Genomic DNA, 116,357 nt, shown 5'->3' on the forward strand with positions numbered 1-116,357 from the left:
GAATAACTTATCTTTTTCTGTCAGTCTTTTTTTTCTAAGAAAACTTTCTTCTATATATATTTATATTCATCTATATATGGACGTATATATGTTTTCTATATATATTTATATACATTTTCCTTAAAAAAGACTTTTTTCTATATATAATATGTAGTATATATAGAAATATGTAGTATATATAGAAAAACTATATATAATATATATGGAAAAAATATTTTTTCCATATATATTATATCCATCTCTTTATTAAATGAAAAGATGATACACACAGTGATTTGAAACAATCAAATATTTCTATAAAGCTTAGAAGTAAAAATCAAAAACCATGTTCAGCTCGCTATCTTCCGAGCTGACAGTCCCAGAGTGGCTGCCTCCCACATGTGGAGTCCCCCAGCCACCAGCTGCTTTTCCACAGACCCCGCTGCTGCCACCATGGGCTTCTGGTCAGCTCGCCCTGGTTAGCCTCTGACAAAGCTGGTCCTGTGGAGTTTGCAAGAACCCTGACTCCTCTTGGTTTGAATCTAATTGCTTCTGGAGTGACTACAAAAGGTCTCAGAGATGCTGGGCTAGCTGTCAGAGATGTCTCAGAGCTGACGGGATTTCCTGAAATGTTGGGGGGTTGTGTGAAAACTTTGTACCCTGCGGTCCATGCAGGAATCCTGGCTCGTAAGACCCCAGAAGATAATACTGACATGGCCAGATTTGATTTCAATCTTGTAAGAGTTGTTCTCATAATCTGTATCCCTTCATGAAGACAGTGGCTTCTCCAGATGTAACTGACGAGGAGGCTGTTGAGCAAATTGAAATTAATAGAGTAACCTTATTGAGAGCTGCAGGAAAACCATGCTCGAGTGGCAGTGGAGTGTGCCCCAGATGACTACGCAGCAGTGTCCACAAAGATGCAGAGCTCTGAGAGTGAGGATGCCTCCCTGGAGACTAGACGCCAGTCAGCCTTGAAGGCATTTGCTCATTCGGCACAATACGATGGAGCAATTTCCAATTATTTCAGGAACCAATACAGTAAGGAGTATCTCAGATGCCCTTGAGTAGGGAATGAACCTCATTAATCTCTGCCCAGCTGTACATGAAGCCCAAGCGTCCATCAGAGCCCTGAATGGAGCCCCTGGATCTATAAACTTGTGTGATGCTTTGAATGCTTGGCAGCTGTTAAAGGAGCTCAAAGAGGCATTAGGAATTCCAGCCACTGCCTGTTTCAAACACATCAGCCCAGTAGGTGCTGCTGTTGGAATTCACTCAGTAAGATGAGGCCAAAGTCTGCATGGCCTATGATCTCTATAACATCCTCACTCTTGTATCAACTGCATATGCACAAGTGAGAGGGGCTTTATGCTGTCTTCATTTGGTGATTTTGTTGCATTATCTGATGTTTGTGATGTGCCAATGGCAAAAATTATATCCAGAGAAGTATCTGATGGTATTAGTGCTCCAAGATAGCAAGAAGAAAGCTTGCAAATACTTTCTAAAAAGAAAAGTGGAAACTACTGTGTTCTTCGGATGGACCAGTCTTATAAACCAGATGAAAATGAAATTCGAACACTCTTTGGTCTTCATGTAAGCCAGAAGAGAAATAATGCTGTCATTGACAAGTCATTATTTAGCAATGTTGTTACCAAGAATAAACATTTGCAGGCATCTGCCCTCAGGGACCTCATTGTGGCCACCACTGCTGTCAAGTACACTCAGTCGAAGTGTAGGTTATTGGTGCTGGAGCAGGAGAGCGGTCTGGGATGCACTGCACACGTCTGGTTTAGACACCATCCACAAGTGCTTTCAATGACGTTTAAACCAGGAATGAAGAGAGGAGAAATCTCCAATGCCATCTACCAATATGTGACTGGAACTGTTGGTGAGGATGAAGCTTTGATACAGTGAAGGCACCGTTTGAGGACGCTCCTGAGTTACTAACGGAGGCAGAGAAGAAGGAATGGATTAACAAGCTAAGTGAAGTTTCTATCAGCTCCGATGCCTTCTTTCCTTTCAGGGATAATGTAGACCAGTGGTTCTCAACCTTCCTAATGCTGCCATGTATTTTCATTGTTACAAAGGGGTTGCGACCCACAGGTTGAGAACTGCTGTCAGAGCTAAAAGGAGTGGCGTGGAGTACATTGCTGCCTCCTCTGGGTCTGCCACTGACAAAGTGGTGACAGAGGCTTGTGAACTAGGAATAATCCTTGCTCACATGAACGTTCTTCCACCCCTGATTTTGTCACATGTTTTATGGTTTGCACATGTGCAGGTGAATTCATGTGTAGAATTTCAAAAATAACTTGTTTTTAAAAATAAAACATTAAGTGGGAAAAAAATCCATTTTCAGTTTTTGCTTGTTTATTCTGATGTGTCTTTTCCTATATTTTCATTTTGTTTAGTTTTCCAGCAAAATCACGTTGAATCTACAAAGCTACTGAAATACTCTCTATTTTGAAAAATGCTAAAGTATTCTATAATAATTTTGGCGATTAAATGAAACAGAAAAGTAATGAAATAGAATAAAAATATTTTTTAAAAGAATAAAAATATTTATCTTGAATGTTGGAAATTGAAACAAAACATATCCGATGTTCAACTGAATAAATATCAAGTGGTATTTTGGAACATACCTGGTACTTTTACAGATTTTTAAAAATGTTGTTATTATTATTTTTATCTTATTTATTTATTTATTTATTTTTGGAGACAGAGTCTCACTTTGTCACCCTTGGTAGAATGGCCTGTTGTAGCTCACAGCAACCTCAAACCTGGGCTCAAGCCATCCTCTTGCCTCAGCCTCCCAAGTAGCTGAGACTACAGGTGCCTACCCCAACGTCCTGCTACTTTTTTTTTTTTTTTTTTTTTTTAGAGACAGGGTTTTACTCTTGCTCAAGCTGGTCTTGAACTTCTGAGCTCAAGGGATCTGCCTCTTGGCCTCCCAGAGTGCTAGGATTACAGGCGTGAGCCACTGCACGGGGCCTAGATTTTCTTTTCTTTTTTTTTTTTTTAACAGTGTAACTGGTTATTGGGTTTATTTCACTCCTGAATTCATTTTGCTCAATAAGGACATATCATTACTACTGAATAAGTGTTGGTTAAATATATTGAATGTTGAAATCTTGAAATGTTGGATGATATATTGAATACTGAAATATATGTTATTCCCAAGTTATGAACACTTAGCTGGCAAAGGGCCTTATATGAACTGTATGAATGGTTCATTATATACACTTTAGTTTTCTGTTTCTGCTACCTCGCTGTTCTGATGCAACCTTGCTATCCATGCAGATAGCACCACCTATCGGCTGTCACCCACAGTCCACTGAGTATTTGACTCCCTTTTTTCTCAGCGTCACCGTGACCCTGCCCTGCTTGAGTCCTTTCACTCTAGGAATCAGTTTTTCACCTAAGACTGTCACACACATCCATAATCCATACATCCTTTTTAAGCCTCTTTTTTTTTTTTTAACACTTCTCTTCTGAGGCTTACACTTCTCTTTAGTTGGGTCTCTGTCTTTCACTTTTTCTCTTTTCTTTAATATAATGCTTCTGCTTGACCGCTTCTATTCTCCTCTCTTGTTTTTCTAAGAGATTGATTAAGTTTTTTTCTTTTTTCTTTTTTTCCTCATAAAACTAATTTGGAAGTTATACATTTTTCTCTGCATCCTTTCACTAGTTGTCATTAAAATATTTTTAAAGGAATGTTTCATTTTGTTACCATTCCATCTTTGTCTTTACATTTGGATTTTAGTTCATCAAAATGTTGAAAATCACTTAGTTGAAACTGTCAACTATTTCCTCATGAGCCTTACATCTCTCCTCCCTTCCCCTGAAATGACCATTTACATTTCTTTTTACTGGTCACATTGGCATCTATTTCCATGTCTCCAAAGAACATTCATTTGCTTACAATTCTCAGTTTTCCAGTTGGAGGTATTATCTATTGATTTCCTGTTGTAGAAGACACTGCTACCACCTTCCCTCTCTGCACATGACAATATAGTCAGAGTGGGTTTGGTCTCAGTGTCGATCAGTATGTTTACATTAACGTGACTTTGCATAAAGTATTCAAATCTGAGCCATGTAGGAAACTAAGATTAACTTTTCTTTTTTTCTTTTTTTTTTTGGCCCGGGCTAGGTTTGAACCCGCCACCTCCGGCACATGGGACCAGCGCCCTACTCCTTGAGCCACAGGCGCCGCCAGCTTTTCTTTTCTGAATAGTGCTTGCCTGGAGCGAACTGTTTTTTCCATCATTTGTTTCGTTTTCTATGTACTTATCACGAATTTAATCCAAATTCTTTGCCAGTATTCTTTTTTTTTTTTTTTGAGACAGAGTCGCATTTTGTCACCCTCGGTAGAGTGCCATGGACTCACAGCTCACAGCAAGCTCTAACTCCTGGACTTAAGCGATTCTCTTGCCTCAGCCTCCCGAGTAGCTGGGACTACAGGCGCCTGCTACAACGCCCGGCTATTTTTTGTTGCAATTTGGCCGGGGCTGGGTTCGAACCTGCCACCCTCGGTATGTGGGGTGGGCACCCTACTCACTGAGCCACAGGTGCTGCCCTTTGCCAGTATTCTAAATCTTCCCTTAAGATGCTCAGATGTATTGCTTTCTTCTTCCTGATGAAGTATCTTTCAGAGTCTTCTGAGGGCCTCTCTTTGCATCGACGCAGGTGTGATCTTGGGTTGCTCTCTCACTATCATTTGGGCCTTATCATCTTCACTATTCCAGGTGCATCTCCTGTCCTGTATGCCTGCTGGTCTTCTTTCTTGTTTGGGGTAAGGTGGAAAGTCTGGGCAGTTTAATTAGAGAACCCCTGATGTCATTTCTTCGGAGGCTGATCAGATAAGATCCTTCCTATCTCCCATCTGAAGAGTCAGTCTGCTATGGAGTATTCTGGAGCTGGGTTGAGCGAGATAGTTGGGGTGGAGAGGGCCTGGCATTCGATATGCATACATTTGCTTAATCTTGCATTTTCCAGTAAGGTACTCCCAACTTCAACCCTGCTCGGGCTCCCAGGCCAGTAAACCTGTTTACTTCCCCCTCTGACTGTGCCTTTCAGGTAACGAGAAGCGGTAGTACAGTTCCTCGTAGTCAGCAGAGAGCAAGTGAGCGGTTTCTTTTTAAAACAGTCTTACTCTATCACCTTGGGTAGAGTGCTGTGGCATCACAGCTCACAGCAACATCAAATTTGGGCTCAAATGCTCCTCCTGCCTCATCCTCCCGAGTAGCTGGGACCACAGGCACCTCCCACAGCACTAGTTTTCCTATTTTTAGGAGAGATGGGGTCTCCCTTTTGCTCAGGCTGGTCTCCAACTCCTGAGCTCAAGAAATCCACCCGCCTCAGCCTCCCAGAGGGTTAGGATTACAGGTGCGAGCCACCGAGCCTGCCTAGTTGACTGTTTCTTAAATAAGCTTCCAACGAATCGTCCTTATTTCAGTCTCTTCTCTCCACTTTCAGAAGAAACTGATGCTGCCAGTTCCTAAGACTTCTGGAATCTTTCGTGTAAAGCCCGTTGCTTCTTGGCTTTCCTGCTGCGGGCTTAGTAATTTAAACCTGGGGGTCTGCTAAGTCTTTTATCACTCATCCATCATTTTCCAAGTTTCTAAAATTTTGTTTTAACTATATAACTTTCTCCCACGTAGGCCTGAAAAAATGCGCTGTCATTTGGGGAGGACCAAATTTGATCCGTGTGTTAAATTTACTCCCTACACCTGGGAACACCATTAAGTTTTTCAACAAGCATAATTTGACATAATGAAGTCTAAATTTAATGAATATCTTTCCCCTTTACCTCAAAAATACAAAGCCCTTAGAAACCTAGTAATTAATACTAATTACCTCATATTCCCTATTAATGATTATTGTTTAAATTCCACCTTTTAGTTTAACACCTTCTCCAAATTAGCCATCCTTTCACCCATTATTGTTGTTTATAAGTGCTCATTTATTTTTATTTTTTTTGAGACAGAGTCTCACTTTGTCACCCTCAGTAGAGTGCTGTAGCATCACAGCTCACAGCAACCTCAAACTCTTGGGCTTAAGTGATTCTCTTGCCTCGGCCTCCCAAGTAGCTGGGACTACAGTCACCGGCCACAACACCTGGCCATTTTTTTTTTTTTTTATTGTAGTTGTCATTGTTGTTCAGCAGGCCCAGGCCGGGCTCCAACCCGCCAGCCCCCAGTGTATGTGGCTGGCCCTGTAACCACTGAGTTACTGGCGCCGAGCCCCAAGGGCTTTATTTTATTTCACTTTAACTTAAAGCTTTGGCCCTGACATGTAGCATATTACTCTATGATGGAAAACAAATAGAAAAGAACCTTTCCTTGATGGATACAATGAACACCAAGCTCTTTCTTCTAGGCTGCATCTAACAATTCTCTTCTTAAGCTAATAGGCATTATTTCAACAAACTAGCCTGGTTTTGATTTGAATGGCAGGACTCAAGAACAACAACCAAAAAACCCACAACTTGGCGGTGCCTGTGGCTCAAAGGACTAGAGCACCCGCCCCATATGCCAGAGGTGGCGGGTTCAAACCCAGCCCCGGCCAAAAACTGAAAAACAAAACAAAAAAACCGCAAAAACAAAACAAAAAAAACCCCCACGACTTTGATTTAGAAGTTAAGTTCAACAAACAAGAGAGGCAGGAAGTACACAACAGTAATAGCAACAACAGCTGAGGTAATATGCAATAATAGCACATTAACTGTTCAGATTTTTAACAATTATATCTGAAGATGCTCCTCAGTTTTTTATATTCCAAAAGAATGTTGCTGGTGACTTCTTATAGGGTTCTGGAGAACCCTATAAGACTAGAAAAGAATTTACAAATTAAACTTTTTAACTTCAAGGGCTGGTCCAAAGACTACATATGTAATCACTACAATTCAGATGTGTATAAACAAGCAAACTTGTTGCGTGGTGTCAATTTCTTAGTTATAAAACAGGGAGTCAGGGAGCGCCCGTAGCTCAATTGGTAGGGCGGTGGCCACAGACACCGAAGCTGGTGGGCTTGAACCAGACCCTGGCCAGCTAAACAACAATGACAACTGCAACAACAACCAAAAAAAATGGCAGGTGCCTGTAGTCCCAGCTATTTAGGAGGCTGATGCAAGAGAATTGCTTAAGCCCAAGAATCTGAGGTTGCTGTGAGCTTTGACATCACAGCACTCTACCAAGGGCGATAGCTTGAGACTCTGTCTCAAAAAAAAAAAAAGAAAAGAAAAAAGTAAATAGGGAGTCAATGTTGCCTTTTCAAAATCCCTGGGACAATTACAAAGGACTAAAATGAAGGCAGATTTACTTGGTTTAGAAATATGCTTGTCAAGTTGGTATAGGATCAAATTCACGGGCTGTACCGATGTGTACAAAAGGGCATATTTCTACCTGTGTGGAGGGACAGATTTGACCAAGCACTTCAAGGTGGTTGAAGAAATAGTGGCTGTTTCAGCATAATAATGAAGAGAAGAAAAGCTAAGAGTTCTATCTAGTCAAAATGAGAAACCTCTTGGTTTTGAAACTACTCCATCAGGAGCACCTGGCGGCTCCCACCCTACTCAGAGTGGAGCCTACGGAACTGAGTGACTAGCACGGTTGACTGGCTAAAGAAGTGCCCCTGGGTAAGAAGGGCAGAGGAGGGCAAGGGTTCTCAACCTGCACTGTGCATTAGACTCACCCAGGGGGATTTTAAGAGGGAAAAAAGATACCTAGGGCTTCACTCCAGATCAATTGAGTTAGGCTGTCTGGGGGCAGGACCCAGGTATGTTTGAAAAACTCCTTAGGGGATTCTAATGCATAGGATGGGGTAAGAATCACAGTGTTTAAGGAGCCCAAGGGCTGCCAAGCAGAGTGGAAGGGAGAGGAAGGGTCCCAAAGGAATGGGTGACCATGGGAGATTAAATTGAAGGAGCCACACCCCTGGAGGTGGGTACATGCTCGTTGAAGGAGCCGCCCGCCAGTCTCCAGTTCCCTGTGAACTTTGTATGGTTTGGAAGATAGAAGACCACATGGTTTGTGTGTGGCTGCCTAAGATAATGTAGCTTAAGGCTGAACCACCACTCCCTTTCTGGGATTAAATATTTAAAATCATATATTTACAGATTATTTTAGACATATTAAATACAGATTATTTTAGAGGAAATCATCAATGACAGTTAAAATATCCCATGCTCTCTCTGAGACCCTCCCAACATTTTTACTCCATAGAAATGTGTGCCTCACCCTGGATGCTCATTTTCCTCTAGAGTGACTTCCAACTTTGCTCATATCCAGGAATTTTTCTATGTAAATAATGTAACCCCTTCTTTACATATGCCGAACGAGCTTGGACCTTACCAAGATTTAACAACTTAACCTCCTAAGATGCTCCTATAACATCTTAATTTATTCTTCCTTAATAACTATCTCCTATCTTCTGAGTCATTAATCTTTAATTCTAATTTTATTATTTTGCCTTGCCTTTAAGTTTCCTTCACTTTTATGGTAAACACTTGAAATGATATTTTTCATGAAGGATGGAATTATGAAAATTAATGAGACAAAGCAAGCCATTGACATGTTATATCATTGGGATAAATGATGGTAGGTAATTTTTGAGTTCCAATTTGATAAAAGGGACTTACCTAAGCACTAAGGGTTAGCATTAAGGTGTTCCAAATTGTTATAAGTTCAGATTCAATTTTAGAAAGTTATGATTGTGGAATATGCCTCTACCAAATAAATTAGTAAATTAGCTTCATCTCCAGTCAGCCATTTACATTATTTTCCAAGATATGAATTTTAATGTAATGCAAGGCAACTTTATTCTGAGTCATTTGTAATACTTCTTGTAACTAGAGCCAAATACCTCATCAACATATTCATTTGTATTATAAAGACCAAACCATCAATGAAAATTAAATAGTCAATTCCTCATATTTTAAGCAAGATTTTTCAGAATAACATAATAGCAGATAAAACAATTCAATGAACCCAGTGGAGTCCAAAGAAAATCCAACCTGACAGTATAAACAAAGTCAAGATAATTTGTTTCTGCCAGCTATGAATGCTGTGTGTTTCCTATCACCAGTGAGAAAGAAATTGAGTTCTAAAATATATTCACTATGACTGCAACAAAATGAAGCTAGAATTTTCATATACAAGTTTAATAAATCATCATTGTTTATTTAAGAGTAATTTCTACAACAGAGTTATTTAATATTACGTGTGTGTGAGATATGAAGAGAATGATGTACAATCACTAAGTCTTAAATCTCTCGTCCATGGGTTTTCCCCATCTTTCTGCTTAGCAGTAAAAGGCATCTTTAGGTTTATATAAACACATTCTTTACAAGTGCCTTCTTAACAGAAAATTACTGTAGTTTATATAAATAGCACTGGGCATTTATTAAATAAGTCACAGGCCATTAAGTTCAATTATGCAGTTGTGAAATCTAATGTCAAAGAGTTTTTGAAACCTTAAGACTGGGTGATCTGCAATGTTTCCAACATGTCTTCAACTGCCTTCAGAGAGTATTTGCTTTCTTTCTTACTTCGACCTGCAAACTAAAAAAAAAAAAAAAAAAAAAAGCTCAATTAGGCTCAATTTCAGTGGCAGGTTCATAATCACAATTTTACCTTGCTTAACATTTAACATAAACTATCTTATCATTAGCATGAAATCAAGTTTTTTTTTTCCAATAAAAATAAAATTGGGTTTTAAGGACATTAAAAAAATGTCAATTCTTTAGGTTTGCGAATTCTTTCAGTTTATGAAAGAATGGGGAGAGAAGAGAAAAAAATATATTTTCTTACATATTTTGGGATCATCCAAGAGAGAAAATAAACTTCTCTGCAAAGACAAGATTGAATGGGGTATTTTGAATACACGTTGCTGAGATAAAAATGTTTGGTCCTAGAAGCTGAGAGAACATGTTACTGAATGATCATTTAGCACTAAAGGTTTATCTTCAAGGAGATCTTGAGTTAAGAATATGTAATTGTTTTTTATTTACATTTTAGTTGAATAGATTTTACTGAATTCAATTTAGGTAAACATTTAAACCAGCTTACAAATGTATGTAACACCTTTATGAGGCAGATGCAGTGTTGAGGATAGGAGATACAGAAACAAATTTTGTAGAAGATCCTTCCTCCTGTGGAGTTTGTGGTCTAGGGCAGAAGAGATGCATTAGATACGTAATCTCTAATTCATGGATCTATCTGCTGACAAATATTTATTGAGATGTTAACGTATGTCAGCATTGGGAATATAGCAATATGTAAAACTGATGAAAATCCCTGTGTCCGTGAACTTGACTTCTGATTGTAGTAGGTACTGCAGAAGAAAATGCTGCCATGGAGCCTCATTCAACATAACCCTCTAGCTGGTCTATCTACTTGTTCAAATGCCTCCTAGCGAGGGGTGGGAACTGATGCTGGCTATGTTTCACTGGTGTGAGTTCAGAGAGAGCCTGGGAGCGATGGAGGAGGACTTGGCTTATGCCTACAGACCCTGTGCCTTGTGCTTGCACTACGTGCAATCTGTCACTACCAGACTGATGAGGTGCACCTAGCCACTTAACAGTGTCTCTGAGACACACCGGACTGGGTCACAAGTGGGAATATGCCAACACTGTATGTGTGTGTGCAGACATATATACATGTATGTATGACGACCCCTGGAGAAACTTCTCAGCTTGCAGAGTGTATAAAACATTCGCTAAACAGCAATCATCACATGCGAGCGTACGTTTGGTGGGGGAACTTTTAGGATGAGGAAGCTACACATCTTGTTCTGTTTTGGAAAATGTTGTCCAAGGGTTTTGATTGTGCTGACTTTCTTTGGCATGCTCCATTTATTTTTCCAAGTGCTATCTGTGACGGGTCTTTCCACGTATCTAAACCTGCAATTAAAATCAGTCAATTTGATGGTTGTATAGCAGAAGGTAGATTTAATGAATGATAGATCATCTTTTGCATACTATTTTAAAGATGATAATAGACATTATATAAGCATTAAAAAAAATAAACCGAATTTAGGCACTGCATCCTGTGGCCATATACCACAGGGGCCATTGAGGAGGGTCATCTCCCACCAAGGTCATCCTTTTCACTATAAAGACTCATCTGAGAGCAAGACTACACTCATGTAGCTACCTTAGTGGATGATTTGAGGAAAGAAGACTTTTTAAACAAAAAATATTCTCTCTGGGCTTAGTCCTTTGGGCTTCTATAAAAAAATACCATAAACTGGGTAGCTTACAAACATCAAAAATTTCTCAGAAATATGGAAGTTGGGAAGTCCAAGATTAAGATGCTGAGATCCAGTGTCTGGTGATGGCCCATATTCTTGTAAACTGTTATCTTCTCACTCTAACTTCACGTGGTGGGAGGGATGAGGGAGAGTCTCTCTTGGGCCTCTTTTGTAAGGGTACTCTAATCCCATTTATTAGGGCTCTACCCCCAAGACCTAATCACTTTCTATAGACCTCATGTTCTAATGCCATTTCCTTGGGGGGATAGGATTTCAAAACATGAATCGGAGGAGCAGAGACACAAACATTCAGACCGTAGCTCTACTATGACTTCTTACTCGGGATCTGTACTTAATATGTGGTAGGTGTACTAGAATGGGTTTCCCTAAAGCAGAGAATCTGGCAATGAGTCAGGAACAGAAATTTTATTTGAAGGTTTACCTAGAGTCAAAAGTGAGATAGGGAAAGAAGTGAGAAAGGGAAGGGTGTGTGGGGGGGAAGCCCTCAAAGAAACCTTTATTGAGCTGGTTACCACTGTGCACAACTGGGGCTTAATCTCCCTGGGGCCTCTCCAATGAATGTGTAGAATTGCCCAGAACAACCCATCCCAGGATAGGAATTTATTCACTGAGTCCTGTTCCCCACTGGTTGTTAGTTGTCTCCAGGGGTGTTAACTCAAACCTCAACTGAGCTTGCAGACTGGGAGTAACCTTCCCAAGTTTCAGAGAAAGCCCTAAAGGAGAAAAGAAAAAGAAGCCAAGGTCTGTGTTTCAAGTAGGACACTGCCATGGGCATGGAATTTTCCACCATGCAGAGCTTAAGTCCAAGAGCTGAGCAATGTGGAGTGAGGTACCCAAATCATCTACTACAGTGGGACAGGATATTTTTTTTTTTTCTATTTTCTGAGGGCTGAAACATGCTGACATTCTTTAATGGGACATAGCACATAAAAAATCATGTATCACTAAAGGGACATTTGATGGTGTGCTTCAAAAGGGAGAAAGAAAATTTTTAGCATTGTGATGTACAGGAACTATGCTAAGAAGGCCAGTTTGGCAGTGTGAATGTTTTGATTGTCTTGTCCTTTCTACCTCTTAGAGGGAGCTGACCATTGAGAAGACTGGGATGAGAAGCTGATGAGTTTTACAGTGGTGAGTGATAGTGAACAGACAACATTTATTGAGTACTTACTTTACATTGGGCCCTGTTCTAAGCTCTCCATATGTTCTAGTACAGGTGTGGGGCTTCTGTGCTGAAAATGCCTGAGCCTGAGGGTAGCTTTGTCTTTCTGGTCAAACCTAGAAAGAGACAGGAGGGTCTTGGCTGGATTGGGCTGGTGCAGGAGACGTAGAACACCTAAGTCTGCTTGCTGCCCGCACTCCTTGGAGCAGCGGACTAATCACTAGTGTGTCTCCACCATACTTGTCCTGGAGAAGCTCAAGAACAGAGAATCCCTCTTTATCAGTTTGCTACTACTTTACTCTTGGAGCAAAAAGTATCCCTGTATTATTTTTCACTGATGGCTCTCCTGTTAAAAGAACCTATGTCCATTTAAGAATGTAAGAATTTGAAAAGGGATATCACCTAAACAACTAAAATAGATGATTCATACTGATACAGAAATAATAGAAGAAACAGAAAAACACTTGATTTATTTAATTTTAGGATGCCATGGCAATTCAGCAAATGTTCATTCCTCCCACTGCCCCACTCCTTTCCTTTCTCTCATCCACTTGGTAGAAACAAGAGTTTGCGGTTTTTTATTTTGTTTGTTTTTGTTTTTGTCTTGAAACAGAGTCTCAGTCACCCTTGGTAGAGTGCCATGCCATCATAGTTCACAGCAATCTCAAACTCTTGGGCTCAAGAGATCTTCTTGCCTCAGCCTTCCCAGTAGCTGGGACTACAGGTGCCTACTACAACACCAACTATTTTTTTCTATTTTTGGTAGAGACGAGGTCTTGCTCTTGCACAGGCCGGTCTCGAACTCCTGAGCTCAAGCAATCCATCTGGATCGGCCTCCCAGGGTGCTAGGATTACAGGTGTGAGCCACCAAGCCCAGCAACTTACCTCTTTTAGGATTGATTTTTATTTTTATACTTTTTCTTCCCTCTCTTTTTTAGCTAATGCAGGAGAAGAGTTATGCTTTGTCATCAACCAAGCAGTCTTTTTTAAATACCAACCACATACTAGCCACTTCTACCCTCAGGAAACTTGAAATGCAACAGGAAGGAGTGAGGCTGATCAGAATGCTTTAGTTGAAATGTAATGAGAGTTGTCAGGTTGACAGAATTAAAGAGCACAAAGCAATCTTTAAAATTTAAAACATGATTTTAAATTTCAAAATTCAGTAGAAAACCTGGGGAAAAATATTACAGGAAAAAGAGTATTTGTAATATCAATAAAGGAAATAATTTACAACACAGCTAAAATATACAGAAATAAGAATAATGAATGAAGGTTGGGCGCAGTGACTCACACCTATAATCTTAGCACTCTGAAAGGCCATAGTGGGAGTTGGAGACCAACCTGAGCCAAGAGTGAGATCTCATCTCTACTAAAAATAGAAAAATTAGCCAGGTGTCATGGCGGATGCCTGTAGTCCCAGCTATGTGGGAGGCTGCAGCAGAGGGAAGGCTTGAGTCTAGGAGTTTGAGGTTGCAGTAAATTATGACGATGCCACTGCATTCTAGCCTGAGTGGCAGACAGAGATTGTTTAAAAAAAAAAAAAAAGAAAAGAAAAGTTAACAAAAATAGGCTGTGCATTCGGCTCACATCTGTAATCCTAGCACTCTGGGAGGCCAAGGCAGGTGGATTGCTTGAGCTCAGGAGTTCAAGACCAGCCTGAGTAAGAGCAAGATCCCATCTCTAAAAATAGCCAGACGTTGTGGCAGGCACCTATAGTCCCAGTTACATGGGAGGCTGAGGCAAGAAGATTGCTTGAGCCCAAGAGTTTGTGGTTGCTGTGAGCTATGATACCAGAGCACTCCACTGAAGGGGACAAAATGAGACTCTGTTGAAAGGAAAGAAAGAGAGGGAGGGAGGAAGGGAGGAAGGAAATAAATCCCATGGGATTTCATAAGGTTAGATGGAGATCTTTAATTATGAGATAATAAAATAAAACTTTCCTGAACTGAAGAAAGACACGAAGTTTTAAAATGAATGTACTGTCCTCAAGCCAGGCAGCTATAGCTTGTGAAATTTCTGAATTCTAAAGTAAGAAATATATCTCATAAGCTTTCAGATGGAAAGAATCAATTACCATAGAGTTGCTTCAAAATCCCTGGGACTAGACTGTGTCCTCTGTTAATGATTTTTACCAGCAACTCTACATAGCAGCAGTTAAAGATCTCAAAAATGCCACCAGAGGCTGCCCAGAAGAACATGAAGAAATTCGTGCAGAGAATGAAAGGAAGGAATCCCACAGGTAACTTATAATTAGCATGCATAGGTAATTTGTGGTCACATTTTAAAGGAGGAAAAAAATTGTATTAGCATAAGACTTCTGGTCTGTAATATTAGAGGCTAAAAGATAGTGCAATAATGCTCGCAGAGCTTTGAGAAAAAAGATTTGTGGTTCAAAAATTCCAAGTGAAGGCTTGGCGCCCATAGTTCAGTGATTAGGGCGCTGGCCACATACACCAGGGCTGGTGGGTTCGAACCCAGCCCAGGCCTGCTAAATAACAATGACAACTACGAAAATAAAATAGCCAGGCGTTGATGTGGCAGATGCCTATAGTCCTAGCTACTTGGGAGGCTGAAGCAAGAGAATCGTTTAAGCCCAAGAGTTTGAGGTTGCTGTGAGCTGTGATGCCATTGCACTCTACTGAGGGTGATATAGTGAGACTCTGTCTCAAAAAAAAAAAAAAAAAAAAATCCCAAGTGAAATTCAGATTATCATTTACATGTAAAAGTCAAGAAAAAATTTGAATATGCAGGCATTTATAAATATATCCTCCATGTACTCTTTTACAGGAAACTAATGTTCAAAGAGCATAGAACCAGAACTTACATATCAAAATAGAAAAAAGAAAGACTTGAAAATAAGAGGGCTGAGATGACTCTTCTTTTTTGAGACAGAGACACACTTTGTCACCCTGGGTAGAGTGCCCTGGTGTCATAGCTCACAGCAACCTCAAACTCTCGGGCTCAAGTGATCCACCTGCTTTGGCCTCCTAGAGTGCTAGGATTACAGGCTTGAGCCAGTGATCCCAGCTACTTTTGCTTTTTCTAAACTTATAATTTGAAATAATTTTAACCTTACGGAAAAATTGTAAAAATAGTACAGAGAATTCCCGTGTATCCTATATCCAGCCAACATTCTACATCACCGTAGCACAATTATTGAAAGCAGGACATTAGCACTGATACAATGCAATGAACTAATCTGTAGTCCATATTCCGTTCTCACCAGTTTTCCTAGTATTGACTTTTCGGGTCCAACATCCAGTCCAACATCCCACATACTGCATTTCAGCACTCGTATTTCCTTAGTCTCCTCCTCTCTCTGACAGATCTTTAGCCTTTCCTAGTCTTTATGACACTGACAATTCCAAAGAGTAATAACCACTTATTCTGCAAAGTGCCCCTCAGTTTGAATTTTTCTGATGTCTCTCTCATGTTTTGATTGAAGTTATGCATTAATTTCTTTACAAGAATGTCACAGGTGTAGTGCTGTGCCACTTCTGGTGCACCACATCAGGGGTATATGATATCACCATGCCCTATTACTGGAGATGGTGGCTTTATAAAGTTACTGTTCTCCCTTTACAATTACCGAGTTTTTGTAGGGAGATATTTTAAGACTATGCAAATGCTCTCGTTCTCTTTATACTTTTGCTCACTTATTTTGGTGTCTATGGATGATTCTGGGCTGCAACATTTATTATTGTGTTTTTCTCGATGGTGATTTTCTGGTTGCATTGTTTCATTTCATCCACATTTATTCATCAGAATTCTATGATGCATAAGAATCCCTGTTTCCCATGTATTTGTTTGTTCAATTATTTACTTTTGTTAGTTTGAATTCATGAACTCAGTGGATGACATGTTTTGTTGCTACCCATATTCATTCCCTATTTTTTCACCCTGATTCTACTTACCCTCTTTAGGTAGTTAGCAGGTTAACTAGCCTCATTAGTTTCTGGTTTTTTTTCTGTGAGCATTAGTTAAGTTAGCAGGTTAACTAGCCTCATTAGTTTCTCGTTTACCTTTTCAGGATTTTTCCCTCAGAGTCTAATTCAAATGGCTTCCTAGTCACTGGAATTCAGCCCATCCCCAGATAAGGAGAGGGACCTAACCCATCTGCCTTGTGAATACTATTTTTCACGGCCACTGGAGCAACATACTGACGCAGCTGATATGACACTTGACTGCAAAAGAACCAGATCCATCTGGATCCAACCACTTCAAGCCAGAAAAGACCCCTACTTTGACCTTACCATGGCTTTTCCCTCATTATAATCCCATTTTAATGCTAAAAATCATGCCCAGGGGTGGGAACTTAACATGCTAATGAGACATACAACAATGAAAAAATATAAAGGAGAACTATACAGGTGCAAACTTGCATACTTAAACATCACCCCTTTCCCACATAAGCTTCTTATAACTTTCCCTAAACTCCCCTGGGGAGCCAGCCTGAGGACTCTCTCCCCTGTGCTCAGCCAAGCTTGAGCCCCCATAAAGCCTTGCCTGGGATTCCCATTTGGTCTTTTGTTAATTTCTATTGCATAGAGAATCCCAGGGTCTGCTCCAGTAAGGGAAGGATTGAACCAGTTTGCATTCCTAACAGCAACAAAAAGAGTGACTATTTTTCTAAGATCTTGCCCACAAAATGTGTTGTCATATTTTATTATTAAATTTTATTAATTAAAAATTTATTTTATTTTTGCTACCTGATAGGCAAGAAATGTTATCTCAGTCTTGTTTTTAATTTGCATTTTTTAAATTAAGAGTGAGTTTAACTTTATACATAGAAATACATATTTAAGGGTCATATTTTAAATAGACTTATTAATGTATAATTGACTTTCTGTCTCTATAGATTTATTAAAGCCATTTCTATTATTTATTCGTTCATTCATTTTTGAGACAGAGTCTCACTTTGTTGCCTTTGGTAGAATTCTATGATGTCATAGCTCACAACATCCTCAAACTCTCGGGCTCAAGAGATCCTCTAGCCTCAGCCTGCCAAGTATCTGGGACTACAGTTGCCTGCCACAACACCTGGCTATTTTCAGAGATAGGGTCTGGCTCTTGCTCAGGCTGGTCACAAACTCCTGAGCTCGAGTAATCCACCACCTCATCCTCCCAGAGTGCTAGGATTACAGGCAAGAGCCACTGTGCCTGGCTACAGCCATTTTTATACGTGAGTTTGTGTGAGAGAGAGAGAATTGTCCACTGATGTCTTTTTCCCATTTTTCTATTGGATGCTTGAGTACTTTATCCCTTAATTTTTTTTTTTTTTTTGTGGAGACAGAGTCTCACTGTACCGCCCTCGGTAGAGTGCCGTGGCGTCACACGGCTCACAGCAACCTCTAACTCTCGGGCTTACGCGATTCTCTTGCCTCAGCCTCCCGAGCAGCTGGGACTACAGGCGCCCGCCACAACGCCCGGCTATTTTTCTGTTGTCCGGGGCTGGGTCCGAACCCGCCACCCTCGGCATATGGGGCCGGCGCCCTACTCACTGAGCCACAGGCTATCCCTTAATTTTTAAAGGTTCTTTATTTTTTAGGGATATTAGCCCTTTATCTCTATATATGGTGAAAGCATTTTTTTTACCTGTCAGTTTTTTTTTTGACTTTGTGGTATATGTTCTCATGCAATTTTTTATGTTGTTAGATTTATCAGTCTTTTGTTTTAATTGTTTTCAAATTTATATTTATAACCATTACCAACTGCTGGCTCCTTCAAAACACCACCAAAATAGTCTACTGATGAAGCAAAACCAAGTTTATTTCTGGCTACAGTAAGGAAGACTACTGTCTTCACGTAATCTTAGTAGTTTCAGAATACGGAGTCAAGGGTGGGATATTTGTAAGTTTTGTGGCAACTGGTTTTAAGGTGGGTTTTTCAACGCGAAGTGTGGAGGCCTGTTTGGGATTGGTCAAACGTTAAGACTGGGCAAAGTATAGGGTTGTTGAACACAGTGCGGCCTTGAAAGGCAAACAGTCATTAGAAAAGACAAGTTAAGTGATATTGCTCTGAAGAGAGGGCTGTTTTTAACCACGATAAAGGTTCTATGAGTAGTCTTTCTTCCAGATACATAGATTCTCAGGAAATTCCTTTAAAAAGTCATTTGTAGGTTTACCTTCTTGGGCAAGAATTTCTTGGAACAGTAGTCACTTGAGTAGGTTCCTAATCTTATTGAGCTTTGTGACTTTAGGTTGTTTTAATTGTTTCATACCCTTTATAAGAGTCATCTCAAGGCGGGTGGATGGCCTGAGTTCAGGAGTTTGAGAACAGCCTGAACAAGAGTGAGAAAAAATAGCCAGGTGTTGTGGCAGCACCTGCAGTCCCAGCAGTGTCATAAAAGACTAGGAAAGGCTAAAGATCTGTCAGAGAGAGGAGGAGACTAGGGAAATAGGAGTGCTGAAATGCAGTATGTGGGATGTTGGACTGGATGCTGGACCCAAAAAGTCAATACTAGGAAAACTGGTGAGAACAGAATACGGACTACAGATTAGTTCAGTGCATCAATGGTAATTTCCTGCTTTTAATAATTGTGGTATGGTGATGTAAAATGTTGGCTGGATATAGGATATATGGGAATTCTCTGTACTATTTTTACAATTTTTCTGTAAGGTTAAAATTATTTCAAATTATAAGTTTAGAAAAAGCAAAAGTAGCCAGGGTCGCTGGCTCAAGCCTATAATCCTAGCACTCTGGGAGGCCGAGGCAGGTGGATCACATGAGCTCAGGAGTTCTAGACCAGCATGAGCCAGAGTAAGACTCCCATCTCTAAAAATAGCCAGGTGTTGTGACAGGCACCTGTACTCCCAGCTACTGGGGAGGCTGAGGCAAGAGAATCATTGGAGCCCAGGAGTTTGAGGTTGCTGTGAACTAGGAGCCACGGTACTCTACCGAAGGTAACAAAGTGAGACTCTGTCTCAAAAAAAAAAAAAAAAAAAAAATACAGGCGATTGCACTAATGTACACAGCTATGATTTAACAATAAAAAATATAAATAAAGAAAAAAGAAAAAAAGGAAAAGTGTTAATAAAGCCATATATATATATTTCCATGATCTTGAAGTGAAGTGAGAAACCTTCTTAAGCCAAAGAGGAAGTACAGAAGTCCTAATTAAGTTCACAATCTGGCAGCCAATGGCTCGATTCAGCTTCCAGACTCAGTTTTTTATAAATCACATTGCCTTGTAGTTAACCTCCTATATACACACTCATTAATTGTTCTGTTCCATTTCTATAGTTTTTCAGAATAGTCCTGGATGTAGACTTTGGAGTCTAGCTTCTTCCACTTAACATAATTCATTTGAGAGTCATCCATGTTGCTGTGTGTGTCTACAGTCTGTTCTTGTCATTACCACGTGGTATTCCATTGAATGCAAGTATAACAATGTCTTTATCCATTGAAGGACATTTGATTTATTTCTAGATTTTGGCAATTATGAATAAAACTGCTATAAAGATGCATATCCAGGTGTTTTTTTTTTTGCAGTTTTTGGCTGAGCTGGGTTTGAACCCGCCACCTCCTATATATGGGGCCCGCACCCTACTACTTTGAGTCACAGGTGCTACCCCATATCCAGGTTTTTGTGTGAACACATTTAAGTATAAAGAGTGGAACTGGGGGGCAGAGGGAGACCAGTTTTGACACACAGGGTAAGTGGATAGCCACTTCAGCAGTGATTCCAGTGACAAGTACTTCCCTGAGAAAGCTTCTGCTCATCCACAGGCACGAGAACTTAAAGAGCAAGAGGAAGTGAAAGGAAAATTAGGGCAAGGAAACAGATAAAAGAAATCACCCATGAGGAAGAATCAGCAGAAAACTCCAGGCAACATGAAGAACCAGTCCAGAACAACCCCGCCAAGGGACCATGAGGTAGCTACTGCAGAGGATTCCACCTATACAGAAATGTTAGGAATGACAGAAAGGGAATTTAGAATACACATGTTGAAAACAATGAAAGAAATGATGGAAACAATGAAGGAAACTGCTAATAAAGTGTAAAATAACCAAAAGGAAATCCAAAAACAGAATCAAATCAGAGATGAACTATATGAAGAATATAAAAAGGATATAGCAGAGCTGAAGGAAATGAAACAGTCAATCAGGGAACTTAAAGATGCAATGGAAAGTATCAGCAACAGGTTAGACCATGCAGAAGAAAGAATTTTAGAGGTAGAAGACAAAGTTTTTGAGATAACTCAGATAGTAAAAGAGGCAGAAAAGAAGAGAGAGAAAGCAGAACGTTCACTGTCAGAATTATGGGACTTTATGAAGCGTTCCAACATACGAGTTATAGGAATTCCAGAAGGGGAAGAAGAATGCCCCAGAGGAATGGAAGCCATACTAGAGAATATTATAAAAGAAAATTTCCCAAATATCACCAAAGATTCTGACACACTGCTTTCAGAGGGCTATCGGACCCCAGGTCACCTCAACTCTAACCGAGCTTCTCCAAGACACATTGTGATGAACCTGTCCAAAGTCAAGACAAAAGAAAAGATTCTGCAAGCTGCCAGGAGTAAGTGGCAGTTGACCTATAGGAGCAAATCCATCAGAGTGACCGCAGACTTCTCTAATGAAACTTTCCAAGCAAGAAGACAATGGTCATCTACCTTTAATCTACTTAAACAGAACAATTTCCAGCCCAGAATTCTGTACCCTGCTAAGCTAAGCTTCAAAATTGATGGAGAAATCAAATCATTTACGGATATACAAACATTGAGGAAATTCGCCACAACAAGACTAGCTCTACAGAAAATACTTCAACCTGTTCTGCACATGGACCACCACAATGGATCAGCAGCAAACTAAGAACTCAGAAATTAAAGGACAGAACCAAACCTCCACACTGATGCAAAAGATAAAACTAAGCAATGGACTCTCACAAAATAAGACGAATAGAATACTACCACACTTATCAATTATCTCAATAAATGTTAATGGCTTGAATTCCCCACTGAAGAGACATAGATTGGTTGACTGGATTAAAAAACACAAGCCATCCATTTGCTGTCTGCAAGAAACACACCTGGCTTCAAAAGACAAATTAAAGCTCCGAGTCAAGGGTTGGAAGACAATTTTTCAGGCAAATGGAATTCAGAAGAAAAGAGGAGTTGCAATCTTATTTTCAGATACATGTGGATTTAAAGCAACTAAAGTCAAAAAAGACAAAGATGGTAACTTTATATTGGTCAAGGGAAAAATACAACAAGAAGATGTTTCAATTCTAAATATCTATGCACCCAATTTAAATGCTCCCAGATTCTTGAAACAGACCTTACTCAGTCTGAGCAATATGATATCTGATAATACCATAATAACAGGGGACCTTAACACTCCTCTTACAGAGCTGGACAGATCCTCTAAACAGAAATTAAACAAGGATATAAGAGACTTAAATGAGACCCTAGAACAACTGTGCTTGATAGACGCATATAGAACACTCCATCCCAAAGATAAAGAATATACATTCTTCTCATCACCCCATGGAACATTCTCCAAAATTGATCATATCCTGGGACACAAAACAATTATCAACAGAATCAAAAGAATTGAAATTTTACCTTGTATCTTCTCAGACCATAAGGCACTAAAGGTGGAACTCAACTCTAACAAAAATGCTCGACCCCACCCAAAGGCATGGAAACTAAACAATCTTCTGTTGAATAACAGATGGGTGAAGGAAGAAATAAAACAGGAAATCATTAACTTCCTTGAGCATAACAACAATGAAGACACAAGCTACCAAAACCTGTGGGATACTGCAAAAGCAGTTTTAAGAGGAAAATTCATTGCTTTAGATGCCTACATTCGAAAAACAGAAAGAGAGCACATCAACAATCTCACAAGAGATCTTATGGAATTGGAAAAAGAAGAACAATCTAAGCCTAAACTCAGTAGAAGAAAAGAAATCTCCAAAATCAAATCAGAGATCAATGAAATTGAAAACAAAAGAATCATTCAGAAAATTAATGAAACAAGGAGTTGGTTTTTTGAAAAAATAAATAAAATAGATAAACCATTGGCCGGACTAATGAGGAATAGAAAAGTAAAATCTCTAGTAACCTCAATCAGAAATGATAAAGGGGAAATAACAACTGATCCCACAGAGATACAAGAGATCATCTCTGAATACTACCAGAAACTCTATGCCCAGAAATTTGACAATGTGAAAGAAATGGATCAATATTTGGAATCACAACCTCTCCCTAGACTCAGCCAGGAAGAAATAGAGCTCCTGAACAGACCAATTTCAAGCACTGAGATCAAAGAAACAATAAAAAAGCTTCCAACCAAAAAATGCCTGGTCCAGATGGCTTCACTCCAGAATTCTATCAAACCTTCAAGGAAGAGCTTATTCCTGTACTGCAGAAATTATTCCAAAAAATTGAGGAAGAAGGAATCTTCCCCAACACATTCTATGAAGCAAACATCACCCTGATACCAAAACCAGGAAAAGACCCAAACAAAAAGGAGAATTTCAGACCAATCTCACTCATGAACATAGACGCAAAAATTCTCAACAAAATCCTAGCCAATAGATTACAGCTTATCATTAAAAAAGTCATTCATCATGATCAAGTAGGCTTCATCCCAGGGATGCAAGGCTGGTTTAACATACGCAAGTCTATAAACGTTATCCACCATATTAACAGAGGCAAAAATAAAGATCACATGATCCTCTCAATAGATGCAGAAAAAGCATTTGATAAAATCCAGCATCCTTTTCTAATTAGAACACTGAAGAGTATAGGCATAGGTGGCACATTTCTCAAACTGATTGAATCTATCTATGACAAACCCACAGACAATATTTTACTGAATGGAGTAAAACTGAAAGCTTTTCCTCTTAGAACTGGAACCAGACAAGGTTGTCCTCTGTCACCTTTACTATTCAACGTAGTGCTGGAAGTTCTAGCCAATACAATGAGGCAGGACAAGGAAATAAAGGGAATCCAAATGGGAGCAGAGGAGGTCAAACTCTCCCTCTTTGCTGACGACATGATCTTATACTTAGAGAACCCCAAAGACTCAACCACAAGACTCCTAGAAGTCATCAAAAAACACAGTAATGTTTCAGGATATAAAATCAATGTCCACAAGTCAGTAGCCTTTGTATACACCAATAACAGTCAAGATGAGAAGCTAATTAAGGACACAACTCCCTTCACCCTAGTTTCAAAGAAAATGAAATACCTAGGAATATACCTAACGAAGGAGGTGAAGGACCTCTATAAAGAAAACTATGAAATCCTCAGAAAGGAAATAGCAGAGGATATTAACAAATGGAAGAACATACCATGCTCATGGCTGGGAAGAATCAACATTATTAAAATGTCTATACTTCCCAAAGCAATCTACCTATTCAATGCCATTCCTATCAAAATACCAACATCGTACTTTCAAGATTTGGAAAAAATGATTCTGCATTTTGTATGGAACCGGAAAAAACCCTGTATAGCTAAGGCAGTTCTCTGTAACAAAAATAAAGCTGGGGGCATCAGCATACCAGATTTTAGTCTGTACTACAAAGCCATAGTGCTCAATACAGCATGGTACTGGCACAAAAACAGAGACACAGACACTTGGAATCGAATTGAAAACCAAGAAATGAAACTAACATTTTACAACCACCTAATCTTTGATAAACCAAACAAGAATACACCTTGGGGGAAAGACTCCCTATTCAATAAATGGTGTTGGGAGAACTGGATGTCCACATGTAAAAGACTGAAACTGGACCCACACCTTTCCCCACTCACAAAAATTGATTCAAGATGGATAAAGGACTTAAACTTAAGGCATGAAACAATAAAAATCCTCCAAGAAAGCATAGGAAAAACACTGGAAGATATTGGCCTGGGGAAAGACTTCATGAAGAAGACTGCCATGGCAATTGCAACAACAACAAAAATAAACAAATGGGACTTCATTAAACTGAAAAGCTTCTGTACAGCTAAGGAGACAATAACCAAAGCAAAGAGACAACCTACACAATGGGAAAGGATATTTGCATATTTTCAATCAGACAAAAGCTTGATAACTAGGATCTATAGAGAACTCAAATTAATCCACATGAAAAAAGCCAACAATCCCTTATATCAATGGGCAAGAGACATGAATAGAACTTTCTCTAAAGACGACAGACGAATGGCTAACAAACACATGAAAAAATGTTCATCATCTCTATATATTAGAGAAATGCAAATCAAAACAACCCTGAGATATCATCTAACCCCAGTGAGAATGGCCCACATCACAAAGTCTCAAAACTGCAGATGCTGGCGTGGATGTGGAGAGAAGGGAACACTTTTACACTGCTGGTGGGACTGCAAACTAGTACAACCTTTCTGGGAGGAAGTATGGAGAAACCTCAAAGCACTCAAGCTAGACCTCCCATTTGATCCTGCAATCCCATTACTGGGCATCTACCCAGAAGGAAAGAAATCCTTTTATCCTAAGGACACTTGTACTAGACTGTTTATTGCAGCTCAATTTACAATCGCCAAAATGTGGAAACAGCCTAAATGCCCACCAACCCAGGAATGGATTAACAAGCTGTGGTATATGTATACCATGGAATACTATTCAGCCATTAAAAAAAATGGAGACTTTACATCCTTCGCATTAACCTGGATGGACGTGGAAGACATTATGCTTAGTAAAGCATCACAAGAATGGAGAAGCATGAATCCTATGTACTCAATTTTGATATGAGGACAATTAATGCAATTATGGTTATGGGGGGGGAACAGAAAGAGGGAAGGAGGGAGGTGGGTGGGGCCTTGGTGTGTGTCACACTTTATGGGGGCAAGACATGATTGTAAGAGGGACTTTACCTAACAATTGCAATCAGTGTAACCTGGCTTATTGTACCCTCAATGAATCCCCAACAATAAAAAAATAAAAAATAAAAAAAGAGTGGAACTGCTGGATCATATGATAAATGTTATAGACTGAATGTTTGTGTCCTTTCAAAATTCATGCTAAAACTTTCAACCCATTGTGATGGTTTTGGAGATGGGGCCTTTGGTGGGGGGTGGTCATTAGGGTTAGATGAGGTCATGAGGGTGGTGCTTATAAAAAGAGGAAAAGACATGAGATTTCTCTCTCTCCTTGCACAGGCACCAAGGAAAGGCCATGTGAGCTCATAATAAGACAGGAGCTCATTCTATGAGCCAGGAATCTGGCTTTTTCTGAGCCAGGAATCTGGAGTTGAATCTGCCAGCAACTTCATCTTGGCCTTTTCAGCCTTTAGAACTATGAGAAAAAAATGTCTGTTGTTTCACCCACCCAGTCAATAGCATTGTGCTGAAAACATCCTGAGCTGACAAAAACACTAAGTATTAACATTATAAGAAATTGCCAGTTTTTCAAAAAGGCTATGCCATTTTGCATTCCTGCCAGTAATGTATGAGACTTCTAGTTGCTCTGTATCCTCTCATGCACTTGGTATTGTCAGTCTTTTTAATTTTAGCCATTCTAATGAATGTGTGGAATACCTCATAGTACTTCTAAGTTGGACTTCCCTAATGACTAATGAAGTTGGACATCTTTTCATGTGCTATTTGCCATTCATATATATTCTTTCATAAAGGGTCCATGAGTTCTGTACATTATAAAATTTGTCTTTTTTAAAACTCTGTCTCACTTTATCACCCTGGGTAGAGTGGCATGGCATCGTAAGTCATAGCAAACTCAAACTCTTGGGCTCAAGTGATTCTCTTGCTTCAGCCTCCTGAATAGCTGGAACTACAGGCACCTGCCACAACACCTGGCTATTTTTTTTTAGAGATGGAGTCTCACCCTTGCTCAGGCTTGTCTCAAACTCCCGAACTCAAGCAATCCACCCACCTTGGCCCCCCAGAGTGCTGGTGTTACAGGCATGACTTATCTTTTTTATTTTTGAGAGTCTCATTTTGTCACCCTCAGTGCAGTGTTGTAGTGTCATAGCTCACAGCAACCTCAAACTGTTGGGTTCATATGATCCTTTTGCCTCAGGCTTCCAAGTAGCTGGGACCATAGGCACCTGCCACAATGCCCTGCCATTTTTTTTTTTTTGTTGCAGTTGTCATTGTTGGTTAGCTGGCCCAGGCGGGGCTTGAACCTGCCAGCCTTGGTGCATGTGGCTGGCTCCATAACCACTGCGCTATGGGCGCCAAGCCATACCCAGCTATTTTTTTAGAGATGGCTCACTCTTGCTCAGGCTGGTCTCCAACACCTGAGCTCAAGCAATTCAGCCATCTTGGCTTCCCAGAGTGCTGTAATTACAGGCATGAGCCACCGTGCCCACCTTGAGTTGTCTTTTTAGAAATTGAGTTATTAAGTGTTTATATATCTGCATTTAAGCATTGTTTATATATACAGATAGAAGGCCTTTATGAGATACATGTTTTGCAAATATTTTCTTCCAGTCTGAGCTTCCCTTTCTCTTGAAAGTATCTTTGGAAGAAAGCTTTTAATTTTTATAGAATCTATCACTTTTTCTTTTACATTTTATGCTTTTTCTATAGTATTTAAGAAATCTTTGCTTAACTCAAAATCTTAAAGATTTTCTCGTATATTTTCTTTGAAAAATTGCATAGTTTCAGCTTTTATGTTTAGTTCTGTGATCTTTTCCCACTATGTGACCTAGTAATCCGACTTTGGATTTATAGTAAATGAACTGAAATCAATACATCTGTGCTCCCATGTTCGTTGCAGCATTATTCACAATAGCCCCCTAAGTGTCCATCAGTGGATGAATGGGTAAAGAGAATGTAATATGCATACAGAATGGAATATAATTCAGTCTTAAAAGGGAGGGAAATCCTGTCATTTACAACAACATGAGTGAATCTGGAGGATTATGCTATGTGAAATAACCCAAGCACAGAAAGATAAATATTGCATGATCTCACTTATATGTGGAATCTGAAAAAGTTGAACTCATAGAAGCAGAGAGTTGAATGACGGTTACCAGAAGCTGGGGGTGGGATTGGGAGGGAGAGAATGGGAGTTGATCAAGGAGTATGGAGTTTCACACAGACAAGAGGAATAAGTCTTGGGATCCATTGCACAGCAGAGTGGCTATAGTCAATAATAATGTATTATATATAATCATATGTCATTTAATGATCTTCTGAGAAACACATTGTTAGGCAATCTTGTCTTTTTGCCAACCTCATGGAGTAAACCTACATAACCTATGGTGGTATAGCCTACCACACACCTAGGCTACATGGTACAGCCTATTGCTCCTAGTTACTGTATGTGACTAGGATACTGTGACTAGGATACTGTACTGAATACTGCAGGCAGTTGGAACACAATGGTAAGTGTATCAATAGCCAAGTATATTTAAACTTAGAAAAGGTACAGTAAAAATACGATATATAATGGGCAGCGCCTGTGGCTCAAGGAGTAGGGTGCTGGTCCCATATGCCGGAGGTGGCGGGTTCAAACCCAGCCCCGGGCAAAAACCACAAAAAAAAAAAAAATGATATAAAAGATAAAAAATGGTACACTTTTTAATGTATAGGACACTTACCATGAATGGAGCTTGCAGGACCAGAAGTTGTTCTGGGTTAGTGAGTAGTAAGTGAATATGAAAGCCTAGGACATAATTGCACACTACCACGGACGTTATAAACACTATACACTTAGGTTACATTAAACTTATTTTAAAACTTTTTTTTCAATAATAAAGTAACTTTAGGGCAGCGCCTGTGGCTCAACAGAGTAAGGCGCCGGCCCCATATGCCAAAGGTGGTGGGTTCAAACCCAGTCCCGGCCAAAAAAAAAAAATAATAATAAAGTAACTTTAGCTTACTGCAACTTTTCTACTCTATAAACTTTTCATTTAAAAAAAGCTTTTTGACTCTTGCAATAACACTTTACTTAAAACACAAATATGCAAAAACATGTTTTTCTTTATATTCTATAAGCTTTTTTTAATTAAAAAAATTTTTAACTTTTGCTTTTAAAACTTTGTTAAAAACTAAGACACAAACCCACATGGTAGCCGTTTAGGCCTACACGGAGTTCGGATCATCAATGTCACTGTCTTCCACTACATTTTCTCCCACAGAAAGGTCTTCAAGGCAATAGCACCCATAGAGCTGTCATCTGTATAACAAGGCCTTCTGAATACCTTCTGAAGGACCTGCCTGAGGCTACTTAACAGTTAACTTTTTTCTTTTTAATAAGTAGAAGGGTGGCGCCTGTGGCTCAAGTCAGTAAGGCGCCGGTCCCATATACCGAGGGTGGCGGGTTCAAACCCGGCCCTGGCCAAACTGCAACCAAAAAATAGCTGGGCGTTGTGGCGGGCGCCTGTAGTCCCAGCTACTCAGGAGGCTGAGGCAAGAGAATCGCTTAAGCCCAGGAGTTGGAGGTTGCTGTGAGCTGTGTGAGGCCACAGCACTCTACCGAGGGCCATAAAGTGAGACTCTGTCTCTACCAAAAAAAAAAAAAAAAAAAAAATAAGTAGAAGGAGTGCACTCTAAAATAACAATAAAATGTATAGTACAGTATAGTTATACATGAACTAGTAACATAGTTGTTAACGCTCACCATAGGACTGTCCGCTCAGCATGTCTGTTCACAGCAGCAGCACCACCACAGACAGGTGAGTAATGCATTGCACTATGTTAGGAAGGCTGCTTTGTCACTAGGAATTGTTCAGCTTCATTATAATCTTATGGGACCACCCACTGTTATTTATGTGGTCCAGCATTGACCAAAATGTCATTATGAGGTGCATGACTCTACATAAATCTACATATGTTGGCATTCTACTAGCAAATGCCTGGATATATAAGAAACAATGCTTTTGCCTCTGGAACTTTCAATAAGGGAGGCTAGAGAGAGGAAGACTTTTAATCTTTACTTTATTTACTTATTTTTTTAAGTTTCAGATTAATATATGGGTACAAACGATTAGGTTACATTGTTTGCATTTGTTAGGTAAAGTCCAAGTGGTAGTTGAGCTCTTCACCCAGGGGGTGTGCCATATACACCTACACTGTGCCCGTTAGGTGAGGACCCACCAATCCCCCTCTCCCCTCCTTGAATTTACTTGTGTTTTTCTTTCTCGTGGGTGTGTGGTTGTTCATCTACTGGTTTCATATTATTATTGAGTACACTGGATACTTTTCTATTCTTGTGATACTTTACTTAGGAGAATGTTCTCCGAATCCATCCAGGTAACTATAAAAGATATAAGGTCTCCATCTTTCTTCATGCTGAATAGTATTCCATGGTACACAGTGTATTTATCCATTTGTTGTTACTCCTCACTTTATAACCTTTTATAAAAATAACAAACCAAAAAATATTGTCAACACTATCCCAGGGAAAGTAGTGTTATTTCTACATACATCCGCTAATTTTGACTACGCACCAATTAAATTTAACTTTTCTTTCAGGTTTTCCTTGTTGTCCAGTGAGTGTTCTTTCTTCCAGGAGTTGTTTTGTCTTCAATCATGTTCTCAACATTGAGTCATAGTTTGGCTCCATTTTCCTATTTGTAGTGTCAGTTCCTGCTAAGACAAACTTCTTTTTTTTTTGTAGAGACAGAGTCTCACTGTACCGCCCTCGGGTAGAGTGCCATGGCATCACACGGCTCACAGCAACCTCTAACTCTTGGGCTTACGCGATTCTCTTGCCTCAGCCTCCCGAGCAGCTGGGACTACAGGCGCCCACCACAACGCCCGGCTATTTTTTTGTTGCAGTTTGGCCAGGGCTGGGTTTGAACCCTCCACCCTCGGCATATGGCTTCTTTATCGATACATTTAGACACAACAATTGAATTGAAAGTTGCAGTTTTCCCATCAAATTCAGCATGAGCAGCTGCTACCTCTGACAGTAGCAAAGGAGAGGCGTCACTGCCTACTCCGAACGATTTCCTGAGAGGGGAAAGTGAGCCTTATTAAATAGTAGAACTCTGTTTTAGGCTGTCGCCATTTTTTTGCCCAAATGGTCATTTTTATCGACAGGAAGTAAATAAAATGAACTGATTGTGACAATTCTAAGGTGAATTAAATTCTTAGAGAGTTTTCAGATCATAATATTTTCTACCTCAAAATTACTTACTGTATATGAAATATTTTAAAATTTAGAGAATACTGAAGAATACGAGATAAAAGAAATCAAAAGTTACTATTAAATCATATTTGCTTTGGTATCTCTGGGCTTTCTCATTTACGTCTTGCTTTCGTTTGTTCATTTATTCATTAAATATATTTATCAAATAACTATTATAACCAGGACTGGGCTAAGAACTGAGGATACAGGTGTAAAAAAAAAAAAAAAAAAAACAACTCCAAAACAAAAAACATCTTCTACTTTTCCTTCATGGTACATTATATCCTTCAAGACTCCACAGCAACTCAATAATTTAGTCAAAATTTTCAATTAAAAATATTCCCCAGTTGTTCTATTAGTAATTGGGTAAAGTTGAAAGTAACTCAAATGTTCAATACTTAAAGTTTGAAGCAGCTTCAATGTTCTTTATACCAGCCTTTGTGATGGTAACATGGTACAGAAGAGTGTGTTTTTTTTTTTTTGGCTGGGGCTGGGTTTGAACCTGCCACCTCCAGTATATGGGGCCAGTGCCCTACTCCTTTGAGCCACAGGCACTGCCTGGTACAGAAAAGTTTTAAAAAGCCTATAAAGCTTTTGAACTTAAGACCTCGGTGCCTATTTCTATACTCAACATATAGCTTTTTAAAAAGCCTATAATTGAAAACTTTGACTTTTGGCCAACTTGCAAAAGTTTTTAAACAATTTATATAATGTTGACAAGCAAAGCAGGCCTGCGCGACTGAAAATGAATCAGAAAGAAAAAAACTGAATGGGCAGAAAAAACATTACCATGTTCTTTTTATTGCTTATTTTCTTACATGTATTTTATTGGTAATTTTTTCCTCGGTATGAGAGTAATGTGTTACATTACAATAGAGAAGAAGGGAGTATCAAGGACATGATAATTGATAATTCCACCTACTGACAGGCAGTAGGACTTAAGACCTCGGTGCTATTTCTGTCCTCAACATACACTCTCTTTCTTCCATCTTTTATCCTAAACATCCTGGTCACCTGTCACTGAAGCCTTAATGATATTAGTTTCTAAGCACCAAAGACTGAGGGAGAAAAGAGAATGCTGAAGCCTTAAGAAAGAGTATAGGAGAAAGAGGTGAGAAGACTGAAATGAAATTTCTACCTCACAAGTTTGCCTTAAGTTAATTCTGAGGCCTCAAAACCACTAAGCGGCCACTCAGCACATGGCTGCTGAATAAATGAAAGAACAGATGTGTCAATAAGCAAAATTGGCTTAATACATGTTTATCTACTGTTTTATAAAGATGGTATTTCCTTGTGTAGGATAAAAATTCACAATAGTGTTCTCAGCTCTCGACATTGGTTTGTGTGGGCATGTATTTATCTCCTGCCGGGTATCTTTCCTCTCTGACAAGCTTCTTCTCTGCTGTATCTGAAACAGCCACTCTGGGCCAAGGAGACCTTATCACTTTACACTCGGCAGCTCCTCTGCCCTGGCACACCAAATATTTTGTTTAATCCTAAGCAATAATCCCCAGTTATTGCTCATGTCAAGAACAGATATCTTATCACTGAGAATTGGTCTAAGGGCAGAAACTCCACTGAAGCTATTAGTCCAAATATTAAGAATCAAGAAAGGCTTTTATTTTTTCAAATACTAACTATTCTTCATCTATACCCCAAATCATGGAATGTTTTTTATTAACTTTCTTTAAAATTTTTTAATTTCTTTAAAAAAAATGTTTTATTGCATTCAAAAGTAAAACAGACAAGATAAATACAACTAGCCCAGTATGAAGTACCACTGCTTCTTACTTAAAAGAATTTCCTCTAGATTTGCTCTGTTTGTAAAATGTGTACGTAACAACCATTATGTTTTTCACCTATACAAATAATGACAATTACAAAAAACTTCAACAATTCATCCCTACTTTTCAATGAAAAAATGTCCATTAGGAAGAAATTTTAATAAACAGAACTTTCTTTTTCCAGAAATTTTAAGGAAGTAGGTTCTTCTTTCAAGAACACCTAAGGCTGGAGAGATTAAAGATGGCAGCTGAGTAACAGCTTCCTTGCAACTGGGAACAGCGAGTCTGGGGAGACAAGACTCCAGGCATCTCTGGCTGGTGGGATCTGCCTATAATCAGCCCTTTGAGGATACAGGGAGCCAGCAAGGGACTTCTGGACCCCAAGAGAAGGACAAAAACAGTGGAAAACTGGCAAGTGGTTGCATGTGTTCGATTGACCTAATCACGCCGGCAACCGTAAGAACAAGCAGCAGTGAGACTGCAAACCGGACAGGCCTTACCTGTGAACTGTTTCGGTGTTCTTGGACTTGGCACTCAGTTGAACTGCCTTCAGGAGAGCTTGAGCAGGAGTGTGGAGAACTTTGGGCATTGTCTGGGGCCCCAGACTGAGCCACTGAGCTGGGTGCAGGAAGCCATTGCGAAAGAACTGCCCCGGCAAGCTCCACCATCAGGGTCTCAGAGCAAGGATTGGGTGGGTCAAAGTAACCTACTGACTGAGCAGCCTAAAGGCGGGGGCTGAGCTGCCTTACAGCCTTAATCCTTAGGGGCAGAGTGAGACTGTTTTGGCACACTGGAGCCTTGGGCTTTTGCCCTGGGTAGAGTGCCGTGACGTCACAGCTCATAGCAACCTCAAACTCCTGGGCTTGGTGCCACCCAGACCTCCATAACAGCTGTGCAGCGACCCCCGACTGGTGACCCGCACCCACTGGGCCTCCACATTCCCCGACCAGGAACTGTGGGAGCCACGCAACCCTGCATCCTCCCAGGTTCCATACAAGCCCGTTCATCTGGACAGGGACTCTGGTAGCTGCGTGACCTTTGGAGCCCTCCCTGCCTCTGCGCAGAGCTCTTCTCCTGGCCAGAGACTGCTGGAGCCTTGGGTTCTCTGTGCCAAAGTCACTGGGCGCCTGGCACTCCCAGAACCATGCGCACCACCCCCAGTCCTGTTGCTGGATCCAGGTGTGTCACAAACTAGAGCTGCTTCCACAACCAGAACTCTCTAGCTAGAGCGTCCCCAGAGGAACTACACAGGATCACTCCCTACAAAGATCCAGCAACAATAGAGTGATCCCACTGGGGTCTAATCTTGGAGAGACACCTCCCCAACTCTGAGGATGGCCAGAGGCAATGGTGAAAAACAATCATGAGGCGAAATCAACAGAAAAACTCTGGCAATATGAATAATCAGAGTAGATCAACTCCCCCAAGGATCAATAGGGCAGAAACAGCACAAGACCCCATGCACAAACAAATAGCTGAGATGTCAGAAATTGAATTCAGGATCTGGATAGCAAATAAGATCGAATTAGAACTCCAAAAGTTATCTCAAGAATTCAACGGATTCAAAGACCAAATGACCAAAGATTTTGACACATTGAGACAAGAAGTTGCATCCCTCAAAGATCTGAGAAACACAGTAGAATCTCTCAGTAACAGAATGGAGCAAGCAGAAGAAAGGATTTCTGACATTGAAGACAAAGCTTTCGAATGCTCCCAAACCCTGAAAGAAGAAGAGAAATGGAGAGCAAAAACAGACCACTCTCTCAGAGAGCTCTCGGATAATTTGAAGAAAACCAATATTCGTCTTATAGGGATCCCCGAAAGTGACGAAGTGGCTTCACAAGGCACAGAGTCTCTTCTCCATGAGATTATGAAGGAGAACTTTCCAGACATGCTAAGAGATTCCGAAATTCAGATAGCAGACAGTTTCAGAACTCCAACACAACTCAACCCAAATACGACATCCCCCAGACACATCATAATCAATTTCACTAAAGTTAATATGAAGGAGAAAATTCTGAAAGCTGCCAGATGAAAGAAAACCATTACCTACAAGGGGAAGAATATCAGAATCACTGCAGATCTCTCTGCTGAAACCTTTCAAGCTAGAAGAGGATGGTCATCGACCTTTAATCTCCTAAAACAAAATAACTTTCAAACCAGGATCCTGTACCCAGCTAAACTGAGCTTCATTTACGATGGAGAAATTAAATGTTTTAACGACATTTACATGTTGAAGAAATTTGCCACAACTAAACCAGCTCTCGAGGACATTCTTAGACCTATCCTCCATAAAGACCAGCGTAATTCTCCACCACAAAAGTAAACCCACCCAAAATATTTTTGATCAAATTCCAACTTCCACAGTCGCAAAGGATTGAAAATGTCCACCGGTCTCTCGAAAGGCTTATCAATACTCTCAATTAATGTGAATGGTTTAAATTGTCCTCTGAAGGGGCATAGGTTGGCGGACTGGATACAAAAACTCAAGCCAGATATCTGCTGCATCCAAGAATCGTATCTTACATTAAAAGACAGATATAGACTCAAGGTGAAGGGATGGTCATCTATATTCCAGGCAAATGGAAAGCAGAAAAAAGCAGGTGTTGCAATCCTGTTCGCAGATGCAATAGGCTTTAAACCAACTAAAATAATTAAGGATAAGAATGGACACTTCATATTTGTTACAGGTAATACTCAATATGATGAGATCTCAATTATTAATATTTATGCACCCAACCACAACGCACCTCAATTTATAAGAGAAACTCTAACAGACATGAGCAACTCGATTTCCTCCACTTACATAGTAGTTGGAGATTTTAACACCCCTTTAGCAGTCCTGGATAGATCCTCCAAAAAGAAGCTAAGCAAACAAATTTTAGATTTAAACTCAACCATTCAACATCTGGACTTAACAGACATCTACAGAACATTTCATCCCCAAAAAACTGAATACACATTCTTCTCATAAGCCCATGGAACATACTCCGAAATCGACCACATCCTAGGCCACAAATCTAACCTCAGCAAATTTAAAAAATATAAATTATTCCTTGCATCTTCTCATACCATCATGGAATAAAAGTTGAACTAAATAACAACAGGAACCTGCATACCCATACAAGAACATGGAAGCTAAACAAGGAAAATTATGTCAACTTAAGGAAGTGGTTGATGTAGGGTGGGGTCAACTAGGGGGGTTCTGAAAAAAAAAAAACAAAAACTGAAAACAAATTGTATATAAACCAACTCCTGGTGCCCCATGATTGCATTAATGTACACAGCCATGATTTAATTAAAAAAAAAAAAAAAAAGAACACCTAAGGCTAGGCTCGGAACCCATAGCTCAGTGGTTAGGGCATCAGCCTCATACACCAGGGCTGGCAGGTTCGAACCCGGCCCGGGCCTGCTAAACAACAATGACAGCTACAACAATAACAACAAAATAGCTGGGCATTTTGGCAGGCACCTGTAGTCTCAGCTACCTGGGAGGCTGAGGCAAGAGAATCACTTAAGCCCAAGAGTTTGAGGTTGCTGTAAGCTGTTACGCCATGGCACTCTACCCAGGGGGACATAGTGAGAGTCTGTCTCAAAAAAACAACAACAAAAAAACCCACCTAAGGCCTATGAGCATCTGACTTTCAGATGCCTAACACAGAAATAGCTGGTTGCCTACTGTCTTTTTGTTTCTACTGCTAACACCTACCCTTACTCTTATCACAGGAAACACAAAAATCACTCCTAAACTCCTGAGTTGCCTATTCTCTTTTAGCACATGCATATTTATATCCCCATTGTACACTTTATTAGTTTTTAATTTAATTTCAGAATATTAAGGGGCAAACGTTTTGGTTGCAAAAGTTTTGTACAGATTGAGTCAAAGTTGTCAGAGTGCCCTTCACCCAAACAGTGTGCACTTTACCCATTAAGCATGAATTTACCCCTCCCCTCTTACCCTCTCATCCTTGCTTGATTTTCATTGAGTTTTACTTCCATATATGTGCACCTAAGTGTTGATCAATTAGTTCCAACTTAGAATTGAGTACATCTGGTGTTTGTTCCTCCATTCTTGTGATCCTTCACTTAGAGTGCTCTCCAGTTCCATCTAGGTTGTCATAAAGATACTAAATCCCCATTTGGTTTCATGGCTGAGTAGTACTCCATAGTATGCATATACCAACCACATTTTATTAATCCATTCATATATTTGTGGATACTTGAGTTGTTTCCACGTCTTTGTGATTGTAGATTGTGCTGACAACCAGATTGTGCTATAAACATTCTAGAAACATCCTTTTCATAAACTGACCTTTTTTCCTTTGGTATATACCCAGCAGTGGGACTGCTGGATCAAATGGTAAGTCTACTTAAAGTTCTTTAAGGCGTCTCCATACTACCTGCCATAGAGGTTGTACTAGTTTGCACTCCACCAACAGAATATGAGTTCCTTTCTCTCTACATCCAAGCCAGCATCTGTTGCTTTGGAACTTTTTGACAAGAATCATTGTCACAGGCACTATATCTCATCATGGTTTTGATTTGCATTTCCCTGATGATTAGAAATATTGAGCATTTTCTTATGAGTTTTTTGGCCATTAGTATATTGTCATTTGAAAAGTTTCTGTTCAGCTCGGCACCCGTAGCACAGTGGTTACGGTGCTAGCCACATACACCAAAGCTGGCAGATTCGAACCTGGCCTGGGCCAGCTAAATAATGACAACTGCAACAAAAAATAGCCAGGCGTTGTAGTGGGCGCCTACAGTCCCAACTACCTGGGAGGCTGAGGCAAGAGAATCACTTAAGCCCAGGAGTTGGAGGTTGCTGTGAGCTGTGATGTCACAGCGCCCTACAGAGGGTGACACAGTGAGACTCTGTCTCAAAAAAAGAAAAAAAAAAGCTGCTGAGTCTGAAAGACCTTTATAGGGGTAGGGAGGAGGGATATGTAGTAAAAGGTGAGAAGCTAGTGAGGCTTGAGTCCAGTAGGAACAGAAATCTTCACCTTTAAATGATCTATAATACATGTATAGATGTATATAATACATGTATTATATAACTTGCCCTGGCTAAACTTTCTTAATCTCATATTCTAAACCAGTGTTTCGGGGGGAGGAGACAAGATGGCTGACTGAAGCCAGCTTTCCACAGAGGCTCCCGTTCAGAAGGAGAGTTAAAGGACAAAAATTCAGCAAGTTACCTGGTGGATTTGAGCTGCACTAAGAAAGAAGGTTGTAGAACGCACGTCAACCCCGCTGAGGCGAGCTGCAACCACAAGGATACAAACAAAAGGTACAAAATCCATCACCAAGCGGACGGGAGTCCCCTCCCCCATGAGAATGGCTCAGAGTGCCCCACAAACAACTGGGCAGAGTTCAAAGGTCCTCCCACTACACTCCACGGGAGAGACCCTCTAAAAACTGGACCTACCTCCCCTACTAGGGTGCCACGGCGTCCTCCTGCCAGCCATAAAACTGTACAAACTGTGTATAGTCTCTACCTGGAATTCTGAGCTCCCAGCGCTCCCCTTCACTCACACTGGGGTCTGGAGGCCAGTCCCGGTCGGTCAGCGGAGAGGGGACTGCACCGGAGTGGCAGTTCCCTGAGGCACAGTGCGATAGCCATCTTTTGGTGACAATATGGCCAGGCATAAAACTGTGTAAAGCTGTGTGTGTTCTCTGACCGCAACCCCAGGCTTCCAGCACTCCCCACGCTCCCCTCTGCTCTTGCTCCAAGGTCTGGAGGCCTGTCTCCCAGGGGTCCAGACTCTTGGGCAATTGCTCGAGGGGTGTAGACAGTGCTGGGCTGCAGCCGGTTGGTGCAGATTCTGGGATACGGGAGCGGAGAGAGGATGGTTGGCCAGAGGGGAGCTACACTGGAGCAACGGTTGCCTGAGCCATAAGGCAGCAGCCCTCTTTTGCTAGCAATACGGCTCACTACAGAATATTCTGAAGCCACACCCCATCTCCCTGGGTAACCAGAGACTCTGAGTTCGCCTGAGGCAACTCCAACTTGCAAACCAGGGAAACTCCCAGGGCGGGGCTGACCCAGAGTCCGCTTTACTAAACCTAAGACACACCTGGCCCTCAGGGGATCGTCAGCCTATAGACAATACAAGAGCAAAGACAAGCTGATTTGGAACTCAATTCAGCTTCTCTTATTCAGGGGAAACCCAGAGTTGTTCTGTTCTGTTCTGTCAGTAACATTAATCAGGGGTGAGACTGGACCTGAGTGAAAACCTCGCAACCTTCATCTAGCACCTGAGGTTGTCAGGCCTCACCTCCTCCTGCTGGAGAGAGGCAGAGCGCAGCAGCCTGGCAGACTTCCTTGTGATTCAGGCAGGTACAAACTCCTGGAATACCGATTCACTACAGGCAACTGTGTCAGCCAACTGCAGGGCTATCAGTGACTGGGTGTGAAGTGGTGCAAGGTGGGGAAGGAGGCAGCAACCTTCCCAGACTGATTTATAGGCTGGGTGGCTTCTCCTGACTCCACGCAGAACTGGAGCAAGCCACACCAGAGTAGTCACCAGACTCCTGTGATCCAGTTCCCAGAGACCTCTTAAACTCTCTCACCTGAGACAGGTGCAGACTGAGACAATTGATTTGGACATTTTTGAACTGAACAATCACCTGAGGACACATCAGGTGGTGCCCTAGGTGCACGGTGGTAGGAAGGTTTGATTTTTCTTTTCCAATTGTTTGCCATTGGGGGGCGGGGTGACTTAATTGCTGATATTTCTCCACAGCTGAGACTTCAATCCAAAGTATCTGTTTCACTAGGGTGGAACAGAAACCAGCTGAAAACAAGGCAGAACCATTTAGCCCCACCACACCAGACAGGGCCCCAGTTTCTCAGGCCACAACACCGTACGGGCCCTTGACAAAGCCCCAGGGGAAAAAATCAGAGGGAGTAAAACAACCATGAGGTGGAATCAGCAGAAAAACTCTGGTAACATGAATAACCAGAATAGATCAACCCCCCCAAGGACAGATATGGCAGATGCAATTGAAGATCCCATTCATAAACAACTGGCTGAGATGTCAGAAATCGAATTCAGAACTTGGATTGCAGACAAGATTAACAAAGTGGAATTAGGAATTCGAGGAGAAATTCAAAAGTTGTCTCAAGAATTTAATGAATTTTAAGACAAAACCACCAAAGACTTAGACACACTGAAGCAAGAATTTGCAGCCCTCAAAGATATAAAAAATACAGTAGAATCCCTCAGTAACAGAATGGAGCAAGCAGAAGAAAGGATTTCTGACATCGAAGATAAAGCCTTTGAACGCTTCCAAACTCTCAAAGAGGAAGAGAAATGGAGAGCAAAAACGGGTTACTCTCTCAGAGAGCTCTGGGATAATTCAAAGAACGTGAATATTCGAATCATAGGAGTTCCAGAAACAGATGAAGTGGCCTCGCTGGGCACAGAGGCCCTTCTGCATGAAATTATGAAAGAGAATTTTCCAGACATGCCTAGAGATTCTGAAATTCAGATAGCGGACAGCTTCAGAACCCCAGCACGACTCAACCCCAATAAGACATCCCCAAAGCATATCATAATTAACTTCACTAAAGTTAATATGAAGGAGAAAATCCTCAAAGCTGCCAGGAGAAAGAAAACCATTACCTTCAAAGGGAAGAATATTAGAATGACTGCAGATCTCTCTGCTGAAACTTTTCAAGCCAGAAGAGGGTGGTCACCAACTTTTAATCTCCTAAAGCAAAATAACTTTCAACCCCGGATCTTGTATCCAGCTAAACTAGTTTCATTTATGATGGAGAAATTAAATACTTTAATGACATTCATATGTTGAAGAAATTTGCCATAAGCAAACCAGCTCTTCAGGATATTCTCAGACCTATCCTCCATAATGACCAACCCAATCCTATACCACAAAAGTAAACTTACTCAGAAACTTCGGATCAAACTCCAATTTCCACACTGGCGAAAGGATTAAAAATGGCCACTGGACTTTTGAAAAACTCGATACCCAAAACTTCACCAGACTTATCAATATTCTCCATTAATGTGAACGGCTTAAACTGTCCTCTAAAGAGGCATAGGTTAGCTGACTGGATACAAAAACTCAGGCCAGATATCTGTTGCATACAAGAGTCACATCTTAACCTAAAAGACAAATACAGACTCAGGGTGAAAGGATGGTCGTCCATATTTCAGGCAAATGGTAATCAGAAAAAAGCAGGTGTTACAATTTTATTGGCAGATACAGTAGGCTTTAAACCATCAAAAGTAAGGGAGGACAAGAATGGTCACTTCATATTTGTTAAGGGTAATACTCACTATGATGAGATCTCAATTATTAATATCTATGTACCCAACTAGAATGCACCTCAATTTATAAGAGAAACTCTAACAGACATGAGGAACTTGATTTCCTCCAGCTCCATAATCGTCGGAGATTTCAACACTCCTTTGGCAGGGTTGGATCAATCCTCCAACAAGAAGCTGAGCAAAGAAATCTTAGACTTAAACTTAACCATCCAACATTTGGATTTAGCAGACATCTACAGAACATTTCATCCCAACAAAACTGAATACACATACTTCTCATCAGTCCATGGAACTTACTCCAAAATCGATCACATCTTAGGTCACAAGTCTAACCTCAGTAAATTTAAAGGAATAGAAATTATTCCATGCATCTTCTCGGACCACCATGGAATAAAACTTGAGCTGAGTAACAACAGGAATCTGCATACTCATACAAAAACATGGAAGTTAAATAACCTTATGCTGAATGACAGCTGGGTCAGAGATGAGATTAAGAAAGAAATCACCAATTTTTTGGAACAAAACAACAATGAAGACACGAACTATCAGAACCTCTGGGACACCACAAAGGCAGTTCTAAGAGGGAAACTTATAGCACTGCAAGCCTTCCTCAAGAGAACGGAAAGAGAGGAAGTTAACAACTTAATGGGACATCTCAAGCAACTGGAAAAGGAAGAATATTCCAACCCCAAACCCAGTAGAAGAAAGAAATAACCAAAATTAGAGCAGAATTAAATGAAATTGAAAACAAAAGAATAATACAAGTGATCAATAAATCAAAAAGCTGGTTTTTCGAAAAGGTCAATAAAATAGATAAACCTTTGGCCAACCTAATCAGGAAAAAAAGAGTAAAATCTCTAATCTCATCAATCAGAAACAACAAAGACGAAATAACAACAGACTCCTCAGAAATCCAAAAAATCCTTAATGAATATTACAAGAAACTTTATTCTCAGAAATATGAAAATCTGAAGGAAATTGACCAAGAGTTGGAAGCACATCACCTTCCAAGACTTAGCCAGAATCAAGTGGAAATGTTGAACAGGCCCATATCAAGTTCGGAAATAGCATCAACCATACAAAACCTCCCTAAAAAGAAAAGCCCGGGACCAGATGGTTTCACGTCTGAATTCTACCAAAACTTTAAAGAGGAATTAGTACCTGTATTACTCAACCTGTTCCAAAAGGTAGAAAAAGAAGGAAGACTACCCAACACGTTCTATGAAGCAAACATCACCCTGATCCCCAAACCAGGGAAAGACCCAACAAGAAAAGAAAATTACAGACTGATATCACTAATGAATATAGATGCAAAAATATTCAACAAGATCCTAACAAACAGAATCCAGCAACACATCAAACAAATTATACATCATGACCAAGTCGGTTTTATCCCAGGATCTCAAGGCTGGTTCAATATACGTAAATCTATAAATGTAATCCAGCACATAAACAAATTAAAAAACAAAGACCATATGATTCTCTCAATCGATGCAGAAAAAGCTTTTGATAATAACCAGCATCCCTTCATGATCAGAACACTTAAGAAAATCGGTATAGAAGGGACATTTCTTAAACTGATAGAGACCATCTACAGCAAACCCACAGCCAATATCATATTGAATGGAGTTAAATTGGAATCATTCCCACTCAGATCAGGAACCAGACAAGGCTGCCCATTGTCTCCATTGCTTTTTAACATTGTAATGGAAGTTTTAGCCACTGCAATTAGGGAAGAAAAGGTGATCAAGGGTATCCATACAGGGTCAGAAGAGATCAAACTTTCACTCTTTGCAGGTGATATGATAGTATATCTGGAAAACACTAGGGTCTCTACTACAAAACTCTTAGAAGTGATCAAGGAATACAGCAGTGTCTCAGGTTACAAAATCAACATTCATAAATCGGTAGCCTTTATATATACCAACAATAGTCAAGTTGAAAAAACAGTTAAGGACTCTATCCCATTCACAGTAGTGCCAAAAAAGATGAAATATTTGGGAATTTATCTAACAAAGGATGTGAAAGATCTTTATAAAGAGAACTGTGAAACTCTAAGAAAAGAAATAGCTGAAAATATTAACAAATGGAAAAACATACCATGCTCATGGCTGGGAAGAATCAACATAGTTAAAATGTCTATATTACCCAAAGCAATATATAATTTCAATGCAATCCCTATTAAAGCTCCACTGTCATACTTCAAAGATCTGGAAAAAACAATACTTCGTTTTATATGGAATCAGAAAAAAACCTCGAATAGCCAAGACATTACTCAGAAATTAAAACAAAGCAGGAGGAATTACGCTACCAGACCTCAGACTATACTACAAATCAATAGTGATCAAAACAGCATGGTATTGGCACAAAAACAGAGAGGTAGATGTCTGGAATAGAATAGAGAATTAAGAGATGAATCTAGCTACTTACTGTTATTTAATCTTTGACAAGCCAATTAAAAACATTCAGTGGGCAAAAGATTCCCTATTTAACAAATGGTGCTGGGTGAACTGGCTGGCAACCTGTAAAAGACTGAAACTGGACCCACACCTTTCACCATTAACTAAGATAGACTCTCACTGGATCAAAGATTTAAACTTAAGACATGAAACTATAAAAATACTAGAGGAGAGTGCAGGGAAAACCCTTGAAGAAATCGGGATGGGTGAGTATTTTATGAGGAGGACCCCCCGGGCAATTGAAGCAGCTTCAAAAATACACTACTGGGACTTGATCAAACTAAAAAGCTTCTGCACAGCCAAGAACACAGTAAGTAAAGCAAGCAAACAGCCCTCAGAATGGGAGAAGATATTTGCAGGTTATGTCTCCGACAAAGGTTTAATAATCAGAATCCACAGAGAACTCAAACGCATTAGCAAGAATAGAACAAGGGATCCCATCGCAGTCTGGGCAAGGAACTTGAAGAGAAACTTCTCTGAAGACAGGTGCGCGGCCTTCAGACATATGAAAAAATGCTCATCATCTTTAATCATCTGAGAAATGCAAATCAAAACTACTTTGAGATACCATCTAACTCCAGTGAGACTAGCCTATATCACAAAATCCCAAGACCAGAGATGTTGGCGCGGATGTGGAGAAAAGGGAACAGTTTTGCACTGCTGGTGGGAATGCAAATTAATACATTCCTTTTGGAAAGAGATATGGAGAACACTTAGAGATCTAAAAATAGATCTGCCATTCAATCCTGTAATTCCTCTACCGGGCATATACCCAGAAGACCAAAAATCACGTCATAACAAAGATATTTGTACCACAATGTTTATTGCAGCCCAATTCATAATTGCTAAGTCATGGAAGAAGCCCAGGTGCCCATCAATCCACGAATGGATTAATAAATTGTGGTATATTTACACCATGGAATATTATGCAGCCTTAAAGAAAGATGGAGACTTTACCTCTTTCATGTTTACATGGATGGAGCTGGAACACATTCTTCCTAGTAAAGTATCTCAAGAATGGAAGAGAAAGTACCCAATGTACTCAGCCCTACTATGAGACTAATTTAGGGTTTTCACATGAAAGCTATAACCCAGTTACAACCTAAGAATAGGGGGAAGGGGGAAAGGGAGGGGAGTGAGGGGAGAGGTGGGTAGAGGGAAGGGAATTGGTGGGATTACACCAGCGGTGCATCTTACAAGGGTATATGTGAAACTTGGTAAACGGTCTGTGAAGCTAGTGAATGATGCTCCATGATCATATCAATGTACACAGCTATGATTTAATAAAAAAAAAAGAAAAAAAAAAGAAAGTTTAGCAAAAAAAAAAATAAAATAAGTAAACCAGTGGTTCTCAACCTTCCTAATGCTGCGACCCTTTAATACAGTTTCTCATGTTGACCTGACCCCCAACCATAAAATTATTTTTGTTGCTACTTCATAACTGTAATTTTGCTACTGTTATGAATCGTAATGTAAATATCTGATATGCAGGATGGTCTTAGGCGACCCCTGTGGAAGGGTTGTTCCATCCCCCAAAGGGGTCGCAACCCACAGGTTTAGAACCGCTGTTCTAAACTGTTTCACTTAATAATAAACAACTGCATCATTTTCAAAACATCAATTTTGATGAGTGAATTCACTGATACCATATCCTTTCCTTTCAGACTATTTTACTATGCCAAATTTAGTATTCCTTTGACTTAGTAGGATGTCTAATCCTTCAACCGTATGAGTGTTTACACGTCGTTGCTCCATTGTTTATTTCTTTCTTAGGATAAAAAATCATTCCTAGAACTCCCCAGGAGACTGCTCCTCATATCTATTGGCTAGAATGAGTCACATGCTCTTTTCCTAAACCAAAACCGGCAGAAAGAAACAGTTACCATGATTGGTTCAGACCCAAATTTGAATTTTCTCCTGAGGATGGAATAGAGTGAGTTTCTTGGGAGGCGAATACTCCACATTTCAAAGATTAAAAGAAAAAAAGAAAAAATGTTGTGTGATCAACCATAGTAAGTGCTACAGTATTATGTACAAAACTTATATCATTTTAGCCCCAGCTAAGAGTGAATCCTTTTGAAGTCATTGTTCATTCGTTAGGAACAGGCTAGGTTTCAGGAAAGAAACATGAAAATAACTCTGTTTCCATCAATTCCATTCTAGAACTGGATCTACTAAATATTTGTTGGATGACTTTAGGTAACTACCCTCTCTGCCTTGATTGCCACATCCACAACATGATATAAATATTATTCTGTGTATGTTGTGAGACAGCTGGGAAGATATAATTATGCCACATGAATGCAAAGCAGTATTATTTCCACATTTAAGCTTCCCACGCTGCCTATTTGTTCTATTTTCATTCATTCATTCATACACTCAACAAATGAGTGCTGACAGTCTACTTAATGTAATATATGGGATAAATATTTTCACCATGGCTCTTGCATCTATGATATTAAGTAATGAATCATTTACCACCACCTGCCTTATCTTTTAGAGTTCAGAATCAAGCAGTGCAGGAAGTAAGACAGGAGGTTGGATAACAAGGGATGTTGCTTGTGGAATGATAATAGTTACTTCAAATGGAGTGTGAACTTTCTTGTTCATTAATGGGATTGCAACCAAGTATATGAGTCCACAGCGGCCTACGATGCTTTTCTGGCTTAGATATTATTTGGGTTTTAATACTTACTAAGATATAATATAGACAAAGCAACTAAACCAAGAAAGTTAGGATTATGTTACAATAAAATTTAACAAAACCTCAGCCTTTATGATGAAAAAGAAAACTTTCGTTCTGAAAGTTTTCTGCTTTTCAGAATGAAAAGGCAACATTAATTGCTTAAGGTCAGCTAACCAATTGTCTTAAACACTGCTATAACCTAAAATACTATATATGACACTATGTAATATTTTTGAAGTCATAGGAATAATCTGGCAAAAATAATCCAGCCTAGCCTATTCTCATTTTTTTTTAAGAGATGAAGTCTTTCTCTGTTGCCCAGGCTGGGGAGCAGGGTACTATCATAGCTCGCTGCAGCTTCAAACTCCTTCTAGCTTCTAGCCTATTCTTTACTGTGGTAGATTCATTAGAAGGTTCTACTAAGACTTATTAGAATACATACAGAACAATATATATTTTTTCCTTTTCCACTCTGAAAAACAAAACAGAAATGTTCGCTTTTGGGTAAGATTGTAAAACGTCTAACAATTCAAGTCTTTTATTTTCATCTGGATCCTCAAAGTTGACCATGTATACTTTTACTTCCCCCCTATTCCTCTTGCTGTAAATCCTTTTCCATTATTTTCCCATTTCTCTCAGTTGTAAATCCAAACCATTTCCACATTCCAGGACAATTAATTTTCATTCCCTCATCTCTTCAAATAATCTTGTCTCCTATGACACTGAGGAACCTGAAGCCATCAGATTTGATGTACTCCCTCCTACCAGACCTACAAATTTATCCACGTGATCACCCATCCTTCCAATATTTCCTCAGAAGGTAAGGTTTCTTCTCTGGTCCAAACCAAATTTTTCTATCCGTGCTCTTGGTTCCATCATTTCCTATCTCTTCCAGAAACCTAAACAATTAATTTTCCTTCATATTTTTTATGTTGCAGATTTGCCAAACAATTACTCATATATGCATAACCTCTTATGAGGGGAAGCGATTCGCCCTTGATCTCTGCAAAGGGGCAGCCATGTTTTACACCATGCAAACTTGTCTGTACCTTCTGATTAAATCAGGTGGGAATCTGAAAGGGCAGCCAATTTACAGACTACCCAGAGCAGTGATTTTCAACCAGTGTGACACAAGAGGATCTTAGGTATGCCACAAAAATCTTTAAAGATCGTTAATTAAATTATTTTTGAAAGAAGTTCAAAGCATAGTAAGTACATTCTTTTTAAATCTTTTTTTGGCATCAACTAACTAAAAACCCACCTGAAGGGGGAATGGGAATAATTTAAGTGTGCCACAGAAGTTTAACTATAGGTTGAAGAATGTTGTGAGATAAAAAAAAAATGAGAAGATGCCCAGGCCCTGACACCTTCTTAAAATTTCAAGGCTGCCCACTGCTCTGATAATGAGACACCCAGTTTAAGTGTGACGAGTGGATTTTTATTATTAGGAAGGTTATGAAATGATCTTTGTTGCAGGTCTTGCCTGTGAAAGTCATTCACTTTAATGTTCAATGGAAGTAAGTGTAATCCACATAATTGTCAGAAAGCTAAGCATCTTAGTGCAAAAATAAAAACACTGAGCATTTTTGATAAGAATACCACTGACAGCAGTGGACTATTATATGGACTTTATATCATTTCCAACTGTCACAATAATCCCACAATGTACCTTCTAGTATTACTGGTTTTCAGATAAGGAAACTAAGGCTCAGAAAACTTGAGTTACTTCATTAATAAGTGGCAGATCCTAGAATCTGGACACAAAGTTTATGTACTCTTTGAACTCTTTATACTGTATCTGGCTTTTTTCTAGCCCAAAACATGGAGGCATTGCTTACTTTTACTTTGTCATTGTCATCCTGACATGACATCAAAATGATTGATGTAAGTATATAAAACAGTATAAAATTAACAAGAAAATGGAGAAAGGAAATAAAATCAAACTGGGGCAAATTTAGGGTATAAAAGTATGTGCCATGGGTTTGTTTTCTAGGTATTTAGAGAAGTATTTCCAAAGATCATTAGAAAGAAGTGAATGGGCTGGGCATGGTGGCTCACGCCTGTAATCGTAGCACTCTGGGAGGCTGAAGCAGGTGGAGTTCAAGACCAGCCTGAGCAAGAGCAAGACCCCATTTCTAAAAATAGCCAGGCCCTGTGGCAGGCACCTGTAGTTTCAGCTACTTGAGAGGCTGAGGCAAGAGGGTCACTTGAGCGCAGGAGTTTGAGGTTGCTGTGAGCTATAATGCCACAGCACTCTATTTAGGGTGACAAAGTCAGAATGTCGAAAAAAAAAAAAAGAAGAAGAAGAAGAAAAGAAAGTAAAAGGAATCAAAGAAAGAAAAAAAGAAACAAACAAATGATGACTTTGGGAAGACTTCATTACTTCTGAGGACTCAAAAGATTAAAGACTGGGCATGAGAGATGGTCATTATTAAGCACATATATTAAGCAAAATACCACATATAGCAAGGGGCACCTAGCACAAATGCTTGCTAATCGAACTTAGAAATATTACCAAACATCTCAGCCTACCCAGCATAAGGTAAGGAAGTCTATTAAAAGGGTGTAATTTGTTACAAGATTAGAGTTTAAAACAAACATGTGGGAGTAGATATTCACTAATTTAAGCAAAGTTCAGAAAGAAAAAAATCACTGGCCACAGATATTTATGCATTGCATTCTACAAAATGGCTCATCAAAAAGAGTATCTATTGCCCTAATGATGGTTCCTGCACAAAACATCTCAAAGATTTCCACATTCAGATTGAAATCTATTCTTGATTTACATTCTTTTCTTCTTGGTTAACATCAGAGGCATGCCTCTCTGAAATAAAATGAGACACTTAATTACAGAGAAAAGGAGTAAAGATGGTGATGGGCTTACCAACAGCAATGCAATAATGTCTTTGAAGGGAAAGCTGTCAGGCGGCACTCTGCCCTTGGTTCTTGGTGTGCTCTTGGCTGAAGAATAACCAGACACAGCAAGTGCCAAGCCCAGTCTCCTGGTTGTATTGTCCTGGTTCTCTGCTTCCTTAGGAAGGAAAAATCACCAGCAGGGCCAACAGGACTGAGTGACCACAGGAACAATCTCACCTAAGCAGCTCTTTATTATGAAGTGGAATGAGCCTGTCTCCAAAATCAGGGAGAAACAGACTGACGCATTCCCTTATTGACTCTCTCAGGTTCTATTTTTTTTTTTTTTTTTGAGATGAGTTTTACTCCATTGCCCTGGCTAGAGTGCCTTAGCATCATAGCTCACAGCAACCTCAAACTCTTGGGGTTGAGGAATCTTTTTGCTTCAGCCTCCTGAGCAGTGGGGACTTCAAGCGCGCGCCACAACACCCAGCTAATTTTCCTATACCTACCATTGATGGGGTCTCGCTCTCACTCAGGCTGCTCTCCAACTCCTGAGCTCAAGCAATCTACATGCCTCAGCCTTCCTGAGTGCTACAATTACAAGCGTGAGCCATCATGCCCAGCCAGGTTATTTTCTCTTATAAGCCCAGTCCAGGTGAAGGGTTTGGGGGAAGTGTAAGATGTTACTAAATGATGAACAGGTATCCTCAATTCCATCTGTGTGCATGAATACAAGCTCCCTCTCAAAAAACCCACCTGGAGGGGGAATGGGAATTCCCAGGTTAATAACACATTCCAGTCTTTCTTGGGTGCAGGATTAAGGGTACTGCAACACAGATTTCCTGCCCTTCTCCTCCTTCCCAGGTGGAACTATTGCTAGAGACGGCATCAAAGCAGAGTATTCCTGTTCCATTTAGAAAAAATCTGAATTTGGATCACCATATGACTTTTGTAATCCTTTTTCCAACAGGCATACAAACTGGGGTTCAAGTGGGAAAACCAGGGTATTGTTCATATTAATGATTTCTGGCATCAAAGATTCTGAGTGATAATCTATGTAAAAGAAAATCAAATAATCTCAGGACCCTCCAAACTTCTTATGACAAAGGGAAAGCTAAGCCTGGAGGATGAGCCATACAACAGCCTATTCCAAATAAACAGCTGCTACTTTCAGAACTTTGTGTCAAACCAAACCCGAAAGGGAAAAGGGCCCCAGTTATCTCTGGATGACTGCCCCTCAAATCACTCCTAAGTAAATTCTAGGCTGGCCTTCAAACCTTTCAAGATTCTCTCACAAACAAGGCTATCAATCTAACTCTGCTAAAGTCTGTTAAATTCCACACTGGTAGGCTAGGACAAAAATGGTTCTCTTGTTCCTCTACCTACCCAGAGACATAACCCATTCTACCTTTACTCTTTTGCCTTCACCTTCAAACAATTACCTTACGTAAATATAAATTTATTGGGCTGTAACTTTACTGAAGTCTCACCAAACTGCAACCATCTGTCCTACCACCTAGGTGTCAGTCTTCCTACATGCCTTCCTCCTTTAAGGAAATGGATAAATACTAAACCTTCCCAAAACCTTTTCAGAAAAGAACAGGCACAGATGGGTCTGTGATTTGTTGTTTTCCCAGGCACACACTCTCAAGTTCTGGCTTAACCTCTACTGACTCTCTGCCTTAGTCACAAATTTTGGTTAACACTTGTAAAAAAAAAAACACTGCTGCTGATTTGAATATGTAAGTATATAGGGTTACCATGTTTGCTTCCAAAAGAGATTAGCTCATACTTAATAATGGAGTAAATCTGCTGAGCCATGACTCAATGCACGGAAGTTATCAGGACAGCTGTATCTCTACCTTTGTTGCAGGAAGACAAGGCCCAATGGAGAGAAAGAGCACCCAAACACTACGTTTATTAAGAGGAAGGGCTTTATTCACCACCCGGAAGCTTATGGCATAGAAGAATTCCAAAAGGCTGTGCTCCCTGACTGACTTGGTCTTTCTCTTTTTATTGACAATCAAAAAGTTCCACCCCACAGTTACCCTTCTCATTGGCCAGTTTGAATCAAGCGGGAGATGCTATTCCCATCCCTACAGAACTATAGGATTTCACAGAACTTGGAAATTTCCAAGTTTCTGGAAGTTAAGTTTACAAATTCCCAAGAGCTGAGTCACGGTGGAGAGGACCCTGCAGGTGTATCCTTGTGGTCTCCCTGAGAAGACCTATTCTTCTAGACCTCACCCTTCTCAGCTATCCTCTCTCACTTTCAAAGCCTTCGGGATCAACAAGCACAGAACTTTTAGGGTGCTGTCTCACTGTGTCACCTTTCATTGCTGAGACCAAGATTATATCAAAGATTCAGAATTTAAATTCCTGCGGAACTAAGCACCTTTCCAGGTTCTTCACTTTGTTGTATCCTGCTTATTTTCACACTCTAAAAGAAGGAACTACCTCATGCTTCAAGAGGTAAGGCCCAGCGATTTGGACTTTCAATATCCTTTTCAGGTGCGTTTCATGCGAGGTTCAGAGACATTGAAAAACACACTAGAACTGAACAGGGGTGGTGATAAAAGAGACTTCTGCTAAATTCTGTTTTGCAAGCCTGGGATTTATCCACACCCAAGACAACTAAAAAGAAAAAAAGAAAAAGGCGGGGTAGTCTTTGCGTCAATCCCTGAGGCACCCTCTAAGAGGAAACTCGCCCACGCTCCGAGCCAGCGACACAGACTCCACCCAGGCTGTGGCTGTCCCCAGCTCCTCAGGCTTTTCCGTCGGCTCCACCTGAGCCACAGGTCCACAGAGCTCCTCCACGCTTTCTGCCAGAACTCACAACCCGAGCCAGCCGCCGCAGCCTCCTCCAAGCGCGAAGAACCCTCTAGAGCACAAGACGGAAGCGCCCTCCGGGCCCGCCCCCTCCCCTCCGGGCCCGCCCCCTGCCCTCCGGGCCCGCCCCCTGCCCTCCGGAGCCGGAAGTGGGCGTGAGCAGCTGGCGCGTCGCCCTCCGCGGCCAAACCGCACCATGCGCCGAAGCCCCTGCTGTTACCTCCTCGGGGCCTCAGTAGCACCCGCCACGGCCCTGGCTGCGGCTCTGCTCTCGTCCTTTGCCGGATGCTCTCTCCTAGAGCCAGGGGACTCGGTGGCTTCGGTTCTCAGCCCTTACTTCGGCACCAAGACTCGCTATGAGGATGTCAACCCCGGGCTGCTGTTGGGCCCCGAGGTGCCGTGGCGGGCCCCGGCGCTGCTGGAGGCGGCCTGCACCCCGGTGCAGCTGGTCGCCCTCATTCGGCACGGCACCCGCTACCCTACGGCCAAACAGATCCGCAAGCTGAGGAAGCTGCACGGACAACTGCAGGCTCGCAGGCCCACGGATGACAGGGCCGGGAGCGCCGGCGGCCGCGACCTGGGCGCCACACTGGCCGACTGGCCTTTGTGGTACGCGGAGTGGATGGACGGGCAGCTAGTGGAGAAGGGCCGGCAGGACATGCGACAGCTCGCGGTGCGTCTGGCCTCGCTCTTCCCGACCCTCTTCAGCCGGGAGAACTTTGGCCGCCTGCAGCTCATCACTAGCTCCAAGCACCGCTGCGTGGATAGCGGCGCCGCCTTCCTGCAGGGGCTGTGGCAGCACTACTATCCTGGGTTGCCGCCGCCCAATGTCGAAGGTGACCCGTCCAGCCGCCTGGCCCGTGCCCTTCCTCACCCCTTTTCCCTTCCCTAAATCTTCCGCCCGCCTCTCCCAGACCCTGGATTTCCCCAGCCCCTGCCTTTCCCCACGTTCCTTTCTTCCCAATCCTCCATTCCCTCGGGCTAGGTCTGCCTGGGCACACGACCTTCCGGACTTGGCTCTCTCTTCTCATACGTATGTTCATTTATTCATTCATCAAGTATAAATTTAGCACCTTCTACATACCGCATGCTGTAATAGACGATGGGGATCCAACAGGAGACAGGTCTCTGCCGCACGTTTTGATCTCCCATTCCCAAATTGAGTTGCTCCCTTTGAGTGCCAATCCATTCCTTCCCTCCTTCCCAGTTAGTTTTACAGTTGGGTGCACTTTTAAAACAATATATTCTAGATCTTTCTTCCTCTAGACCTTCGAGTCTAACTGTATTAAAGGGCCACGGCATTAGGAAGGTTGAGAACCACTGTTCTAGACCTTTTGCTTCTGATACTTTTTTTAAACTTATCAACTTTTTCAGCTGATGGTACTAAACCTACACGCACTTGTAGGAAGCTGCTCTCAAGTCTTCTTTATACCCTGCTTTTTGTTGTGTTGTGTTTACTATAGCATTCCCCTCAGTGTAGCTGTGGTCCGTGGTCACATGTAATACCTTACTCATGTATTCCATTAATTATACTTGTTCAGAATTTCAGAGATCATCTAGTGAGGCCCTTTTATTTCACAGGTGAAGAAGCTGAGTGAAATAGCGTGCCTCCTTAATTGTCTGTCTCCAGTTAGAGAATTAGAGTCTAGAGTCAGGCCCAGAATCCATGTCTTCTGTTTTCCCAGAATGGTGCTTTTTCCTTTAGAAAATGTTTTAATAGTCACAGATAATGATAGCAAACACTTAATGCCTGTTATGTCTGAGGTGTGCCTCAAATTTTACAGCCACTCTGTGAAGTTGATAATATTTTTTCCTTGTCTCACAGATGAGGAAACTGAGACACACACACTAGATAATTTGCCTATTTTCACACAAGTAGTTTTGGACTCAGGAAATCTCTTTCAAAGCTTACCTTCTTAACCATTATACATACTACACAGCTTCCATTTGTCCAGTAACATACCTCTTAAGAAAAGAAGCATGTAACATTTTTGTATCACAGAAATGAACAGGTGTTATTAGTTTCTTGATCACTTGTAATTAAGGTCAGAGCTGAAATGAGAAACATCATTTAGCTTCAAAGCCCAAGTGAAAAACAGATTGGTGGGTTGGTTTGTCATTTCTCCTGTAGCAGTTGAATGGTTGCACCATCTGCAAGGGATTTCTTCACTAAGGGTGTGTCATGTTATTGTGGGTACCTCCCTTGGCTGACTTGTGTTTAGTTACTGGTTGAATTGTGCTTTTTTTTTTTTTGAGACAGAGTCTCAAGCTGTCATTCTGGGTAGAGTACCATGGCGTCATCATAGCTTACAGCAACCTCCAACTCTTGGGCTCAAGTGATCCCCTTGCCTCAGTTTTTCTATTTTTAGCAGAGATGGGGGTCTTGCTCTTGCTCAGGCTGGTCTGGAACTCATGAGCTCAAGCAGCCCACCTGCATTGACCTCCCAGAGTGTTAGGATTATAGGCATGAGCTACCATGTCTGGCCTGAATTGTGATTTTTAATTACAGCTATACTTCCATTAACATGGGTGAAAATTTCCATAAATCTGTTAAAAGAACTGAATGTTGAAAACAGAACATGCATAAACATAGCCTAATATAGTAGCATATGTATGATATCCCAGAATGAAGGGATATGTATGATATGTAGTGTATGTATGATATCCCAGAATGAAGATTGGTGTTTGTAGAGTACAAAGCCAGGGATCAGAATAAGCCCACCTCTCACCATTTCAGTCTTAGAGAATAAACCCTTTGCCTGGCCTCTTCCTTATTATCTATAGATAATTGTTTCACGGGTTATGTATATCTGGGCTTTTGAGGGAATCTACTGAATTAGATTTTGTATTTTTATAGAAACAGAACAATGCCTTTGTTTCTGTTTAAATAGCAGCAATAACTAGGTGTTAATAGTAATAAGGATAAAATTCAGAATCCACTCGGGAAATCATATTTTGAGGAAAAGATGATAAAGTTCTCTTATTTTCCTAGTCAAGATATTAAGAACTATAATCCAATTTGCAAGTAAAGTGGGAAGAATTATCCGTTTCAAGGAGATACACTTATGTGTATTTTCTCACACACTTTCAAAGCAAAATGGTGTAACTATATTTATTTACATGTATATGTATTTAAATACATGTGTATGTATTTCTCTTACATACAAAAGTGATATACTTGGTGTTCTTTTCATGGTAAGTTATTGGAGAAATGATGATTGAGATATGTATATTGAATATGATTTAAAAAAGGCACTCCAGTAGTTGAACCATTACTGCTTTTCCAATACACATTTGTTGCCAAACTGAGAAAATAATCTAACTTGCTAAATTCTAGGTGGAAAGTTGTCAGAAGATAAACTAAATCAGAAGCACCTAGCACAGTGAAGCACAGTAGATCTGAAGCATTGATGTATTTTGTGCTGTTGTCAGTAGTTTTTGTCCAAAGTAGGATCTTTTGTAAAGTAACACAGGGTTGAGAAAGTTAATTGAGAAAATACTCTGCTTAGACTTTGGCTTAGAGTGGAAACATATTTCAATCTGTTGCGTTCTCTCTCACCTTGTAATTAGAAACTTTATTTTTAGTTTGCTTTCTAATTCTGTGCCTGGTAGAAACAATTTTTAGGTGATGTGCTTGTGCGCTTTTTATGACATTCCTGTCTAATTTTTGTTTTCTTCAGGAAAACATTTCATTTCGATGACCTTTATTTTGTTGCATAGCATAGCTGTAGTACATCTTAACGTGATCTTTGTGTTCTGTTTTTAGTCTTTTCTAACATATTCTCTCATGCATTACAATCATTACAAAATTTTACCCATGTCTTTTTGGTTTAGTATGTGCTTATTTCAGACAGAGATAATAGGATATTAGTGTTCATTTTTCACACTTAAAACATTTTCTGTAGTTTGAAATTGTCATTTATTTCAATGTATGTAATTTTTTTTTCAGATATGGAGTGTGAACCTCCAAGGATTAATGATAAACTAATGAGATTCTTTGATCACTGTGAGAAGTTTTTACATGAAGTGGAAAGGAATGCTACAGCTCTTTATCATGTGGAAGCCTTCAAAACTGGACCAGAAATGCAGAAGATTTTAAAAAAAGTTGCAGCTACTTTGCAAATACCAGTAAATGATTTAAATGCAGGTAATGTGCCTTTTATTACATGCAATAAAGTGCTTTTATTTGAACTTCTGGTTTAAATAATTTTAAATTGTAAAGACAAAAAGTAAGGAAACATTTTTTTCTGTTAAGAGGCCCACAGTTAACTTACATTAAGAAAATAGGGCGGCGCCTGTGGCTCAGTCGGTAAGGCGCCGGCCCCATATACCGAGGGTGGCGGGTTCAAACCCGGCCCCGGCTGAACTGCAACCAAAAAATAGCTGGGCGTTGTGGCGGGCGCCTGTAGTTCCAGCTACTCGGGAGGCTGGGGCAAGAGAATCGCTTAAGCCCAGGAGTTGAAGGTTGCTGTGAGCTGTGTGATGCCATGGCACTCTACCGAGGGCCATAAAGTGAGACTCTGTCTCTACAAAAAAAAAAGAAAATAATATATTTTAGATCAAGAAAATTGTACACCTCAGGCTTGCAATTTTTAGATTCATATTTTTGAGTGGTATGTAAATTAATGATCAAGATTCTTGCTAAGTTCTGGAATTATTTTGGAGGCGGAGTATATAAAGTATCAACTCTAAGCATTATTTGTAAAACTAAAGGCTTTTCCCACTTTTTTGTTAATGAAACCAGACAAATGGAAAATCATGTATTCTTTAGCTTTTGAAGCAGTTCAAAAGTACATATTAATTTATGAAGGGCTGTGTTTTAGAAATTCAAAAACAAAAACAAAGTACAGTAGGAACCTGCATAGTTGACCACCTCAATATATTGATCACCTCCTTAAATTGACCTAGTATTCATAAAGCAGACATGTACCACATGTACTCAATGGAAGTTCCTTATGTTGACCACCTCTGTGTGTTGACTGGTTTGTTATAGCCCTTTGGTTGATCCACTTATAGAGGTTTTACTGTAATAAGATTTTTGAGTCTTCTACATGTAGAGGAGCTGAGAAAATGAGCTTATGTCTGTCTTAAGGTATTATGGTGGGTGGGTTGATATGCAATTTATTCATTTATCACCTAAACTAGGACACTTTGGAGTGTGAAAGAGGACATTATTCTAAAATTTAATTTTATTGGTCAGTCAAGACAGGGTCTCCCTCTGTTGTCCCAGCTAGAGTTCAGTGGCATTATCATAACTGATTATAATATCAAACTCCTGGGTTTGAGCACAAGCCTCCTGCCTCAGCCTCCTGAGTAACTAGGTCTATAGGCACATACCCCCACACCCGCTAATTTTATTTTTTGTATGAAGAGGTCTTGTTTAGTTGCTTTCACTGGTCTCAAACTCCTAGCATCAAGCACTTCTGTCACCTTAGCTTCCCGAGTTGCAGGGATTAACAGGCACGAGCCATCAGACTGGCAGAGAGCACCATTAATAACTATGATGGGAAATGATCACTTTCTAGGTGCTTCCCTTGGAGCTACCTACTCATGCCAGCACCTAGTCTACCCTTCAGAGCAATTTTGGAAATCTTTTTCTGGAATGACCATCACAGCTTTCATTGTATAGCACACAAAAACAGGTAACAACAATAATGAATGCCACTCAGCAACCTACCGCCACATGTCAACACAAACACATCTGTGAGACACTGGTATACCAAGGTTATGAAACCTTACCAAGTTGTTTGTACGGTGCTGCCAACATACACACAAAGTGGCAAGTTCAATGACTTAATTTGTTAAACCTTCTATGACAACAGCTTTAATGGTCATTCCAGAAAATGAGTTCCAAAATTGCTTTGAAGGGTGGACTAGGCACTGCGGTTAGTGCATAGCTTCCCAAGGGGAGTATTTCAAAGATGACTAATGATATTCAGCAATGAGGTATGTAACACTTTTTCTATGATGAGTTCATGAACTTAATTAGACATCATGTCTTCTATAACTTATTTTTAATAATCTGTTTTACATATCTGTCTCATTATTTTAAATTTAATGTTATTTCATATATGATTTGATTTCTAGGTCACTGCCAGTTAAAACTTACTTAACCCATCATTGACTTTTGTTGCTGTCATAGGCTGTAGCTTATAATAGTCCAAATTATTTTTATAGGAAACCATTTTCCTATTGAAATTTCTTTTGGTTTTTAATTCTTTTTTTTTTTATTATTACTAAAGTAGCAATAAAAGCTGGTCCTTAGTTGTTTTCCCCACTATGAATAGCACTTGGGTGGACTGAAACAGTCAAATTAGAAAACCAAGTTCTCATCCTCAGCTGCACAGTACCAATATTGACAGTTTCAGGGAGCCAGGCAGCAGAGAGAAGGAAAAAAGCACCATCATGCCTCACCCAAAACAGTCTTCTCACCTCAGGAAGGCAAGAGAAAGAAAAAAAAAAGTGGTAAAGAGAAGAAATGAGAGACTATTTTCAGAGGTTACTTCTATAGTTCATTTCCAGAGAAGTCTGAATGTGTAGGACCCCAGAAACTACAAGGTGGCCACACAGCCTTCTGTCCTGAGCTGAAGGCGGATCTGGATGCTGCTTCGTTGCAATGCCATTCACCATTGATGATCATTCTTTTTTTTTTGCAGTTTTTTTGGCTGGGGCCAGGTTTGAACCCGCCACCTCTGGTATATGGGGCCAGCGCAGGTGCTGCCCTTGGTTTTTAATTCTTTTAGTCTTTTTTTGATCAGATTTTGAGAATCTGTAAGATAAATAAGTGAATTGCTAGTTTAACAAGCATGAATATTTAACATCTTAACATATACTTTCAAATTGTTCTCTAAGGTATAATAAAAATTTATATCAACATTATATCAGAACAAACATTTTCCCAATAATCATCCAACACTGGATATTATTAGTCATTTAAATCTTTGCCAGTTTTATTAGTGAAAAATGGTATTGAGCTTTAATTTGCATTTCTTTGATTAGTTTTGTAAGTGACCATCATTTTATGTATTTGTTAGCCATTTACATATCACCTCTATAACATTGTCTTTTTTCTGTTAGGTTTTTTTGTTTTGTTTTTCTTACTGATCATAGTATCCTTTATGTATTGTGGCTGTATTAATTATATTTTTAATTTAATTGGATAGAATTATTCCTCTTGTTGCTTACCTTTTAGGCTTATGATACCTTTGTACAGAAGCGTACATCTTTATTTTGAGACAGAATCTCACTGTGTCACCCTTGGTAGAGTGCTGTGGCATCACAGCTCACAGCAACCGCAAAGTCTTGGGCTTAAGCAATTTTTGCCTCAACCTCCCAAGTAGCTGGTACTACAGGCATCTACCACAACGCCTATCTGTTTGTTGTTGTTGTTGTTCTTGTAGTTGACCTTACTGTTTTGTTTTTTTTTGTTGTTGTTGTTGTTGTTGGGACAGGGTCTCTTTGTTGCCCAGGTCAGGGTCTAGTGGCCCCATCATAGATCACTATAACCTTGACTCAAGTGATCCTCCCATGTTAGCTTCCTTAGTAGCTAGTCTATAGGCATGTTCCACCACACCCAGTGAACATTGTTATTTTTTCTAGAAACATGGTCTGGCTGTATTGCCCAGGCTGGTCTTTAACTCTTAGCCTCATGAGAGCCTCCCACCTCCTCTTCCCAAAGTACTGGGATTATAGATGTGAGCTGTGGTGCTTGCTGCTAACATTGTTTTGTAGGAAGGGAGATTGAGATAGAGAGTTGACTTGCTTGGTTGTGGTAGTCAGCTCTCATAGTCTCACTCTTCATTTCATGCTTTTTCTTTCTATACTTCAAAGAGTTTTGGGGTGAATTTTTTTCCAATAAACTTCTTTCCAGTTAAAGAATAAACCACTTAGGCTGACTTTCATAATTCCAAAATTAGACCGTTGAGTATAAATGAGCCAGGTCCTTTCATCAAACATACATAATATGTATAAGCCACTGTTTAGATTAGGTGTTGAGATTATAAAACCTCTTTTTTTACATTAAGTTTTTCATTGACTTTTATGTAATTCCTGGTGAGATACATTTTTGTACTGTGTGCTATGTGCCTTAGGAGAATTCTTTAAACTAAGAACTAGTACAAAGTGCATGTAACATCCAGTAAGTTTTCGTCCCATTTTCAACTTGGAAAAGAAGAAAGGCAGTAAAGGCAAAGAAAAATCAAAGCAAGGGAGGCAACCCCTGCATTTGACTTCTCTCGCGCTCTGTCTCATTTAAGTATCATCCACTTTCCATTGACTAGAGAGCAGCAGTGTTTTTATTTGCTACTGACAAAGGCTACTTTTTATAGCCCAAGTACTCTCTTATCCCTTCTCTTCCACACCCATAAGTAATCTAACAATAATATAATCCGTGAATTAGCAGTGTAAAAGTCGCAAATAACCTATTCTAAAGTGCACTTCTTAAATGACTTGAGCAGCTAGATCTGCGAACCTGATGCTGTTTCCAGCCTTTTTCCCTTTGGTGTTTGATGCTCCGTGTTTCCTCTGCTCTGTTGCGGTCTTCTCCTGCCCGTCTTCTGAGTCTTCTCTCCTCTTTTACATCCTTCTCTCTGTACTTGCTGCTGCTTATTAGATGTAGTATATTGTGCAGTATGTTGTATAATAAATTGTGTATTTTAAACCACTGTCAATAAATGTGCTTTTTTATTCTTGATTTTCAGGTTAGGCCTAAAATCTTCATAGTTAGCTCCCCTCCTCCAACCCTCTAAAATTAACAATCCAGTTAAGAAAGTCCTTGGTTGTATATTATGTAGAAGGTGCTTGGGTTAAGCTTTTTGTTTGGTTTTCTAGGCAAATATGCTCTTAACAAATAATTACTTTTAAAAGCAGAAAAAAGTTGCCATTTACAGAAAGTTTCTTCCCTTCATTGGACTGAAATATGCACCTCCTCGTGGTTTCTTCCTTATAGCTCTGGTTCTGCTCCTTTAGATTGTACCCAACAAGTCTCAATTCAGAAACCAGTCTTTTCGTCAGACTAAACATACTTACTCTCTGAAGCTGTGCCACGCATGTCTTTTTACAGATATTTATTTAGCCTTTGAGAAATTACAGAAAATAATGACCCACAAAATTTTTTCTTTTTTTCCCCAGATTTAATTCAGGTAGCTTTTTTTACCTGCTCATTTGACCTGGCAATTAAAGGTATTAAATCTCCTTGGTGTGATGTTTTTGACATAGATGATGCAAAGGTAAGAATTAATTTCTATTTCTTTGCTGCTTTTTTATCGTAATTATTTAAAGCAGGTTTTCATAAAATAAGCAGAGTTAGGGAACATAAACTGTTTCATGACTAACTTATAATTTTCCTTAAATAGAGATTAAATGTTCAAGTAAGTTCCACCTACTTGTAAATAGTCTGGGTTCATATGACTCTGGAAACATTTCTTCCATGGTGATTTGATTTGTAGGTCCACCTAGTTTAAAAACTTATTTAACCCGTCATCAAATTTTATAGCTAGAACAGTTTATAGACCTGGTATAATCCAAACTTTTCTTTTTTAAAGAATGCTAAAGCTCATGGAAGATAGATGATTTTCCAAATACCTAGTAACTACCTTATAATAGTTTTCATGAGAATTTGAGTTCTGTGTTCCACCTGGTGGTGGCAGTAATTCATCTGTCACACAGTTCCTACCTTCCTATTTCATTTCCCTTTTTTCCCCTCTTCATTCTTGTAGCTCCAGCCTTTACACTGTAGAAAAAGAAGTACTAGCAGGTCTTTGGTACTGTCAAGGGAGGTAAATTCTCTTAGCAAATTCCCCCCAGTTCTGGGGTGTGGAGGCACAGAAGTGGGGTAGGAGAGTGTTGTTTTTATTAAGCACTGCCAGTATGGATCATTTAGTAGTATGGACTTCTGAAACCTTGTTTTCTCTTGTATACATATAAAACCATTGTAATGTGAAAATTGTAAATTGAACTCTCTTAAGCCAAGGACCATCTGTGTAAGATATACTGGTGAACAAAGAAGCAAGTTGATTTAATGGCATCAGACTTTCTGTCTCTCTTGGGGTCAGTTTTGGTAGTTAAAATTTTCCTATAAAAGTCATCCGTGCCATCCAGCTTTGCAGATTTATTTGCAGAGTTGAGCAAACTTACCTTTTATAATTTAAAAAAGTTTCTTCTCTGTCTAAAATTGTTTTCCCATTACTTTTACTCATTTGTGTACTTTTGCTTTCATTTTTTCCATGACATTAGCTTATTGCTTATTAATTTATTTTTTTCCTCTGGAAACAGTTTAGTTTTATCTGTTTTTGAACTTTATGTGATGGAATTACTGGGTTTTTTTTTTTTTTTTTTGTATCCAGCTCTTGTTCAACATTTATGTTTTTTAAGGATTATGGGCTGGCTTGGTGGCTTATGCCCATAATCCTAACACTCTGGGAGGCTGAGGTGGGTGGATAGCCTGAGCTCATGAGTTTGAAACCAGCTTGAGCAAGAGTGAGACCCCACCTCTAAAAATAGCCAGGCGTTATGGTGGGCGCCTATAGTCCCTACTACTTGGGAGGCTGAGGCAAGAGAATCACTTAAGCCCAAGAGTTTGAGGTTGCTGTGAACTGTGATGCCATGGCACTCTACTGAGGGTGACAAAGTGAGACTCTTGTCTCAAAAAAAAAAAAAAAAAGATTTATCATAATGCTGCATGTAGCAATAATTTGAATTTTTATTGCTTTATAGTATTCCATTGTACAAACATTTTACAATTCATTATCTTCTTGGTAAACATTTGGTTTGTTTTCATTTGGGGGCTATTAAGAACATTGTTGCCATGAATAGTCTTGCATTTTCTATTGGGGCACAAGCACACATTTCTGAAGGTGTATGTGTGTGGTAGAATTGTCTGGTCCTATGATAAGTAAAACTTCACATTTATGAGGTAATACCAAACTATTTTTGGAGCTGCTGCAGCTTATGCTTCTAACTTTTTAAAATTATCTTTTTTCTACTTTTGGCTTTTTAAAAATAATTATTTCATTAGAAAAAAACAATTATTTTTGTAAGTCTTTGGAATTCATGATACTATATATGTTTGTTAATTGCTAGTTTCATCTGTTCTGTAGCAGAATTTCTTGGGTGATGCCTTTATAGCAATTTTTTTCCTTCTATGTTTATAGCGTCTATATAGATGCTATACAAGCCCCCTTTTTAATTATTGTTCATCTTGTTAACATATATCCATCACCTCAAATAGGTGAGTTCATTTTAGCTTTTGCTTCTCTCTAGCCTCCCAGCAGAGCTGAAGAGGTATCCAGAGAACAATACTCTTTTCCAGTTTTAGAGTTATTCACCTCTAAATTACTCTTAAAAGCAGAAAAAAGAGGATCTGAAAAATGGATGGTCAGCCTATGTTTCCCTCATAGTGGTGTCACATACTGTCTGGGGAGGCTCATTTATCTTGTTTCAAGCAGAGGATTGTTTTGCTCCCCCTGATGTACTGTGTGCTTTAAAGATATGTCTTCCGATTTTATCTGAGGTGTTTTGATTTTCACTGTTTTGGGTAGTCCGTCCTCATTTATGGTAGCGGTTCAGGGTATAGAGGTCTCTTAATTTCTTTGAAGAAGGCATTTGCATTTTCATTCTTTTTTTAGGGTGATTTCTGAGAGAAAAGGGCAGTGATATGTTGATTCCATCATCTTTAAGTCAGAAGTTTTGTTTACATTTCCTTTTTTCTCTTTTTTTTAATGTGGCCGGAAGGGGTAAGAAGTTTAGTTTATATTTTCTAAGTAAGAACACTCCCTCCTCCAGCTTTACTGAGGTATAATTGACAAAAGTTGTATATATTTAGGGGGTATATATGTTTTGATGCAGGTATACATAGGAAGAATGATTACCGTCATCAATCTGATTAACATAGATCCATCACCTCAAATAGTTAACTTTTTTGTGATAAGAAAAGTTAAGCCCAGGAGTTGGAGGTTGCTGTGAGCTGTGTGAGGCCACAGCACTCTACCGAGGGCCATAAAGTGAGACTCTGTCTCTAAAAAAAAAAAAAAAAAAAAAATTCTTGGGGCAGCGCCTGTGGCTCAAAGGAGTAGGGCTCCAGCCCCATATGCCGTAGGTGGTGGATTCAAACTCAGCCCTAGCCAGAAACTGCAAAATAAATAAATAATAAAAAAAAAAAAAAGAAAGAAAAGTTAAGCTCTATCCTCTTAGCAAATTTCAGGTGTATAATGCATTATTATTAGCTGTAGTCAGCCTAGTATACATTCGATCTCCTATATAACTGGAACTTTATACCCTTAGATCAGCGTCTCCCCATTTCCCCATCCTCTGTCCCCTGGAACTACCATTCTGCTGTCTGCTTCTATGAATTCTACTTTTTCAGGTTTTACGTGTAAATGAGATCATTCAATATTTGTCTTTCTGTGGCTTATTTATTTCACTTAACACAATATGCCTGAGTTCATCCATGTTGTGGCATGTGGCAGAATCTCCACTATTTTAATGGATGGCTAGTATTCTATTGTGCATACTCCATTTTCTTGATCCATTCCTTAGGCAATGGACACTTTTAGGTTGATTCCATACCTTGGCTATGGTAAATAATGCTGTATTCAGCATGGGAAGAGTGTTGAATTTTTTCTTGTTACTTGTAGATCAGCTTGATGCTTTCAAAGCTTGCCTCTGAATTTCATACTGTATACCTGATCTTATAAAACACAGCATATAAGTGCCACCTTTACCAGGTTCTCTATCGAGTGTCCTGGATAATCAGCCAGTTCTCTCTGCCTAAGCTGCTTAGAACTGAGGAACTCCCTGCCTTGTGACAGCTTTGGAATTGTTCAGCTTACAATTCGACTGGTAACTTTCGGCATGGGAATCAGAGGTAGCCCGCAGATTCATGGAGATTTTTCTCTGATACAGTGTTATGTTCATCCAGGCCATTTAAGCTTCACAGACTGAGTTCTGACTCCTCATCTCAACAAGATTGCTGAGCTCAGCTTGGGGGAGGAGGGCTGCAGGCAGAAAGCCAGGCAGTTGTAGAGTTTGCTTTGTTTCCCTTCTCTCAGTGATTACAGTTCAGTGATTAAATTACCCAGTGTCCATGAACATTTGTTTGATATGTTTTGTCCCATTTTCTAATTGTTTCTGATGGGAGGGGTGACTGAGGTCTCAGTTTCTCCATCATGGTAGATAACACATCCTTTCAACATATTGCTTAATTTTATTTCGTAATGTTTTATTTCATATTCCTTAAGTCATATTTATAGTAAGGTCAGTTTATGGCGGTGGCTATCATTTGTAAAGGGTGACACTACTGGCTCTTGCCTTACTCTTCCTTTTGAGGGGGTTAGAAATGTAGGGGTATTTTTGTTTATAACAATGAGTTGGAGTCATACTTAGCATTTAGTGGGTGAGAGCAAGGGATGTTAACTGTGCTGCAAAAATGCAGTGGTCTGTAATTTTCTTCCCCTACCCCCTTTCTTTGTTCAGTTTTGGTAATAGGCTTCTATTAGCCTTGTTGACCTAAATTGTATAACCCAGAGAGGCTAAGAGAAAATGGTATTTATCTGGGCATAGAGCATTGCAGTGGGGATACATACCCATGCTGTAGTAAACTATGTGCATATTCAGGGAGATAGAGGAAGACAAAAGTTTTTAAAGGAAAAATGAGGAGAATTACATAATTGTTTTGAAATGATTATCCTTAGGCACAAGGATCAGTAACAAGGATGATGCCAGTCCAAGGTTGGGCAGATGTCCTTGCAGAAGTTTTTCTGTGGGTGTGTTTTTGTAAGGTTGGAATGGCCTTTGTGCAAGGTTGCGGTTTTTGCACAGTCTTTTGTGTTTGTTTTTGCTATCAGGCATACAGGCATGCAAACCTTCTCTTCATAGCCTGCTTGGTTCTATTTGTCAGGGTTTGCGGGGTTGTTTTTTTACACTAGTGACTCTTTTGATTCTGACAATTTTCACATCCCCCTTAAACAAGTTTAAAAACTTTCCATCTTTTTCTGTGCTCTGGAATAGTTTAAGTATTAGGCACTAACTCGTAAAGCTTTGGTAGAACTCATGCTTAAAATCAGTTGTGCCTGGTATCTTTCAGGAACCTTTGACTATAGTTATTAATATTTTATACGTTCAGATTTTTCTGAGTCCATTTGGGTAACTTGTAGTTTCCTAGAAAAGTCAATTTCATTTCAAGTTTTGAACAAATGTATAGTTTTAGTAGTGTACACGTGAGGTTTTTAAAAATCTCCAGTTGCCTCCTTTTTCATTTCTAATGCTATATTTGTTTTATTTCTTGAATAGAAAGAAAGAATAACCTACTTTTATCTAATTTTGTTCTAATTCCATTTTTACTTATTTTAACATGTACTTACCATTGCAAACTTTTTTTCCTTTTTTTTTTTTTTTGCTGGACCTCATGGGACCATCGCTAACTTTTTTGTTTAACTGCCTCTTAAATATACTACGTATTTTTTGTTTTGTGTTTTGTATATGGCATTGGCCTACCATTGCTCTTAAAAATAATTTTGACCTGCACTTAGTTTCTCGAGAGTTCTTTTGGGAACAAAGGCTTGTAATTACTGTGTAGTCTTTTTTTTTTGTAGAGACAGAGTCTCACTTCATGGCCCTCGGTAGAGTGCCATGGCATTACACAGCTCACAGCAACCTCCAACTCCTGGGCTTAAGTGATTCTCTTGCCTCAGCCTCCCGAGTAGCTGGGACTACAGGCGCCTGCCACAACACCCGGCTATTTTTTTGGTTGCAGTTCAGCCGGGGCCAGGTTTGAACCCGCCACCCTCGGTATATGGGGCCGGCGCCTTACCGACTGAGCCACAGGCGCTGCCCTACTGTGTAGTCTTAATCTTGCACCTGTTTTGGGTTATAGGTTTTAGTCTACTAGTTATGGTTTTAGTCCTAGTTACAGGTTTAGTTCTCTATTTCTATCTGATCAAATGGTTCAAAGTATGAAGTTTAACCTTCAGATAAAGCTTACCTTCATTACCAGCTCCAATTCCAGACCTCTCCACTGCTATCAGTGATGTATATCTTTCTAACCCTTTTGTATGTTTTTATTTATAATCTGTGTCATTCTTAGAAGTGTAAAGGGTGTAATATATACTTGCGTATGTGTATTTTGTTATTATTCTGTGTTCTTAATCTCTTATTCAGCAGTGTGTTGTGAAGATCTTCCCATGTTAGTACATGTTGATCTATAATGTAGGAACTTTTTGATAACTGCAAAGGATGCCATGGTGTATATATCCCATAGTTTATTGAAGCATCTATCTGTTACTGGAATTTAGGTATTTCTGGGAATTGTTTTTGCTCCCATGAGCAATGCTGCTGTATAAGACATTCTTCTGTATTCTCCTTTGTGTTCCTCTGTGAATATTACATAAATGGAATTAAATGAGTCAGAGTATGTGTTTTCATGGATTTTGCCACTTTGGTCTTTAGAATATCTATATCAATGGACATACTTTCTAGCATATAGAAAACTATATGGATATAGTTTTCCCATATCCTTGGTATACTTTTATTATTTTTGTCAAACTTACACATGAACCAAAGTAATTCATTTTCTATTTGGTTTCTACTTTAAAAAATTTTTTTTGAAATTTCTGATCTGCTCTTGATATCTTCTGGGCTATAATGAATATGCTTCTGTGTGTGTCTTTTTTCTTTTCTTTTGTATTTATCTTTGCTATCATCTTAATATAATTTTAGAAGAAAGGGGAGATGAGCACATGTCATACCCCATTCTCCTGAACTGTCTTGATTCTTGGCTGTGAGCACCCCCTAACTTGCTCTTGCACACCAGCCTCTACATTCCCTTGATCCAAATTTGTGATAAATCTGTGTGTCGTGGGCCTTTGGAGCTAACTCATATGCCAGAAAAGACAGGTGTAAATTATATTTTGTGCAGAATGATAATTACAAACAATGTAACCTTTTCTGAATTTTTAAATCAGAAAATCTGTCATAGTGATGAAAATGTACTAAAATGATTTTTTGAAATTTTTATTTTTAGGTGTTAGAATATTTAAATGACCTGAAACAGTATTGGAAAAGAGGATATGGCTATACTATTAATAGTCGATCTAGCTGCACCTTGTTTCAGAATATCTTTCAGCACTTGGACAAAGCAGTTGAACAGAAACAACGGTAAAAACTTTTTTTAAAATTTGAAGTAAATTCTGAGTTTGTTACTAAAATTCTTGCAATGTTGTATCATGGTTTATTTTTAAAAATAGTTTCTTCTGTGTTTTTAAAAAATATTTTAATAACTGATACATAGAATAGAACTAGATAATGTGTATGTAAACTATAAAGCCCACTACACAACTCAAGAACTAGAACATTATTAATAACTTGCATTTGTTTATGCTAAGTTCCTATCCTACGCTAGATATTCCATTTTCTTATTGTCCCCTCCCCCTTACTGTTTCCACAAAACAAAAATTTTGTTTGTGGCTGGGTGTGGTGGCTCATGGGAGTCCAAGGGGGGTGGATTGCCTGAGCACACCAGTTCGAGACCAGCCTGAACCAGATTGAGACTTCGTGTATAAAAATAGCCGAGTGTTGTGGCAGCCACCTGTAGTCCCAATTACTTGGGAGGGTGAGGCAAGAGAATTGCTTAAGCCCAAGAGTGTGAGGTTGCTGTGCGCTGTGACGCCATGGCACTCTACCAAGGATGACAAAGTCTTACTGTATCTCAAAAAAAAAAAAAAAAAAAAAAAAAATTTGTGTTTGTCATTCCTTTGCTTCTTTAAAATAGTTTTTCTTGTATGTGTACTCAAATGATAGATTTAGTTTTCTTGTAATCATAATACTGTTGTCTTCTGGGATTTGCTTTTTCTGCCCTCCTCAACTTTATGATATTCATCAAGTTATTGCATATAGCTATAGTTCATTTACACTACAATACAGTATTCAGTGATGTGAATGAACTATAATTTACGTCGTCTACTCTTGTCAATGGCCATTTAGGTAGTTTGTATCTTTTGCTATTATGAGCTCTCTTGTACATGGCTCCTGTTATGAATGTGGAAAATGTTTTCTCAAAGGAAGATTTATATCTGGACTATAATTACTTATCTCATGAGATCTTCCATTTTGTCAGGAATACTCACACCAAAATTAATTACTATAAATGGTAAGCTTTTGTTACTGTCATTAATAACTCTTAGTATGCACTTTTTTCTATCTTTTCATTGACTCCCCAAACTGATATTTTTAGATTTCATAGACTAATAAGGGTATGGCTTTTTTAGGCTATGTAATTCCATGTTTTAACATAAGGTGGCAGCATTGAAATAAATGTGTGTGGCACCCAGTGATTTTAAATAATTCATTGTTTGGTTAATTATTTAGCCCAGTATAACAGAGGGAACTTTGTTCGTTAGGGTTCATAGAAATGTTTGCAGATCCTAAGTCTTTTCGCTGCCTTTGTGAAGTCAGGGTATCATGCAGTTTAACCAGGTATAACAGGAATCTCTCTTTAGTGCTAGGAATTTCTTTAATGTTGAAAGATAATGGATAAATAAGGTAAAAGTATATATTACTAGCTCCCTAATACCAATTCAGATTCAAATGTCCATTTATCACTAAATTGTAGGTCTGGGGGCTTCACTGCTGTCTCCTCAGTGCCTAGAACAATGCCTGGAATACAGTTGATATTCCCAAAATGTTTTGAAGGAATATCTGTAATCCTTCTGTAGTTCCTTTTTTAGTCAGTGCCACTGTCATCCTCCTAGACATCCAAACCACAGGCCCATGTATCATCCTTGTACCCATTTCTCTCACCTATATCTACTCACTGCATTTCTTTTTGCTTCTAGTTTATGCCAGTTTCTTCCACTTTTCTTCCATCCTTACTGCTGTCACCTCAATTCAAGCTATTATCTCCTTTCTCCAGATTTTAGCAACTGCCCCTTAAATGCTTCCCTAATTTTAGTGTTACTCCCCATTCACTCCAGTGCATTCTTCTCTTTAAGATACGAATCTAATTATATCTGATTCCTGATAGGTCATTCAGTGATTTCCCCATTAACTACCAGGACAAAGTCCTCTAAAAGATTTTGTGAGAACCTTGTGTTTCCTTTCTTGAAGGTGGTATTGGTGATTGTGATTTTTAAAAAATACTACAGACTATTGACTGTAATTAGTAGCCCATTATTACTGTTTTTTAAATTTTGTTTTTACTAGAAGCCCTAGCACATTTCAAAATAATTTTGTTGCAATAACAAAATATATAATACATTTAAAAGATTGCATAAAACATATGTAGCTTAAAAGATGATTATAGAATGAACAGTTACGTGTGCGTCAACTGATCAAGAAATAGCACATCGGCTGGGTGCAGTGCTCACACCTGTAATCCTAGCACTCTGGGAGGCTGAGGCAGGGGGATGGCTTGACTCATGAGTTCAAGACTAGCCTGAGTAAGAGTGAGACCCTGTCTCTGAAAAACAGCGGGCGTAGTGACAGGTATCTATAGTTGCAGCTACTTGGGAGGCTGAGGCAAGAGAATCACTTGAGCCCAAGGGTTTGAGGTTGCTGTGAGCTGTGATGGCATGGCACTCTACTGAGGGCAACAAAGTTGAGTCTGAGTCTTAAAAATAAAAAACAAAAAGAGAACATCACCAGCCAGTACTCCAGCATACCTCCTAATACAGCAGTTTTCAATCTGTGGGTCATGACCAATGGAAATACATGCTGCATATCAGATATTTACATTATGATTCATAACAGTAGCAAAATTACAGTTATGAAGTAGCAACGGAAATAATTTTATGGTTGGGAGTCAACACAACATGAGGAACTATATTAATGAGTTGTAGCATTAGGAAGGTTGAGAACCACTGTACAACTTTTATTCTTTACGAGTATCATAGTTTGCTTTTATATAAATAGGACCCTTCTATATATCTTTTGTCTTCTTTCATTGAATGTTACATTTGTCTGACGAATTCATGTTATTTCAAGTAGCCAAAGCATGTTTAATTTCTTTATTGTTATTAACTAGTTATGTATTATTTATGTGCAATTGGTTATTTTCCTTTTGTACATATTTTGTAATTTATTGAATTATATCTAGCTTTTTAATAAGCTGATGAACTTATTGTCAGTCTGTTGTTGCCATATTTGGAGAGCGTACCTATTCTGCATTTGACCCCAAGAGTAGAGCTAGGAGGCAAATCTTATTCCAGTTATTATTTCAAAAAAAGAAAATAACACAAAACCCCACAACTTTTTAATAACTAATGTTGATCAATAGAATAGGCTGTTTTGTGAGGTAAGTTCTCTATTATAAAATTATCCTCATTGAATCTAGATGTCTGTGTTAGTAATTCTGTAGAAAAAAGGTTTCTACCGTATAAGGATTAGTAAGTGATTCCATGGTTTCCACGATTAAAGGTTCATTTCATTTCAGAGAGCTTTTCTTGAGCACTACAATGTGTTGGGCTTTGGGAATATATAAACACGGATGAGAAAGTATACTCTCCTTCCAAGGGGCTTGCAGTCCAGTGAGGAAGGTATCTTTAAAAAGTGATTGAAGCTGGGTACAGTGGCTGGTAGTATGCACCTAGTCCCAATTAGTCCTGAGGCTGAGGTGGGAAGATTGTTTGAGCCCAGGAATTTGAGGCTAGCCTGGGCAACACAGAAAGACTGTCTCTTCAAAAAAAAAAAAAAAAAAAAAGATTTAGACAAAAAGTGTATTATATTGGGAAAACAGATCATTAATGTGGATCAGGGTAGTTGGAAAAGGCTTCTATTGGATATTAAGATGTGAGTCGGGCCTTACAGACAGCCTGTGATGGAACTTGTATTGGTTTTAGAATCATGTTAAAATTCAAATCCTTGGTCAACCTTACTAAACCAAAATTTTATCATTTGTAGAATACAGGTGATATTCATCTTTCAAAATATTAAGAAGATTGAGTGAAATTATATGCACATATGTGCCATACAAATACACATAAGTACGTATTTATCTTTGGCTACTATGCTTTGCACATAAGTGCTAAATAGTCACTTTTTTTATTAATTGTCAACACTATCATGACAATCGTCCCAGGCACAATTTGGCTAGGGAGGAAGGAGGAGGACATTCCAACAAGAAAGAAGAGTATTGAGCAAAGGCTTCTGTGGCAGTGAAAATGGAAAGTGTCTAATTTGGTGGTTTGAGTTGGACAGTGTTGGGAAATAAGCCATGCTAAGCTGGGTAACCAGTGCCAAAGAAAGACCCTGTATTTGACTGTCTTCTAGATGCTGATTTAAAATTTTAACTGTTTGTGCTGATTTCATATATAAGTTCCATATATTCTCAGGTTAAAATTTAGATATCTTTATCCTTAATTAGAACATAGGCAAGTAAAATATATATATTTTTTATATTTGGACAAATCTATTGAAATAAATACTGCTCATTACACAGGTAATAGAAAGTATACAAAGAAGAATACATTTAAATTATTATCTCAAGGAAGTCATGTCCTAGTTTAGAGGATATTTTTATATAGTGGCACTAAGACAGGTAAAATGAAAGAGTGCTGAGGGAAGATTAGTTTGAACTGTGGGGTTTGCTAAAGGCTTTATGGGAAGAGCAGTCTTTCAGGTAGACTACCAAAAACTTTTTTTCACTAACCTCAACATATTAGCCTTTAGTATTTGTTTTATTTTATTTTTTACAGCTTTATTGAGGTATAATTAATGTAAACTGTACATGTTTAAAGAGTACAAATTGGTGAGTTTTTACATGTGTATACACCCATGGAACCGTCAATCAAGATAAAATATCCATTATATCTAAAATTTTGTGACCCTTTCTTTTTTTCTTTTCTTTTTTTTATTTTTAAATCATAGCTGTGTACAATAGTGCAATCGCCTGTACCCATTCTAAGATGCACCATAGATGTGGCCCCACCCATTACCCTCCCTCTACCAAAACCTCCCCCCTCCCTTCCCCTTCCTTGGCCTTTTCCTCATAGTCTTCTGCTATAGTTGGGTTATAGTCTTCATGTGAAAGCTATAATTTAGCTTCATAGTAGAGCCAAGTACATTGGATACTTTTTCTTCCATTCCTGAGATACTTTGCTAAGAAGAATATGTTCCAGCTCCATCCATGTAAACATGAAAGAGGTAAAGTCTCCATCTTTCTTTAAGGCTGCATAGTATTCCATGGTATACATATACCAAAATTTGCTAGTCCATTCATGGGTCGATGGGCACTTGGGCTTCTTCCATGACTTAGCAATTATGAATTGGGCTGCAATAAACATTCTGGTACAGATATCTTTGTTATATTGTGACTTTTGGTCTTCTGGGTATAAACCTAGTAAAGGAATTATAGGATCGAATGGCAGGTCTATTTTTAGGTCTCTAAGTATTCTCCAAATGTCCTTCCAGAAGGAACGTATTAGTGGGCATTCCCACCAGCAGTGTAGAAGTGTGCCCTTTCCTCCACATCCACGCCAGCATTTCTGATTTTGGGATTTTGTTATGTGGGCTACTCTTACTGGGGTTAGGTGATATCTCAGAGTAGTTTTGGTTTGCATTTCTCTGATGATTAAGGATGATGAGCTTTTTTTCATGTGTTTGTAGATCTTGCATCAGTCTTCTTTAGAGAAGTTTCTCTTCAAGTCCCTTGCCCACCCTGAGATGGGTTCACGTGTTCTTTTCTTGTTAATACGTTTGAGTTCTCTGTGGATTCTGGTTATTAGACTTTTATCGGAGGTATAACCTGCAAATATTTTCTCCCATTCTGAGGGCTGTCTGCTTGCTTTACTCACTATGTTCTTGGCTGTGCAGAAGCTTTTTAGTTTGATCAGGTCCCAGTAGTGTATTTTTGATACTGCTTCAATTGCCTGGGGAGTCCTCCTCATTAAATATTCACCCAGGCCGATTCCTTCAAGAGTTTTCCCTGCACTTTCTTCAAGTATTTTTATAGTTTCATGGCTTAAGTTTAAATCTTTTATCCATTGAGAGTCTATCTTAGTTAATGGTGAAAGGTGTGGGTCCAGTTTCAGTCTTCTACAGGTTGCCAGCCAGTTTACCCAGCACCATTTGTTAAATAGGGAATCTTTTCCCTACTGAATGTTTTTAATTGGCTTGTCAAAGATCAAATAACAGTAAGTAGCTGGATTCGTCTCTTGGTTCTCTATTCTGTTCCAGACATCTACTTCTCTGTTTCTGTGCCAGTACCATGCTGTTTTGATCACTATGGATTTATAGTACAGTCTCAGGTCTGGTAGTGTGATTCCTCCTGCTTTGTTTTTATTGCTCAGTAATGTTTGGGCTATTCGAGATTTTTTTCCAATTCCATATAAAACAAAGTATTATTTTTTCAAGATCTTTAAAGTATGACAATGGAGCTTTAATAGGAATTGCATTAAAGTTATATATTGCTTTGGGCAGTATGGACATTTTAACAATGTTGGTAATTCCCAGCCATGAGCATGGTATGTGTTTCTATCTGTTAACCTCTTCGGCTATTTCTTTTCTTAGAGTTTCATAGTTCTCTTTGTAGAGATCTTTCACGTCCTTTGTTAGGTATACTCCCAAATATTTCATCTTCTTTGGCACTACTGTGAAAGGAATAGAGTCCTTGACTGTTTGTTCAGCTCGGTTATTGTTGGTATATATAAAGGCTACAGATTTATGGGTGTTGATTTTGTAGCCTGAGACATTGCTATATTCCTTGATCACTTCTAAAAGTTTTGTAGCAGAATCCCTAGTGTTTTCCAGATATACAATCATATCATCTGCGAAGAGTGAAAGTTTGATCTCTTCTGACCCTATGTGGATACCCTTGATTGCCTTTTTTTCCCTAATTGCAATAGCTAAAACTTCCATTACAATGTTAAAGAGCAATGGAGACAATGGGCAGCCTTGCCTGGTTCCTGATCTAAGTGGAAAGGATTTCAATTTAACTCTATTCAATACGATATTGGCTGTGGGTTTGCTGTAGATGGCCTCTATTAGTTTAAGAACTGTCCCTTCTATACCAATTTTCTTAAGTGCTCTGATCATGAAGGATGCTGGATATTATCAAAAGCTTTTTCTGAATCAATTGAAAGAATCATATGGTCTTTATTTTTAAGTTGGTTTATGTGTTGTATTACATTTATACATTTACGTATTTTGAACCAGCCTGGAGACCCTGGGATAAATCCGACTTGGTCATGGTGTATAATTTTTTTGATGTGTTGTTGGATTCTGTTTGTTAGGATCTTATTGAGTATTTTAGCATCTATATTCATTAGTGATATTGGTCTATAATTTTCTTTTCTTGTTGGGTCTTTCCCTGGTTTGGGGATCAAGGTGATGTTTGCTTCGTAGAATGTGCTGGGTAATATTCCTTCTTTTTCTATATTTTGGAAGAGGTTTAGTAGTATAGGTACTAGTTCTTCTTTAAACGTTTGGTAGAATTCTGACGTAAAGCCATCTGCTACTGGGCTTTTGTTTTTAGGGAGATGTTGTATAGTTGATGCTATTTCAGAACTTGATATAGGCCTGTTCAACATTTCCACTTCGTTCTGGCTAAGTCTTGGTAGGTGGCATACTTCCAAGTATTGGTCGATTTCTTTCAGATTTTCCTATTTGTGAGAGTAGAGTTTCTTGTAGTATTCGTTAAGGATTTTTTGAATTTCTGAGGGGTCTGTTGTTATTTCATCATTACCATTTCTGATTGATGAAATTAGAGATTTTACTCTTTTTTTCCTGGTTAGGTTGGCCAAAGGTGTATCTATTTTATTGATCTTTTCAAAAAACCAGCTTTTGGATTTATTGATCTGTTGTATAATTCTTTTGTTTTCAATTTCATTTAGCTCTGCTCTGATTTTGGTTATTTCTTTTCTTCTGCTGGGTTTGGGGTTGGAGTGTTCTTCCTTCTCCAGTTGCTTGAGATGTCCCATTAAGTTATTAACTTCCTCTCTTTCCGTTTTCTTGAGGAAGGCTTGCAGTGCTATAAATTTCCCTCTTAGGACTGCCTTTGCAGTATCCCAGAGGTTCTGGTAATTCATGTCTTGATTGTTGTTTAGTTCCAAAAATTTGGTGATTTCCTTCTTAATCTCATCTATAACCCATGTATCCTTCAGAATAAGGTTGTTTAGCTTCCATGTTCTTGTATGGGTATGCAGGTTCCTGTTATTGAGTTCAACTTTTATTCCATAATGGTCTGAGAAGATGCAAGGAATAATTTCTATTTTTTTAAATTTGCTGAGGTTAGGTTTGTGGCCTAGGATGTTGTTGACTTTGGAGTATGTTCCGTGGGCTGATGAGAAGAATGTCTATTCAGTTTTGTTGGGATGAAATATTCTGTAAATGTCCGTTAAGTCCAGATGTTGAATGGTTGAGTTTAAATCTAAAATTTCTTTGCTTAGCTTCTTTTTGGAGGATCTATCCAGCACTGCTAAAGGGATGTTAAAATCTCTAACTACTATGGAACTGGAGGAAATCGAGTTGCTCATGTCTGTTAGAGTTTCTCTTATAAATTGAGGTGCGTTGTGGTTGGGTGCATAAATATTAATAATAGAGATCTAATCATATTGAGTATTACCTTTAGCAAATATGAAGTGTACATCCTTATCCTTAATTATTTTGGTTGGTTTAAAGCCTATTGCGTCTGCGAACAGGATTGCAACACCTCCTTTTTTCTGCTTTCCATTTGCCTGTAATACAGATGACCATCCCTTCACCTTGAGTCTGTATTTGTCTTTTAATGTAAGATGCGATTCTTGTAGGCAACAGATATCTGGCTTGAGTTTTTGTATCCATTCAGCCAACCTGTGCCTCTTTAGAGGACAGTTTAAACCATTCACATTAATTGAGAGTAATGATAAGCCTTTGGAGAGTCCAGTGGACATTTTTAATCCTTTTGCAACTGTGGAAGTTGGAATTTGATCAAAATTTTCTGGGTGAGTTTACTTTTGTGGTGGAGGATTACGCTGGTCTTTATGGAGGATAGGTCTGAGGATATCCTGGAGAGCTGGTTTAGTTATTGCAAATTTCTTCAACATGTGAATGTCATTGAAGTATTTAATTTCTCCCTCATAAATGAAGCTCAGTTTAGCTGGGTACAGGATCCTGGGTTGAAAGTTATTTTGTTTTAGGAGATTAAAAGTCGATGACCATCTTCTTCTAGCTTGAAAGGTTTCAGCAGAGAGATCTGCAGTGATTCTGATATTCTTCCCCTTGTAGGTAATGGTTTTCTTTCGTCTGGCAGCTTTCAGAATTTTCTCCTTCATATTAACTTTAGTGAAATTGATTATGATGTGTCTGGGGGATGTCTTATTTGGGTTGAGTTGTGTTGGAGTTCTGAAACTGTCTGCTATCTGAATTTCGGAATCTCTTGGCATGTCTGGAAAGTTCTCCTTCATAATCTCATGGAGAAGAGACTCTGTGCCTTGTGAAGCCACTTCGTCACTTTCGGGGATCCCTATTAGAGACGAATATTGGTTTTCTTCAAATTATCCGAGAGCTCTCTGAGAGAGTGGTCTGTTTTTGCTCTCCATTTCTCTTCTTCTTTGAGGGTTTGGGAGCGTCGAAAGCTTTGTCTTCAATGTCAGAAATCCTTTCTTCTGCTTGCTCCATTCTGTTACTGAGGGATTCTACTTTGTTTCTCAGATCTTTGAGGGATGCAACTTCTTGTCTCAATGTGTCAAAATCTTTGGTCATTTGGTCTTTGAATCCGTTGAATTCTTGAGATAACTTTTGGAATTCTAATTCGATCTTATTTGCTATCCAGATCCTGAATTCAATTTCTGACATCTCAGCTATTTGTTTGTGCATGGGGTCGTGTGCTGTGTCTGCCCCATTGATCCTTGGGGGAGTTGATCTACTCTGATTATTCATATTGCCAGAGTTTTTCTGTTGATTTCACCTCATGATTGTTTTTCAGGGTGTGTTTCCAAGATTAGACCCCAGCTGGATCACTCTATTGTTGTTGGATCTTTGTAGGGAGTGACCCTGTGCAGTTCCTCTGGGGCTGCTCTAGCTAGGGAGTTTTGGTTGTGGAAGCAGCTCCGGGTGTGATACACCCGGATCCAGCAACAGGGCTGGGGGTGGTGCGCACGGTTCTGGGAGTGCCAGGCACCCAGTGACTTTGGCATAGAGAGCCCAAGGCTCCAGCAGTCTCTGGCCAGGAGAAGAGCTCTGCGCAGAGGCAGGGAGGGTTCCAAAGGTCACGCAGCTACCAGAGTCCCTGTCCAGATGAATGGGCTAGTGTGGAAGCTGGGAGGACACAGGAGGGAGGACGCAGGGTTGCGTGGCTCCCGCAGTTCCTGCTCAGGGAATGTGGAGGCCCCATGGGTGCGGGTCACCGTTCGGGGTCGCTGCACAGCTCTTATGGAGGTCTGGGTGGTGCCAAGCCCAGGAGTTTGAGGTTGCTATGAACCGTGACATCACGGCACTCCACCCAGGGCAACAGCCCAAGGCTCCAGTGTGCCAAAACAGTCTCACTCTTCCCCTAAGATTAAGGCTGTAAGGCAGCTCAGTCCCTGCCTTTAGGCTGCTCAGTCAGTAGGTTACCTTGACCCGCCCAATCCTTGCTCTGGGACCCTGAGGGCAGAGCTTGCCGGGGCAGTTCTTTCACAATGGCTTCCTGCGCCCAGCTCAGTGGCTGAGTCTGGGGCCCCAGACAAAGCCCAAAGTTCTCCACACTCCTGCTCAGGCTCTCCCCAAGGCAGTTCAACTGAGTGCCAAGTCCAGGAACACCGAAACAGTTCACAGGTAAGGCCTTTCTGGTTTGCAGTCTCACTGCTGCTTGTACTTAAGGTTGCTGGCGTGATTAGGTCAATCAAACACACGCAACCACTTGCCAGTTTTCCACTGTTTTTGTCCTCCTCTTGGGGTCCAGAAGTCCCTTGCTGGCTCCCTATATCCTCAAAGGGATGATTATAGGCAGATCCCACCGGCCAGAGATGCTTGGAGTCTTATCTCCCCAGACTCGCTGTTCCCAGTTGCAGGGAAGCTGTTACTCGGCCGCCATCTTTAATCTTGAAACCACTTTTTTTTTTTTTCCAGACAGTCTCACTATGTCGCCTTCGGTAGAGTGCCGTGGTGTCACAGCTTACAGCAACCTCAAACTCTTGGGCTTCAGCCTCCCAAGTTGCTGGGACTATAGGTGCCTGCCATAATGCCCGGCTACTTTTTTGTTGTTGTTGTAGTTTTCATGTTGTTTAGCTGGTCCAGGCTGGGTTTGAACCCGCCCACCTCAGGGTATGTGGCGGGTGCCCTAGCCACTGAGCTATAGGCACTGAGCCTGTGACCCTTTCTAATTGACTTTCCACCTCCATTTCAAAGCAACCACTGATCTACTTTCTGCCACTACAGGCTAATTTACATTTTCTAGAATTTTATATAATGGAACCGTGTAGTATGTATGTATTTTTTGGTTTGGCTTCTTTCACGCAACGTGTGATTCATCTATGTTGTTGCATTTTTAATAGTTCATTCTTTTTTTAGGCCAAGTAGTATTCCTTTATACAGATATGCTATAATCACCATTTGATGGACATTTGTGGTATTTACAGTTTGCGGCTGGTACAGATAAAGCTTCTGGTATTATTTATTTATTTATTTGTGTGCATGTACTTTCATTTTTCTTGGGTAAATACCTCAGGATGGAGTTGGCTGAGTCATACATAGGTGTATTTTTTACTTTTTAAGAAACTACCAAACCTTTCCTACTAATAGATGAGAGTTCCAGTTGTTTCTTATCCTGGCCAGCACTTGATATGATAGGTCTTTTTTTTTTTTTTTTTTTGTGGTTTTTGGCTGGGGCTGGGTTTGAACCTCCGGCATATGGGACTGGTGCCCTACTCCTTGAGCCACAGGCGCCACCCATGATAGGTCTTTTTAATTTTGGCCGTTCAAAATGGTGTGTAGTGGTACCTTATTGCAGTTTTAGTTTGCACTTCTCTGGTGATTAGCAATATTGAGCATCTTTTCATGTGCCATTTACTATGCATATATCTGTTAAACTTAGAGGAAGTCTGTATACACCTTTGCCTATGTTTTATTGTTATTGTTCTAAGAGTTCTTTATAAATATTCTAGGTACAAGTCCTTTGTCAATTTATGTTTTACAAGTATGTTTTCCTAGTGCATGGTTTGCCTTTTTGTTTTCTCAATAACATCTTTTGATGGCCTGATTTTGCCCCATTATTGTGGTAGTTCCTCTTGAATATTTATATGGCACCCTGTGTATTTTGATGTTTTCCCTAGCCTGGCTTGGTGAATACGACTATTTCCACCTTTGTGTTAGCTTTGGGAATTTTTTTAACCCGTTTCTTTCCAAGGTTTTTCCCCTTGGATTGGGGTAGTTTTCTCGCATCCATTTGCTCATGAGTATCAGCTAAAGAACTTGAGGGATGCATTTGCTGTCTGCAGAGCGCTCTTTCTTCTCAGTTTCTTTGTCCTGTGAATTCCACCCAGGATGACCTCCCTAAATTCTCACCCCATCTCATCTGTCAGGACAGTTGCCATGCTGTTTGGGCTCGCCCACCCTGTGCCAAGGCCTAGAAACTCCAGACGGAAAGCTAGGGCATTTGTTGGATTCATCTCATTTGCTTGCCTCTTCTCTTATCTGAAAACCTCTTACATTTTGCCCAGCTTTCTAGTCGTTTAAGGCAGGACAGTAAATCTGGCCCCTGTTACTCTCTTGGCTGAAGGTAGAAGCTGTTTAAATGTATTTTTGCTTGAGGAACAAACTTTATGCTTGAGTGATTTTAATTCTAGATTTGTGTTAAGCTGTGGAATTGATGCTTCTCCAAATACTCACTGGAGCTAATGTTTCAGTTAGATACATAAGGAGATTAAAAAAAAAAAATTCTTTTTTTTTTTTTATTTTTGTCATTTTCTTCCCCAAGCATCCAGCAGTTCATGTTACTTGTGTACTTATGTAAGTGTGGGGATTATGTGAGTTGCCTAAAACTGCATTTGATATTCTTGGATCATGTTTAAAAACACGCTTTGTGTAACATCAGTTGAGTGTGAAACATGAATTAAGAGCTTAGAAAGATCTAGCTGAGTACATTTGGGGGAAAAACCTGCAATTATTAGTTGTTTTTCCAGTTGAGCTTTTTGAGTGACTTTTAAGTATTTGCTTTGGATCTTTTGCCTACTTTGAACACACACATAGTTACCAACCCTCATTTAAATATAGAACTTCAGATTTTCAGCTAAATTTGTTTTGGTTGAGAATTTAATAAAATCGTCAATTTATGTAAGTAAAAAAGTATAATTTAAAGAACAGCTTTTTTAATCTTATTGCTACATAACATTAGGTAATTCACTTAACCACATTGGCCCTTTTATTTCCGAAATAAGAGGGGTTGACCAGATCCCAACCATAAAACATTGTGATTCTGACGGTGTACTTCTATACAGACATTCAGATAGAATGTCTCATGTTCATCGACTTTCTTATATTTGTATCAATAGTTTACATTTTCAAGGTTTTGCTTTTTGGTTTTTTTTTTGAAACAGAGTCTCCCCATGTCACCCTCGGTAGGGTGCTGTGGCATCACAGCTCACAGCAACCTTAAACTCTTGAGCTTAAGCAATTCTCTTGCCTCAGCCTTCCAAGTAGCTGGGACTACGCTACAACACCCAGCTATTTTTTGGTTGCGGTAATCATTGTTGTTTGGTCGGCCCGGGCTGGGTTCAAACCTGCCAGCTCTGGTATATGTGGCTGGCGCCCTAGCTGCTGAGCTACAGGCACTGAGCCATTTTGAAGATTTTTTGAAAGCTAAAATGTACATCTTTTAAAGTGATTTTGTCACTTCTTGGAAAATGTAATATCCCAAGTTTAATACATTTTTGTTACAGGAAGAGAGCAAAGGTTAAGGTGTTCCATCCCATGCCTGTTCTTTGGATTACTTACGTAAGAGTCTCAAAGTAAAGAATAGTCGTTACAGTTGGGGGATATAAGTTAATTTGAGAAATATGACTAATAAGAGTCAGTTTGTTCATGGATCAGAATTCAGTAAATACCATTAGAGACAGATTAAAAATAAATAAAGTTCAAAGCACATTATAGAACACCTGAATTATTCATTTGGTATTAAGTATGTAAATTTATTTCGTTCTATTTAGACATTTCAAATATCATATTTATCTGTGTAAAATTATCAGACTTGTCTGGAGTATATGTGATTCAGGGGATATAAACCAACATGGGACAGAATTGTAGGTACGTTATTCTATGGGTGCCGGATTAACATATCCCAAAACAATACTGAAGTTTTTCTTTTCTTTTCTTTTTTTTCTTTTTGAGGCAGTCTCAAGCTGTCGCCCTTGGGTAGAGTGCCGTGCTTTCACAGCTCACAGCAACCTCAAACTCTTGGGCTTAAGCGATTCTCTTGCCTCAGCCTCCCAAATAGCTGGGACTACAGGAGCCCACTACAACACCTGGCTATTTTTCTTTTTTTGTCATTGGTGTTGCGGTTGTCATTGTTGTTTTAGCTGGCGTGAGCCGGGTTCAAACCCGCCAGCCTCAGTGTATGTGGCTGGTGCCCTACCCACTGAGCTACAGGCGCTGCCAATACTCAAGTTTTTAGGAGTATGTGCTTTTCTCTGGTACAAAGTTCCATTCCTTAAGTCAGTTTTGCAAATGGTTTCATGTTCCCCATGAAAGTTAAGAACCACAGATGCAGTGGGTATTGAATATTCCCCTTTAAATTGCCTTGGCAACCCTCCTTTAAAAAAATATTTACATCTTCTGCCAAAAAACTGCATTTTGTTAAAGGAAAAAAACGTGCTCCCTTATTCCATGTTCTGTTAAATCTTACCACTCTGTTTATTTGAATGATAGTGACATAAAAAGCTACATGGGACATAGAGAGAGTAGAATGTAGTGGAACATAGCAGTCTTTGTGCTCAGCAATCTTATACAAAACTGTATGCATGGCCTTGTGGCTGCATGCATGGAAGCACACAAACTGAGAGGTAACTGAGTTCTGTTCACATCCTTCCCTTTTTGTCCTCCCATATCTGCCTACATTGTGCTTCTCTCCCCCTCATGCTTGCTCACTCTTCCTCTCTCTCACACACATACTCTTATTCCCTCATTCAGACTGTGCAGAGAAACAGAGACACTCATACCTATTTAGTGTGGCCAGCATTTTAACCATAGACTACCTTTGGTTTGTTGGAGAAGGTTGAGAATGAACCCCAGAAAAGTTTTTTTTTTTTTTAACCAGGCTTTATTTATTTATTTTTATTGTTAAATCATAGCTGTGTACATTTGTGCAATCAAGGGGTACAATGTGCTGGTTTCATATACAATCTGAAATATTCTCATCAAACTGTTCAACGTAGCCTTCATGGCATTTTCTTAGTTATTGTATGTAGACATTTGTATTCTGGATTTAGTAGGTTTCACCTGTACCCATTCTAAGATGCACCATAGGTGTGACCCCATCCTTTACCCTCCCCCAGAAAAGTGCTTATGCCATCCTTGAGACTTTGGTGTATTAGAGGAAAAACTGGGGATTTGGTTCAGTGATTGGACCTATGCTGCTAACTGGAGTAAATCAATTCCTAGGAGATGGCTTAGGACGAGATTGAACTTTTTTGTTGTATTGTTGTTGCAGTTTTTGGCCAGGGCCTGGGTTTGAATTTGCCACCTCCCGTATATGGAGCTGGTGCCCTAGTTCTTGAGCCATAGGCGCCATCCCAGATTGAACTTTTTAAAGATTAAATTATGACACACCAAAGTTCAGCATGTTGCTAGAAATGGAACCAAATCACTTCTTCACAGAAATTACTGATTTACTTTATAAAATCCTGACACACACCTTTAATGGCTTCTGATGAAAATGGTGCCATAAATAAATACTCTTGTGTATTTGAGGTAAGGTGTTTACAAACTCCACAGCTCTTTTAGCCTTTACCAGTTGAAGATACCCTATTTTTTGGTGTTTACGTAAAATTTTGATAGAAAACACTCTGTTTTTCCATTGACATGCTGCTTAATTTTGTCAAAGAAAATAGCAATGTGAGTAAGTCTTATAAATAAAAGGAAAATCAGGTATAAGTATGAGCAGCTGCTCAAGAAGGATTATATTGGCTCTTTGGAAGGAAAATATGCTCCTTTTGGTCATAGGTATTTCCATGGAAGTAATTGGGTTTTTTAGTATGCCAGAGTTTGCTATTTTGCCAGTCGAGTTACAAACGATGAGGTAGAAATCAGCTTATACACTGCTTAGTCATTCTTTGTAAGAAAAGCATTCTGACATTCTTAGCTGTAAATAGACACCTGGTTTGAACTGTATAGTTTAAAATGACTGAACAATTATTGGCTAAGTTCTCTTGGATTTTATACCTCTTAATTATGAGTTAGATGTTTTATTTATGCTTTCTTAAGAAACCTGTTTATATATATATATATAAAAATTTTTTTTTTTGTAAGTTTTGGCCGGGGCTGGGTTTGAACCTGCCACCTCTGGCATAGGGGGCCAGTGCCCTACTCCTTTGAGCCACAGGTGCAGCCCCGAAACCTAGTAATATTTTATAAAGTAATCTTTATTATCTTCATTCTAGTTTTCACTTGAAACATTAAATATTATTGTTGTTATTTTTTAGAGACAGAGTCTCACTTTATCGCCCTCAGTAGAGCGCAATGAAGTCATAGCTCACAGCAACCTCCAACTCCTGGACTTAGGCATTCTCTTGCCTCAGCCTCCCGAGTAGCTGGGACTACAGGCGCCGGTCACAATGCCTGACTATCTTTTTGTTGCAGTTTGGCTGGGGCCGGGTTCAAACCCACCACCCTCGGTATATGGGGCTGGTGCCCTACCCATTGAGCCACAGGCACTGCCCAGGACCATTAAATATTGTTAAGTTGAATACAGGCTAGGAAAAACAAAATACTGAAGAAAATTATTTATATTTGAGACTTCTGTGATTTATATTCTGAGCTATTATTTAATGGAAATAACATTTGAAATAAAGCAAAAATACTTAACATTCTTTTATTTGTATCTTATTTAAGAGCATGCTAAATTTCTGCTTCCTACCCTTAAAACTTTAACCTAGACATCTTGTGGCATCTGTGTTTTTTTTGAAATGAGAAAATCAAGAATAAAGCTAGATTTTTAGAATTGTATAAAATGTGGGTGGATAAAAATAATTTTTAGTCATCTTTAGGGTTGCAATTTTATGTTCATGTTGATAGCATATTTTGTAAAATATGGTAAAATAATCTTTTTTAAGTATTTCCTTCTTGAGATTAGTCTGCTTTCTTGCCATTTAAAAAAAAATTTTTTTTTGAGTCAGAGTCTCATTGTCACCCTTGGCAGAGTGTGTCACAGCTTACAACAACCTCCAACTCTTGGGCTTAATCAGTTTTCCCACAATGCCTGGCTATTTTTTGTGACAGTTGTCATTGTTGTTTAGCTGGCCCAGCTGGGTGTATGTGGCTGGTGCTGTAACTACTGTGCTACAGGCACCGAGCCTTTCTTGCCATTTTTAAAGACATGTCAAACTGTGGCCAGGTGTAGTGGCTCAGGCCTGTAATCCTAGCACTTTGGGAGGCTGAGGTGGGTGGATTGCTTGAGCTTAGGAGTTTGAGACCAGCCTGAGCAGGAGTGAGACCCCATCTCTAAAACATAGCCAGGTATTGTGGTGGGTGCTGTAGTCCCAGCTACTTGGGAGGCTGAGGCAAGAGGATCACTTGAGCCCAATAGTTTGAGGTTGCTGTGAGCTATGACACCATGGCACTCTGCCAGGAGTGACAAAGTGAGACAGTCTCCCAAAAAAAAAAGACATGTCAAACCAAGTGTCTTATTCTATATCCAACAGAGATTTGTGCATATGCATTTAGAAGTGATTTACACATATTCCTTAAAGTAGTCATGGTTTAGGTGATTATCTGTTAAATACATGTTTGTCTTGTCTTATAATACACCTTACCAGTAGTGATACTATTGTCAAAAAGCAAAATATCAGACAGCATCATGATACTAACATGAAACATCTGCTATTGTTATCATCTTGTAATCCAGTCTCTTAGCAATGGCCAAACTGATTTTAGTTATATCTGGGAAATGAAAGATAAAGATGGAGAAGTTGATTGGAAAGGAGAGGATGTTCATATATAAAGAAGAAAGTGTGTAGAAAATGTAAAGTAGATCACATTTGGTCTGGGTACAACCTCAGAATCCTCAATGCTGTGTTCCAGATAGCTCTTGCTTAACAAATTGGAGATTTGGCCTAGAGGTTGGTTCCACAGAACTAAAAATTGTCATTTGTTGACATATTCCCTTTTGGAACCAGATAAAAATTTAGGTGCATATATGCCCTTTATTACTATCCAAACTGCATTCAGTGTGGAAAATGTAGTACAGCTGAGTGCCTTAGTTAATGATAGTAGCTTGTATAGAAAACCTCAGCAGTGGTTCTCAACCTTCCTGATGCCGCCGCCCTTTAATACAGTTCCTGTGGGTCTTGACCCACAGGTTGAGAACCGCTGTCATAGAGGCTTGGTATCTCTGACTTTAGGAAACAGTTGGTCATGTGGTATGTTCCTGAAGCACCTTTTCTTGCCTGTTTGTGTTCATCTCTTAGAGGCTTACATCATTGTTTACCTGCTTTTTGTAGAACTATTATTTTACATTAAATTTTTTTCTCATTATATATTCATTTGAAATTAAAAATCTAAGAAACGTGGGCTTGGCCAATTGTATGCTCTTAGAGAAAAATAGATGCCTTATTTAATAAATAATCTATTTTCTTATTCTGTAGGATTTAGTATATCTTTTTACCAAATTGCATGTGGCTAAAGAGTGTTTTTGAGTTGGCTAATTCAGATTGAGTTGGGGCATAACTAGGAATCTTGTTACCAAGCGCTAACAATGGCAGTCCTTGTTAGCTAGTATGTTAAAAATATTGTGTTTCTTCCCTTAAATAAAAAGTAGTGTTTTTGTTGTTGTTGTTTTGAGGGTTTTTTGGAGACAGAGTCTATGTCACCCTGGGTAGAGTGCTGTGGCGTCACAGCTCATAGCAACCTCAAACTCTCGGGCTTAAGCGATTCTCTTGCCTGGCCTCTCAAGTAGCTGGGACTACAGGCACCCGCCAAAGCACCCAGCTATTTTCTTGTTGTAGTTGTCATTGTTGTTTGGTAGGTCTGGACCAGGTTCAAACCCGCCACCTCCAATGTATGCGGCCGTTGCCCTAGCTGCTGAACTATAGGCGCCAAGCCAAAAGGAGTTTGATTTTATATTATTGTACTTTATTTTACTTCCAAATTAATATGAGGTTACAAATTTTTAGGTTACATCGTTCTCACTTCTGAGGTAAAGTTGTTGTAGTTGAGACCTTCACCCAGGGGGCCCATTGAACACCCTCACGTTGTGCACATAAGGTGCAATCAAATCAGCAATGATTTGAAAGTAATAGTGACTAAATTCCTAAATTATGTGCTCTACTTGAGATACACAAATAGTTTCTTACACAAAAGGGCATTATGATTTTTCCAGGTAAATTTTTTGGGGGATATAAATTATATTCATGAAATCTGATTTATGGTATACCTCTATTTTTGCTTTTGAATTTGAACCTTTGGTACTTTGGAATATTTGATGAGTTTTAAGATAACACTATTCAGTGAAATGAGTTTGTCACTTCATAATACCATGTCTGTCTTTAGAGTAAATTGTTATGTACTGGTATTTTAGAAAGAGAACTGACTTGAACTCAACTCCTGGGCTCTAAAGTGAGAGCCCAGTTCACTGTGTGTCACCTGGGGCCCTTCGGTGCTGCAGCTACTCTGGCTCTTGCTGCTGCCATGCTTGTTTGCCATCACACATTGATCACTTGCTCTGTGCCAAGCACTGATGTGTTGATAAACCTCAAATCCAACAACTGCATAAGGGAAGTGACTAACCTACATATTGCAGCAAGCAAGGCTGGGAGAGATTCAGTAATTTGGCCTAAGTAGGTTATGCCTCCCTGGTTTTCAAGCTGCAGGGTCATGCCCCTCACTTCACTATGCTTACCTATTTTATCAGATGCTCTGATACCAGGTTGTATAGCCAAGAGTTCAAGCTAAAAATTTATTTTTAAATAATTTCAGGTGTGTCCTCTTTAAGACTGCTTATCTTTTGAAAAATTAAGCTTAGGAATTAGACTGAGGCAATAAATACTTTTTTGAGAGGATCTAGCTATTATTTTACTTTAAACTACTCCCGTTAGTTTAATGGGTAGTATTTTTCTAGTGAATTTAATTGGTAGCTCAAAGGTAACTTAGGCAAATAAGCTAACCTTAGTTTTTCATCTCTAAAAAGGGTATGATACTGTCTCATAGTTGGGTAAGCCACCTGTTGTACTTCGAATGCCTACAATGGGTAGCATTTCTATTTTAAGACTTATTAGAAATGTATTCATGACCCTCACACACCATGTCCTCAGGAAAGCCCATCCACTTCCTCTTCAGATGGAAGGATTTGCTCTGCTTCTGTGGGTTCTCCTTTTAGACAAATGCTAATCTGCAAAAGCCAGGAATATGTTTCATTTGTCTTTTTGTTCTTTTACCTCACCACCCTTCCTTCCCTTCTCCCCACCTTTCAAAAAAACTAGCATGGTGCCTGGCACTTGGCATGGAAAGATAGGGAATGTTACATACAACAAATTAAATCAATCTTTGAAAAGTCTCTCCTTTTTATGTCTAGGAAAATTGAATGCAGCTATATTGTTCAAGAATTTTTTTTTTTTTTGTAGAGACAGAGTCCCACTTTTATGGCCTTCGATAGAGTGCCGTGGCCTCACACAGCTCACAGCAACCTCCAACTCCTGGGCCCAAGCGATTCTTCTGCCTCAGCCTCCCAAGTAGCTGGGACTACAGGCACCCGCCACAATGCCCAGCTATGTCCAAGAATTTTTTGTATGAATATGAGCACCCAGCTCCTTTTTTCTTAATTCTAAAAGCATCTACTGTGTACAAGACCCTTTAAGGCATGGCCGGGTGTGGTGGCTCACATCTGTGAGCACTCTGGGAGGCCAGGGCGGGTGGATCACTTGAGCTTAGGAGTTCAAGATCAGCCTGAGCAAGAGGGAGACCCCGCCTTTACTAAAAATAGAAAAACTAGCCAGGCATTGTGGTGGGTGCCTGTAGTCCCAGTTAGTCAGGAAGCTGAGGCAAGAGAATAGCTTAAATCCAAGAGTTTGAGGTTTCTGTGAGCTATAATGCCACAGATGCCAGGGCACTCTACTCAAGGTGGAAAAAAAAACTTTAAGGCATGAAGGGTAAAGTAGAAAAATAAAAAATAATTACAAATTGGGCTGTGCCTGTGGCTCAAAGGAGTAGGGCGCCAGCCCCGTATGCAGGCCAAAAACTGCAAAAAAAAAAAAAAAAATTACAAATGAATTGTACTAATTTCTCTCCTTTATATTTAACATCATCTCACATACTTAAAATATTTTTACTTGATTATTCAGAAATATATGAAGTATGGAAATAAAATGGTAAGTTGTTTATTATTTCCTGTGGACATAGTTGGATTTTTAAGCAAAATCTTGTTCTAATCATAGTTGGTGGCTCTCTAGTTTTTAGGGTTTTTTAGACTGTTATCCTTGTGTTATTTGATTGGTGCATTTAAACAGATCTTTAAGTTTTTTTTGTATGTTACACTTTCTGTAATAGAGATTACTATCTATATAAGAAGATACTATTCATAGCATTTATAACAGTTGGCACTTTTTCTTCCTATTGAAAATTATCTAGAATTGTAAAATACAATTTTAAGTTTGGATTTATTAAGTGGCACAAGATGGTAATTTATTTTTGATGGTATGATATCCTTTGTGATTCCTATCAAACTCTGAATACTCTGAATAAGCATTGTAAAGCACAATTTTCCTCAAATATCTTCTGAAAAGTAGCTGATAATTAACATATTGCTGATAAGCAGCCAAAAGAAAAAAATATGGTTTACCTTAGAATTTAAAATTTTCATTTGGGCCACAGTAGAGATTTAATTTCTTCTCTAGCTTGGATATGATGAAAACATGTAGAACTTTGAACATTATAATTTGTACATAGCTCTTTTGATCTTTTCCCTTTCTTCCTCAACCCATTTTTTCATACATGTGTTTGTTACTTATCTTGTATCTTTTTTCTGTTTGCTCTGTATTTGATCAATATTTAAGTTTGTGAGACTGTCCATATCACTGTCTACGCTGTGCTGTCCAACATGTGGTTGCTTAATCAACACTTGAAAGAGAGCTGTTGGACTTGAGTTCACTGTAAGTGTAAATTACATACTATATCGTCAACACTTGGTAGAAAAAAGAATGTGAAATTTGTTAATATGTCTGAACTGTTATCATTTCAACATGAATTTGTATACAAATTATTATCTCTTGTCCCAGTTTATTGGAGTTCATCAGTGGGGGGAAGATGAGAGAGTTACTGACAATAAATTATTTTCTTTGAGACAAAGGAAGTGTTACTGCTGTTGCTAATAGATCTTGTGGACAGTAATAACTGAACCTGAATGTTAAGCCTAGAGAAATGCTAGTGGCATAGAAAGGCAAAACAATGTTGGAAAACACACCTGTTTCAAGTCCCTTAATCTGCAAAACTCATACTCTCTCCTTAAACGGAAAGAATGATGTATATGTATTTGCAACGCTACAGTGACTGTGAATTTTGGAACTTTAACTTTTAATATAAAAAGTTCAGTTCCCCTACTCAGGAAATGGAGGCAGAAGGATGGCTTGACGCTAGCAATTCAAGACCAGCCTGAGCAACATAGTGAGACCTTGTCCCCAAAAATGTATTTTAAATTTACCTGAGCATGGTGCTTTGTGTGCCTGTGGTCCCAGATACTTGGGAGGCTGAGACAGGATGATTGCTTGAGCCCAGGAGTTCAAGATTACTCTGAGCTACCACTGCACTAAAGCCTGGGCAATTGAGTGAGACCTCATCTCTTAAAACACACCCACAGACACCACATCCACTTGAAAGTTCAGTTCTTCCACACAGAATGTGAGTTATATGCTTGAGCTATGTATATAAAGATTTTTTTTTTTTTTTATTGTTGGGGATTCATTGATAAAGATTTTTAAAATGTGATTATTTAAACTTAAATAAAGTATGAGAGTATATGAGAATATACTTTGAAAATTCTGGGATTAAGCCAACACATGCTATTTGAGTTTCCTGCACCGAGGGTGGCGGGTTTGAACCTGGCCTGGGCCAGCTAAACAACAATGACAATTGCAACAAAATAGCTGGGCATCGTGGCGGGCACCTGTAGTCCTAGCTACTTGGGAGGCTGAGGTGAGAGAATTGCTTAAGCCCAAGAGTCTGAGGTTGCTGTGAGCCATGATGCCACAGTACTCTACCCAGCGCAACAAAAAAAAAAAAAAAAGAAAGAAAAAGAAATCTAAACTTAGAAAATGATAGCAAAGTTGGATACTACTTCTAATTGTAGATATTATGTTCTATGACATAAATACATATATTTTTCTCCCCTCAATTTATCTTTTAAGGTCTCAGCCAGTTTCTTCTCCAGTCATCCTCCAATTTGGTCATGCAGAGACCCTTCTTCCACTGCTTTCTCTCATGGGCTACTTCAAAGATAAGGATCCCCTAACAGCTTACAATTACAAGGAACAAATGCATCGGAAGTTCCGAAGTGGTCACATTGTACCTTATGCCTCGAACCTAATATTTGTGCTTTACCATTGTGAAAATGCTAAGACTCCTAAAGAAAAATTCAGAGTGCAGTTGTTATTAAACGAAAAGGTGTTACCCTTGGCTCACGCACAAGAAACTGTTTCATTGTATGAGGACCTGAAGAACTACTACAAAGATATCCTTCAGAATTGTCACACCAGAGAAGAATGTGAATTAGCAAAGGTTAACAGTACATCTGATGAGCTGTGAGTAACTGGAGAAGATATTTAATTCATCAGGAATCTATTGGGAGCAATTATATGCTTGTAATAGGTGGGCAATCCCTTGATTACAGAAAGCTTTTACATCACTTGAATATTTCTGTCTTTTCCCAGAAAAACATTGAGGTTTTTTGCTTTGGACAAGATATATGAGAAATAATTTTTCACTGGAGCAGCTCTCTTGGGGGGGAAAACCTATTCAAAGAAACAGCTAGAACTGCAAATGTTTACAGAAATTTCCTATTTATATAAAATTTAATATATCTCAGCCTGATATAGAATATGATTTCAAAATGATGCTTGAAAAGTGCTGGAGTAACAAAATATGTCAGTTGGACAATCCATAACTTGACCGAACCAAGTTTAGGAGCTTTACCGATTGTGCTACAGTTCTCTTTTTCTCAGGTAGGAAAATTTTAGTATGTAGTATTGTTTTTCTTAATCAGAACTATTGTGATAAGCTGGGAGTATGACTTTGGAAGAAAACTATTATTTCTAGATAAACATTTGAAACAGTTTTAAAAAACAAGAGTCTGATCTAAATGGACACCTTCATTGAAGCATAACAAAAAAGTATAATATTTGTGTTAAGGTATTTATCAAGTATTTGAAAGTAATTGCTTTTAACCTAATAAGTCTTGCAGGGCTATCTTAAATTATTATCATGCTTGTACATTTAATAATGGAAAGACAAAAAGGACAATTCACAGTCAGATGGGTAAGAATCAAAGTTTCTTAAATCCACTGCTGATTTTTTCAATTCTATCACTTGGCTTCTATTTTTTATATTTTGCTATTATATGAAATGTATCTTTTGGTGGTTTGATTTCTTTTTCTTTTTAAAATAAAGATTTCTCAGCTGGCTTAGTTTCACAGTTTTAAACCCATTGTAAAGAAATAAAATAGTTCTTTAAATGCCGTGAAAGTATTTGCTATAATAAAATCCCTCTGACTTTACTGCTAGTTCTTTTCTGTTCTTCATGTTGAAGTGCACTCAGTTACTGAGGTAAAAGGTTGTTCAAGCAGCTTTGACCCAATCAGGAAATACAAAGATTTCCTTGAATGAAGAGGTTATTGTTAATGCATTTTATTTTAATTTATATTTGTTTTAAGAGTGATATCTTTCAAAGGGAGATTTAAGACTTTTGTTGAAAATGCGTGGTTACTCTGATCAAACAATATGCAGTAAAATCCCAGTTTAACGGAGTGTACTGTGTTGATTTTTCAATAGTTTGTTTTTGAGGGAAGAGACGTAGGAAAAGAAATATTAAGGATAAGCATGTTTCTATGTACAAATTATCATGGGTGACTTGGATTAAGACACTTTCAGCTAAATTTCAGTTAATAAAAATTGAAAAAGTCAGTTTGAGTCTTTAAAAAAAAGGACTGAAATAGTATCTTTTTAGCATCAAGAGTCAAAACATTTTCTAGTTAATGCTTAGTCAAATTAATTTTTTCAGTTACTGAAGTTATATCCTAATTTAGAGATAAGATAAAAAGATTTTAAATGCTTTATCAGTAAAGATAAAACCTCTTGTTGCTTTTACTTTTGCAAAATGCGACTAGGGGGACGTTTAAAATCATATAATATTAACCATCGGGTTACCTGACCTTGTCAGACCCTTTTGAATAAATTCCCTAAGGTTAAAAGAAGTAGCACTAATGAGTAAGTAAAAAAGACAAGTCAATAAACATTTGGGGCTGTAAATATAGCATATGTGTTCTATGAGAAGATGAAGGACTATTTAGGACTATTTCAGCATGGCATTCTCAGAAACTGAATTATTCCAGAATGGCAAGTATTCAGAATGGACATGAATATAGATTGATTCAAATAGTCTCCTCAGAACGTGTCCTCTGGAAAGGAGATACTGTGGATATCACAGAGAAGGATTCTGGGTTCAAATGACCTTGAGAAAGTGGGGGTTCTGTTTCCTATAGAATGTCTCAGGCTTTTAACACGCAGACATGCATTTTTACTATAAGGCATTATAGCAGGCTCCTGTCTTATTTGACCTGAGAATGATTTTTCAAGGAGAAGCTCCTATGACTGTGTAAATGAGAACTACTTTGAAAATTTGGGGATTAAACCAACACATGCCATTTGGAATCCTTTCAAGTGAGAGGGTGGTGAGGGTCATGGAATTAAATACAAGTGGGGAAAAAAATATACTAAAATATCCTCTGTTATAAATTAGATCAAATGATATAGATAGGATTACAGTCATTACAGATTTATCTTAAAATACTGTTTTGTAATTTAGTTCTCTCGCCCGTGGCTCAGTGAGTAGGGTGCTGGCCCCATATACTGAGGGTGGCGGGTTCAAACCCAGCCCCGGCCGAACTGCAACAAAAAAATAGCCAGGCGTTGTGGCGGGCGCCTGTAGTCTCAGCTGCTCGGGAGGCTGAGGCAAGAGAATCGTGGAAGCCCAAGAGCTGGAGGTTGCTGTGAGTCCTGTGACGTCATGGCACTCTACCGAGGGCGGTAAAGTGAGACTCTGTCTCTACAAAAAAAAAAAGAAAGTATATAACTATACATTAAAGTTATAAAAGATGCATAGCTCATTGATCATTGATCTTCAAATGAATGATGTTTATGAAACACATGATTAGCTGGAAAAGCTACTGCTGTCAGTACACTAACTGCTGATTGCTTCTGCAAAGTTCTGGTGTTCTTATTTCTATGTTAAAAAACATTGTCAGTATGCAGACACGAAGAGAATAAAATAATGAGCATACATATCATCCTGTTCCATCAGAGTTTAAAATGGTAACATTTGTTTTAGATCCCAATAAACAGTTTTGAGGCCTTTTGAATGCCTCCATGATCCTATGGCTCTACTCAATATAAAATTAATATTCACCCTCCCACTGCACGCTTGATTCTAGAGACTTGTAGTCTTGTTTTGGGAGCCTTGAAATTTTCTACAAAAGGTTGCATAGTCTGTATGTCATTCTTGAATGAGTATTTTACCTGCTAGATTCATTTTTTCAAGACTTTGATCTTGACCATTTGTTGCAAAATAATACCTTTAATTCTTTAATGCCTGTTGAGTACTTTGTGTACAAATGCTAGACATACTCCATGGCCATAGAAAGATGAATGAGCCTAGTTCTTTTATTAAAGGAGTCTATCTTAAAATACCTTAAAACAAACTTACTTTAAATGTCTGACACATCAACTGAACATATTTGATTCTTTGAATACTTATAAAATAGCAGACTATGAAAGTTTTGTAGGAATTGTTAAATTTCATTGTTAATTAGGACCATATAGTCATCTTTGAGTATGTGAGGATGTGTGTAAAATAATTCATGTAGAAATATTGAATGGAGGTAAGTGTGGTCTATTTTTGCTAGCTTTAACTGAAGTTAGGCTAATCTCATTTAGGAAGTGCCTAACACTGAAGAATCTCATGATAAAAACTAAAGACCTTATCTAGGATAGGGTAGATGAAGAGTTGAACGTTGAAAAATAATCTTTGGCTAACAAGGGTTCATTTATAACAGGTGGCCACATTACCCAGCTAAGCCAGAATTTAATCCCTATTGGTCCTGACATTCTGGTTGATTGATTAATGCCTATGGTCATTAGCCATTTTTCTGTCAAATGTACAACTTGATGTGTGTACTTGCCTTTTTTATGGTCATGTCATTGTTTTGAAGTTTCTGCTCTCCAACACACAGTCACTTGATACTGTTTTGTAAATAATCTTGATCTTGATTTTGACACTGAAAGCAAAACTTAACATCTAAAGAAAAAGGTGGTTCACCTTTTCAAGACATAATCAAGGGCAGCACCTGTGGCTCAAGGAGTAGGGTGCCGGTCCCATATGCCGGAGGTGGCAGGTTCAAACCTAGCCCCGGCCAAAAACCAAAAAAAAAAAAAAAAAGACATAATCAACTTTTCTGATGTCTTTGAGGGGTTTCCTTTTGTAAACTGCAGCAGTGCTGATACATCCCCATGAAAGACTTGGGGGTTACATACAACCAGCCGAGAATGTAAAGTATGAATTTTTGGAACACATTTCTCTAAGATGATATTTGTGTGGTACATTAATGAGAGTGGGAATTTGAACTGTTCTTTGCCAACTATAAGCTAAAAATATTCGCATTACTATACAATTTGTTTATATCTAGCTGTCCCCTGAACTTTTGTCACAGGTCACCCAATTCTTTCCTATTCCTTTTTTCTTGTTCACTTGAGCTTTTCCTTTCACTGACCTGGCAGCCTATTTTAAGCATCCTCACATCAGTCTTTTCAGCTGTTTTTTATTCTTTGTTTGTATGTATGAATAATAGTATTTTTGAGAAAGTTCTACATTGGGAAAGGAGATGTCATGTTTTTCTAGTATTGGAATTAAGTTGAAGAGTTACAGTTTTGAGCTTCACAACTGCGTTTAAGCATTTTATCATTACTGAAATAATACATTTTAAGATAGGATTCTTAAATTTCTTTCTTTCCATCTTTCTGTCTTTCTTTCTTTTTGAGACAGTCTCCCTGTTGCCCTCGGTAGAGTGCTGTGGCATCCCAGCTCACAGCAACCTCCAACTCTTGGGCTTAAGCGATTCTCTTGCCTTAGCCTCCCAGGTAGCCGGGACTACAGGCACCTGCCACAACGCCCAGCTATTTTTTGTTGCAGTTTGGCCATGGCAGGTTCAAACCCACCACCCTCAGTATATGGGACTGGTGCCCTACCCACTGAGCTACAGGCACCGCCCCTTAGTTGTATTTCTAAAACTAGCCTCAATTCAATATCTTCTATAGACTACATTCCTGGATTTTAAACTATTCTTTAGACTAGACCCAAGCAAATCATGTCCACACTTGTGTTTGTTGCTCTGAGAGGATAAATGTTCATTTATTAAAATGCTAAGTCCTTTTCTTTTTTTTAGACATTCTGTTGCCTGACTAGAGTGAAATGGTGTCCTTATAGCTCACTGCAGCCTCAAACTCCTGAGCTGGAGGGATCTTCCTGCCTCAGCCTCTCAAGTAGCTGGTACTATAGGCACGCCACCACACCTGGCTAATTTTTCTATTTTTTGTTGAGACGGGGTCTTACTCTTTTATTTGCTGGTCATGAACTCCCGAGCTCAAGTGAACCTCCCTCCTTGGCCTCCCAGAGTGCTAGGATTACAGGTGTGAGCCACCACACCTGGCTGTGATAGCCTTCTTGAATTGGATAATACTACTGATACAATGACAAAGTTTAATTAGAATATTTATTGTACATTTGTAAAATTTCAGGTTAATGTGAGGGTACAGACAGCTAAATCACAATATTTGAGTTTGTTAGGTAGAGTCCCTCTTGTAGTGTGTCCTGCACCCAAAAGGTGTGTCCCCATACAGTCCTACATTTAGTGGGAGGACCGCGAACCCCTTTTTTTCCCTACACATTAAGCACTATTCAAATTTGGTGTAGCTTTATTAGTGGCAGCAGGGGAATTTGGACCTAATTCATTTGGGGCGTTTTGGTATGCAGATTGTCTCAGTAAAGCATACTGACTAAACTGCTAATGTTGATTCTGCTCATGCTGCAATAAAAAATGCTTTCGAATATGCTGCTACCCTTTGCCCTTCTCTGTAGCCATTGGCTGTAATTGCTGAAGTGCAAAGTTGCATGCTTGCAGGAAATGGAAGAGAGAAGCAAGTGTGATTGGTCTCTTGTGTGACCTTTCCTTTTTTCTTTTTCTATTTTTTTTTTTTTTGAGACAGCGTCTCACTTTTTTACCCTCAGTAGAGTGCAGTGAAGTCATAGCTCACAGTAACCTCAAACACTTGGGCTCAAGCGATTGTCTTGTGTCAGCCTCCCAAGTAGCTGGGACTATCAGCACTGCCACAATGCCCAGCTATTTTTAGAGGTAAGGTCTCGCTCGTGAGTCAGGCGATCCACCTGCCTTGGCCTCCCAGAGTGCTGGGATTACCTGTGTCAGCCACTACGCCTGGCCCTGTGTGACATTTTCTAAGAAAGTTACTTCCTTCTATCTCCCCTGGCTCAGCTGATTGCACCATGCACCTGGTCTAAAAGATTTGCTGAGTTAACCAGAAAAGTAGGACAAGTTAATTGATTCTTACATTTTAGACCTTTCCCTAAACATTGCATTTGTAGGATTTTCAAAGCCAAGCACAATTCAGACCTTGGTAGAAATTCTAACTTTGAATTTCAGAATAATGGGAACTGTAGTTGTATTGTATATTGTCCCTTTCATTGCTTTCATAACACAACTCTTTTGAACAACAAGTATGCGTCAGGCCTATTATTAGGCACTGGGAATAAAGTATTTTGTGCCTGCAAATCTTTTATGTACATGCTGTGGATGTGTTGATTAATTACTTCTTGTACCTATATTAGAAACAGTGTCCCTTAGGAAGTCCTTAGTCTTAGAAGGATTCTGAAGAGAAGGATATCTGTTCTCGAATTAGAATTTTATGCCCATGATATACTCCCACCTCATCTTCATTCAGCGAAGCAGTTGTCATCTACTTATGGCAGCCCTCATGGCCTCACTCCTGTAATACCTGTTAAGTCCCCAAAGCCAGGCTCATTGAGCACACAGTAATGGCAGCCAGCAGGATTTTAAGAGAGATGAAAAAGGCAAGAATTTGCTGTCAACTTGTCTCTGGCCCATGTCAATGTATGTTGCCCCATGTCAATGATCTCTGCCCTACTTCATCATATAAACTGAGTGTAGGCCGGGTGCGGTGGCTCACGCCTGTAATCCTAGCACTCTGGGAGGCCAAGGCAGGTGGATTGCCCTGAGCTCAGAGGTTTGAGACCAGCCTGAGCCAGAATGAGACCTCAAAAAAAAAAAAACCCAGGTGTTGTGGTGGGTGCCTATAGTCACAGCGACTTGGGAGGCTGAGGCAAAGAATCGCTTAAACCCAAGAGTTGGAGGTGGCTGTGAGCTATGATGCCATGACACTCTACTGAGGGCCACAAAGTGAGACTCTGTCTCAATAAAAAAAAATAATAATAAACTGAGTGTATCACTTTGACCATCATTTCAATAACAATGTTATAGTAAACACCCCATGCCTGGTCATCCAGTCATCTTATACACATATCAATAGAATCTTGTTATATACAGACATTGCTAGAGAATGTTTTGCAATCTGAGGGCCTAATGATGAAATGTGATCTCTCAGCAGTGATGTTACCCACTTCAACTGTGGCATCACCTGCACCTTGTGAACTGATAGGTGGGCTTTTCCTACACGTCTATCTCCTAATACATTTTCTTGAAACCTGGTTGGAGTGGGAGGCAGGGAAATGGTCAGGAGGGCAGTTCTTTGTTCTTTCTCACATCTGATTGAGTTCCCACCCCCATTTATATCCAGACCTTCTCTTTCCTTTGCCCTTTTTGTGTCTGTCCTATTTAATATTAATTTTCCTTTCTAGGAGATTCTTCTCAAAGCAGGGCTTTATCCTGGAAGGGAGCAGCTGGTGAAGTCTGAGAGTTCATAGGGCCCATCTGCTCACGTCCCTTCGGTGCGTAAGTAAACTTCCTGCACAGCAGCAGTCTGGTTGCTGTTGTCTCTTGGTGACTCTGCCTCTTCAGTGAGTACCTACAGGTGACTTGGGGGGTCCCTCATTCTCAGGTCCATCAGCTACCAAAGCTTCCCTCTGTCTCTTCCCACAAAGGCAATGCTTCCATGGTATGGCTTATCTCCACCATCTCAGACTCAGGAATTCTTGGGGATACATCATCACCTAGTTTTACTGTAAATGTCTATGGGTTTGGGTTTGTCAACTTTGTTTTCATGGGGACAGTGACTGGGGAGATGTAAAACATGATGCCGTCATTGTCATCTTCTCAGAATTCTCTTAAGTCTTCTAGAGGATTGCATATTGGGCATCTTTACCATTTGTATATACTTGGTAAAGCGCCTCTTCAAGTATTTTGCCCATTTTAAGAGTGGGTTGTTTGAGGAGGGTCTTCAAGATGGCTTAGCTCTTTCACTAAGAAGAACCAAAATAATGAGTAGATAATGGTCTTCAAACAGACCATCCCAGAAGAACACTGGAATTCAGCAGAAACGTGACATGTGAAACAACCTAAAATGGGGTGTCCAACCTTTTTTATTGCTCTGCTGCACATTAGAAGAGAAAGAATTGTCTGGGACCCCACATTAAATTACATACACTAATGACAGCTGATAAGCAAAAAGAAAAGATCTGTGCGTACTTTTTGTGATATCCAACACCACAGATAAAAAAAGCCCTCAGAAACTCAGCATGTGGCCATTGGGCCACAGGTTGGACACCCAAGCAAAGAAAGAGGAAAGCAAGGCAGCCTGTGTAGCCGGGGAGCGGGGGTCTTCTGGGAGCCAGGAGAGACTCCCTGTGCAGGGAAATGTTGAGTGAGAGACCCCCGCAGTCCACATTCCCACTGTGGACTCCTGCAGTCCTAGCCATGGGAGAGCCCGTGGCCCCTCGCGAGCCCTGAAACTCACATAGGAAGCTTCCTAGAAAACATACAATGGCACTGCTTCAGGGGAGGACCTTTCCCGGGGCCCAACTCTCTCTGAGTCCTGTACAGCTACAGCAGGGTGCCCTTTTGAGAGCCCAGACCTCAGCAGACTAAACACTGTCATGGGACACAACAGTGCCAAGGCTAGGGCAGAAGACAGGCTGAGGTACAAGCAAGGCTTGCATTCCCCACCCGCTGGTCTACCCTACCACCACAGAAGGCGGCCCTGCTCTCCCCAACAGCAGGGTGGGAGTGCAGCCTCAGCTATCCCCAACCCAAGCATTCTACCAGCAGCCTGGGGATTGCCCCTGCTTCTGCCTTGGAAGGCACCTGCACACATGGTCGGGGGTCCTGAGAGCAAACCCACCTGAATGGCTTTGCTTCCTACCCTGTGCAGAGCACACAGTCCAGTCCACCATTGTTGGCACCTAAGCACTCCTCCTGGGGCCCAGAGGTTGGGCCTACCCCCCGTCACCACCACCACACCTGGCACCGACCTGCATGTGCCTCATGTAGGTCTAGGTGCTGGCCCTCTGCAGCTAAAGCCAACACTAATGCTCACCAAGATCCTCCATGGTCATCCTGCCATTGCCACTCCACACCAGCTGCCCAGGGACCCAAGAACCCACCTGCACCGCTGGGCCAATGCTACCACTCCCCAAGAATCAGCATGCCTGGACCTGCTGACACCAGTACCAGCATACACTACCCTGGTGCGCAAGGATAGGCATACTCAGCCACCCTTGCTGCCTCTGGGGTGCACAGAGTGACCCACGTGGTACACTAGTCCCAAGCAAAACTTCACTGTGGCCTCCACTAATAACCTCTCTGTAAGCCACCAAGGAAGTCACAGATGCCGCTGACACTGTCTGTAGCTGCAGAAACCACACAGAGACTACACAACTTCAACACCAAAGCCAAAGAGTCCTACCCACCCAGCACCAGGGATGTATCTTTAGGAAAAAGTCTCACCCTACCAAGGCAAATTCCCAAAATTGGAAGACATGACTATTGCACTACATGTGCAGATGTCACCATAAGGACACATAAAACATGAAAGAGCAAGGAAATATAACACCCCCAAAAGAACACAGTAACTCTCTAGCAACATATCCCAATCGAAACCAAACTCGTGAAATCCTGAAAAAATAATTCAAAATACTGATTTTAAGAAGCTGTTTGAGAAACAAGAGACTATGGAAAAACAATACAAAGAAATCAGGAGAAAAAAAAACCTGAGGATATGGAAAAGAAATTTACCAAATAGGTAGATACCATAAAAAATAATCTAACAGAACCAAACAGTGAATAAAATACAAAATACACTTGAAAGCTTCAACAAAGTGTAGATGAAGCAGAAGAATCTCAGAACCTGAAGACTAGTCTTTTGAAATAATCTCGTCAGACAAAAATAAAAACAAAAAAGAATGAGCAAAGCCGACGTGATAATTGGTACATCATAAAATGACCGATTATTAAAATGTTTGTAATCCTAAAGGCAAAGAAGAAACAGAAAAGTTAGAAAACCATTTAATGAAATAAGATGAAAACTGTCAAAATCCAGAAAGAAATTTAGACATCCAGATGCAGCAGGCTCAGAGATCCTGTATAGATATGAGGCAAAAGAGTGTTCTCTGTGGCACATTTTAGTAAAACTGTCAAAGGTCAGAGAAAAAGAGAATTCCAAAAAAGCAAGAAGAAAGTGTCTAGTCAGCGACACAGGAATCCTCTTCAGACCAATAATAGTGGACTTCTCAGCATAAACCTTAGAGACCAGGAGAGAATGGGATGAGGTATTCAAAGTGCTGAAGGAAAAAAAAAAAAGCTGGCACCCAAGGATACTATACCCAGGAAAGTATCATTTATTAAGTTATCCTTAATATATGAAGGAGAATAGTCTTTCCCAAACAAGCAAAATCAGAGGGAATTCATCAGCACTAGACAATCCCTACGAGAAATGCTCAAGGGAGTCCTGAACCTAGAAGTGAAAGAACATTTGCCATCGTGAAAACATAAAATATGGAACTCACTGCTAAACTAGACACACAAATGAGGAAGAGAAAGGACTCCAGTGGCACCACCATGGAAAGCCACCCAGCCACAGTGACAAATGAGAAAAAAGAACAAAGAATATACAAAACAAACAGAAAACAATAATATGACAAGAATAAACCCTCACATATCAATAACAACCTTGAATGTAAATAAATTCACTTTCCACTTGAAAAATATAGATGGATGGATGGATGGGAAAAAAAGGAACCAACTATATGTGGCTTTAAGAAACTTATCTCACCTATAAAAACATATGTAGACTGAGGGCGGTGCCTATGGCTGGAAAGAGTAGGGCACCAGCCCTATATGCTGGAGGTGGTGGGTTCAAACCCAGTCCCAGCCAAAAAACAAAACATGTAGAATGAAAGTAAAGGGATAGAAAAAGATATTCCTTGCAAATGGAAACCAAAAGCAAGGAATTGTAGCTATATTTATTTCAGATAATACAGACTTTAAGTCATAAACAGCCTCAGGGAACTGAGTGGATTGTTACTGCTCTTGGATAATCCTATGCTAAAATCTTCCTATTTGGGATGTAAATCAGGCAAAATGTACCAAAGCAAGTAGGTGGTACAGGTGGGTCTATCTGAATGTCTTCTGTCTTGTGCAGATCACTTTTTTCCCAATTGGGATCAACTGCTAATTTTCTGTTTTGGGCCAGTGTCAGAGTGTGGGGTTTGTAATGCCTTAGAGCTGAGGAAGAGGGGCTGAGGCTTTTGTGCCTTAAGTCAAAATCTGAAGATGCCTATGAGAGCCACTTGGGACATCACCTTCTGACCCTGGCTGTGACCAAAGTGAAACCAGGGAAAACACCAAGAACACCTCCTTTATTGGTGCCCTCTCTTATTAGCTGGCTTCCCTTCTCCTCCCTCTTCCCACCCTTTGACAAGCTGGCTCAGGGTGGGCCAGGGTCTAGGGCAAAGGCATCAACATGAAGATGGACAGAATTAAGTTCTGACTGAGAAGGGGACAGGTTAGAAATGCAGGGAGTCAAGGGCTTGAGTCCTCTTTGTGGTTATAATGAATTTATTTCAATCAGAGTCACCACTGGGGTGAGGTGGAGTTTTAACATTTATAACCAGTACTCAGCACATAATAGGGGATCAATAAAATATAATTACTGATTATATGGGTCTATGTCTGTGGATTCAACCAATGTGGATTGAAATTTAAAAAAAATCTGTACTGATCATGTATGGACTCTTTTTCCTTGTCATTGTTACCTGAACAATACAGTATAACAACTATTTATATAGTATTTACATTGTATTAGGTATTATGAGTAATCTAGAGATGATTTAAAGTATACAGGAAGACTGTGACGGTTATATGCAAATACTACATGGTCTCACATCAGGGACTGGAGCATCCCTGGGTTTTGTTATCTGTGGGAGGTCCTGGAGCTCATCTCGCGTGGATACCAAGGCTCAGTTGTGTGTGTTGAATGCACTGTATCAGTTGTATGCGCTAAAGTCCTGAGCCTGGTAGGATGGTTGCTTCTGGCTCTGTATTGTGGCTTTCTCTCTTCCTCTGTCAGGCTTATGCAGGCCAGGGGGCCCAAAGTTTGCATTCACCTCCTGAGAATATTTGGACCCGCAGAACTCTAGGTAAGTAACACCCGCTCTCTAGATTGTGTTGCTTTCCTTGCTGACTGCTCATTCTTTCCAGATCTCTTTTTCTTACTGTTAACAGTAGTTAGGTCCAGAAAACCAGGATGTGGAATTTGGGAAGAAGGGGTTGGGGGGCTGCTTTGCTCTCAGGCCCTAAGCCTGGGTTCAGCCATGGGAAAGGGATCTTCCACACGGGCCAGCTCAGCTCGCTGTGGTCTGCACTGGCGTTCAGAGCAAAGTCTTACAACATGCACTTGTTTGGCATTGTCCTGCATGCTTTTGTTTGTGTTTCAATAACCGCAGGAGGGAAGGGATCCCAGAGGAGGGGCTGGGAAGCAGAGAGGCATCTGAAATCCTGAGTCTCTGCCATCCCTCCCTCTCTATGTAATCTCTGCTTCTTATTGATAAGACTTACATTATTTATGGAAATCTGTCTGGGGGGAGGCTGTGGTCAGAGCTGAAACTACCTGTCTGCACGCCAACTTACTGTCACCTTCACTTCAGCCATGCTGGTAGGCAAGAAAGACTGGCAAGAGGAGCGAACAGGTTGTGTGCCTACTGTGTGTGAGGCCCTGGTCCTTGAGCCTCACAGTAACCCATGGAAATCCTGTTATGATCTCCATTTACAGATGAGGAAAGCAAGGCTCAGAGAGATCATGTCCAGAGTGAGAATTTGTCGAAGGTCTAGCAGACAAATTCCAGAAATCTGACTCTGGGGCCAGTGTCCTTACCCATATGTTTGCCTCCCTCCTCTTCATAAGCACAGTGAGGAACAGCCAACTGTGTGTTCACCACGGCCCAGCCTGGCTGCCGTACCAAAAGAATCGGCGAGGGTGGAAGGAAGTTCATCTCTCTCAAAGAACACCAGCCACACTGCACAGCCCATGTTTGGCATTCCACCATTATTAGGTTTCCTTTTGGCTTAAAGCTTTGTCCAGTACATCAAGTGACAACGCCAAGCCACATTGGTTATTTCCTCAGTGTGACAGAATAAATCAGATGTTTTCCTGAGTGAAGCATTTATACTGTTGTGCTCTTACCTAAAGAGTGTTGCCATTTGTGTTTAATCATTATTAGATAATAGAAATTCCCTAAATCTGAGTTTCATGGCTTGTCAACCATTTTGAAAACACTAAAGAGTGACCTTTTGTAGCGCTTACACATTTTGGAAAGGATGTTGACCTAGTAATTATTTCTTTCTGGAAGTTACAGCAAGAAGCCTGAGGAATCTAAATGTGGGAGCATGACCCCCAACCAGAGGGAATGTTGTATTTCTCTTCTCAGTAAAATAATTTTTTTCTGGCACTAAAAGTGAATTTGAGTCCAGGGTGATGAGCAGGTCAGCCAAGAGATGGGAACATCATACTTCTTTTCAATCTAATTGAGAGCCTTTGGAACTCACTAGTGGCTGTTCATGAAGGAGGAAGACACAGAGGAGCTCTGTATTTGCCAGAGTTATAATAAACATTAAGGTGATGTTTTTACAGTCTCTGGAATATATTCAAGGAACTATTTTAAGGAATAACATCCTTATATGCCAAGCATATATATCTTTAGCATATAAAATGACTTTGTTTTTCACACAAAATTGGCCTTTAAAAATGACTCATTTGAACTTTGCTGAGCTAGAAAGGGAGGCTCAAATTTTCTTCCTCCTTGCCTTCTAGACATTTATGAATGTTAACTAAATATGATTAATTCTTAGATGCTCTCCCCAAGATAATTATGCAATAACATACAACTATGTCCAAGGTCACAGCAAACTAGGACCATAAAGAAAAAAGTAAAGGATTCTGATGCCGTGCCCTTCTCTGGGGGTAAAGGCTAGTTTCTAATATCCATGCCCCAATGGCATTTTTCACAGGCAGCCAAGAGACCCACTGTCTCCCTGTTGGTAACCCTACACATGTTTTAGCACAGTTACTCTAAATGAACCCTACAATTTGGGCTTCATTTAGGCTTTGGCTGAGAATTTACCAAGGGTCTATTTCCATTCTGGGCACTGGGAAAATCAAGACTTACACTCTATCTCATGACATTCACGGTCTTCTGGGGAGACAGACTGTTTGGGAGGTAATTGTAGTAAACTGTGCAAGTGCCCTATGAGAAGTATATCATGACCAGCTCTGCCTGGGATGGTCGGGACAGCTTCCTCCACGGGGAAACTCTTGAGCTGAGCCAAGAAGGCTGAGTAGTATTTGTATGGTGAAGGAAAGTGTTTGTTACCAATCTCAGCATAGTGAAGAACTGTGTTTAGGGAACTGCAAGAGTATTTCTATTAATCTCATGATTATAAAATCATAGTACTCTTGATTTAGCTTTGCACAATAACAAGTATAGCAATTATTAGTTTTCTCAAGAAGTATAAAGAGGGAAAGACAATCCAAGATGGCAGCCGAGTAACAGCCTCCCAGCAACAGGGCACGGTGAGTCTGGGGAGATAAGACTCCAGGCATCTCTGGCTGGTGGGATCTGCCTAAAATCATCCATTTGAGGATACAGGGAGTCAACAAGGGACTTTTGGACCCCAAGAGGAGAACAAAAACACTGGAATACTGGCAAGTGGCTGTGTGTGTCCGATTGACCTAATCCTGCTGGCAGCCGTAAGTACAAGCAACAATGAGAGGAACTACACAGGGTCACTCCCTACAAAGATCCAGCAACAATAGAGTGATCCTACTGGGGTCTAATCTTGGAGAGACACCTCCCCAACTCTGAGGATGGCCAGAGGCAATGGTGCAAAACAATCATGAGGCGAAATCAACAGAAAAACTCTGGCAATATGAATAATCAGAGTAGATCAACTCCCCAACGGATCAATGGGGCAGACACAGCACAAGATCCCATGCACAAACAAATAGCTGAGATGTCAGAAATCAAATTCAGAATCTGGATAGCAAATTAGATCAAATTAGAATTCCAAGCAGTAACGCAAAAGATGTCTCAGGAATTCAGCGAATTCAAAGACCAAATGAACAAAGATTTTGACACATTGAGACAAGAAGTTGCAGCCCTCAAAGATCTGAGAAACACAGTTCCATAGTAGTTGGAGATTTTAACACCCTTTTAGCAGTGCTGGATAGATCCTCCAAAAAGAAGCTAAGCAAAAAAATTTTAATTTAAACTTAACCATTCAACATCTGGACTTAACAGACATCTACAGAACATTTCATCCCAACAAAACTGAATACACATTCTTCTCATCAGCCCACAAAACATACTCCAAAATCGACCACATCCTAGGCCACAAATCTAACCTCAGCAAATTTAAAAAAATAGAAATTATTCCTTGCATCTTCTCAGACCATCATGGAATAAAAGTTGAACTCAATAACAACAAGAACCTGCATACCCATACAAAAACATGGAAGCTAAACAACCTTATGCTGAAGGATAGATGAGTTATAGACGAGATTAAGAAGGAAATCACCAAATTTTTAGAACAAAACAACAATCAAGACACGAATTACGAGAACCTCTGGGATACTGCAAAGGCAGTCCTAAGAGGGAAATTTATAGCACCGCAAGCCTTCCTCAAGAAAACAGAAAGAGAGGAAGTTAATAACTTAATGGGACATCTCAAGCAACTGGAGAAGGAAGAACACTCCAACCCCAAACGCAGCAGAAGAAAAGAAATAACCAAAATCAGAGCAGAATTGAATGAAATTGAAAACAAAAGAATTGTACAACAGATCAATAAATCCAAAAGTTGGTTTTTTGAAAAGATCAATAAAATAGATAAACCTTTGGCCAACCTAACCAGGAAAAAGAGTAAAATCTCTAATTTCGTCAATCAGAAATGGTAACGATGAAATAACAGACCCCTCAGAAATTCAAAAAATCCTTAATGAATACTACAAGAAACTCTACTCTCAGAAATATGAAAATCTGAAAGAAATCGACCAATACCTGGAAGTACGCCGCCTACCAAGATGTAGCCAGAATGAAGTAGAAATGTTGAACAGGCCTATATCAAGTTCTGAAATAGCATCAACTATACAAAATCTCCCTAAAAAGAAAAGCCCAGGAACAGATGGCTTTACGTCAGAATTCTACCAAACCTTAAAGAAGAACTAGTACCCATATTACTAAACCACTTCCAAAATATAGAAAAAGAAGGAATATTACCCAACACATTCTACGAAGCAAACATCACCTTGATCCCCAAAGCAGGGAAAGACCCAACAAGAAAAGAAAACTATAGACCAATATCACTAATCAATATTGATGCTAAAATACTCAATAAGATCCTAACAAACAGAATCCAACAACACATCAAAAAAATTATACACTACGACCAAGTGGGATTTATCCCAGGGTCTCAAGGCTGGTTCAATATACGTAAATGTATAAATGTAATTCAGCACATAAACAAACTCAAAAATAAGGACCATATGATTCTTTCAATTGATGCAGAAAAAGCTTTTGATAACATCCAGCATCCCTTCATGATCAGAACACTTGAGAAAATTGGTATAGAAGGGACAGTTCTTAAACTAATAGACGCCATCTACAGCAAACCCACAGCCAATATTGTATTGAATGGAGTTAAATTGAAATCATTTCCACTTAGATCAGGAACCAGGCAAGGTTGCCCATTGTCTCCATTGCTCTTTAACATTGTAATGGAAGTTTTAGCCATTGCAATTAGGGAAGAAAAGGCAATCGAGGGTATCCACATAGGGTCAGAAGAGATCAAACTTTCACTCTTCGCAGATGATATGATTGTATATCTGGAAAACACTAGGGATTCTGCTACAAAACTTTTAGAAGTGATCAAGGAATACAGCAATGTCTCAGGCTACAAAATCAACACCCATAAATCTCTAGCCTTTATATATACCAACAATAACCAAGCTGAACAAACAGTGAAGGACTCTATTCCTTTCACAATAGTTTCAAAGAAGATGAAATATTTGGGAGTATACCTAACAAAGGACGTGAAAGAACTCTACAAAGAGAACTATGAAACTCTAAGAAAAGAAATAGCTGAAGATGTTAACAAATGGGAAAACATACCATGCTCATGACTGGGAAGAATCAACATTGTTAAAATGTCTATACCACCCAAAGCAATATATAATTTTAATGCAATTCCTATTAAAACTCCATTGTCATATTTTAAAGATCTTGAAAAAATAATACTTTGTTTTATATGGAATCAGAAAAAACCTTGAATAGCCAAAACATTACTCAGCAATAAAAACACAGCAGGAGGAATCACGCTACCAGACCTGAGACTGTACTATAAATCCATAGTGATCAAAACAGCATGGTACTGGCACAAAAACAGAGAAGTAGATGTCTGGAACAGAATAGAGAACCAAGAGATGGATCCAGCTACTTACCGTTATTTGATCTTTGACAAGCCAATTAAAAACACTCAGTGGGGAAATGATTTCCTATTTAACAAATGGTGCTGGGTGGACTGGCTGGCAACCTGTAGAAGATTGAAACTCGACCCACACCTTTCACTATTAACTAAGATAGACTCTCACTGGATAAAAGATTTGAACTTAAGCCATGCAACTATAAAAATACTTGAAGAAAGTGCAGGGAAAACTCTTGAAGGAATCGGCCTGGGTGAATATATTATGAGGAGGACTCCCTAGGCAATTGAAGCAGTATCAAAAATACACTACTGGGACTTGATCAAACTAAAAAGATTCTGCACAGCCAAGAACACAGTAAGTAAAGCAAGCAAACAGCCCTCAGAATGGGAGAAGATATTTGCAGGTTATGTCTCCGACAAAGGTTTTTATATAATAATAAATGCTAACAAGATTTTATTTAATAATAAATGCTAATAAGTTGAGTGAACTGTAACTTAATAAGTTATTGGTATTAACAGCAATTTTTATGCTGGCGAAGCACTGACTTGGAAGAAATGGGAAATTATGTTGTTAGGAACCAAATTTTTTAGCAAAGGAAAAAGAACCTGCAACTCTGAAATCAAGGATACAAATAAAAATCTTTGTAATCTTAAACTTGAAATAGTATGAACTGTGACTTATTTTTTTTCTCTCTAGAAAATATGTATTTTATAGTTCTGTCCACTGAAAAGGCCTACGAACAATGATAACCCAGTAGCAACTGCCAGATAGTATTTTTTGAGTACTATTTCTTGTAGAAGTAACCTTGGGGAAATGACTGGTTCCTGGTCTGCAGAAGGAATGTGCAGGATGAATTGGCATATCTTTTGTGCTGAGAGCAAGGAAATGTTCTGGAGCCAATCTGCAGGGCTTCTAACTGGCCATAAACCAGTTAGAAGGTAAAATGAATTACTATGATTGACCTAAACTCATTGAACACAGGAAAATCTCTGAATCCAAAATAATACAGAAAAAGATACATATGAAACATTGGAGTTAGCTAGCACTCTAACATTCTACTTTGAAAACTGGTCATTAAAAAGGAAGAAATTAAGCATTCACCTTACTTTGCACAACCTGCAGTCTCATTTGTGGAGCTGCCACACCAGTCTTGGACTGCTCAATTAAAAAAATTATTTTACATGCAAGAGAAGTCCTTCTGTATTGAAGTTCTGCTATTGAGGTTCCTGTTATCCTACGCATATGTGTACAACTGAATCTAATTATAACTGATGCAACATATATAAATAGACTCTCCATTTTATTGGTGTATGAGGTTGCTTTATTCCCAGAGAGCTAGAACCCCTTTAATCTTTACCTGCTGTCCAGTTTCTTGCCTTCTGTCAACCCCCTTCATTGAAATATCATAAGTATTGTTACATAATTTCAGCTCAGAAGAGGTACCAGACAGATTCTTGGTTCACAAGAATTAAGTAGAATTTCAATGGCAGCCTTTACATACTGAAAGTATCAAAAGAAGATATAAAAAAAAATTTTAAGGATGAGGGGCAGGAGGAGAAGACAAAGATGATAGTAGGAATTTTGTGAAATAGTGACTTTTGAGCAAAAGTAGTTGAAAGACCACACTCTATTAGCCATGCTATAAAAGGGCTGGGGGTATCAACTTCAGGTTCAGATTTAACTAATATTTAGTCAAGGATGCCCTGGGCCTGGCCTTTTGCTAGGAGGTTTTGTGTACATGATCTGATTTTATCACCAGGGATGTAGTCTCAGTGCTCTATTTGAGCCTTGTGTTTCCCTTTCCTCCATCAAACTTTTATTAAGTATAAATGAAATATTGAAATTTGAGTCCTTTTTATTTTTATTTTTTGAAAAATCAGCCCTGATTTATTTATTTTTTAATCTCTTAACACTTTTTTAAATTAAATCATAACTGTGTACATTAATGCATTTATGGGGTAGTCCTTTTTTTAAAAATCACTACCCCTATCTGGAGATGCTAATGAAAAGTAAGGTAGCTGGAAGCAAAATCAGAAAAGCCAGCAGAATAATGGCCCCCAAAGATGTCTACAGCCCTGAATCCTGTGAATACAGGCAGTCTCCAGGTTGCAAACAAGATAGGTTCTGTAGATTTGTTCATAAGTTGAATTTGTACATAAGTTGGAACAGGTACATTTATTTATTACCCGTAAAAGCCCCCATTCGTAAGTGCGAGTTGTATGTAAGTCGGGTGTTTGTAACTTGGGGACTGCCTGTACTACCCTGTTTCCCCGAAAATAAGACAGTGTCTTATTTTAAGGTGTGCTCCCAAAGATGTGCTAGGTCTTATTTTCAGGGGACGTCTTATCTTTCCTGTAAGTAGGTCTTATTTTCGGAGGATGTCTTATTTTCGGGGAAACAGGGCAGGTTACCTGCCAAGGGAAATTAAGGTAGCACATGGAGTTAAGGTTGCTAATTAACTGACTCTAGGAGAGGGAGATTAGTTGGGAATTTTCCAGGTGAGCTCAATGTAAACACAAAAGTCCTTAAATTGGAAAAGGAAAGGTCAGAGTGATATGCTAGGATGAAAACTCAGGAGTTGCTGGCTTCGAAGATGGCAAAAGGCCATGTGTCAGGGTCTTGGGTGGCTTCTGGAAGCAAGAAAAAGCAAGAGAAGAGATTCTTCCCTAGAGCTCCCAGAGGAGAGGGCAGCCCCGCTGACACTCGATTTTGATCAGTGAGACTCATTTCAGACTCCTGGCCTCCCGAACTGTAAGACAATGAAAGAGCTGTCTCAAGCCACCAAGGTTATGCTGATTTGTTAGTATAGTAATAGGAAACAAATACACCTTGAATAGCCACAAGTTGAGGAAAGAAAACTTACTCCATAGATGATACAGTAGATTTGTGAAGAGAGTGGAGTTCAGAACAATCTATCCAACAGTGGCCTGTTGTTACTGTACCCAACAAATCTGAAGACCGAATGGTGCCTTCGCTGGCAATCGCATTAATGGGGAACTGCAGGGCATAACAAGTAAGAGGTAAGCAGGCCAGAGGAGTGAAGGAAATTATTAGGAATCTCAGGTGCAATTCCTGAGTCCTAAAAGCAGGACATGTTTTGACAAGGAAGCACTGAAGCAGCCCAGACTTGGACATTATGTGTTGTACTTGCTATAATCCTCCCTGGCTATCCACGATTACAACACTGAAATGAGAGGTAAAAAATATTTCATTTTATGCCTACTTGTTTTTTTTTGTAGGCCAGCTGTTTCTCCTTTATACAGAACACTTAAAAAAATGAAACTAAAAGAAAAATTCAACAGGATAGCTCTCTAGTAATATTTTCCCTATGACTTTTCATTTGCTGAGTACAGGCTGGGCTCTGAATTCCACACGCTGTAGCTTCTCTTCATACCAGGAAATTTTTCTCCTGCTATTAATTTATTGCTTCTGTTTGTTCTGGCCTGTGTTTTAGGAATGATTATTCTCTTTCTGTGGAATCTCTAGTCTGTGCCCTACATATTTATCATATTTGCACCTCTGTTTTTCTCATGCTTCCTGGGAGGTCTTCTCCAAAGTTTTCTTCAAATCATCGCTTTCAGTTTTCTTCCCTGTCAGTGTGATGATTTAATTCTGTGATTGTATTTATAGTTTTCTTCAAACAATCATCCCATTATCTCATAAGTTCTTTTGATTTTTGACTCATCTCAGCTAGATTCTTTTTCATGTTTGTTGTAATATCCATATTTCTTTTTTTTTATTAAATCATAGCTGTGTACATTAATATGATCATGGTCTTATCCATATTTCATCTTTTATTTCAAAGGATACACATTTTCCTAAGTCTTATTGAAGAGGGCAGATATGGGTTACTAAAATTAATTAGATTTCCCATAGAAATATTTTCCAAACATTTGTTCTTGAGTGCCAGATTCTCTATTGTTTATGTTTCAGAGGTTTGCCCTTAAAAAATATTAATTGTCCTTGAAAAAGGAGAGCTGTATGCAGCTCTGATAAATTCAATCATGAGGAAATGATCAGTGTTAGAGTCCTTCATTTGCTTCTTAGATTGGAAGACTGGAGTTACAAACCATTTTCTAATAGTTTATTGCTTTTTATTTATTCAACATCTATTCATTGTAAGGGATAGATCCAGGAATTTTAGGAGGTAAGGCTTCTGATCTTCAAAACTGACGGGGAGAATCATTGCCAGCAGGGTGTGTTTCAGCCTGTATCACCCACTCCCCAACTCAGAGCCCCTCTCCTGTGTCTCTGGGCCTCTTAGTCCAGGCTGTGTTGCATGAACATTCCCCCAGATAGCCAGCAGATGGCCAAGCTGCATTTCTAGTTTCTAAGGCCGCTCTAACTCTTTCATCCCCTTTCTTTGGGTCCATGAGTATTTCAATAGGAAGAAAGGGGAAGGGCAATCCATGTTGCTTGGTTTTTACCCTCTGGAAGCCTCAGCTGAAAATCAATGGAAACATTTCTACTGAACTTTCAAAAACATTTCCTGCTTTCTAATTTGCCTCGACTCCTAACTACGACTCCTTTACTCAGCTGTCCTGGTTTCTTCCCTTTCCCTCTGGAATGGCACCCTCATTCCATAGCCACGATCTTCATAGAAGTTGGGCTCCCTGCAAAACTGACCTTGAGATGGAGATTAAGGTGCAGGGGGTATATTAGGGACTTGCTTAGGACTGACAACTGTAAAAAGAACCACAGGAAGCAGGATTAGACAGAAGTCAAACTGGGATGCAGTCCCAACGGAGGCCTCGGGCAACCCCAGAAGGAACTCTGTTTCATCAATTAATTATTAATTAATTTATTTATGAGATAAGATCTTGGTCTGTCACCCAGGCTGGAGTGCAGTGGCACAATCATAGTTCACTGCTTCCCAAGTTGCTGGATTTATAGGTGTGAGTCATTGTACCAGGCTGAGATGGATGTCCAGAGTTGAACAAGGATCGAGAACTTTATATTGTCAAATGATCATTCTATGGATGTGGGCTGTCCTTGGAGGAGGCAGGGACTCAGGTGAGGCAGTTTAAGGAGGATCAATGCTGAGGCCTGTCTTCCAGCAGCACCCCCAGTAGCTCAGGGAATAAATCCTTCATTTCTGAGCAGGGGTTCAGGTGGTGCAGCACCGTGTCTGCATGAGGCAAGCATCTGTGAAGACAGGCCAATAGGAACTTCTGGGGTCCAAAGGAACAGAGTTGGACTAACACTGACTGCTACTCTTCCCTGAATTGATCAAGGTACAAGGCCAAGATTATAAATGTCTTGCAATATATTAGAGTAAGATGATAACCAGAAGGTCTTAAGTTAGAACCAGAATTATTTAGAGTGCTTGAGGCTAAAAACATTTTTGATGACAATTGGTGGAGAAATTATAGGTTAGGACTAGATAAATATAATTCTCCACTAGGAAGTGGTTAAAGTTAAGTAGGAGTCACCTGTTTTGAGAGGAGACGAATGAATACAGAGACTCCTGGGCTTACAAAGAAAAAGTTCATTGCCTTTGTAACTTTCCACATGTTCTGTAACAGTCATGGAGTGATCACGGACTTCAAGGGCCTATGAGACAGACAGATTCTTATTCCATTCACAAGTGAGGATTCCCCATTTATGTTTTGTCACATTGTGGGTCAGTAAGACCACAACATGTGGGGACTATGATTTAGTTGCTTGGCGTAAGCTTCCTCCGAGACAATGATATGTGATGGAAATAATTCAAATCAGGAGTTACAAACTCATATACCTGCAAGTCAAGGATTTGTACAGGGAGCAGAATGGCCAGGGGCTATGGTAACCGGCAACAGGGACTCTTCATTAAAGTGTGGCCCTTCCTCAGCACCAATTTCTCACTGCGTCCATGTGGGACATGGGCCTGATGCTTCCAGGTCCTTTGATTTCTCAATAGAAACTGGAAATCCAGATTTCCATGTCAAATAACCTGATTTTTTCAGTCTAAAAAACTAATTGAGATGAAAACAACAACTGTGTGAGCCAAACAATAAATGTCTGAAGATGGAGTCAGGCCCTGTGGGCTGCCCGATTGTGACCTTTGAGTTAAATGTTTTATCAGAAATCTTTTTGATGAGGTTAGTCTGAGTTAATGTATAAGCAGAATGACGCTGTAGTTGTTGGAACAGCATATTGTTTTTTAAATAAACAGCCAGTGCCACATACGCCATATAAGGATCGTAACTATGTATTTCTTTATATTTGGCAATAGGGCAGGTCAGCAAAAAACTCTGGCTTTTGACCAAAATATTTAGAGACCAAAAATCTTATGCTATTTGATCTTCAAAGTCAGGAGCAACATGACGAACACATACATTTCATATGACCAGTATCTTCTTTTTACGAGCAGCAAACCTCCCTGTTTTGGGAAATTACTCTTCTTCATCCTCATTTTGATTATGTGGTTCCGTTGGGAACTACTGTGTTTTTGCCTTACCTTGATTTCCTGCTTATTACAAATTGGTCTGGCCCTAAATGCCTGATCCAAGGCACACAAATCAGAGTTCCCTGAGGAATTCCCTCTCGGGTGTGATGTGATGTTTTCTTTCCCCAGTAAGGATCTGATGGCTCAGAAACTGAAGTGGAAAAATAGCTCATTTGTGCAGAGCTGGGGAATAGCAAAGTCAGGGGACTGAGGGAATCTAGCAAGGCAGCAAATGCACATTTTATTTCTTTTTATTATTTATATTCCGGAAGGTTTGAAAAATAAGTTTTAACACCCTGTGGAAGTGTGTGAGCTTTTCATTTAGCATGAAAGAGGAGGTGAATGAAGCAAAAATATGGGTGATGAATATGAACACTGAACTTTTTAAGATGCTTTGGGGTGTCTGTGGTAAAAGTCCATCTACTCTAACATTAGCCAAAAGCGTGAATTATGGCCTCAAGCATCTGAGAAGTCCAGGAGCTCACCCAGATTCAGGCAAAGGGGGGCTCAGACAATGTCACCAGGGCTATGTCTTTTTCATCTTTTGGTTCTTTTTCTCCCCTTCCTCTCTTGTCCTGAATTTTATTGTATTAACTACACTTTCTTTTTTCTCTGCCCTTCTTCTATTGTTTTATGTGTGTGTGTATAAATCCCTACTTCGGATTGTCGACGAAGTCTAAATTTAATCAGCACCTGTCTTCAAACAACAAAGATAATATTTTTACTTATCTCATACTCTTCCTCCCAACTCCCATGTTAATTTCAGTTCAGGCTTTTTATTTGACATTTGATTTGCTAAACTTATTGATAATTTTGATTTTCTACTCTATTTTAAATGATTTACTTTTTGACTGTGATATTTTGCAGTCTTCCTTTAGATTCATTTCTTTTCTTGCTGGAGTATATCCTAGTGTAGTTCTTCCAGTGAGAAGCTCTAGGTGGTAAACTTTCTAAATGTTTGTAGGCCTGAAATTGTCTTTATTTTGTCTTTACACTTGGATGATTATTTGTTTTGATATAGAATTCTGGACCCCAAATTACTTTTTTTTTTAATTCTGGCCTCCAGAGTTGCCGATGATCTCATTCTTGTTTCTTACAGTTATTATATCTTTTCTTTCTGTTATCTTTTAGGACATTCTCTTTATCTCTGATACTCTGGAATTTTACATGATGTAAAATGA

General features: G+C 39.5%; 1 protein-coding gene and 1 pseudogene across 3 annotated transcripts; both read left to right on the forward strand.

Moving 5' to 3' along the window:
- The first annotated feature begins 448 nt into the window (after positions 1-448).
- On the forward strand, positions 449-51,545 carry LOC128581096 (bifunctional purine biosynthesis protein ATIC-like; annotated as a pseudogene).
- MINPP1 (multiple inositol-polyphosphate phosphatase 1) lies at positions 51,544-92,236 on the forward strand. 3 transcript variants are annotated; one of them, XR_008378857.1, is made up of 6 exons: positions 51,544-52,222; positions 55,336-55,533; positions 60,516-60,613; positions 67,402-67,535; positions 89,525-89,620; positions 90,872-91,009. XR_008378857.1 is itself a non-coding variant. In XM_053584452.1 (5 exons), the coding sequence occupies exons 1-5, from the start codon at positions 51,583-51,585 to the stop codon at positions 91,266-91,268; spliced, it is 1,467 nt and encodes a 488-aa protein (XP_053440427.1). In that variant the 5' UTR covers positions 51,544-51,582; the 3' UTR covers positions 91,269-92,236. The 3 variants fall into 3 exon arrangements, 2 of the variants coding, with proteins under 2 accessions (XP_053440427.1, XP_053440428.1); XM_053584452.1 differs by lacking the exon at positions 89,525-89,620 and having other exon boundaries at positions 90,872-92,236; XM_053584453.1 differs by lacking the exons at positions 60,516-60,613; positions 67,402-67,535; positions 89,525-89,620 and having other exon boundaries at positions 90,872-90,975.
- The last annotated feature ends 24,121 nt before the right edge of the window (positions 92,237-116,357 follow it).

Source organism: Nycticebus coucang, chromosome 3 (assembly GCF_027406575.1).
Source record: "Nycticebus coucang isolate mNycCou1 chromosome 3, mNycCou1.pri, whole genome shotgun sequence".
NCBI classification, from domain to species: domain Eukaryota; kingdom Metazoa; phylum Chordata; class Mammalia; order Primates; family Lorisidae; genus Nycticebus; species Nycticebus coucang.

Bases quoted from the DNA above. Each gene is read 5' to 3' on its own strand.
- MINPP1 (XM_053584452.1), top strand. From the start codon at position 51,583: ATGCGCCGAAGCCCCTGCTGTTACCTCCTCGGGGCCTCAGTAGCACCC. The intron at 60,614-67,401 runs GTAAGAATTAAT...TTTTATTTTTAG, and splicing joins TTGACATAGATGATGCAAAG to GTGTTAGAATATTTAAATGA. The intron at 67,536-90,871 runs GTAAAAACTTTT...TTATCTTTTAAG, and splicing joins GCAGTTGAACAGAAACAACG to GTCTCAGCCAGTTTCTTCTC.